The sequence below is a fragment of the Chanos chanos genome, chromosome 4 (assembly GCF_902362185.1).
Source record: "Chanos chanos chromosome 4, fChaCha1.1, whole genome shotgun sequence".
NCBI lineage: Eukaryota > Metazoa > Chordata > Actinopteri > Gonorynchiformes > Chanidae > Chanos > Chanos chanos.
This window is the reverse complement of record NC_044498.1, coordinates 32964944-33095754: the sequence shown is the minus strand read 5'-3', so window position 1 is coordinate 33095754 and position 130811 is coordinate 32964944. Positions and strand designations below refer to the sequence as shown.

General features: G+C 38.3%; 11 protein-coding genes across 15 annotated transcripts; 7 read left to right on the top strand and 4 right to left on the bottom strand.

Moving 5' to 3' along the window:
* Positions 1–24857: 24857 nt before the first annotated feature.
* On the bottom strand, positions 24858–47707 carry lrrc1 (leucine rich repeat containing 1). The gene is made up of 14 exons (XM_030771951.1): positions 47158–47707; positions 41161–41278; positions 40249–40327; positions 39056–39145; positions 35237–35293; positions 34970–35033; positions 34596–34670; positions 33995–34139; positions 33459–33577; positions 32717–32800; positions 27743–27858; positions 27298–27485; positions 25921–26060; positions 24858–25257 (listed from the first exon to the last, which is right to left on the bottom strand). Exons 1-14 carry the CDS (start codon positions 47314–47316, stop codon positions 25099–25101), a joined length of 1593 nt encoding a protein of 530 aa, XP_030627811.1. The 5' UTR covers positions 47317–47707; the 3' UTR covers positions 24858–25098.
* Positions 47708–51843: 4136 nt separating this feature from the next.
* eloal (elongin A, like) lies at positions 51844–58176 on the bottom strand. The gene is made up of 11 exons (XM_030772246.1): positions 58105–58176; positions 57014–57070; positions 56779–56891; positions 55983–56526; positions 55815–55914; positions 55488–55640; positions 55306–55403; positions 54884–55064; positions 54200–54323; positions 52987–53087; positions 51844–51905 (listed from the first exon to the last, which is right to left on the bottom strand). Exons 1-11 carry the CDS (start codon positions 58174–58176, stop codon positions 51844–51846), a joined length of 1605 nt encoding a protein of 534 aa, XP_030628106.1.
* Positions 58177–59901: 1725 nt separating this feature from the next.
* Positions 59902–61919, top strand: klhl31 (kelch-like family member 31). Its single transcript, XM_030772974.1, has 2 exons — positions 59902–61076; positions 61184–61919. The coding sequence occupies exons 1-2, from the start codon at positions 59902–59904 to the stop codon at positions 61917–61919; spliced, it is 1911 nt and encodes a 636-aa protein (XP_030628834.1).
* A 2359-nt stretch (positions 61920–64278) lies between these two features.
* gclc (glutamate-cysteine ligase, catalytic subunit) lies at positions 64279–76216 on the top strand. 2 transcript variants are annotated; one of them, XM_030771851.1, is made up of 16 exons: positions 64279–64873; positions 66109–66221; positions 67043–67225; positions 67794–67907; positions 68326–68384; positions 68905–69041; positions 69202–69276; positions 69457–69573; positions 69872–70010; positions 70693–70805; positions 71981–72073; positions 72419–72523; positions 72626–72707; positions 72996–73105; positions 74662–74782; positions 74927–76216. In XM_030771851.1, the coding sequence occupies exons 1-16, from the start codon at positions 64724–64726 to the stop codon at positions 75106–75108; spliced, it is 1893 nt and encodes a 630-aa protein (XP_030627711.1). In that variant the 5' UTR covers positions 64279–64723; the 3' UTR covers positions 75109–76216. The 2 variants fall into 2 exon arrangements, with proteins under 2 accessions (XP_030627711.1, XP_030627712.1); XM_030771852.1 differs by lacking the exon at positions 67794–67907.
* A 2595-nt stretch (positions 76217–78811) lies between these two features.
* On the top strand, positions 78812–88165 carry elovl5 (ELOVL fatty acid elongase 5). Its single transcript, XM_030771730.1, has 8 exons — positions 78812–78979; positions 80288–80352; positions 81486–81673; positions 83981–84058; positions 86619–86790; positions 87335–87459; positions 87705–87839; positions 87986–88165. The coding sequence occupies exons 2-8, from the start codon at positions 80295–80297 to the stop codon at positions 88112–88114; spliced, it is 885 nt and encodes a 294-aa protein (XP_030627590.1). The 5' UTR covers positions 78812–78979; positions 80288–80294; the 3' UTR covers positions 88115–88165.
* Positions 88166–91718: 3553 nt separating this feature from the next.
* On the bottom strand, positions 91719–98376 carry fbxo9 (F-box protein 9). Of its 2 annotated transcripts, none has more exons than XM_030771486.1 (13): positions 98242–98376; positions 97342–97455; positions 97089–97220; positions 96851–96908; positions 96650–96749; positions 94840–94970; positions 94584–94698; positions 94329–94447; positions 93967–94057; positions 93388–93483; positions 93141–93234; positions 92853–93007; positions 91719–92264 (listed from the first exon to the last, which is right to left on the bottom strand). In XM_030771486.1, exons 1-13 carry the CDS (start codon positions 98242–98244, stop codon positions 92156–92158), a joined length of 1317 nt encoding a protein of 438 aa, XP_030627346.1. In that variant the 5' UTR covers positions 98245–98376; the 3' UTR covers positions 91719–92155. The 2 variants fall into 2 exon arrangements, with proteins under 2 accessions (XP_030627346.1, XP_030627347.1); XM_030771487.1 differs by having other exon boundaries at positions 97381–97455.
* A 948-nt stretch (positions 98377–99324) lies between these two features.
* LOC115809711 (serine/threonine-protein kinase ICK-like) lies at positions 99325–106794 on the top strand. The gene is made up of 14 exons (XM_030771481.1): positions 99325–99390; positions 100129–100399; positions 101757–101811; positions 103015–103136; positions 103422–103501; positions 103589–103721; positions 104045–104216; positions 104359–104526; positions 104730–105047; positions 105244–105398; positions 105489–105631; positions 106060–106176; positions 106302–106403; positions 106570–106794. Exons 2-14 carry the CDS (start codon positions 100299–100301, stop codon positions 106719–106721), a joined length of 1818 nt encoding a protein of 605 aa, XP_030627341.1. The 5' UTR covers positions 99325–99390; positions 100129–100298; the 3' UTR covers positions 106722–106794.
* Positions 106795–109551: 2757 nt separating this feature from the next.
* Positions 109552–112480, top strand: LOC115809030 (glutathione S-transferase 3). Its single transcript, XM_030770482.1, has 6 exons — positions 109552–109775; positions 109926–109977; positions 111117–111249; positions 111463–111604; positions 111756–111881; positions 112146–112480. The coding sequence occupies exons 1-6, from the start codon at positions 109689–109691 to the stop codon at positions 112275–112277; spliced, it is 672 nt and encodes a 223-aa protein (XP_030626342.1). The 5' UTR covers positions 109552–109688; the 3' UTR covers positions 112278–112480.
* Positions 112481–116972: 4492 nt separating this feature from the next.
* LOC115809029 (glutathione S-transferase 3) lies at positions 116973–120321 on the top strand. The gene is made up of 6 exons (XM_030770481.1): positions 116973–117206; positions 117332–117383; positions 117611–117743; positions 117946–118087; positions 118185–118310; positions 119773–120321. Exons 1-6 carry the CDS (start codon positions 117120–117122, stop codon positions 119932–119934), a joined length of 702 nt encoding a protein of 233 aa, XP_030626341.1. The 5' UTR covers positions 116973–117119; the 3' UTR covers positions 119935–120321.
* Positions 120322–121971: 1650 nt separating this feature from the next.
* Positions 121972–124715, top strand: gsta.1 (glutathione S-transferase, alpha tandem duplicate 1). The gene is made up of 7 exons (XM_030771193.1): positions 121972–122002; positions 122101–122207; positions 122332–122383; positions 122611–122743; positions 122947–123088; positions 123186–123311; positions 124169–124715. Exons 2-7 carry the CDS (start codon positions 122121–122123, stop codon positions 124298–124300), a joined length of 672 nt encoding a protein of 223 aa, XP_030627053.1. The 5' UTR covers positions 121972–122002; positions 122101–122120; the 3' UTR covers positions 124301–124715.
* Positions 124716–125433: 718 nt separating this feature from the next.
* tmem14a (transmembrane protein 14A) lies at positions 125434–127427 on the bottom strand. Of its 3 annotated transcripts, none has more exons than XM_030771696.1 (5): positions 127253–127427; positions 126451–126533; positions 126164–126265; positions 125934–126021; positions 125434–125788 (listed from the first exon to the last, which is right to left on the bottom strand). In XM_030771696.1, the coding sequence occupies exons 2-5, from the start codon at positions 126518–126520 to the stop codon at positions 125746–125748; spliced, it is 303 nt and encodes a 100-aa protein (XP_030627556.1). In that variant the 5' UTR covers positions 126521–126533; positions 127253–127427; the 3' UTR covers positions 125434–125745. The 3 variants fall into 3 exon arrangements, with proteins under 3 accessions (XP_030627556.1, XP_030627555.1, XP_030627557.1); XM_030771695.1 differs by lacking the exon at positions 127253–127427 and adding an exon at positions 126802–126915; XM_030771697.1 differs by lacking the exon at positions 127253–127427 and adding an exon at positions 126657–126773.
* Positions 127428–130811: the final 3384 nt, after the last annotated feature.

The following is a 130811-nucleotide window of genomic DNA, read 5'->3' as shown; positions in this document are numbered from 1 at the left end:
AGAGCTTAGCAGATGCCTGCCGCTTTTGAACACTGTACTCACTGGCTGCCAGAACATTGAGTAAAACTTTATTCACAGCGACAGCAAGATTATGTTTCTTTTTGAATTTTTTTTTTCTGCTGAACCTGGAACTGCCATAGCCACAGAATTAACCAGCAAACAGAGAAACATATCCTCTCCTCTAGGGTGGTGTTCAAAGTTGAAAACATTAGTTGGTTGAAAACATTAATATTAAAGTTTATAGTCTAAAGATAGATTTAATGTCATTTAACACATTTCTTAATTAAGAAATTGATGACTAAACAAATGAAGGACCACAGAGTCATAGAGACTACCTTTTTTTGGGGGGGGTCAGAGCTATGGGAATCACAATATAACTGTATGCATGAGGAATAAAGACAGCTTTTGAAATTGTCAATCTTGCACAAGCAACTGAAAATGAAAATGTCCCTGAGGCCCTCAGAAAATAATTACATTGTAGGTATTCAAAGTGAAAACTGGTGTGAAGTCTACTTTTTATTATACACACATGATTATATAAACTTATGCACATAACCTCTACCTTATTTGGTCCTCTTGTTAGTTGTGATTTTTCCCACACTTTGCCAACTCTGCTTGAACTGGGCAGTCTCCGCACCACAGGCACAAAGGTAAAGGGTTTGAGCTTGGTTGAGAATACACTGGACACCTGCATGAAAGAATATTCTTTACTTACAATGAGAGTATATTCTTTACTTGTATTTTCATCTTCACACTTGAGTTTTAAAAAAACTGTAGCAAGAGTGCAAAAACACTCGAGGACTCACAATGGAGAGGCATTAGATACCATATGTATGAAAAGTCTTTCAAAGAGACAAGACTCATTTACTTTGCTTTCAGTCTGCTGTGCCATTAGTGTTTTGTGCACTGCTAATCAAAGGCTCCATTTCTAAGGTTATGCAGCAGCTTATGCGTTTGAGTATACTGATTACAATATTCCAATCTGGTTTTGCTTCCATTGTGTAAACATTTTTGTACATGATATTAAGTCAGCAAAGTAGTGGGGTTGGACATATTTGCCATGTCCTCATACAAACACCTTAATGCATTTCATTTTTTTTTTATCCTCCAAATATTTTTATTTCAAATGCAGCAGGGAGCAAATACATAAAAATAATGAGATATCGTATTCTGTAGCTATATACACAAATTAAACTGTGACAGAGACTGTCGGTCAGATCTCACAGCTATAATGATTTCATTAAGATTAATAATGCTAATTGCTGAAAGCTTTTAGAAACACAGTGGCATTCCCCTTACCAGAGACATCCAAGGTGTATGACATGCAAGACAATCTAAAGCTAAAGGACAACGCAATAAGATTTCTTAGAGAATATTTTACCTTGTGCTGACTTCAGTTTCTCCACAACACCACAAAATGACCCCATGAGAATAATGCAGCGTGGTTTTCCAAATTACTTTTAGGCTGTATATTAAGTGGAATGTGCTAGAACAGAGGCTCTATTCAATGAGTATAAATATGTAGGAGGGAGAAAAGTGTCCCTCCCTGTTCCCAGCTCAGGGGCTGACCATCAACAATAGCGGAGCTGCTGGCTAGGCAAAGAACAGCCGTCTTTCTTCAGAGTTAAGCAAAATCTCTGTTCTCGAGCTTCATGTTAAAAACATCACATTCCATTTAACGAAGGCACGGTGTTCCACATATGATGCAAATAATAAGGATTCAGAATATGTCAAACTTTTTTATGGAGAATTTCACTGTATATATGCCACAAACACTGCAATAGCCATATACATGTGAAAAATACTAATTAGCTGTAAGCTGTTTGCACTCCTTTGCTTATAACCATCTACTTTATTCAGCATTGAATGGAAAATCTCATTTCTGGTCATACTACTTGTTTTCCTGCACTTAATTGAAATATCTGCCAAAGGTCTTGAAACGCAAGTATTGCTAGGGAAACAGTATTATAAAAATATAATCAAATAAGCGTAAATTGCACAAAAAATGATCAAACTAAGTTGATCATGTGTATGTACAAGACCATAACAGCACCTGATGAGAAGCAGTAATAACAGTGTATACCCATAGTGTTCCTGAGGCTGCATTGTATAGGTTCACATGTGCAACGTCATGCCAGGCTTTGGAGGGAGGTGTATGATCCATAAAAACATGTGCGGCAGATTACACCTTCAGAAAATATAATCATATACTTTAAATATTGAGCTTTTTCAAAACTTCTACACTTCTACGCGTTGATAAGAGCATAGGTATAATTGAAATTGAACATCAGGTCTTATTTTCATTAATTGCACAGTGTTCAAACTGTGCTTACATAACACAGTTGTTGATGAGTACAGCAACCTGATTACTGGAAGATTTTCTGGTTGTTTCACTATAACAGCACATTTGTGTTTTACACATTAATAGAATGTAAAACTTCTCCCCCAAAACAGCAAAGAGTGTAGGGTAAAACAACAACAACTATCTGTGCATATCTAATATACAATAAATTAACTCAAACACAATGTAAGGCATTGCTGCATGTACCTGAAGATCTTTCACATGATGTAAATAAGCTGTTCCTTTACAGAGAATATTTCTTAATTAGACCTAGGACAGGAGTATCTTCTCTTCACTTCTGAGATAAATCGGATGCCAGTGTGCTAGCTCACAGAGAAGGACAGAATATTTGGGTGGGTAAAACTGCGACTGCGATTTTTTTGCTGAACTTAATTAAACTCAGTTGCAATTCTAGCATAATTCAGTTTCACTTGAATCCATTCATTTCACCTTCCAATTATTTTAGCTTGCCAATCTGGTGTCACTGTAAAGTTCTCTGATCTGAGAATTTTCTCCATCCTACACGAAATATGTTGAGTGTCCAGATGTGAAACAATTCCTTTCACTCCTACATTGTCTGGCTGAATCTCGGCCTACCCTCACAGCATTTGACTACATTTAGGTTGCGTGAATTTCTAAGTGATGAACATGATTAATATTACAAGATTTAATGTTTTCTGCAATGCTTTTGAATGCATCTGGTGTGATCTGTGGCCTGATCTGTAATCCATACATGGTTTCGTCTTTCTCGTTTCATTTGGCATCTTTCACCACGACACTCAGCCTTCTTGCATTCAGTGTCTGAGTGATGTGCAGACAAATGAATCCACTTATGTGGAATCTGCTTCAGTCATTCCTTTTCTGACCACTTTAGCTTTAACAAGAAGCAACACTAAACCAATCTCAGGCATGTTAGCTGAAGTCAGAGTTGACCTCACACAAGTGGAAACAGTCAGAACCAGAGAACAGCTTTAAACTATGTTTTAGAGGAACACCAAGTTCAATAAAGCTGACAGACGCAGAGACTCAAGACCCTTCTTGTTTCCTCAGTGTAGACTTCAGTATAGAATGTGTATACACCATTTAATGGCAGCTTTCATTCTAAGGTTTTAATCTGCTATAATGGCACTGAAAAGTTCTATTGTGGTAACCCTTAAGAGAAAGAAGCAAAATAATAGTCAAACTTGGATCCACAGTTTGTCCTTGACTTTATGTAGCACCTTTCCATTTGATAACAGGCTTGGAAGCTACTGAAATTGCTCTTATACTTAAACAAAGTGAAGTCACAAAAAACATTTTGTTGTCACTCAGATTGGCCCATTATTTGTGGCTTGACATTTGCAATACTCTGCCGCACAATCATCGGATAAAAATAGACTTTAAAGATCCTCTGGAAGCATTATGTCAGAAAGCCTTGGGGCAAAATCAAGGTGTCAAATTATTACTTAGAGCCACTAAGAGCATTAGCACATGAAACTAAGATGGGATCAAATGTATTTTGCCTGGCAAAAAAAAAATGTTTTTGTAAGTTTAAGCAGGAGAGTTAGTCTCAAATGATAGTCTAAAAAACATCTTTGCAAAGCAGAGATTAAAATATTGCCCCACAGATTAGTGCACAGTGGCTACCACTTCACATAAATAGTTATATAACAATCATGATGTTTATTTAAATCTTACTATTACTTTAAATGCTTTAGTCATGCATCACTTGGATTATATCTGCAACTGATATTATTGCTATAAAATAAACTGCACGGTCACACAAAATACAGCATGGAAATTTGTTTTGTTTTGTTTTAGTTTAGCTGACTCACAGCCTTGAAGCCCGTTTAAAATTAGTACCTGAGTGCTTAAGTGAGAAACCGCTCATGCTTTCTTTTAACATTTATTTTGTAACTACAGTGACAGGAAAGGCAACAAACAAACATAGGCTTTGAAAGGTTACAGCAAGCATTTCCAACTTGCCAGTAAAAGTTCCCTTGGATATTTAATTACTCTGAGCATAGCATAGGTCATACCGTTCTCCCAGATCACATTTCCACTAGCATTGACTGACCAGGGGCAACTCCCTGGTAGGTCTCTGCTTAGTGTATGATTACGCCATTGCCTTTCACCTACAAGTCAGGACATCCAACAAAATACTTTTTTTTCATATTCTCAGGATTTGCGGACTTTTTTATGTGTTGGTTTGAAGTTCCACCACCTTATGGTTTGACCTAAATCTTTTTACAAGTATGTTAAGGAGAACTCTTTCATTGACCCTGTGATTTCTGACTTTCATTTGTTTTCTGACTGATTATAAGCACACTAGAGACAGCCTTTTATTAAAGGTGCAGAGAAGAGAAAATGCCAGTGCGCTGAGATCATATTTAATGAAGGTATCATCACTGTGTCTTTGATCCCTGGTTAACCCTGAAGCTCAGTGGATCAGTTTTTGTGTGCACTTGAAATGCTGTGAAATCCTAAGGACATTTCCCAGTTGTAGGTCAACTCTGCAGGGTCATTTTCTGGAGTGAGCTTGGCTTCGTTCCTTAATTCACTGCAGGAGTACAAATCTCATCTCCTTTTGTTCTACACTTCTAGCCATGTTCCACCCAGCAGGAAATTATTACAGATGAATAATTCATTTCGTCATTGTCATGGTTTTTTAAAGGAGTGAATACCTGAAAAGGATCACAAACAGTGAAGTAACAACTCTGCTGTTTTTCTAATTACTTCCTTTCCTGCTTAATGTGAAATTATTTGAGGCTTTTCCTGCTCCTTCTATAATAATAATAATAATAATAATAATAATAATAATAATAATAATAATAATAATGTTCTTTTTGACTGTCTGTCTCTCTCTCTCTCTGTCTCTCTCTCTCTGTTTTTCCTTGAATACTACAGCATTATCATATGCTCTGAGGACTTAACTCATTTATCTAAAGACACAAGTTGAATATGACATTTTTATCTAATATCAATTGCCAAAGATACAATTCAAGACTTAAAAATCAAAATGTTACAGCAAACATTGTAGGTAGGGCCCACACACCTGCAATGGTAAAAAAAAAAAAAAACATGTAATTCTATGGCATGAATGTATATTAGAGATGGAAAATACTCATAGTACAACCGTGGATTGACCACTGTAGAATATAGGTATCAGTTTCTCCCACATCTGACACCTATAAAAGCAACCACTAGTCAAGCTAGCGGATAAAAACAGAGGCTGTCATCGGTTTGTGCTTTGTAACAAGAAAGTGATTGTATTTGGGAACACAGTGCCATATATTTATTTATAGTCCTCAGAAAAGTGTACAGTTCTTTTCTCACTTCTGCTCTCCATCTGTGGCCTTAAACGCTCTTTTGGGCTCTTATGGTCCCCATGGGTGGGACTAGTTCTCTTTTGGGCAAACTGATTGCAGTAAAACTGTATTTAAACAATTTGTGTCCTACCAATTTAAATCACATATGCAGTTTTACCACAAAACATTTTTATCTCATAATGTATACCAGAGCACGGACTTGCTCAATTAAAGATTTTTGTGCAGGGGCAAGTGTTTGAAGAAAACAATCCTAAGTCACTCTTGTTTTACTGTGACCACTGATTATGGCTCACACAGGGCATTTAATAAGGTTTAAACAGATGGTATTCAGAAAGTACTCACTGTGGGCTATGGGACTCACTTAAAACCAAACAAACAGATTGTGCTGTTTGTTATGAGACCAGCTGATAATATTTATTAACTAGATTGTGGGTCGGTTACATCCCTAAAGTATCATGGAAAACTAGCAAACCAACAGCAAATAAAGCCAGCATGTACTAGATCTAAACCAGATAACAGTTAACCCTTTAGATAATTTTGTTCACACTGATTACAATGGTTACAGCTCACACATCCACAATTTTCAATGCTGTGACTTTTGAAATTTTAACATTAAGTCTTTTTATCACTAAGTCTAGCATGCGCATTACTTGTAAAACTGTCACACAGAAATAAATTGATGACTTGGTGACCAGGGTAAACCACAGCCTCTCACTGTACTTTATATAGTCACTTCAAAGCACACTGTGAAAACATTTTATACATTCTATCTCTAAGGAACAATGGAAAATCAAATAAAGATATTCTGACTTGGTGACCAGTGCAAATCAAAGCCTCTGCAGTATATTTTATATACTCACTTCAAAGCATATTTTTTTTAAATATTTTGTATATTATATAACTCTCAAGAGAACCAAACTATCAGCCACTTAAAAATCCCTCTCTTAACTGGACAAAGCTTTCATCTTTAGGGTCGTCTGTAAACCAAAATCAACCTCTACTTCCATATTGTCTCCATCCTCTCAGTTTCCTGACAGAGATGTTCCTGGGCAATAATTGAGTATCATATTTAGTCATCTTCAGTGCTCACCTACCTTTTCAAAGGCTCCATTTGAGTGTTCCATGTTCATGTCTTCGTTGTCGTGGGAGACTGTTTGGACAGGGGCTCTTGTGCCTGCATGGAATTCACAGCACTTTCAGCTTCTTCAAACTGAGTTTGACTGCGTGTGTCTACGCTGATAACTGCACAGTGCTGTCGGCTTCCATTTATAGACTTTGAAAAGCCACAAATAGCTTGCAGAGGGCAGCTCACAGAGTCCTGATGACAACAACATTGACAGAAACACATATGACCAGGCGTCCTGCCACCAGCGGAATTCAAAACCATTTCCATCATCATGCTGTCAAACTATTTCCTTTAAATTACTCAACGTTTAAATGACTAAGAAACAAACAAAAACAGATCCCCACCTGTATTGTGTCAAAGAGTAAAAAGCTAAGGATCTCACAGTTGCATATTAAATTGCCACGAACCATAAACTTGATTTCAGAAACCCACACTTTTTAACAATATCACAGGAAAGTATGAGAAACAACCAAAATTTGACTATTAGATTTTCTTTCTTTCTTTCTTTCTTTCCCTCTCTCTCTCTCTCTCTCTCTCTCTCTCTCTCTCTCTCTCTCTGTGTCTGTGTTTGTGTGTGTGTGTGTGTGTGTGTGTGTGTGTGTGTGTGTGTGTGTGAAAGAGAGAGAGACAGAGAGAGAGTGAGAGCGAGACAGAGAGAGAGTGAGAACGTGTCAGAGTCTAGACACACATTCTTCATAGAGTCGGGAATGAGGGCAGAAACTCCTATTCAGTGTGCTGACAACTCACTTTTCATGACACACATGACAACAGCATTAAAGCAGGCATTACTGCCTCTGGGAAGGTGTTAGAGGGTGAGGTGTTCCAAAGAAGTGCATAGATTAAAAAAAAAAAAAACCTGTTGGCTCATTCATGTTGAATACCTTTTGAATGTGGAGATGAAAAAAAGATTCCATGCAGGCACCTATATCATTAATAACACTATACATGATGCCACTCATTCCTCTGCTTCCGTCGGACAACTCAAACTTTAATACACAAACTTTTTTAATATAAACTTAAAAGAAGTGCAACATTTCATACCTGCAGTTCAATTCGGATAAGCAGTTCAGAAAATCATTGAATGAATGAAGCTAGCATGTAAACATGTCACAGATACAACATCTTTCTTAGAATGCCTTGTTTGGTTCATTGTGTTCTTTCCAGTCATGACTCAGTCCTGTTCTGTGTGATTTGTTTTCCTTGTTGTTGTTGTTGTTTTTTTTTTTTGCTTGGTTTTTTTTTCTTTTCTTTTCTTTTTTTTTTTGCAGTGCTAGTCTTCTGCTCCGTTTTCACTGACTGCGCTCTCAACCCAGAGTGCCATGCCCCAATCAATGAAATCTCACAATGCTGCAAAATTGAGCCATTACAGTCTTTCTGCAGACACAGGCTCCAATTCGTTTACACTTCATCAGGCTTTTTCTTGTCTCTAGTGGGGTTTATGCCAAAGTAGTTTACATCATCTTCTGACAGAGACAGAGTTTAGATTGGAAAAAATTGTTGCAAGAGATGAAGGGACACTAAGACTTTCCAGACAAGTAGACGGCCAAGAAATGAATTACCTGTCCCTTATTTTTGTTTGTGACTTTTTTTAAAATAATTGAGAAGAGAAAATGAAAAAATCTTTCCCCCACTCCCCTCCTTTCTAGATTTCATCAGTAAATATTGGTAGCAAGATTTGTGCTCCTAAGAATTCAGAGCACACATACACAGTAATGAGTCATCAACAGTCTCCAAACAAATCTATTTGCCATTCTGAAGTGCTCACGACTGGCTTATTCCCAAACACGAAACAGTGAAAGCAGACCTTTGGAGTGGATGCTAATCTCTTGCATGCTCTGTGTTTTGTATTCAGTTCGCAGCTGCCACTGTCCATCTCTCAGTGTGCAACCATCAAGCATGCCACTGCGGTACAAGCCCTCCTGAAAACAGAAGCTATCTAAAACCTGCAGAGACCTCGCTGACTGGCCAACTCCATGCGACACAAATCAAATCAAACAATTTGATTAAAAGGATGTTTCATTTCAAACTTTATTGTTGCATGGTAAATTGAGATATGTAGCATAACACACTTTGATATGAAGAGAGGTTTGATCACATTTTTCTTTGTCAGAAGAAACAGATAGCGCATTGGCCTTTTAAATGTATACTTGATGTGTTTGACACTGATATGTAACCTAAGATTTCATGCAGCTTCATAGACATATTTGCATTTTTATCTGAATACTTTTGGGCATCTTGTTAAAAGGCAATTCCAATTCAGTGCATGTATAGCACAGTTCTTAGCTTTTCCACAGTTTTCCATTGTAAATTACAAAAATTAGAGTATCCTGAATGTCACCTTGGTATAGTCAAGAGATTGAATTTGTGTAAGTAAGCTCTAGTTTCTAACATAAAGTTATTGGAGTAATAAGAATTATAATTCTCTGCTTCAGTAATGTGTGTCTCAAACTGACCATCAGTAAGAAAACTGTATGATGGAATCCCATAATGCATTCCTTTTGATATATTAAAAGCAATTTAACAAATCTTCAAAGTGTTTTCCATCATCAGTGCACAAATATGAATCAATTTTTAAAGTCATTTTAAGTATTTATTTATCTATGTTGGTTTAATGTGGCTGTTTATATATCCAGCTGAAGAAAGTTCCAGCAGCAACAGTTACTTTGGCTTTCTCTTGCCACTTACGGTAACCCTACAGCTTAAATCTGCGCTCTTGTACGTTTAATGTATATGTGAAGGTTGCATGCATTCACTCAGTCTTGTAAGGCCTGATTAGATGTCTTATTTAAGAGCAAACAAGAGCAGCCCTTGAATTTCAAACTTGCTCCACTCTACGTAACACACATCTGACTTGCTAATGTAGCACATCTTGCTGTAAGCACAAAGAGTCTCCACAGCTGTCATTCAATCCTTAAGGTTTTAGTTAAGAACGTATGACATCCTTAAAGCTATTTTTCTTGCCGGGAGCAGATAGATTTCAAACACTATATTTTACTTGTGAGGTTTAATTAGATTAGGTGGGTTAGATTAATTAGGTAGCTAGGCATTCCAACAAACGGAACATTAATCTAAATGTGCAGTATCTGAATTTAATGCAACATATCAAAATATCAATATACTAAATATCAAAGAGCAACCACACAGGTGCGAATGCACGTATGTGTGTGAATGGGTGTGTTTGATGTATAACACAATATTGCAGTGCCACAACAGAAAGAAATCAAATGGAGAGAGGTTTTGGTAATTAGTAAACAAAGGGTCAAGATAAGAGTCAAGTTAAAAGCTATGTTAAAACATCTTTTTAATTTCCTGGGCTTTTAGGGGTTTGCATGCTATAAGCTAGCAAATGTTTAAGGACAGCGTGAATTGTCCTGTTTAAGCCCCAATATGCTGAGAACATTGATTTATTTTGCTCTATTCTCTACACAGTTTAGAAATAGTAATATGCAACAAAGCAGTGATGCAGGATGGTTGATGAAAATTATTAATTCCAACTGAAGTTGCAAGATGTTAAAAAAATTGTCACCATGCTCTGTATGATGACAAGGGGCATGATAAATTCATAAACAGTCTTTGATCATGCTAAATTGTTTGATGGTTACAATTGTTATACTTCAAACAGCAAGCAAACTTGGAATAAATTAACTTTCACTGTTTGAGCTAAGCTTATCGTTCTTATGGATATGTCAATTAACCTGAGCAACTTGAGTTAACTCGATAATTAGTTTGCAAACTAACGTTCACAGACTCTGGCGCTTTAGGGAAGAGCAGGTCACAACCTAACCTAATTTTCACTTTCTGTTTGATTGTGAAATGATTATTTGAATTAGATGAAATGTAAGTCTAAATACAACACTGTGTGGGAACTGAAAAAAAATAGCAAGCAAAATGAATTATACACAGTCCAGTGTTACACTAGATCAGTATTTGCTCTAAAATAGTGCATGCACAGCTTAGTAAATCCCTACATGCACATCAGATACCTAATAATATGAAGGAGCACTGATGTTACTATTTTGGGAAAGGTCTATTTTAAATCAAGCCTATACTGAATGCTCTAGATTCTTCCCAACATGACATACTGTACACATTGCAGGTAGGAATATATACATGCTAACTTACATAACAGTATAGATTAAGGAGAGTGAGAGGAACGTTAGTCAGCTATGCGACCTATCCGTGAACTGGTTTATCTGAGCACATGTAACACGAGGTTATAAAGTAGAATTCATTATATAACACAAATTATATAGCAATAGTCATTGTCATACCATGCAACTACAAATTAAAAAGTGAAAAGTACAGACATACAGCACACAATACTATCAACATGGTACCTAGCTAGCTACCTCAAATTTAAAATTTTAACCAGCTTGGAAACTGTCCAACGATGAGGCATGAAGAAGTAGGAGACTTTTTAATATAGTGATGGAGTCGTTGTGTAGCACTCATTTGCCCTGAAGTATGCAGGAGGGGAGGAGGGGAGGCATTCTGTGGGCTGACAGAGCAAGAAAATCAGGAGACGGAAGCACACCAAGGTGGTGGAACCGCAGGCTGTTCCCAGAACACACACTGACAGGTGCTGTTGTTTAGGGAGATGCTTTCCAGTGTCAATAGACTCTGAATGTCCGTGCTGTAGTGAGTGTTGTCCAGGACCATTCATTTTGAGGGTGCTATGGGGAGTGAACATTTTTGGCCAAATGAAAAGTCCTAGTATTTTATTAAAAAAAAAAAAAAAACACCTGAGGGCTTGACAAACTCTGAGGTAAGAGTTATAATTAACCCAAACATCAACAGGGCTGAATTTCCCCAGTGAGACAGAATGTAAAGCTATTTACTCAGTTAACATTTTGATATATTTACTGAATAATAAAATGTATACAGAACATGGGTAAATATTGGTTCTCAGTAATAAGACAGCTTGTGTTAATAATTTAATTAGAAGGAAGCAAATGTTAAAACGTTCCGATGTGTCAACATAGATGAACTTCCCTTTATGCAACTTCAGTAAAGTGACAGAAAAATAGTCATAATTATGAGTTCATTTAACTGAATTAAGTGGAACATTTTCACAAGTCATATGGTCTTTTTAATTAACAATTGAAACACTTACCACCTCAGCCACACTGTTGGAAGCTACAGAACAGTAGTCATAACCATAAAAGTACGGCAGCACTCAATCAGCATCTGAACCAAACATTGTCCTTGGCTGTGCTGTAGTTGTAGGTGGAGTAAAGAATGAAATCTGTTCTGTCATTCATCAGCATTTGTCTGTAAAATCTGTAATTTGGAGTGAGAGTGTCCCTTCAATGCCAGTAGCACTGAATCTATCTCTCCCTCTCTTTGTCCACCAATCTCACCAAGTTTGCACTGTTAGTAAGGGTTAGTACAGACCCTCCTCAGTCCTGTACTTGGAAAGGTCGTTGTGACTGTTGTGAGCTTTGTCCAGACAAAGAGTTGATGGATTTGCATCAGGCTGACTGACACACAGCAGTTAGCTTCAGCGGGAGGGATGACATTAGCTGTAGATCAGCCCAGAGGATCCATCAGGGAGACTCAGTCTGCAGGAGCCTGAGACTGACAGGTGGTAGGATAACAGGGCCCTTATTTCCCTAGTGGTGACATGAATCATCGCTCTGTCCATCATGTTGTCAGATTCTCCTGATATCACCTCCCAAAAGAGGCAATAGCTGGACACCTGCCCACGAGGTAACATTTTGTTTTCCTTCCATGAAAACATGTAATTATATACATATATTATCAGTATAAATGTATATTTTTTAAATGTGTAAGATCTGCAGTATATGCGTAATCTCATTTTTTGAACAAGATAACAAGATTAGATTAGGTCCACAGTCCATTACAAGAGCAAGTCAGCTCTTGAGGAGATGCATTTTCTAATCATTAACCTCATACTTTAATCTTACAAACTGACAAAAAGATGAATAACGGTATAACAATATGTTTCTAAACACACATTCATTCCTATCACAAGTCGAACCTCAGACAGTTACAAGAAAAAGACTTAATTTCCTCTTTGAATGTATTTTTCAGACACGCAGGCAAGTGTTCATTATTTCACATTCACATTACTTTCACATAGTGTATTGTCAGGACATTGTCTCCACATTTTGCCTATCGTTTTATTAGCACTGCAAAGCAGTAACTAATCAGCAATGATTGGACAGTCGTCCTTATTCATGTTATTGTGAACAAAAGCGGAAGAGATTGAGATAGGAGTAGGAAATTCACCTCAGAGGAAGGGGGAATTGCTTTGTTGATGAGCATAGTGAGAAAACTGAATGAAAAACAAAGGAATGAAAGAAAATAAATCTTATTATTGGCGGTTTTATTACGAGAGGGAGACCACAGCTGTATTCATGTAGAGAAAAGTTTATTACGATCCGATATTTGGCAACATAAGAAAAATCTAAGTATAAATGAAATATTCAAAGTAAGAAACAAAACACAAGGCAAGCAAGGTTTCTGTCATTACACGTTCTAGTAGCATTAATTTTCACGTGAAAATCACATCTATCAGAACTTCAGCAAGGTTGCAATCCTACATGTCTCAGTTGTTTATTTAGATCTAACCGGGATTCAGATTTCATTACATTTTATTCCTGGCATCTCTGTGCTCAAACTGTAAAAACACAAATCTTATTTTATCGTTATCACAACAGTATTCCACTAGCACTCCCAAAATCCATCACTGTTTCAGTGGCTGAAAAAAAAAACAATAAAACATACCCATGGGACTCATTGTCTATTGCCACCGAGTTTTGACTGCTGTTTCAGACACATTGGATACTTCACAATTTCTCCAAGGATTAAAGTACATGGTTATTCCTGCGTCTGAAGTCTGTGAAGCCTGTGAAGATTCTTCATCATTTTTTGTTGTTTGTTTGATAGGGAGCACTTAGAAAATTCGTCACCCACCAGATATAACAGATCAAAAAAACATAACATGGGTATCAAAAATCAAACATATTACTCTCGAGTGTTTTGTTCCATTTTGCTTCAAAACACCCTTGATAACATTCAAAACTTGGCATGCCAGAGGAATTCAACGTAGCAGCCCATTTTTCATTCTCATTTGTTTTTGTATTGATGTATAGCTGTGTCATTCTTCTGTAGGAACACCTCAGGTGCACAGCTTTTTAACACCGCAGTGTGTCTTAGCAGGCAAGAAATCAGGTGATGTTTATGAGAGAGGCCGCAGGTGCTGAACCAGACAGAGCAGAACTGGGCTCAGCCTTGTTTTTCTGTGGGTCCTAATGGACCACATCATTGGTTTATTGATTTAGAAAGGTTTCAGGTCTAGGTTGGGGTAGTAGATATTTGAACCAACATCTCACGGGATGTAGATTAACTCCACTGTAGGACAACCACAAAGCCTTCCTCCTGTTTGGGTAGACCCTAGTGTATTTTGTTGCATCCTTGCCCACAAAGACAAAATAATCAGTGTGGTTTTCTTTCAGAACTATGAAATATTGAAGTATATTATTGCACAGGAATCTTTTGATCTATTTTAAAAGAAAAGAAAATTCGATTTCAAATTCTTTCCATCTTAGCTCATGCTGTTCTTACTCCTACACAAGACAGACTGTAACTCAGAGGGTGTGTGTGTGTGTGTGTGTGTGTGTGTGTGTGTGTGTGTGTGTCAGAGAGAGCAAGAGAAAGTAAAAGCATATTTTGGACATGCAAATGAGTCTGGGCATGTGGTTAATTGTAAGTTTTAGGCAGAGGGGGGTTGTAGAAGTACAAATAATCTGTCTCTAAACACAGTATATGACAATATAAAATCCATCTTCTCAATAACAATATATATAATTAGCACAAATATCTCAGAATATAGAAGACAGTTTTGGTATCAGTGGGCAGAGTTTGTACATAGCTGAGTCACTCACTGCAGATGTTAAGTTAAAAAACATTCTTTTTGCTCGAAGTCAAGGAGGATAGAAAGCACTGTTTGAGCAATCTGAGTAGATATGACCGTCCAGGTCATCGAAGTCATCAAATTCCTCATTGTCTGGTCCCTGAGTCAAGGGCTCAACGTCTTCGTCTGAGGTAGAAGGATGTGTAAGGATAATCCGAGGTATCTGCCAGGTCAAAAAATTGGAGGAGACAGAGAGAGAAAAGTACTTACAGTTGAATTTGGAAACGCTCTAGCTCCATTATTACTCGTCTGAGCTAACAAAAAATAAATAAACAAAAGTATCCACTTTTTAAAAAGAAGGCTGAGGTCATATTTGGTTGTGATAGTAGGCTTGGGCGGTATCAGTTTTTTCATACTGTCATACCTCCCGGACATTTCACTTAGGTATATGATATATGACGGTATTTGCGTGGGGAAAAAAAAAATATGTAGAGCTGCTGGTGACAGCAGTCAGAGAAGTCAGAGACAGAAGTCGGAGACAACTCCTTGTCAAAGAGTTAAAAAGATCACCCTTTGTTTAGTTCAACAACACCACTCCACTTCTTCGTTGTCACAGAACACACAGCGTAATCACCCAGGGGTCAGAGTGCAAATTATACAATGACAATCAGGGGGGTCAACTTTTTCTCCAAGGCTATATACCATAGGATATATAAATGTTTCGACCCCCCTGAACTGCTGTTTTTACCTCTTTTTGGGGGGTTGAAGTGTTAATTAGGGGGACCAGATCCCCCAATCCCCCCCGTAATTTGGACCCTGCCAGAGGTAGGGTGACCAGATGCAAATAAACCAAATGTGGGACGAGTAGCAAGTTTGTGTGGGACTATGTGGGACATGTTACCAACACTGAGAGGAAACCTAAAACTTTGATATAACTATAACTATCTAACTCAATAAGAAACATTTGTACTCTGCCTTTCAGCTCATAAACACCTACACTTTGTCCTCTAGTCAATTCCAGAGCACGCCAGTTAGGCCATCAACATTCCCTCCCTCGTACACAACTATATAGAATAAAAGAAAACAAAAGTAACCTGTACAATGTGAAAAAATAAATGTGCATATGGAATCGATATTCATCATATAGTCATAAAATTACTAGGGCATTTAGATAACCACTAGCCAATTAACCAACAGCTGATTCTCAAGCTGTCAGTGAACCTAAGTCGTTCACAGTGTTAGAGTAGTCTTATGTGATATCGCTCGGAAGCATAAAATGCCGAGACGAGCAGGCTAATATAACTGAGACATTAATTTAAAGAAAACCCAGGAATATGTCGCAGCCCATTCTTTACTAAAGGAACATTTTAATTTCTTTGTGGCCATGACATCGCCTGGTAGCTTATCATCATGTCTGAAAAGTTTGTTTAAGTTTGTTTCTTGTAACGTAACCATGCAGTTCACCAGCCCCACATCTGCACAGTTTGACTGACGGCCGTCACAGCCTCTTGATGACCGCCTTCACTGCTCTCCTCTCGGCTATTGGATGAAAGCCAGGTTTTAGGAAAAGCTTTGCTAGGTTGCATTTTTATGAGCCAGGTTGGTTTTTTTGACTTAGTGTTGTTAAATAGAGTAGAAACTATGCTGCAGCGTCATAAGTGGCTCATGTGCCTAATATTGACATTTATTTGTATTTTCATACTATATATATATATATATATATATATATATGTGTGTGTGTGTGTGTGTGTGTGTGTGTGTGTGTGTGTGTGTGTGTATGTTAAGCCCAAAATTGTTAATACCCATGCAAAATTTGGATTTATAGTGCATATTTATTTGACCCATAGGTTTCATCTGGCTTGAAATGATATAAACAAGTGACAAAAGATGGTAAGACTATTTCTCTGTTTTTGTTTTCTTTTCTTTTTTTTTTTACATTTTAACTAAAAATGTCACATCCAAAATTACTCATAGCCCTTGGAATTGTCGCAAATTTTTGACAAAATGCAAGCTTCTATACCATTCCAAATGGTCCTGGTAATTTCTGCCGTGTTCTAGAGCATTCTAATCAACCATAAATTGAGAACAGCTCATGCAGCAGCTCTCTAGTCAGTTACTAGTCAATAGCAAATCATGGCTAAAACCAAAGAGCTTAGTGAGGACCTCCAGTTGCACATTGTGGCATTGTGACACCGACCAGGGAGGATTCCACTTCTCCCATACAGAAAAGAAGAAAGCTTTTGGTCATCAATTCTGTAGTTGGATGACCAAAAGCTTTCTTCTTTGTTCAGGTGAGCTTTTGCAAAGGCTGGGTGAGCCTTTGTGTGCCTGTCTTGGAGAAGTGGAGCCCTCCTGGTGTCCATGGAGACCAGCCTCGTGCAGTGTCCGCAGCAGTGTCTGCCCAGAATGTTGGTACCAGAATTGCTCAGATTCATCAGGATGGCCTTGGTGGTGATGCTTTGATTCTACTTGGCCTCTCACACTGCCATTCTTGCCAGCACAGAGGTCACTTTTGGCCTCCTACCCCCACCCCTTGAGATTTTTCACAGTGTGGCACTCCTTGTACTTTTAGAGTATGCTTTTCACTGAGGCCACTGACACTTGAAAACACTTGGATATGGCTTTATTGCCTTTCTCCGTCTTGTGAGCAGCCACAATGTGCAACCGAAGGTCCTCACTAAGCTCTTTGGTTTTAGCCATGACTTGCCATTGACTAGTAACTGACTAGAGAACTACTGCATGAGCTGTTTTCAATTTACAGTTGATTAAAATGCTCTAGAATATGGTAGACATTACCAGGACCATTTGGAATGGTATAGAAGCTTGCATTTTCTCAAAAATCTGCGACAATTCCAAGGGGTATAAATAATTCTGGACGAGACATTTTTAGTTAAAATATAAAAAAAATTGATCATTAGCATCTCTGACACAATGTCTTACCGTCTTTTGTCACTTGTTTATATCATTTCCAGCCAGATGAAACCTATTGGTCAGATAAAAATTCACTATAAATCCAAATTTTCCATGGGTATTAACAATTTTGGGCTTAACTCTATATATATATATATATATATATATATATATATATATATATTCTCCTTCAATCCACATATTGAACAGGAACTTACTAAACAGCAAAGGGGAAAAAAGTGGTCAGGATCATTGTGTGAAAATATTCTTTGAAGAATAAGTAAGTGTAAATTAATTTTATGAAGCTTTAGATGAGAGAATCAATATGTTTGAAAATGACGGATTGAAAAAGGCAGTTAAACCACAGAATATTGACGGATAGAGGCTGCAGCACAGATAAATGGAACAATGGCTGGACCTAGCACGGATTTCATCAGTGTTGTCACAAACTGGCATCAAACAACATAGAAATGCAAATGGCCAGCTCCACTCACCGTCATGGTGTTTTTCACAACCTGGAGGGCAGTATTTTTGAATGAGGCATCAGTGTCTTTCACCGTTCTACCAAGGTCATGCATCTGATCAGTCTAAAAGGACAACACATAAGACTCCAGCTGAACACTATGAGAAATAAATTAACCTACAAGCACTTCACATAACCAAATAAACATGTTTTTATAGCAGCTAATTAAACTGACCCTGCTAAACCCTGATAAATCATGATAGGTTATACAATTTAATGTTTCTAAAAAAAAAAAAAAAACATGAATGAATGGCAAATGGAATAAACGCTGTGAGTGTTTTTTTTTCACAGAGAAAGACTCAGAATGGCACACTCACCAAGCCGTTCCCATTGCAAACCACAGCTTCTATGAGGCTACAGTGAGGCAGGGACTCCAGTCTTGGCTGCTGGATGCCATGCCTACCGTTGTCAGGGTCTCCATGTTGTTGGCTCACCGTCATATCCATTTTTTGGTTGCCGGGATCTTCTGGGGCTCGCAGCTCAAGGGGCAACGATCGCTCTCTCAGCACTTTCAACTTAACACAGCTTCCAGCATTACGCAGGGCAGTGACTGCCTCATGGTGAGTGACCTCCTTCATGTCCAGGCCATTGACCTGGTGGAAGATTCCAAAAATGAGTTTGGGACAGACTGCTGCTTGGCTGACAGCATCTGTTGGTGATAGCTCAAGTGCAATTGCATAATTATTGTTCTCCATTTCTGGAAATAGCAGAGGTCTAACGCTAATGATTAATATACTTCTGAATGTTATCACTTCAAGCCTTTTTTCTTATAATGCTTAACGTATTTTAGAGAAATAAAATAGACCTATTTGAATGCAAATGTTAAAAAAAAAAAAAAGATGGATAACGTACAGGTATATTGAGTCATTTGGCTTTTTTGTGATAATCCGTGAAACTTTAAGAATATGGGGGAAAAATGATGCCTTTATTTAAGTGGTTTGTGTGACAGTGCCCTCCAATGTCTGCAAAAGACACTGCACAGAACCAAAAATAAACCTGCTAGGACTGGCCCTTCAATCAAGACCTCCTGTTGCTTTTCAGTCTTGCCTGCCAGTTAAGAGCTGATTTCTGGTGCAGAAACTCTGTTTGGTCAATAACTGATGTAAACAATGCTTGTCAGAGCAGCACTGCACAGCCCAAATATCAGAAGTTAATAGTCCCTCCTTGTGTAGAAACATGTTTTAATGCATTTAATATATTCTTACATTCTTGCTCTGACTTCATTATTCAGATGAATTAATGGAGATGCACAAGTTATAAGTAAATACCAAAAAAAAAAAAAAAAAAAATGCCAGGCCATGGCAAAACCCCTAGGTCAATGTTCTGATGCTAAGATCAAAACTGCTCTGGTCTATGAAATCTTTGATCTCACCTCCAGCACTCGATCTCCAACGTGAACCCCTGCTTTCTCTGCTGGACCTCCTTTTGACACTCGAGAAATGAAAATACCCTGGAATGTAAAAAAAAAAAAAAAAAAAAAAGAGCAATCAAAGCCTCAGGGTTCTAGAGTGAGGTGGAATGAAGGACTGAGCATCAAACTCAGTGAAGTGTCTGTGAACCCCCTACTGGGCTAGCTGGAGAAGGAACTCATCTGCATGTGGACCCCAATATCTTCCCTCTGTACAATTTTTTTTTTTTTTTTTTTTTTTTTTACAGTCAAGCCTTAGGCAGTCTTATTTTAATGCCATGTAATGAGCTGCTGTCCTGTGGAGCCACCCAGAGAGGAGACCCACCTCTTCGTGGTCCTTATAAGGCAGGGAACCTTTTCCTCCAGCGATACTGATTCCCAGGCTACCTCTTTGTCCACTCACTTTGATCTGTAGCTAAGGGAGAAAAATATCATTACCAAGAGGAAATGAGTTTCCTTACAGCCCAGCTATGCAGGGGGTGTATAGGTGAGAAATGATGTATCTTTTCCCCTCACACTCTTGTAATAAGTACAAGGCATGGCCATATATTCTCAATCTATATTCTCTATCAATACATAATTGCGAATTAGATGATGTATGCACTCTTCAGTACAGAGATGTGTTCTATGAGGGTATGTTATAGCAACGTGGGGTCAGTTGTCCTCGAAATTTGATCCTTACTTTTAATGGCACTTGTGAGGTTAATGATTTGTGTGGGTAGCCCAGCTCTGGTAGGGCAGTTTGTCCAAGCTTCTCCAGAGCTGCGGCACACTCAGGGCCATGCGATGCATCTCTGTGGAGACCATACCCCTCTCGTTGAGGTCGGTATTTTTGGAGCTTCCTGTCCTGACGATTTTCTCCCCAGTGCAGCCTGAGCCTCCTGGCTGCTCCCTCAGTGTCAGAAAAGTGACCAGTGTTGTCCTAACAATAAAGAAGGAGGTCCATATCACCATCACCATATCACTACCAAACTCATTTACAGAGGTCCAGTTACGGGCTCCAATACTGTCTCGTGTCTCTCTGTTTGCCCCGTTTGCTTCTTGAAAGGATTTGAACAGGGAGTCCTGCAAAACTGAGAATAAACACTTAGATCACAAAAATTTCAAATATTTATTCAGATTTTTGTCCACAGAATACAAATAGACATGAAGAAACGTGAGTAAATTGTTTTTGGACATAGTCTTTCAATCAATGACACTATAGTTTTGATCCTGGAGTGCTTTGTACTCAAATTACATTCATTTAGCTTCATTCAGCTTCATTTAGCCTGACAGGATATATTAAAATCACTCAAAAACATCCTTACTTCATCTATTTGCTCTTGGATCTCCTCTGCATCTTTCTCTGGGCTGGAGCGGCGGCCACGCACACTGTCATTAAGGGAGGACAAGTTGATTCTGCCGTGTGGACGCTCTTTCCCTGTCACCCAGTACATGCCAGGGTTGTGCCAACCTTGACTACTGCTATTCAGTGGTGCCTTAGCAGCTCTACAGGCCTGTAGGTGAGAACAGTGGAGCTAGTCAACAGAGGTGATGCATAGCTAGCTCTCCAAAGCTTCTTTCCACTCAATGTCACCATCAGAATAGAGATGTGTGATTTCCTTTGGTTGCTACAGAAAATCTGGCCTTTTTATGCTGCTATGAAGTGAATTTATGGATGTCCTTAAAAAAAGGACGTATAGAGGCGAGGGCAGCTCACAGTTTTCCACTAAGACATCAAGACTACTGGTTATTGGCTATTAGTCAGATATGGATTCAGCTGTGTGATTTAAATATACCCTCACGTGCTTTTACCACTTTAAATGCAATAGGACTCTGTTTCACCATTTTTGTAAAAAAAATTGTCAGAGTCTCTGTGAGGACTGTAAAGAATCTTTTATCGTTTCCACTGCTGCTCTGACCTGCAGTATTTGGGTATGTGTGGGAGACCAGCACCAATGCATGATCTGTTGCCATGACCATCACAGACTAAGTACATGATAAATGCTTCTTCAGAGTAAGTTTAGAATGAATGACTTTTTGCACTTCTGTAAGTGAGAAACTCAGGGGTTATCCCAGGCCCGTCCAACACACTGACATAAAAGGCTGTGGCAGGCACAACAGAGCCTAATGTCCTCCAGTGCAGTGAACAGCTATTCATCTCCAAGTACCACATAGACTGAGACATGTGAAAACGCTGCTAAATTTAAGGAATAAAAGCGCAACATTGACTTATTGTTTTTGCATAATCTGTCTGCAATTTCAATTCAATTTCAAAATTCAAAAATCAAAATTGTCTCAAAGCAGCTTTACAGCAATCAGTGCCTAAACCCCCAGTGAGCAAACCTTTCAGGTTTGATTGATATATCTGCATTTTATCTATACAGCATCTCAAAAAAATAAATAAATGTAAATTATTAACTTTACTATTTATCACTCTACATAAGCTGTTATCACACAGTGGATATACATATTTTTTATCTCTCGGAACAAATATACTTGATAATAAAAGAAGTTGAAAGATAAGAATAACTGTATACCTCTAGAGCAGCTTTTTTTCTCTAGTCTACGTTTACTTTTAATAAAAAGGCTTTTACTAACATGTAATTTAACTGCACATGCACATCTGAAATCTTGCATTAAAAATCAGTAGGAACAGCAATAATCATAATATGTGAGGAACTGGAGTAGCATCCCAATTTGTCAACAGAATAATAAACTGTCAGAGAGATGTATAAGGATTGGGATTAAGGGATAAGCAAAATGTTTATCGGACAGTTTTTCAGTGCTTGCCAGGCCAGGTTCATATCTTCACACAGTCTCTTTATGATGGTACTTAAGAACATCACAAACAACAAAAGGACTATCCTCAGCCCCTCAACATGAATTCTGTATCTTTTAATGACTGCCATAAAGAGGTAGTTTTTCAATAACCTTGCTGTTCAGGGTTTTACCAGGACATATCTGTATGGTTAAGTACAAAGTAGAAGAAGCCAGTGTGTCTCTAAAAATATTCCATCCGCAAGAGCCTTTTTTGGCAGATTTCATCAAATATTGTTTGTCTTCTCTTTTGAATAGCTCATTAAGGCCTTTTAAAGAATATTCTGCTGATCTTACTCTTAAATAAGCAATCAAGTATATCACCCTTCAGAGCATCAAGGAAATGTCAGGAAATCATGATGCTTTATCCAAAACATATTCAGTCAGAAAGACAAGACAAACCAAATGACTGTCGGCCTATCAACTGGATGCACCCGAGGGAGTTTGTTTTGTGAGATGATAAAAATGACTGTAAAGCCATTCATGAGAGTCAATGTGCTGAAAGCTGAACTTCTAATAGTTTTCCAAAAGCCCCATGAAGAAAAGTGGTACACATATGAGAATTATATATTAGGATATATAGTTTAGAATAATTTGCAAAAAAAATGGATTGCCAAAAAAAAAAAAACAGATGCAAAGCCTTTACAAAGTCTGGAATAGAAGATTTAGTGTATGAAGGTATTTCATGCAACTGGTTGCCCTAAAACTGAACTTTTGAAAAATGAATTGGTCCTTAACCATTTAACTGAACTTTTTGGATTTTCGGTCCACTGTACGTCTCAACACTAACAACACATAAAAATCTTTATGTCTTTGTAAGCATGCATGGGTCCTTATTTGCAACTTGCGTGGTTACCAATTGGTTTTTACCTACAAACCTAGTGAAACGCTGTAAAATTAAACCAGGTTGATGTATTAACATGAAGGTAATGGGGAGACCACCGTGCTCATTCCTCCTGATCTTTGCAACCTTAAGCCGGTCTGACAAAGTCTTTTCATGTAAAGGTAAAATTCCTTAATAAAGCACATGACTTTCACACAGACATGCAGCAGAGCTGTGAACACACGGGACGACAATGAGGTAAACCAGACTTTAAGAGGAAAGGACATGCATGGAATTGAGAAAGGAAATGAAAATGAGCCAGTCCCTTAAGCAGATGACTGACACAAGACTGATATGTGTGTTAACTTATTTTGGTTTTCTGCATTCCGACTTTTAGTAAAGAAAGATGTTCAGTATGAAATATAGATGCTGTCTATATTTAAGAGGAAAGTGAAAGGCATGTAAACGAGTTTATGAAAATATTAAGTAGTTATCGTTCCAAATAGATATTAAAATTAAACCTGTGACCCTGAACTTTGGTAATAATAAAAACAGGTAAATGAATAGGAATGACAAATCATAACCTTTTATTTCATGTACTCATTTTATTGTATCAGTGGTTAAGAGTCATCAAATGGCAGGCTGTGCCTGGATGAGATTTTGTGTGTGTGTGTGTGTGTGTGTGTGTGTGTGCAGCTTCATCAACAAATGAAATAATTAAAAGATAAACTGAACATTTAAAAACCCATTTCCATGGTTCTCTTTTGATAATACAACTAGGAAAAATACAATGCAAAATTTATCCTGTACCATATTTAAAAAAAAAAAAAAAAAAAAAAAGATAAAATGTAAAATGTATGAAACTTGTTTTTGACTGATTTTTTTTCAATAACTGCAAACTGAAACCAGTTTTTTTTAACTGAATAAAGTTAACAATAGTGTTATAAAGGTTTTATTGTACCAGCTTTACATAAAAAGGAAGCACATTTAAAATTAAAATTGCAGCTGATGCTAGAAATCATGTGGTGCAACAATAATGAGGAAGTAAAACGCAGTGGACAAGATATGGACAGCCTTGTCACTCAGCCCAGCAGTGGGAGAGTGGTTAAGACCAATGTTTCACACTGAATTAGCCCTTAGCCCTTCATTATTTAATTAAAAGTAAAAAAACATATATACATGAAAAATAAGACTCTGATTTATTTAAGAAGACAAACTGCAAAATGAAGTTTCAAGGCTGCCCTGTCATCCAAAGAGAGATATTTAATCAACAGACATTAAGAAATTTGTGGCTTTGTTCAATTTAAATTTGAGAGTAAATTTAAAAAACGAGTCAGGTTTTTGGAAAAAAAAAAAAAAAAAAAGTTAAAAGATCCTCAATGATTAATAAACTTGCTATACATTTTTTTAAATTTACACTCTCTGAGCTGCCGAAAGTATAAAAGTATTGATATTCACAAATAACTATACAATTCTTAAGATCAGTAGGTCCAAAAATTCCTGGGTTCATTGTATCCCCAATAATTAATAAAAAAGTCACCCAGTGTTTCAAAAAACCAAAACAAAACAAAAACAAATAAAAATAGAACAAATATATATATTTATTATATCTATGAAGATTTTGACAGTCATACTAAGACTCAAAATAGTGCAACTACCTATTCTCTGTCTCTAAAAATTAAAAGCCCTAAATTTAAAAGTACATTTTTTTTTAAAAAAGTGTGCACGACTGTGCAGATTATTGCTCTGGACGTCATTAGAGAAGAAGGCACGTGAGCACGTGTTCTCTGGGGGTCAGGGCCCAGTCCCTGGGTCAGAGAAGGAGATGAAGAGGGGAGGTGCTGGGAGGTGATAAGATGGTCTGGCACTTGCAGGGTTGAGCCACAGGAGAGAGGTTTGGTCCCGCAGGGGAGGGGAGGACAGTTATACAGGGTTACATGACGCGAGACAGAAGGTAGAAGACATTTCTGAGGTAAAAAAGTCACACAGACGTGGTCACTCTGTCGCCAGCATTATTGACCTCATTTTTGTTGGAATCCAGGCCTTTGGCAGCATTCATGTCGTTGCGAAGGTTCTCCGCAGCCTTCTTCATGTTTTTCAATTCGCCAGGGTGTGGCGTGGCCCGCCGCATTAGTGTTCCCTAAAAGAGAAGAAAGAAAGAAACATATATTTATGTGTGTATGTGTATATCTAAAACTATGCAAATAATCTATATATCTATATCTATCTATATCTATATCTATCTATCTATATATTTATATCTATCTATATCTATATATATATATACACATACATACATACATACATACATACATACATATATATACACACACACACACACACACACACACATATAATATGTATATATATATATATATAAATAAATTCTGCAGTATACCACATATTTCTACATATTTCATTTTAACTGGTCATTTGTAGCTCTATTGCAATTAGAAGTTTTTAATTTCATTACTGCATGACTAATAATTGGAGGCACCAATGTAAATATTTGCACTAGAGTGGTAACTGCAACTTCAATGGTCTCGAGATGAGCCAGGTTCTAAGCAGCTGAAAACCTCTATTTATAATATTGTGCAAGATTAGTGAGAGAACGTTGCCCTGATCTGGTGGCTGATCATTGTTGTCTGATTGTTCTGGCCAATCAGACCAGCATTCAAGGTATGATAGGAACTAATACGTTGTTCATTACATAGAGCATTAAAAGTGATTAAAAAAGATAAACATGGAATTTGACAGCATCACCATCAAAAATCACATTTAAGAGGCCCTATTTGTCTCTCACCTTTTCATCATCTTCATCATCATCTTCCTCCAGGAAGCGGATGGCACTTATTCTGTTCATGGCTCGAGAATCCCACGTGTCATCCACCATGTCGTTGACCAGACTCTCCAAAGCTCCACATCGAGCCAGGTTATCTGAGCCTAAAGCCAGCAGACAAAGACAGAAAGCTCAGGCCCAAATCTGTTCCCTTAATCTTGACTGAATGAGGAACGATCATACCATATGGTCTAATATAGGGAAAAAAGGAAAAGCACGTTTAAATGCAGAGGAGCTGCTGAAACTGTTTGGTGAGCCAGAACTGGTAAAGGAAAGCTTCAAGATGCCAGATGACAGTTTCAAATCCCAGCTTAGTCCCAGGCTAATTGCAACACAATCTGCCCCCCCCCCCCATCCTCCAACTAACCCACAGTTGCTTGACCTGCACAAGTATTACACCCACCTCCATTCCACCAATGAGCCAGCATAATAAATGTAAAGATGAAGGAGATATCATTAAATAAAAAAATAAAATAAAAAACAATATGACAGGCAAGATGAAAATCTGCACCCAAAGCAACCTGATCATTCAGATATTAAGCATTGACCATGGTTCAAAGAGAGGTTATAGACAAAGTAAAATAATTACAATAATCTCCAACTGGGAAAGACTTATATTTTTGTGGACACACTGTTGAACGTATCTCTGCTATACTGCATGCTTTTAAAAGGAGGTGGACCAATCGGAGGTAAGCCTCTTTAGCCGTCCAATCCACCGGCTGTATATTAAACACATCAGCTGAGGATTCCACAGAAAGCTCATGGTTGCCAGACGATTTTAACATATCAGCTCACGCTACACCCAATCTATCCTTCCATATGACATCTGATCAAATCAAGGCTGCTTTCCGCACAATTAAACCCTTAAGGTTGAAGCATAGATTAAGCACTGCATAAGTAGGCAGCAGAGCAGGCTGTTAAAGAAATATTACACCTCACGGGATTAGGTCAGTTCGCTGAGGGCCAGGACAACCTTAAAGAGGCTACGGTTTCATTGAACGCACTATGCATTCACTTGAGGTTAAAAACCTAACAGCGAACTGTTTTAGAATGGTGCCCTGCCCGTTACCGCCCAAATCAAAATCACTCTCAATTGTGTGGTATCAGCTGCCATTACATTATTCTCTGTGATATGGAGGAAACAAATACAGACTGAGCAGATAGTCTGAGAACAAACTCCACGCACAAAAGTCAATAAGTAAAGAACACCATTTTTTTAAAGAATTAAAGGCCTGTGGCTGTATCATGTACCATGTACCAGAGCCCGTTCCTCGGACAGCTTTGCTCATCAGTGATGTCAAACAGGCCTGAGCCAGCCCATAATCTGACACTGAACCAAACAGTAACGGTATAGTTTACCTTTGTCTGATTCGCAGGGCTGCTGGGGCAGAAGAACACAGGTCAAGACTTTTTCTCCAGACTCAGGGTCCACGTCCGTCTGGAAGGTAAGCAGAGGCTGGGACTGGTTCTCGGACAACCACAGGGCCTTGAGTCGCAGTGTCGTCAGAGACATAGGCAAATACCCCAACCTGCAGGAAAACACAGAAACATGCCCATTCACCCACCAAATTCACAGTGTCAATCCCAACCAAGGCATTTCCATCTTAATCCCAGTGAAAAGGTGTTTGTGAATGTCTGAAACCAAGCATCTTGCATCTGTCATCTGCTGGTACAGAAAAATTACTCTGACGCTCATCGTGATGACAGTGCTAGTTGCACCACTAGACACAAACACAAGCCTAGTATTAGCAAGGGGATTATTTTTAGAGAATGTCGTCTGTCATACCTGTTTCCAGAAACATCCAAAACATGCAGCTCTGTGGCCTGTGAGAGCTCAGAGGGAATACGAGTGAGTCGATTCTCTCGAACACAGAAGACATTCAGGCCCTTGCATCCTCCTATCTGTGTGTGAAAAGTGAAGACCACACATGTGAGCATGACGGAAACAACCAAAAAATCAAAAAATAGAAATAGTCAGGGAGAATAATTATCTTTGGTTTAAGCCACAAGACAATTCCCCCATGAGCAAAGATTTGACCCTCATGAAAAAATGAATGTGCTAGTCTTCAGCTTTAAGGATTGCCACAGATGGCCACAGAAAGAGATACTGAACAGATGAACGGAGAAAGCAAACATACTGACATTCTAAAACAAAGACAGGCAGAGGAGATGACTGAATACATGTTCTGAATCACTGGTCAGGATAAGCCACCATACTCCTACACACGATAATTGGTTAGCTTAATGCAAGATACATAGATTCCCGATAGGGTTTGACAGTCAGGCTAAAATTAGAAGCAATTAGTGGTGGAAAAGAGTAGAGAGTTAATGGACAGCTTAAGTGCATACGGTAATCTACACATCAGCCGATGGCCAGACCTGACCAGCCAACAAATACAGAAATGGCGTCTCATTAAATTAAAAGGATACGGCTAAGCTAAAGAACTTGCTGTAGTTAAGCTGACAAGTGGGGTGGGGGGCATAGTCCCAGGTGGATTTGATGAGACAGCTAAATGTCATGCAACTCACACAAGTAAAACCACACGTTCAAAAACACAGGTCTGGGAAAAGGGATTGCTATGTCTTTAACGAAAGATTTGATTAATCTCCTTTATAAAATTAATAAATAAAATATAACTACATCTAGCTCAGAAACAGAGACCTGAACTTTTGAATAACGAGCCAGGAACATGCTTCACACACTCTCCCATTAGAAATAAAAGAACAAGTGGTGAATGTGTGTGTGTGTGTCAGTGGACTTGGGTGGTGTGTGTTACGTCAGAAGGATCAGTGAGAGTGAAGCTCCCTCTGCGGGTACCACATTCTCTAGACACTGACCTATTGTGTCGATAGAAAGAGCGTCTTTCACACTAGACTTTGACCAAAGCTTGCCTTCTCCTGAACACTGGACGGTTTTGAGTTAAAGAAAACTTGGAAGGGAGGTGAAAAAAAAGTAAATGGAGAAATAAATGGATAACATAACAAACTGTACCATTGTCTGGGCTATGGAAGATCCAAACCCCCAAGTGCTGATGTCATGCAACAGATACACAAATACCACACAGATTTAAGTGTGTCTCTCACACACACACACACACACACACACACACACACACACAGTAGCTGCTTGTGGTGGAAAGTTGCTCCAGGTCAGTGTGTGTGCTAACAGACCTCTGTGGTCAGAGATGGAATACAGCATCATTGAACAGAATGCAGCTAGAGACTGCAAAGCACAGCTGCTGTTTCGCAGGTGTTTGAGAACTACTGTTAAAGAAGTCATAAGAGAACGAGTGAAAAACACCACATGATCACCTATGGAAACCAAAATGACCAGCAGCTAACTCACAAAAAAAAACAAAAAAAACCCCACTTATTTTATTTAATTAGGGACCATGGACTGTCCCACAATTAAATTAGGGACCATGCACTCTCCCAGAATTTGCTGGAGAGATAATTTCATCTCTTGTCCCTGGACAAGTGAAAGGGACAACAGCTTGCAAGTGTAGAAAAGCACAGCAGAACAAGACAGAACGATAATAAAAACCCAATAAAAATTAGTACAGACACAATTCACACAACCAACAAAAATGACCAAGAAATCAGATAAACACATAAAAAGCTTGACAGAACAGAAGATTGAAATGCGTTTACAAGCAGCTCAGTGACAAATTATTATGTAAAGAGCCGATTCCCTACTTTAAAACACACCAGGTGGATTGTGTAAGGGTCTCACAGACAATTGCTTCACTTGTAGTTGAAGCTCACAGAATGTGAAGGTTTTACCATTAAACCAACCACACAATGTAATATGAACATAGCGCTCCCTCTTTTACTCTGCAATTCATCTACAGGACGTGATCTGTATAGTGCTATATTTAACACTTCTTTATCAGTAACCTACAGTATCTTTACCAAAGTCCAAACAAACAGGCACAAGATAGCCGAGTTGAAAGGGCTATTCAGCATGTGCTCAGATGAATTAGAAGGAGCTCTTAGTGTTGTGAAGCAACCAAACATCAGGGGCTGAAAATCCTCTTAAAATGTGGGCTGTTTTATGCTTTTATTGGTCAGATAATATCCACCAATAAATACACTGACAACGTCTTCAGCACAGCAGCTTGGGCTGCACAAAAAACAATGCTAATGATCAATACTATACAAGCAAATTTACAAGTGAGAAATGGATCCAACATTGGCCCCACAGTAGCCAAGTTAGTGTATGGAAGACAGAACGATGCTCTTTGGCAACAAAAAAAATTCCTCTCTGTCAATTAAATACTGACCATTTAAATACTAATATCTTGGTCTAACACAAACAACCCGAGTCAGCATGGCCAGTATCCACAGTAGCTATAGTCACTCTGCTCTATTACCATCTATAGCAGCAATAGTCGCTCTGCCCTATTTATATCTACGGATGTTATAGTCAGTCTGTCATATTCATATTGTTCTTCGATTTCAAGTGGTAGGATGAGGTATTGCAGTTTTGGCGCTGTTTCCACTCATTCTTCGTGTTCTCGTATTTCCTAGTATCGAGATGAGGGATTTTTATTATTAGTATTATTATTTTTATTCCAGTCATTTTCTGACCGTATCTACTCCCACAGTTTTCACGATACCTTAAGGGATCCGTCCTAATGCATAGTAGTGCACTTGTATACAGTTAATTGATTGGTCCGCTCGTTTTTTTTTCTAACTGCCATTTTTAATCCCTTATGTTCCCATTGAAAATGAATGGGGAAAATTTTAGGTCTAGAGTGGTACGATGACGGATTGCACACAGCGGCAGTCGATAGTTTGACACAGTTATGAAGTCTCATTTGTCCATCATTGCTGTTTTGGTCTGTAATCGCACACATTCTCAATTTTATCGTACCACATCAAGCAACTAAGAATGAGAGCAAAAACTTAGAATTTGGTGATTTGCACACAGTGGCAGTCGATAGTTGGATTCAAAGGTTTTTTGCTCCTCGAAGCAATTGATCATGTTTAGACTTAGGCCACAGCAAAAGCCAGTTATGAAATGTCATTCAAAAACTGATGCAATCAGCACACTCACATCTGCATTTTCCAGCAGAACTGCATCTCTGGTTACATCTATAGCAGCTATATTCACTGTCACATTTACATCTATAGCAGCTGGAGTCACTCTGCCATATTTACATCTATAGCAGATGGAGTTACTCTGTCACATATATATCTATAGCAACTATATTCACGGTCATATTTACACCTATAGCACTGATAGTCACTATGTCATATTTACATCTATAGCCAGTGTTCGGGAGTGGTGAACTACATGTAATTACACTAGTAGTTTAACTACATTTTGCAGTAGCTTGCTGGTAGTTCAACAACATTCATATTTGCATAGTGATTCAAGTAGATAACTTACCTTTTTTTGTCATTTTTTGTGTAGTTATCTACTGAAACTACAAACATAGACCTTCCCATGAATAGTGGGGTATTTTATTTTTTTGGTTTATGTATGACCTGCGAACAAGTGGGCACTTTTTGCAAAAACATCAGTTGAGTGGCATTTTGGCTGGCATATGATTTTTAGTTATATTTTGTTATAATTTTGTATCACATGTACATTGTCAATTTGATCATTTTGTCATAAAGTAGCTTGAACTACCTTTTCTAAATAGCTTTAGTTAACCAAATTAGATTTCTCCCAAGGGTAGCTTTGCTGTAGTTCAACTTCTTCCACTGTGATGTAACTGGTAGCTTGCAAAGCTATGCTTTCAAAGTAGCTTCCCTAACACTGTCTTTAGCCGTTGTCACTTTGCATGGCACAAAAAAATTCCAAGGGAAAAAAAAGCCTTGGAGACATAAGATACAAACAAAAACCAAAGAATTTGGAATGGGACTATCTATCAAACTGTGGTTCTCTCCTAAACAATAGTTCAGCATTGTGTCTTTCCCACAGTTCATGACCTGATCCAAAACTAGAGGTAAGAATTAAAAAAAAAAAAAAAAAGGCCTTCAACAGCTTTTGCCAATACACAAACCACAGTGGTATTCACTTTCAAAACATCTTTAACACCTTAAACTACTCATTGCCCGCACATAAAAAGGAGTACAGACTACATGTGTCCCTTGTCAAGGATAAAGGTTAAAATTGAAGGAGGAAGTATTTGTATTCAGACTTTCAAAAAGCAAAAAAAAAAACCAAAAAGCCATTTTTAAGAGGATCTGTCAACTATTTAACACAAAGTTACACAAATAACTATTTCTCCTGGCCTGTTTTTTTTCTTTTTCTTTTTTCTGAACAACCAATTCACGTGGTTCAATTTTGTGTTCCGCAAGAAAAACAATGTTACAGGAATTGTCAAATGTCAGGGAAGAGACCACACGCATTTCTTTTCAAAATGAACTGATATCAAAGACACCTTAAAAAGGACTGTGGACATAAATAGAAAAAAAAGCAAACAAATCACACACGTTTCAGTCAGGCAACTGAAATTAAGACAGCTGACTACTTCAAAGGGACTAACGATACACATTTAGGTCCTGTGAATACGCCATGCACAGTCACCTTAGCTGTCACTCAACTGACACAACCATCACTAATGAACTTCACCCTTTTTTCACAAAATAAGTATATGGTTTATAGCCAACAGAGTAAAAGGACTGACTGCAAAAGTCTGGAGAATCTGGGAGGAAAAATAAACTGCTGACAAAGAGAAGGCGGCCGAGGATTTTGCAATGTTTTTTAAACACATTTTATTCACACCAAGTCTTGAATATTACATACCTCTTTAGGTATAGATGTTAAGCGATTTCTATCACAGTTGAAGTTGGACAGTTTCTTAAGGTTTCCAATACTTTTTGGCAGGCTCTAAAGAAGAGAGAGCAATGTATTATTATTACTATACAATTTGACAGATGACAATAAAACGATAGCAGTATCAGAGTACTGCATCAGAACTGCAGGAATAAAACAATAAGTCTCTCCTAAGGTCACTCTTGTGCTAAAAGATTAAATAGTCATACGAACACATGGCATGAAAAACTAATTAGGATGAAAAGGTGCCTTTGGGTCATGATGTGTGGGACTCCCAAACTACTGGATTTCACTCTCTTAAGAGGTGAGAATGGGAAAGGACTCAAGGCTACATAATTCAAAGAGTGTTTGTTTCAAGAGCTCTTTTAATTGTTCAGCAACTGCACTGGGTCTGGCAAAACAATCACATCTTACAAATCAATAAAATGAATGACTGTGTTTAGTTAATAAAATCAACTCGCAAGATTAAAATCAAACTTATTACTAATTATGACACATTATTTACATTGTTACTGAACTATTCTGAGCATGCCACAAGCACCCGAGAACAGCAGCTTGAGATAAGCAGACAATAGAACATTGTCAGGCCTAAGAAAACTGAGATCATTATTTTAATATTTTTTAAACATATGTTACATCTATATCTGAGTGATGTTAAGGTATATGGTTATTAGCAACAGCAGTTCGTTTGAAAACTGGAGAAAGTACTCACTAGCAGCTGGTTCTCTGTCAGCACAAGTTCCGTGAGGTTTTCACAGTGGCCAATGCTGTCTGGCAGCTGGGTGAGTCTGTTTTGATCAGCTTTTAGTATCGAAAGCCGCTTTAATTTTCCTGTTGAAGAACACGCAGTTCTGTAAGATTACGCTGCCCATCACATGTCTGAGGAGCAGCTCCGTTTGAGCTGCGATCTCTCCACCACTGCACACAACGCTTTTATGCACATATTAAAATGTTCAAATGTAGGCCAGTGGGACAGTGGCAAATTCAGCTAACCCTGCTCAGTTCACATAATCTTTCTGAGCTAAATATTAAACACTCCAAATGTAAACCAAAAACAATGCACAAAGTGCATATTCTAAATATTCTTTTTTTTATTCAATTTGTTTAATGAAAACAAAAAGGAAGATTACAGCACAGAAAAGGCATTTAGGTTACGCGGCATCAGGCTCGGCAACTGTTAAAATTATGCAATTGATACTCGCTGACAAAGCACTGCTCAGTAAGAGGGCTGGATGTGTCAATACTGACCTATGCCCTCTGGCAGGGCTTCGATGAGATTCTGGGACACCAGTAGGTCAGTGAGAGAGAGGAGACCTGCCATTTCCTCCGGAAGACGCTCCAGCTTATTCTCCGAAACATCCAGGCACAGCAAGCTTTTCATACTGCCCATCTCCTGAGAACAGAAAGACACACACAGCGTCTGAGTAACAAAATGTAAGATACCAAACCGGCGACATGAAAAACAAGCAATTAAGGAGCACGTAAATGTGATGTGGAATATGGCTATGGAAGTTCTGTACGGCATGTTCTTCATTTTCTATGTGGTTTGGTAATATGAGAACAAAATATGAAGTGATTAAAGGGTTACAACAACATCCTTGATTGCTTTAAACTGTTCAGTCAATGCAAAAATAGCTAATGAGATGTTGTACAATGAGATTAATACATTTCTGTCTCTCAAAAGAAGCACGTACACACCCACACAGACATACAGACACACACACACAACAAATGAGGTGCAATCAAGGGTGAAAAGCATGACTCAGTAATCTCGAGTGAGGACTGGGGAGACAAACCACGACAACTTCTTAAAACATTACGTTATCAAAACATTGCAGAGATGTTTTACCGGTGGTATTTCGGTCAACTGGTTTCCATCCAGCCACAGGTCCTTCAAGCTGACAAGACAACCTATTGTTTCAGGCTTAAAGAGGAACAAGTTTGAGAGAATTATTACACACTGAGTGAGAGGTAACAGTGGGTGTCTGACACCAACGTAAACAGCACTACACAGTTATGTGAAACATTTATGAAGCAGCATTCCACTGTAGTCTGTTTTCACTCCATCACATAGCCATCAGTCCAAAAAAATAACCCAATCCTCATTTTAAACTTGAGAATTGCACTAAGAAAAGTTTCATTTGGCACTGATTTGCAGTCTGTTTGGAAATGTACACGTGTTACTCTGAAAAGTTTATATGCTTTGTTTCAGAAAGGACTTACCAAACTATAAAGTTCATTGTTCCCTAGATCTAGTTCTTCAAGTCTGTGAAGTTGAGATAGAGACCTGAGAAAGCCAAGAGAGAATATGAATACTCATATGTTAATGGTAAGCTAGTGAATGAATCAATAAATAAAAGATTTTCCATCATGTCCAGTGTTATCAGCACCAGGGTTTACATTCTCATGGTGGTCAGAGGAGTAGATAACCACAACCTCTATATGCCCTTGAGTTTGCAGTCAGACAGGAAGATAGATGTCATGACTTACTCTGGTAAATACGTCAACAGATTCTCTCGAAGTTCCAGTGATACCAAATTTGAGAGGCTGCAAAGGAAAGAAAGCAGAAATTTAATCGTGAATTCCTGTCTATCTCACAATCAGTCTCAGAATGCCGCAAAAACAACACAACAAACAAAGTTAGAGGGCTTCATTCATTCTTAATGTAGCTCCTCTGCTGCCGTCAACTGTATGGATCCACCAAAGGTCAAAGATCAAGTAAATGATCGATATTCTCTATAATATAACAACTGACTCGTTGACAAGATACTAATTCAGATCTGACTGCATAGACCAAAGTGGTGCAGAGCCTCTGATAATATCTGGGAGGGGGGAGGGGCAGGTCAGAGGGACACAATTAAAGTAAAGCACAAGTGCTTACCCTAGAACACTAGTACAGTCTTGGGAATTCACTGGATACCAAAATATTTCCTTGTAAAAATACATAAGATTAAACTGATAAACTAGTCCTTGATTTTCTGGATCAGTCTGACAATGTCCAGTGTTGTTACTGAAGAAGTACAAATTTATTCAGTCATTCACAATTCCCAGCACTGACTGACCATTTGACCTGCTGCATGAAGTGAGAATAGAATAGAAAGTTAATCCTAAATAAATAAAATTAAAAACACCCCCATGGTCATCTCATTTGCATTCTGCTGTGTAATCTAGGTATATCCTGATCCCTGTGAAAATCACACAGAAAGTAATCAAGTTTGTCTGTTTAAAAAAAAAGGGGGGGGGGGGGGGTGGAAAGAGGATTACTAGTTCAGGCTATATAGAACGAAGCCATAGAAATCTAAGCTCCAGGGCCTTGAAAAACAAGCATAATAACTTTCTGTCGTCCTGTCAAGCTCTAAGCTGTGACGGGGGAGGGGGAATGTTTTAGAAATAGATCTATTTTGATTCAATGTAACATTCAATGAAAAATCTCTGGGATCCTGCCATTGTAAACAGGAGAGCACAAATGAAATACAAATGACTTTTTGTGTTATGTTGCCATATAAAAAGTGACAGATTTTTCCAGATGTGTGAAAAGTGAACGACTGACTGAAATAAAATAAAATTAAATAAACAGGTTACAACAACAGGTCATGTATAACCGCTTTCTTCTATTTAGGCCACGGGTGTCAGAACTCTGTTCTGAATGACCAAGGTCCTTCTTCTTTTAGTTTTCACTTCTTAATTACATGCTGTTTTTTTTTTTTACCTGGAAAACAGGTGTGTGTGTGTGTGTGTGTGTGTGTATTTCTCAGCCAATGAGAGACCACAAGAAAAATAGCACAACCTTGGCCTTTCAGGACACCCCTGACACCTCCGAGTTAGGCCTATTCATTCCACCCCTATGCAGTGTAGTGAGCATCTGCAAGTACAGGTATGCAGTTTCTCAGCTGAGTCTTTACACATGATCCATATCATTTATCAGCACACACATGTACACCCTAGCCACAGTAACTGTTATCTACAGAATCCATAGTCAAATTAGGTTCCAGAACACAAAACAAATCTGAGTGGGCTAAGAAGTCGCGAACACCCACTAAACACAATTACCAAATATCGCTTTACAAAAGAAAATAAAAGAAAAGAAATGAAACAAAGAAAAAAGAAAAGAAATGATAAGTAATTCAAGCTTTGTGGCATCAAAGCTAAATCGCTGGAAGGTCTTCCATCACAAATCTACTATGACCCTCTCATCCCCGCATAATGAGAAAAGAAATAAATAAATATATAAATAAAAATAAATGAAGGTTGAAGGATTGTGTGGTGATGGGATTTATATCTATAAATACTATGTCCTCAGACACAGGGCAAGCTGGTGCCGTGTCATTGTGACGGCAGACCAACCTTTCTCACTGACTCACAACAGGCTGTCAGCTCTCTCTGTGACAGATTAAAAAGACAAGAGAAAAAAATGTTTCTGTAATCACGTCAGCTGATGTAATAATTCACACACAGCAACGCTAGACTTGTGCGGCTAATACAATGCGTTCACCATTTTAAAAAGCGCAAACTGACTGCATGGACATTTAAAATAAACATGAAAATAGTTATCGGATTGTCATAATGGATAGTGTTTCTACAAAGGCTCTCTCTAATTTTATATGTTAGTCTTCCTCTCTCCAACACTCATATCCACTGCAGTAGAAAACTACAAAACAGGAGACAACAGAGAACACTGCACACCTCTTGTCAACCACTATCATCAAGACAAATCACAAAAAGGAAAAGAAATGGCATGAAAGACAGAGCAACATCATTACTTTCTGATCACAGCACATCCTTCCTGAGTGATACAGATAAGAGTCTGGTACAAGACTTGAAACCAATTTCACACTAAGTTTTTATTCTACACTTTACTTTGTAGACGTGGAATTTGCCTAATTTAGTCCTAATCATGCATGTACCTAGAAATTTGTATCAGAAATTGAACGGATATACACATCACAACATTTAAATAAAGCTACAACATACTCATCTAAGAAACTCCCTCTAGCAATTGTCTACAGGTACACCAGACTGTACACAGACAAAAAAACAAAACAAAAACAAAGAAAAGCTGGCCACTCTAATCCTAAAACTCCAGTTTGTTCAATACAAGCAGTTGGGTCAAACTGTACAAGCACTAGAGTTCAACTCCACTTCAGAACTGTCTGGAACATAGCAGACAAGCAAGAGGAAATTACACAGGAAATTAGCAGGGTCATGGAATCACAAAGTGAGGATAAAGGAGAAAAACAAACTCCTCCATAAAAATACCAAACTTCTATCTGGAAAAAAAGTACAACTGAGTCATCAGTTCAAAAAAAGAGGCTCAAAGGACAACCACGCAGTTTGCATAAAGATTACGGCTGTATTGTGTCATATTTTCAGACAATTGTCACCGTGCCGTTTATTCAAAGGTGGAAAAAAACAAGACATTCATCACTATGTCTACGCACATAATGAAACTTGGAGAACAGAGCAGAGCAGAGCACACTGGGCAAACAGAAGACATTACGTACACTGGCAACAATGCTGTGACAATGAACTAAACGATGCCAACCACTGTCTTCTTCTGCATCTACAGATAGGCCACAGTATGTAAACATGCTGACAATTTTCAAAAAAGTCATAAATCAACATGTTTGGCAACACTTTGTTTTTGTCTGGCTGATTTTGCAACACAACAAGCAAGGAAGCTTTTTCCCTGAAACATCAGCAGCTGATTGATTCTACACTTAGCAGACAAGAAAAACAATGGAATCCAATAAAGATGAGGGTTTTGCAAAACCCTTACCCACAGTGACCATCAAAGTCAAAGGATAACCATACGAGGGAATTTCAGCTCTGTTTATGGAAAGACACACATTGGAAATCATCAAAGAGACAACGTACAACTCAAAGTGAGCTCTGCGCTGACAATACACATCCATTTAAAGACTTGGTAATAATAAAGATATAAACGATAGTTCTTGATGAGTGAATGTCATTAACAACAAATTTCATATCTAACCTCGAATCTAATATGCACAATGAAACAGTTTGGTGATAAAACTCAATACGAAATATAAAATCAAAATATTTTGAAGAATTTGGCATATGGATGCTTGAGTCCAACAGTTTAAGCCTGTAATGATGTCAAATGGTTGTATTCTCTGTGTCTAACTCAGCAGAACACAGTACAGCTATCAAAGTCATGTCCCTAACCCTGCTTCTCAGCTGATTCCAGCGTAACGACAGAGGCATCCTGCTAACGTCACATACGAAAAGTTAAATGTGGCTTGACGTAACAGTATTTTGCAACAGTGATTAAAAACAGAGGACACTTACTTTCCAATGTTATCTGGAAGCACTTGCAATGAAATATCGTTGATGGAAAGGCATGTTAAATTCCGTAACTCTGGGAAACTTTCTGGCAATCTGAAAATATAAACAGATTTCAAATTAAACACATTATAAGTATGGCATATGACTGAAGCCTCTCAAGCATTTGACCAACAAACACACAAAGAGAAACTAAACACAACCAGTTTGTAGGTGTTCTGTGGAAGCATTTACAAGTGCGTGCACCTTGGCATAAACATTTACGTGTGTATGCATCAACAGATTATTGTCTGTGCAAAAGAGCAGATCATTAACTGTCACAGCACCATGAAGTAAAGGAAATGTAGGACAACATGTCACATCTATCTAGAACAATGTCCTGAAGTCTGAAAACATGCTCTAAAACTCCCACTCCATTGCAAAATGGTGACTTCAAAAAAGTAGCATGGTTTTGTAGTGATAAAACAGCTCTATCTAGACAAATTAACTCTCTAGCAGTAAAGCGATAGCTGACAGTCAAACTGGGGCAAAAGATACCCAAAGTAAATTCATTACGGCTGGCCTGTCAAACACGTCTATTAAAATATCGTGTATACGTATCCAAGGAGATGTTTTGGACTCATTACGTTTCCATTTACGTCTCATTAAAAGGAAAATCACAAGAGTGCTGCAAAGAATTAAGTCAACACTCAGAGGAAAGTGCTCTTTTCCAATCAAGTGGTTGCTTTTTTATATGACAAAATTACAGCCCCTCATTTTTCACTCTGAAAACAATGGGTGAGGTTAATGAAAACAACAAAATAAAGTTCTTGGGAGTTAAATTTCAGTAAATTTCAAATGAATAATAACAGTCAAATAAGACATTGACAAACCACTGAAGTCAAACATGACTGCTAAAAAAATCTTATAAATATCTATGCCAAACATATGTACGACAAAGCTGGACTTCATTAATTTCAATGAAATGTGCCCTGACTGAGTAGTGATTATTAACAATGACTGTTCGATAAATATGAGGTCATGGTGGAGTTCAAGAACAGGTCACAGGAACACGCAGGTTGAACATGCTAAATGTTTAAAGGACGAATCACTCTCACAAGCTAGGAAGATTTGGACATCGAATGCTCATTTCGGCAAATCAGCAATTTCATTTTCAGAAATAAGCTGTGCTTTAAAAAACACATTGTCATGGTTATTACCTGGTCAGTGGGTTCCCACTAAAATCTGCTACTTGGAGAGCTTTACAGTATGAGATGCTTTCAGGGATTTCCATAATGTCTGTATGAAAGGAGAAACAAGACATGTTACATTCAGATCGTAAGAGACATAACAACTATGCAACTGCAGGAGGTAAAAGAACACAGAGAGGAAGAGTATTATTACTCAAAGAGGGGCAAAAGTTTATTTAAGCCAACATCGGGTCTTCCCTAAGAAGCTTGTAAGTCAGACAAAGTGTAAACAGAGAGAATACATAAATTCTCAAGAGACAGACAACTATTTAGGATCATCTGAGCTGCCACAAATTATTATGGGCCCTGCCAAACATAGAGAGCTGGTTGTAAAATTGCCATTTGAACTTCTAAAATAGCTGATATAATCAAGATAATTACGACTCTGAAAGTGTTTCTTTTTGGATGCTCTGTGATCAAGCCAGGAATTAAAGTTAACCCATTTTTTTTCAGATGTTGTACTTAACTGTGGAGTGTCTGAAACCACTGTGAAACCTCAAAAATATGTAGGGCGTGTCATGCCAATTGTATGGGAAGCGCAAAGAATTTTAGACCAAACCTATTTCACAGACATTTTACTGAGGGCTGAGCAATTAGTCTAATCCATATCAACTTTTGGGAGTAGATCTACATGTTTAATGTCAGTGACTAAACTTTGGAAAGCAATGTCCAAAACAGAGAATCAGTGCTTTGAGTCTAAATATAATCCAGAGATTTTGTCTTAAACTCTTATGACACACTACATTGTTGCTAAAAAAGAAAAAGGCTTCAGAGAAAATAGGATGGTTTTGTAATTCCGCGCATCATGACCCTTCCAAACTGCTAACAGTTCCAAAGCACTGACGACCCTTCAAGTTTAGCTTGTAAACGGCATTCTCTTACCATTCCGTGACACATCAAGTTCTACTAGTTGCATGAAGTTGGCTATATCCGGGGGGAGTCTCTGGATCTCATTGTCACTCAATCCAAGTTTTCTTAGCTTAACTAGCTGGAAAAATGGCTGAAAAACAAAACAAAACAAAAAAAGCTTTGGATTAGCTGATACACAAAAGGGTTAGAGAAATGTAGAATGCTGGCTTTATTTGTGGCCTGACCACTTTAAAACAAAACACTGGTAATTAGAAACGTAACCATGAAAAAACTCTTCTTTTGCTCTTCAAAATGTGTTTACCTCCTTCCTCCCAGTCCATCCCTATCCCGCTGGGTATTTTTTGACAGCTGATTACTTTTTGTGAAAAAAAAAAAAGACTATCTTAAGAATGACTAGATGTGCACATGCCATTAATCTCGTAAAACTATTTATTTTTGCAATTTATTAAGTGAAAAGAATGTAATTACAATCCTCTTTCCAAGTTTGAAGACAAATTGGTGGTTACATTAACCGACTGGTTGCCTAAATAACCTCGGGCTATTGGAACAGTATATGTAAGATGCTCTGTCACACTGTTGGTGCCCGACATTGAGTCATAGTATTTCATTTGTCCCATTCATAAACAACCATCGACATCCCTGTCATAAATGACAACAGGGTCTCATATGTTCAACATTATAGTAGTACTGTAAACAAAACGGAAACATTTTCTTCTGACAGAAATTTCTAAATGCGTAAAAGATCCTTATACTACATCAAAGCACAATCTGTAAGACCAAAGTCCTTAGTATCAATGCCTCTGCCCTGACCTCTGTCCTCTAACACTTCACTTCCAAATTCCTTAAACAATTATGACGTCACCTTCTGAAGAGAACAATGACGTTATGTTGCACATGGAAAATCTTGGATATCATTGAACAACTGATGTCACCATGAGCTAGCCAGCATTTATGCACTGCCAATGAGGTGAATCAAAACAATGCTAGCTAATCTTTACTGGTCAAATTTGTTGCTAGTTTATATTTCTTGTTCAAAATAATTAAACACCAGTACCAGGTTTTTTGATTAAACATCTCTTTTGGTGTTAACTATTTACTGCAAATAAGACAGAAAGCAAGTAAACACTTGTATACAGACCAATCTATTCCTTTAACCTCTAACTGACAAAGAAGTTGGGTAATTAAGAATGTTCAGTGGCCTGGCAAAAAAAGCCAGCGTTTATACCCACAGTGATGTAATCAACTATTCATCTCAATCATTCTGAATGACCTACTTGTCTACTCCCTCCCACCACTCACTCATAGCCTCTGAGTTCACAATCTGAACAACAGTGTTCAACCAATGCATGACATGACACAGCAGTGACAGGGAAATAAGAATAATGCCTGCTGTTGCGTTAGCCTTAAAAGTCAATGGTCAAATATGGTAAGTGGTCAAAGACAAAATAGTTCAGTAATAAAATACATAATGGCATGTAGAAGAGCATAAACTACAGTCCATGAACCATATAAATGACTGAGAATGCTTGGTTTAGTGTTTATAAAGTTGAATAAAATAAACAAAGCTTACTCACAACTTCCTCCTATGGAGACAGTTTCAACAATGCTGAAGCATTTCTCAAAACAGTGTTTAAATTGTTTAAAACAGCTCAAAACAAACAACCAAAAAGAAAGGCAAAATTAATTTTTGCCCTCATATTTTGGACTATATTATTACTCAAAATAAACGCTGTTTGTATGACATGAAAGCTGAGCAAATTACTGTGTGCCCTATTGTTTTCACAGAACTCACGGGTATTCTAATCAATCAATGAATGCAACCGCAGTTTAACAGTTTGGCCATCCAGTTGTCAGGAGAAAAACCCTATCATCTCTGCTACCAAAACAATGGCTCAAGCCCTTCCCCCAAAAAAACTACCCCTAAAGTCTTAAAATCAATTTCATATGCCTAATGTGAAATAGCAGTGTAAAAATATGACTAGAGAAATGATAAACAGAAATGTATTTAGGCAAACTGAATGAAACTGTGAAATTCGAAACCAACTTGAATATTTCTCTTTTTTTCCTCTCGATGCTTTCAATTTCATGTACTGAATGATGCATTTCAATCGACCCCTGTAAATCATTTACTGTGGCGCTAATATTATATATCTGAATCATGGTCAAATACTTTGTAAACAGCGTCAACACCATAAAAAAGTCTGATAAATGCAGACATACAGAAACTGACAATTAAAATATCAATATTATAAAGGATGCTAACACCATACAACTACCCTGCTCCTTTATAATTAGCATGGCACTGCATTTGCTTATCAGAAAAAAAAAAAAAACATACATTACAATGAACTGTGTTCCCATGTAGGCCTATTTGTTCAACCAACATGGCAGCTGCTTCACACCAGGTCCTATTAGTTTTGTTTTCCAGGTAATAGAGTTTGCAGGCCTGTCATGGGAAAATATAGATACTTGGTTGCCACCCTATAAAATTCTGCCTTTATTTATACAAGCCTATTGTTTAAATATTTTTAGGAGAATGTCCGTACTAACTCTCTGAGAAATCTGATTGAACACCACCTCTAAAATCAAAAAGAGAAGTCACTCTTCCTGTTCTGACCTTTACATTGTTTTTACCTGTAGACATGGTAAGAGAGTAATTATGGCCATTCAGTGGGTGTTGACTGTAGAAAGCCAGCACTAACCAAGAAGCAACAGGTCTACCTCAGAATCAACATTGTAACATTATACATTTAGTCTAAATGGTTTAGGCTGACAAAAGAACGTCCCCCAAATCTTTATCGAATCATCGAGGTCAGAATCGCCAAGCAGTATCTGTGGGTAATCAAAAGGTAGTTTTAGAAGACTCGATTCTCCAGCACTGAACTTGTTGTTCCTGTTAATGTAGTTCCCCGTCCCGCCGCCAGCCCCTCCTCCACCTGACAGATTCCAATGACAAGTATACATTAGCCTTTTAACTACTCTGTCAATATTTGAAACCTGACTTGAAGCAAGTCTGAGATAACAAAAACCGTATTTCCATGAGCCTCCCAGCTTATGAACACTGGTAGTTAATTAGTTTAGAACAAACAATACATGAATTTTAAAAAACTGATGATAAAATGATAAAAACACATTTATCGTGGGACCAAAAAAGCTTGTAGATTTAATGAACCAAAAAATATGTCCTGTCTCAGTTTATAGAGAGAGATTGTCACAGATTGTCACTACAACCATTCTTACTTAAATCACCAGCACAAAGTCAATGCAGATCTCTGATTACAATCTGACTAACGTCTATGGGCATCAGCTTTAACGAAATTAACAGCACTTCCCATTTTTCGAAGCCTCACTTTAAATTCAACTTGGGAGGCGTGTCTGGTCTGTCTTAACAGAGATATCCCTGACTCCTCTTCAAACAGCTGCCCAACTTCATTAACTTAACAAAACAAACTACAAGAGCCCTGGTGCCAGCACATCTGAGTGGGCGGAGCTTCGACACCATGGCAGGGTGTAAGGGAATGACAAACATTCCAAGCCAAATGACACTGTCAAGCAAGCAAGGCCCTATCTTTTCAAATTTGAGCACTTTTTATCTTAAAATCATATGACAACAGCGCCTAAAAAGAAATTCAAAAGGCTGTTATAGAACATGCCATGACAACGCTGTGGTTCATCTTCAACGTTCAATTACACAATTCACAAGTATCAGCATGAGTGGAATGGTCACAAACTTGCCTCTCCTGACAGTCCTTTCAATACAGGCCATGTGTGAGGAGCCTGGCTAAATGTCACTTTCCTCCCACAATCAACCCACAGCCTCCTAACAATTGAACACCTGCACAATTACAGTGAATTATAAGTACACCCATAATTGTTCAATATCATAAAGAAAAGCTATCCTTGATTATGAAGGTGACAGTCATGCCTCAGACAGCCCCGACTGTTTTTTTTTTTTTTATTAGTTTTCGGTTCGTCCCTGAGTTTTTTAAAAGCCTATAAAACTACAATAAGTAAAATAGATACAGCTCGGGGGTAAAACAATCAGTGTTCCACCAGTCTTAAGGAAGGTTTCAAACATGAAACAGCTTAAAAAAAGAAAAAAAACAAACTGGAATTTTCTCTCCACAGCCACGGTGCTCTTAAAGGGAAAGTATGATACGTGGCTGGTTGACAAGAGTTTCGTGTTTCCACATGTTAGTAATAAAATCCAGTAGGCACATTTTATCTAGGCTATGATACATCGCCGTAGTACTGGCTCCTGATGGCCCTTGAAAACTTATTTTAAGTCGTCATGACTCAAAAGAAAGAGTCACCACACGCTACATACCCACGCAAAAGGTACCGTTCGGTGATTCAGCTTCTAAAGAAAGGAAACGGCTACTCTACTCAATTAAGCCCTTACTTGAAAACAACAAACACAGAGGATACAGCTAAACTCTCAATGAAACACATCCCTAGATCCTGAAATGCACTGAAATGAATATTCTGGACCCGACACAAGAAAGCAAGTCTAAATTAACTGATGGAAAACTATAGTCGAAAAAAAAAATCAAAACCTCATTTGTCTGACAAAATGTTCATTTGCAACAGCAGAAACATTCTGGGAAAACAGAAAGACTGTCATGCTGTATGAAATGGTTGGTTGTTTCATTAACAGAAAAAAAAGAAACCAAAATGCTTTTGTATAAGTCAATGTTGAAATCTCTCATAGTGATTTTCACTCTATTCAATCAAACTGAAAGAAAACAGTCCCACAGATTGAGTTTACAAACTTAACTAAAGGATTAATGTGATCACGTGAGTAAAATATCCAGTTTATTAATACAAATGGATAATGGCTATATATATATATATATATATATATATATATATATATATATATATATATATATACATATATACACACACACACACACACAGACATACATATATATATATATATATATATATATATATATATATATATATATGTGTGTGTGTGTATATGAAAGTCCAGGAGAAGGGATAAGTGCTCCATGAACCCTAGAGTGATGGGATGTAGTCACACAACAATCACAGCAGCCTATAGCCTAGCACTGCAAATCCATTCATCCATCCAGAATAAGATTATTTACATGCCAAGGAACACCATAAGCAATTCTTGTGGTACATTTATCAGCAAGGCAAGCAAGAAACATCTACACTGACACCTTCATAATACTCACAAGTTAAAGCCAAAAGGAGAGATTGAAAATGATTTCACTAAAACTGTTCGGCTTTAACCTACAGCAAAAAACATATTTGCTGAAGTTGCCAGAAAGTCTGATTGACGCATATTTAAGCTTTAATGTGAAAACAGAATTTGAATAGCAACAAATAAACTGAAACTTGTGAGAGACCCAATGACCCAGAGTTGAGTGAAGTGGCACAGGTGGAACTGAATGTAAATGTAACTACTTTTATATCATGTAGGCCTAGTTGATTTTTCTAAACTAATGACTTCATTTACGTTTGATAGAGGCTACTGATAAATTGCAATGAATCAAAATTACAGATTCTGATTAGAAATCCAAAAAAACTATTTTAAAGAAGTTCATTCAAGTATTTTTGAATTTTCATCTTGTATTTGTTTCACTGGAAAACACTGATTTGAAGAGTTACAATAATCAGCTTAAAGTGGTTGTGGAAGTGGTAGGTAAAACTGCCAAGATTAAGCTTTCTTCGGAAAATTCCTATGATATCCACGGCCTATCTGACATTGCGTAACGTGTGGAATACAGCTCATTGTAATGTAACCCGCCGTACCTGCCACCATCAGTTTAGGCCAGCCACAGGTTTGTGAAAACTGAGGAGAGTTTTTCACATTTGCTCGAGATATACAGTCAAACGAAAACATACACACAGTTACACTATGAATGAACATCTTCGGTCCTTAATTAAGCAGACAGTTGCTATGGACAATAAGTTCTTAGCAAGCTAAATATCAACAGGCGCCTTTTCAGGTTCAGGCTACTCTAAGCTTTATCTTACCTTGGGCAAGTCACGGAGTTGGTTTGCGTCCAGTAAAAGCTCCTCCAAACTCCGACTATAGCGATAAATCTCATCTGGAACGTACAACAGGGAGCAGTGGCGTTTGTCGATCGATTCAATGTGACGGTTGCACCGCCACAGGGGTATACAGTGAAACATCACGGGGGTGATGATCCACAAGCTATCTCCGTAGTGTGAAGTAGCCGGAGTCTCTTAACTATAACTATGCGAAATTAAAACTAAATGAAAACAAGCGTGGAAAGAACGCAACAACTACAAACTATCAAGGTGTGAAAATTCGCATACGTTGCAGTTGTTCATGCAAAACTCAAATTCACGCAAACAACTACACCACCTCCCCGGGCTCAAATATACTGCACAGTGTAACATGGAATAAAACGTCGTAGTGCTCCTCCTCACTGTAAAAGACTTTGGTTTTCCTGATTTATCCCTCTTGCCACATCTCTCCTGTAATGGTGAAAAACGTTCCGAAGCTTCTTTCGCGAACGATTACATGTCTGTTTGGTTTTATTTAATTCGTCTTTTTCCTTCTCCTAGAGTTTATTTCCTCTTAGTCCAGTTTCTGACCCGGAACATTCACTCCCTCATTCCTAGCTGACGTCACGATTCCAATCTGCTCCTCCCTTTGTATCATTCCCTCCCTCCATAGAAAAAGTAGGAGCAAGAGAACAATTTCCGCCAACTGTTGAAGTCATGTGTGTTTCAGAATGTAGAACTGGTTGTCCAGGTCTGTTGTTCAACTGGCCGAAACTTTGTAATGTGTCCTGTCTACTCTAAAAGAACACATATACCTGTAGGTTCGATAACCTGCAATTTTATTTTAATGTAGCTGAGAGAATAATTGGTTGTCCTCTGCCCATTGCTTACAGAGCCTTAAGAATTTGATTAACAAATTTAGTTTGAATGAATATTCAGAATTTACAGACCGTTTTAGGAAAATAAGGATACCCAGTTAAATGATACCCTTTATGTGTCTGGGTTTACTCCTCAACTTGTTCAGAACTGTATTATAACGTTGAGAAATTGCACAGGTAATGTATGTCTGTGGTGTTTTATTTTGCTTTGTTTGGTTTGTTTTGTCTTTAGGTGCTCGTGGTTTCTGCGGGGGGGGGGGGGGGGGGGGGGGGGGGTTATTCCAGAAAGCAGGTTTAGTGAAAACTCGGAGTTAGTTAACTCAGAGCAAGTAGTAAACCTCCTAATAAAAGAGCCTTATGTCTTTGTTTTGCTAGGAGAATGAAGCCATAGGGCTCTTCTATTAGGAGGTTTACTGCTTACTCTGATTTAATTTACTCTGAGTTTTCACTAAACCCGCTTTCTGGAATAACCCCCTGTACTTTGAACAGAGGCATCCTACACCCACTTTTTACACACACACACACACACACACACACAAAGAATGACCTAGCATAGACAAAGGAAGGGGGTGTTTTGCATTGGTTCTGCTGCTGTTTAGAGAAAGTGGAGACCATTTGGGACCAGTTCAACCAATACATACCATTTGAGACCAGTTCAACCAATACAGACCAATTTGAGACCAGCAGTTTCTATCAGTGGGGCGGCACGGTGGCGCAGTGGGTAGCGCTGTCGCCTTACAGCAAGAAGGTCTTGGGCGGCCAGGGTCCTTTCTGTGTGGAGTTTGCATGTTCTCCCCGTGTCTGCGTGAATTTCCTCCGGGAGCTCCAGTTTCCTCCCACAGTCCAAAGACATGCAGGTTAGGTGAATTGAAATCCAGACACTAAAATTGCCCCTAGGTATGATTGTGTGTGAGTGTGTTTGTCTGTGTGTCTGCCCTGCGATGGACTGGCGACCTGTCCAGGGTGTTTCCCAGCCTTTCGCCCTATGACCGCTGGGATAGGCTCCAGCACCCCCCCGCGACCCTAATCAGGAGAAGCGGCTTAGATAGTGAGTGAGTGAGTTTCTATCAGTTGTTTTTCAACTGGAACCAGACCAATACATTCCAGTAGAAATTTCTGTTGGTTTTTCTGCTGGGCATTCCAGTAGAAACCAGTTATGAAACCAGTTGAATGTGTTTCAATTTCCCTATAAACTGCACTCCACTGGCTTCCGGTAGCAGCCCGCATCCAGTTCAAGACACTGGTGCTGGCCTACCAGGCCACAAGAGGCTCTGCCCCATCATACCTTCAGTCTCTTATAACACCTTACACCCCAACTAGGACCCTCCGCTCCACGTCCTCCGGACAACTGACGATCCCCTCACTCCGGGAACCCGGCAGCCGCTCCTCCCGACCACGCCTCTTCTCCGCCATTGCCCCGAGGTGGTGGAACGACCTCCCCCATGCAGTCAAGACTTCTGAGTCTCTTTCCATCTTCCGCAGGAAACTGAAAACCCACCTCTTTAGAACACACCTGTCCCCCAATGCCTAACCTCCCTTCCCTAGAAAAAAAAAAAAAAAAAAAAAAAAACCTTTGTCTTGTATTTCTGTTTGTAAAGTATTCCAGGGGCGCAATGCGAAAGGGCAATTTGACGCTCAGTCTTATTATGATCTCTGTTGAAGGTATTAGAAATCCGACTGATGCACCAATTGTAAGTCGCTTTGGAAAAAAGGCGTCTGCCAAATAACTAAATTGTAAATTGTAAATTGTATAAAAACCAATAGAAACCACTTAAAATTGCTATTGGTTTTTAAATGGTTTTCTACTGGTGTTCTACTGGATATATACTGGATTTCAACTGGGATTTTCTACTGGATTTCAACTGGAATTTCCACTAGGGTTGTCTGTTATGCTATTGCAACTGAATTATCAGATACAAATTGTTTACAAAATGCAATAACAAGGTGTTTAACTGATGACAATAAGCTCAGGCAAATTGTGCATTGTTTCGACAAAACTGCACACAAAATATATCTCCAAATTGCAATAAAACTACAGTAGGCTATCCATTCATCTCCGTTCATCACTGATTTTTCTAAGTAGACATTTGCTTGCACTTATACACGAACAGAACAGAAGCTCTCGTTATTCACAATAGTAAACCTGTTTGTTTTGATTCTCATCTTTGTAAGATTCGGTAACAAGATTTTGAAACAGGCAAAAGGTCTGAACAACAATTTGTAAACCTAATTATAACCCAATGTTTCAATAATTTTTTCAATCTAGTATTGTAATGTAATTCACTTGATATGATTACTAGTTATCACACGAACAAGAATTAGCAATAAGCAGTAGGCAATTTGTAGGGGGATGAGGGGGGGTGCCATCCCCCTTGTTAACCTGCCACTCCCCATATACTGGATATATTTAACAGTCCTGTAATGAATGCAGTAGATGAAGTTTACTAATGCACTCATTCTTAGGTGGTTAAGAATATATGAAATATGTGGATGGGATGTTGAAAAAAGGTTTCAGAACAGTACAGTTACTGTCATGTATTAATCGTCAGTTCATTTAAAATCATGCAAATCCGTCTTGTCTTCATTTAATTTGGATTACTTTTGAAATCCGTGAATTGTGCATTATCTTAAATGATTCCCCTGGAGTGAAGATAAATTGTTCAATCCCCATTTTCACTCACAAAAATAAATACAATGAAGACCATCTTAACTAAACATAGTTTCGGCTGTGTAAGGAGCATGTCTTAAATTTGAATGGTGGTTATTGAGAGATAACAAAACTAAGAGTCAGTTTGCAGGGCTTTCTGGAAGATCACACTAACAAAATATATGCAGTTCAAGTTAGATGGAAAAGAAATAGTCAGTGGTTTGACTTTATTTTAAAAGCGTTTTAAGTATACTCCTACTTTCTCCATTGAGCTAAGTTTAGCTCAAATCACGTAACATAATTTGAGCCTGAGGAAGTTTAGTTTTCCTTTATGTATCTCCCTGTGAATTCAGTCATTTGGATCCAGGCATAACTCATTATTGGTGAAAAATGGATTGTTTTGAATGACTTGGAAGCTGCACCAGACTAAACAATGCAAGTTGAGCAATGTTGCAGATTATGACAAGAAACCATCAGGTTTCATTTGGCTTTGTAATAAGTTAGTCATATTGAACAGATATCTTTGAATACTAATAACTAAATAACCTAACCATGTGGCACATGACACTGTTATGAATATGCACAGATATATTTGCATAATCAGTGATGGCAAATTTTTAAAAAGCATTTCTTTTGATGTCCACTAGATGGGGCCAAAACCTCTTAAATGACTTCACAGGTTCAGCAGTTATAGTTCATGTGCACACCACAAATATGTCCACATTTGGAATTGATTCCAACCTGGCATCTGACAATATGGCCATGAGTAAGTTATCAAATTAATGAGAGAATGTGCATGAACTGATTTGCAAAGAATTACATTTATCACTCAAGTTCTACACGTTGCAATTTGAGGCCAATCCAACTCAATTCATGATCATGAATGGAGTGAAAATCAGATTGAAAATTTGGATTTACCCATGACTGACTTGCACACGAGCATACAAAAACAGACAAATAATATGTAGTCACCACTCAATTTAATGTCAGCATTCACTTGGTTCATTACATAATGGTTCAACCAATATAGTTCACTATTTGTTCTGAATAATTACATTATGTGTTCAGATATATAGATTAATGTACAAAAATCTTGTGTTAACGTCTCATATCGAAGATGCCTTTTCAACTAAATACATTCTCCACCTCAAATCACTGGCCATTTCATCGCCGTCCCAGTTGCTTTTTAAAGGCCTTCAGGGATTTTGCCATCATGGGCGCCACCCCTACAGTGACAACACAAAACATAGAAACAAAAATTATTTCAAAGGACTTTAAATTTTTTATCTTACAAGAGCTTGCAATCACAGTCCCTCAGATATAAAGACTAAACATTTACTTATAGATTTGATTCAGACAGGGGTGCTGGTTTCACAATGCTGGTTTCCATGTCTCTTAGTAAGGAAAATGCATCATGAAACCAGCATCTGTATCAGAGTCACATGTTTGGTAAATTTTACTCTTGTTTAAAGCATTCCATTTCTGTATCTGAATCTTCCTCAGAAAAAAAGTATCGAACAAATAAATAAACACCACAACAACAGAAATTTCTCATTTCTGTGAGTAAAACTTCGCCCATGTTTCACCCGTTATGTCATTACTTCTCAAGCTGGAAAGAGTGACATCATGACTGGGAAAAAAAATCAAAACATACGGGACTATGGCACTGATTTCAAACTATGCAAACCAGATTAACAAATGACTCAAATGGATTGTGAGAATTTTCTCACCAAACCCACAAATAACACAAAGAACCTCTTGCTCTTAAGGGGTGATCGTCTTGAAGACGTGTTTTAGCACCTGCTTAAGGTAATTTAAGCTTGCAGTATGTCAAGCCACACACACCCCCTCTAGCAAGAAGGTACTGGAGCGTGACAGCTGCAGAATCAAAATGGCAGCAGTGCAATTCCATCAACCATATGTCAATATCTTTGTAAAATAAACAATTACCACAAGAGCACAGAAGTACTAACAGTTAAAACTGCAGAAATTCACAGTTACTGGACTTTCTGTGTAAGAGTCACATGTCAGTGAGCATTCAGATAACCCAAGTCAGGCTGCAGGCAATGTGTGAGGAGCCACTCCTTCTCCTCAGTAAACATGGCTGTTTATGAAAGTGATGCGAATCTTTCCCAAAGAGACTTATTGTTTAACAAAGACATGATTAAACATGACTGAAAGCCAGGGACAAACCAATTAAACAAGCAATTAAAACAAATTAGCCGACACTGAAGACAAGCTACCTGTTCTAATGCAATAAAACCACAACAAATGAGAGTGAAAAGTACATACAACAATTCAGCTTACTTTTTATTTTTCGTGGATCTTGGGCTTGGCTAGAGCTGGCACTGGTGACAGTTGACCTTGTGGGCTCACTGAAGCAGGGCCTTCCTCGGTTCTCCTGTCCCCTGAGGAAGAGGAGAGTAAAAAAAAACAAAAAAAAAGAGAAAGAGGAGGGGAAAAAAAAAGGAGGTGTTTCACAGTGAGCAGTTCCAATACAGACCACTGATCAAGCAGATATTTATATATTTATCCTGTTGCATAAGAACTCTTGCATAAAAGGTCCAATGGTATAGACAGATATGGATCTGGATTGGTAGTGCACAAATGTGAACAGTCTGTGTAAATAAGCATTAGCAAGTGGGAAACAGAACCCAAAGCATGTTTAAGGCAACGCCAAGCAACAAGAAAAGAAACACTGGGTCTAGATCAGCGATTCTCAACTCCAGTACTGGGGGCCCACTGTCCTGCACGTCTTTGTTTTAACTCTTCAATATCACAGTTAATTGAGCTAATCAAGGGCTTGATGATTAACTGATCAGTGGAATCAGGCGTGTCAGTCCTGAGTTAAAACAAAGACGTGCAGGACAGTGGGCCCCCAGCATTGGAGTTGAGAATCACTGATCTAGATCATGCTAAGCTAATAAAGAGCTCCATGCATAATAAAAGAGCCCATATGAAGAAATGGTGGGACAGCTGGTCGTACTGGTAAGCAAAGAACACACAGTATCGTGTGTTGAAGACTGAATATACCAACAACAGACTGGGTACACATGCTTTTTCTCCAGCCACTGTGTTACACAGCTCTGTACCTTGTCCCCTAAGCACAACCAGCCTCACACAAAAGGTATTTTATGCAAAGCAATCACATTCGGTGCACACTCACATTTTTGCCCTGCATGGAAACTGTTGCTTTAAAACAAATGCACTCAGGGAAACAACCGAAGGCAATACACCCTAAACCTCATCGAGAATATCTTTGGCAAACACCACTCATACGGTTAAGCAAATGATATTTGCATTGTACTAAGAAGAGTGAATATCAGGTCAAATGGAATATAACAATGCCACTGTAAACAACGGGATTTCTTTTTACCAAGCAACTATAAGGTTTTAAAACTGGATTTTCCAGACACATATTTTAAAGACATCTCTAAGCAACCACATTTTTTATCTGAGAAACAAGTAATTAAAAACATTGTGTACCTTGAAGTACTGATTTTATCCGATGTGAACTGACCTAGCTTTGTCCAGTGGGTGAGGTTGTATTGTCGGACCAGCTGTGCCGTGAATCTCTTGCTGGATCCGTACATTTCTGGGTGGCTTGGCAGCAGAGTGGATGAACGCCAACTTTACCTGTCTCCCTGGGAGGTGGTGAAAAGTGCCACAGTGTACCCCATAACCAAATACCCACATGCTCTAAGACTTGTCTGTGGTGAATGTAATGCACATTTAATCAGTAAAGACACTTAGAAGCAGGAATATTTTAAAACAATATCTACACATACAAGCTGAAAAATCAAAGACATTCTTTCAGTTTGACATGATTTCAATTCATAGTTTATGTATAAATAAATATATTTATAGATTGAGATAGATTGCAAGGCTCCTTTAAAGTATTGTTTGGAACCATTTGAGCTGACCAGCTAATTTCACTGATTAAATTGCTATGGGAAAAAAAGTATTGCTTGGATTTTCTGTTGAGAGACCCAAACATACAGTAAAACTTCACTGTTAAAGGATATTTTCAATTTTTGCATTTCTGGCATCCAGTAATTGGAAAAGCTTTCAAGGATTCAGCTGGTGTAATGCTGGCTAGATCCTCAGAAACGTTAAGCCTCTTTTTGTAAACATAACTTTTTGTGCAATCAGGCAGTGGAAATTAACTATGCATGAAGCTCCAAGCAAATAAAAAGTGAGACACCTTTGGGTTTCCCAGACTGAGCAGAAACAATGCTTTTTGTGAGTCTTCTGAGTTTCCTTTCTCTCTCCTCAGACAGTCGGACGTGCATCTCTCTCCAGGACTCATATTCCTGCAGCTGACCATTCCTAAAATCCCTCTTACAGTGTTTCTCCCACAGGTGGTCCGTCTCCCCAATGTACACCTGGAATATATTTAGTTACTCTAAGCCCTAATGACTTGACTTACTAATTACTCAAAATATTGGAATGGCAGGGAAACATTTGGCATTACTACACATGAAGATTATGCAAATTAAGCATCAATAGACACTGTCTCAAACAATGCCAATGTTTCAGTCCACACACCATATTTAATGTCACTTTTTAGATCCTGCCATAACACCACATTCATTGCTGTCTTTATTGCAGGAATATAATTCTTACAGGGTTACACTCTTCAATTCGAAGAAGCTGTTCAGGGGTACAGCGTTCCAGGACTGGTTCCACAATTTCAAAAGGCACCCCTCCAATTTCATAGAGCGCTATAAAGAAAGGCAATGGAATCCCTTCAGATTAAACTTAGTGAACAGATGCTTAGTGTGGCTTGTGCTAAAGCCTGTACTTACAGTCAATGTTGTTCTGAAGAGCACGAATGCATTGCTGGTACAAGGTCAACATCTTTGGCAGGTAGCTGATCTTAGTACCCGAGTATACCTGCATCTTCCTATTTAACCTCTGACCTGTGAACACTGGGGGTTCCTCAAAGACCTTTTCCTCAGCTGTAGGAAAAATATATGATCATAAAATTGGGCTATAGAGTACCAGATTGACCAACTGCTTTAAATAGCTATGTGAAACTATCCTTATATTGTTTAATTAAAGAAGCACAAGTATGTGAATGTAGTTGCTCATTGAATTCTTCTTTTGATTTGAATATTGTTTGGATAACTTACTCTTCCTCTCAAAATAGCTGAACTGAGCGAGGTCATCACACTCTGGAAGAGTTGCAGGCAATGGAATACTTAGCAACTCCATGAAAGAACTCTGCACAACCTGTAGATTGTACAATAGTGATTAAACAGATCGTAAACCCCAATATTAATCATACAGAAAAATATTACCATGTTATTAGGAGGGTCTTGTATTAACCGAGTGTTTGATTTTACACCTGGCGCCTGAACTTGTGCATCCGCCTTTCTGTCCATTTTAAATCTCTTGGCCTTTTTACCATCACATGATTGTTTTTTCCTCTTGGGTGCCTCCAGGTCATAACTCAAGTAGGCCTCAAATGACATTGATGGTTTTTCAGGGCCTTCGGACTTCTTGTGCTCATCAATCTCTGCCAGTTTCTCTTTGGTTTTCTTTGATTCTTTATCTTTACTGAGGCAGGGGACTGGATCAGCTTCAGATGGCTTTTCAATTGTTTCTTTACCTTGCATGGACAGTCTCTGAACTTTTTCCTGGGTAACTTGGCTATTTGCAGTGTCTTGAACGGTCTTTTTAAAGTCACTGCTATGGCTAAACTTTGAGGGCTCCTGTAGCTTTCCCAATGATTGGCATGATTTTGACTGGGATTTCCTGTAGATCTCCACAGGTTCTTTTGATTTGCCCTTTGAGTCATCCCTGCTTTCACTGCAAGTAAGCTTTGAGGGTTTGCATCCTGAGCTTTGGCCATTATATTCAGAATCCTTTTGAAAATTGATTTTTGTCTCTGAGGCATGACTGTTTTGTTTTCTGCTTCCAAAATGCTCAGCTTCATGCTCTGACTGTTTCTTTAAAGAGACATGTTGATGCTGAACACTTAATGAAGTAAAAAAAAAAAAAAAACACAACTCATTGTTAGTTTAAACAGTGGACAATTTACGTATTAGCAGCTTAATAGTGAAATTCGTAAATCAAATGGATGATAAAGTGTACCTGGTATTATCTTTTGGGACCAGTTTTTTCCATTGACTGACTAATGTTTTGGCCAATTCCCCAGCATCAGCATGCTTACGAAAGGAATTCACGACTTTCCCAATTCCTGTTTCCTATACAGAATCAAGTTAAACCGACATCACGTTTGCTTACAAAACAGTGCATATCGCAAAAACTATGCTGCTCAATGTTTTTTTTTTTTTCTTACAGTAAGTTATAAATACTTTTATCTTACTGCAAGAATATCTAACGTTATGTCCAATTCCTTGAGTTTCTTCAGAGTTTTCAAGACCTAAAGGGAAAACAAAAATCTGTTAGGGATTATATTGAATCGGTCAGCCAGATATGCTATCAGCAAAGGCAAATAACATGATTTGCCTGACATGGTCAGTATTCAAATACTGTCACTAGTTATGAGTCTGATTTTCAACATATATACAGGAGGAAAAAAAAGTCTCTATATGCCATGCTGAGTAACACCCATCCTTGACTCCACATAAGTCAGAACTGCTGAGCGAGCCAGAACGACAGCAGCTATGTATGGGGAAACTTCACAGGCTGCCATTCCATTTGCCATGTGCTATAAATGGATAAGGGTAATATAAGCACCCACCCCAGAGGCAAGTGCACATGTGCAGAGGAAGGCAAGTTAGCAAGCTACGGTAACTGTGTAATCCACCAGTAAAGTTATCCGTTTTTAAATTAGTCAAAGTTATACTTCCCTTTCATAGTGAGATCTCTTTGAAAAAGGAACAGAAGTTACCCCATGCTGCACTCAATCGACGCCCTGTTGACTGACAGGCAACTAGGGTGAGACAACTGGGGAATTATTTTTAGCAGAGCACCACTCCAATCCCTGCCCCCCTTACCTACAGACTCAGCAGAGGCAAACAGGCCACCACCAATAAAACTCAGACTCTCAAAAGCACAGGAGAGAAAATATAGTATACAGTCTACACACCCTGAATTGGATGTGATGGCCACGTGTTACTGACTAATGGCATGACAGTAATAAAAAAAAATCTCGCTAAACATCAAATTACACCTAGCAGACCAGATACTCAGCATGTAAATGATGTGATAAACAAAACTTAAAAAAAAAAAAAAAAAGCCTACTCAGAAGGGTCAGCCGCAGATTCTTCAAAAAAAAAGAGGGAAAAAAGTTCTCAGTCAGTTTTGTCTGATGTCGATCCGGGTAGAGGCCAACTGATCCCCCCTCTCATTCTGAGACTACACGTGCAGTGTCATAATATCTGATCACAATTACCAAACGTAACCGAACGTATCGGCCCATTAAACAGGAGAATACACCAAAATAAAATATACCGCTTCGGCTTCTGATGATGCTTCAAGCTGATGTTTTAAACGCAACACTTTCTTAACATCTGCAGCAGCCATCGTAGTCACTCACGTGACTTCACCACCTGCACAATTAGAAATTTGTCAGTTTATGTGTTCACCTTTATATGGGCGGAGCCAGAAGCAAATCAGTAAATTGAGGATGCCAAACTTGAATACAAAAAAAAATAATCTTTCGTGTCTTCACTAACGATGAGGGTTAAAACGCCCCTTGAATCTAACAGATCATCTGTCATTTAATGTTAAATCTTTATGTGCTGTAAATGCATACATTTTAAACGTAAATTATCATGAGTTTAATACGAGTATGAGCTGCTTTGTCTTAAGCAGATACAACTGTGTAATGGCTTGTGAGTCTGTCAAGATGCGCATGAATATGCTCTTGTTGGGATAACGGATAATGTCCCAACTGCGCCCGTTCGAATTGCGCAATTTCTTGCTTAGGCCTCAAAGGGACAGAGGAGGGGTTATCAACAATCTCTTTGGACTGTTGGGCACAGCGACTCTCTCTCTCTCTCTCTCTCTCTCTTGCACACCAGCGTGGAGGTGCAAGTCATTTCCTCTCCAGCACCCACTTTATCTTGTTAGAGGTAAGTTAGATGAGTTGGTTCTGCTCTTTAACGCTACATTCCAATTACATTACAATATTGTGTTGTTTTGTCAACGTTAGCATAGAAAAATCAGACACAGGATTGTATTTATTATTAATTTAATTTAACTTTTGGGCAGCTTAAGTAATTAAGACAAATGTTTAGTAGAATTTAGTGAATACAGTTTTGTGTTTCACTGGTGACAGAAGTTTTTTTTCTAGCGTGTTTGTTGAAACGGAGAGAGACTGTAACCTCTATACCATTCTAATAGGCTACGCTCAAACCTTGACTGTATTTTGCGTCTTTTGCATAAGTCCCAAAAACATCTTTCGATTATTTTGAAAGACAATAGATGTTTTGAATTATAAGAGATTTTGAAAGGACAACGGGTCTCTATGACCCAACGTCTATAAAAGGAACTTAAGGATAGAGCTATCGAACGTTTCTATTCCTGGACTTGCTTGTGATAAATTGTGACAGATGCAGAGACAGGAATGTTGACACGGTAACACGCGATAACAACTTTTAAACATTATTTCTGTTTTTCTGTAAATCTCGACAAATCACTTCATCTATGTTTGCTTTCATTCTGATGTTTGTTTGTTTTTTACCTGCTCAGTGGTAATTGGACAATTTGAGAAGTTGTAGTCAGAGACTTAGTAGTGCCTGCACGTGGTATTGAAATTTGATCCAAACTCTGCGAGTAACTACATTGCATGTGTGGGTCCGTGACTTACTTTCATATATTTTTTCACATAATAGCTACGTAACTAAAACGTGTGTGGGAGATACTTTTCTGTTGAATGTACACCAATAGAACCAGTGATCACCAGAAAATAAATGGATTAAACAATAGGTCTACTCTGTTGCTTCTCCCCAAAGATCTTTGCATTGCATGTTAGTCGACCATGTAATATATTAGTAAATATATCATTTAAAATGTAATTTAAACTGTTCATCTAACTTACGAATTTATGTATGAGATAAGAAGCTGTAAAAATATGTAGGGAAGATTCCAATTTATATTACGACTTCTTGATCTTTTACCTGCGAAATGGGTAGGACGCATGCATCAGTTCTGAATATTAATGTGCTATTGGCCCCTCATGATGGGTGTTCTGTATTGCTCTTTATCAATTATTTTAGGTCTTGGCTGTGAGGCTTAGCTACAGTCATGGCACCCAAAAAGAACAAGGCCGCAAAAAAGAACAAAGCAGATATAAATGAAGTGGCAATTATGGTTGAGGACAGTCCCGTCAACAAAATCAATGGACTGAACACGTTACTGGAAGGTGGAAATGGCTTCAGCTGCATCTCAACAGAGGTCACTGACCCGGTCTATGCTCCTAACCTCCTGAACGGCCTGAGCAACATGAGACAAGACAGCTTCCTGTGTGACCTAACTGTTGCAACCAAGTCCAAGTCCTTTGATGTCCACAAAGTTGTGATGGCCTCCTGTAGTGAATACATTCAGAATGTCCTGAAGAAGGATCCATCCCTTCAGAAGATTGAACTTAATGACCTGTCCCCAGTTGGCCTTGCCACAGCCATCTCTTATGCATACTCTGGAAAACTGACCTTGTCATTGTACACCATTGGCAGCACAATTTCTGCAGCTATTTTCCTGCAGATCCATACCCTGGTGAAGATGTGTAGTGACTTCTTGATGCAGGAGATCAGTGTGGAAAACTGTATGTATGTGGTCAACATTGCTGACACATACAATCTCAAAGAAACCAAAGAGGCTGCACAGAAATTCATGCGGGAGAACTTCATCGAGTTCTCTGAGATGGAGCAGTTCCTGAAGCTCACCTATGAACAGATCAGTGAGTTCCTCAGTGATGACTCCCTCCAGCTGCCCTCTGAAATCACTGCTTTCCAGATCGCCACAAAATGGCTGGACTTTGATGAGAAGAGGTTGAAGTATGCTTCAGATCTACTAACAAACATCCGCTTTGGCACCATCTCTGCCCAGGATCTGGTTAACCACGTGCAGAACGTTCCAAGGATGATGCAGGACCCTGAGTGCCATCGTTTGCTGGTTGATGCCATGAATTACCACCTCTTGCCCTTCCAACAGAACATCCTTCAGTCTCGAAGAACGAAGGTTCGTGGAGGCCTCAGAGTGTTGCTCACTGTAGGTGGACGACCTGCCTTGACTGAAAAGTCTCTTAGCAAGGAGATTCTTTACAGAGATGCTGACAATGTATGGAACAAACTTACCGAAATGCCGGCAAAGAGCTTCAACCAATGTGTGGCAGTCCTGGATGGCTTCCTTTATGTTGCTGGTGGTGAAGACCAGAATGATGCCAGGAACCAAGCTAAACATGCTGTCAGCAATTTCTGCAGGTATGTATTTTATATTTATGACTACTCCAAAAAGATCAGTTACTTATCTAGTTATCTGATTCTTTTCTCTTTGAAGTGTATGAAATTTCCTTTTTCTTTTTGATTAGATACGATCCCCGTTTCAACGCTTGGATACATTTGGCCAGTATGATTCAGAGGCGCACCCATTTCAGCCTTAACACTTTCAATGGCCTCCTGTTTGCTGTGGGCGGGCGCAACTCTGATGGCTGCCAGGCATCTATTGAATGTTATGTTCCTTCCTCCAATCAATGGCAAATGAAGGCTCCCATGGAAGTGCCACGGTGCTGCCATGCCAGCACAGTCATTGATGGAAAGATCTTGGTAACCGGTGGTTACATCAACAATGCCTACTCTCGAGCTGTGTGTTCTTATGACCCATCCACTGATAGCTGGCAGGATAAAAACAGCCTGAGCACCCCAAGAGGCTGGCATTGTGCTGTTTCTGTTGGCGATCGTGCCTACGTAATTGGTGGTAGCCAGCTTGGTGGTCGGGGGGAGAGGGTGGATGTGTTGCCAGTTGAATGTTACAATCCTCACTCAGGTCAATGGAGCTACGTTGCACCCTTGCACACGGGTGTGAGCACAGCTGGTGCTGCCACTTTGAATAACAAGATCTATGTCCTTGGTGGGTGGAATGAGATTGAGAAGAAGTACAAGAAGTGTATTCAAGTGTTCAACCCTGATCTTAATGAATGGACTGATGATGACGAATTGCCGGAGGCAACAGTAGGAATCTCCTGCTGCGTTGTCACCATCCCCACACGTAAAACAACACGAGAGTCAAGAGCCAGCTCAGTATCATCTGCACCAGTCAGTATATAAAGGTACATAGAAGACTTAGTATATCTGCTTATACAGTAAAACTTTGAATGTCAGATCCTCATGTTTATCTGTTTATTTCTCAACATTGATTGGCTGCAATACTTTTAGACTCAGATTGAGAGTTGTTTATATTTAACTTAAAATATCCAAATGTCTGTTCTCTTCAACAGTTATATATGCTGATGGATAAAGTCGACATAGCAAGTAACAATCATGTCTTTTATTTTATGATAAATGATACCACATTGCGATGGTACTCTACAGCCTACCAGGACAAATGAGCAAAAAACATAAAGAATTAATTTGTAATTTGTTTGAGAAGCATTGTAAAGCTCAGAGTATGGGTTTAAAGCTTGGGTTAAAGGAACAATGGGGAGGTGGATATGTTTTAATAACAAATATGAGAAATACAATAGAATAATTCTGCGAAGGATTGGCGACCTATCGAGGATATTTCCCTGCCTTTTGCCCAGTGAGCGCTGGGATAGGCTCCAGGACCCCCAATGACCCTAAATTAGGATATACGGCTTAGAAAACGAATGAATGAACAGAATAATGAATAATGAGACTGGCTTATATGTCAGAAGAAAATAGAAATACCTCAATTAAATGTTGATTTTTCCAAGTGGGGCCAATGCTTCTATACTCATGTCCTATGCCCTTACATGACTCAACATTCTAAAGCTATCTTATCAGCAGAGATTACTACCAGGATGTAAACTATCTCAAATCATTTGAATCTGATCTTTCAAAATAAAAGTCAAACATCATCATGTTTTTGTTTATCAGTTTCTCTGTCATTACTTAAAGGATCCTAAGAGTTGAAGAGCCTATTAATTAATGATCAAATTGAATACAGAAATTATCAAACAAAGATTTAGGTGACTATGACTGTCTACAAATATACTCTACCATGTTATTTACACTGTTCCGTAGTCAAGATACAGCAAATTCATTAGACTTAGTGTTGATTTAATGCTGGCAAATTTACTGTTAAAAGTGAGTGTGTGATGTATGGGGTTGTTACAGTTCTGAAATGTAAAATGGATAAATAGTGTAAAGAGAACAATTGAAGCAGACCAGCCTACCAGGTGTAGGTGTGGTTAACCCATTGTCACTCTTCAGTCTTCAATACTGTCCTGGCTCCTACAGATGTTAAAACAAACAATTTCATTCTCAGAATAGAGGAAAAGGCAAAGTCACGATGAACATCACAGGGACACAATAAAGGGTGTACAGTAATGGATTATTTTAACCTTTGAGATAGGTGGGGGCAGAGAAAGAGAGAATGAGTAGTGAAAGTCAAGTAATGAGCCTGAACTGACTTTGGGATTTATAAGGCATATGCTTTTCTAATGCCTAAGAAATCTCTATACACAGTTCATGTTTTTTAAGAATTCTTACTCTGATGTGTGGTATGTAACTTATTTAAGAGAGAAATGGTTTCCAATCACACTGGTCATTGACACGAAAACAAAAGCAAGGCTGTAGCAAAAGTGTTTTCATCCTGTTATAATTTAATTTCCTGAAAGTTCTTTATTAAAAGTTCATATTAAAAATGATCCCTGGTGGTTTTTGTATGATTCCAATTTCAATGCTTTAGTTTTTCAAAGTTTTACTCCATCATTGGCTCTTCGACCTCTTATTTGGTCTAATTACTCATTTATTTATTTAGGTACCTTACCGTGCGTAATGACTTGAGAATTAACTCGGAAGTATTTAGTAATTCAATCATTTTTCGTTTCAAAAAGTCATATGCAAATAAAAGTTTTCATGTTTTAATTCAGTTTGTTTTTTCATACGCTGTATGGCCTACGCACGAACACATGTAATCACAATCAAACAACGATGCTTCATCCACAATGAGCAACTCAGCAACTCAGGATGCTTTCTAGAAATGCGTGTCCTAAGGTAACATCCTAACAGAGGAAAAAAACGTCTGTAGTAGGGTTAGTTATAGTTCAAATATAGTAGTTTACTAAACAATGTCACGGCGTAGTATAGGACTGATCTTGTTCATTGCATGTGAAACACTGAGACCTAATGCCCCTCTCTTTCATTGTATGTATTGCTTCCTGTCTTAAACCACATCCAAACTTGTGATTATCTGAAACTTGCTGAGAATTTCATTCATCTCCGGTTCCTTACGATGTTTTTTGCAACGTCATGATTACGGCGGCTTGTCTTGAGCACCGTTGTTATGGCTAAACACAGTTTGTTCAACAACCTATCGTTTCCCTGATCGTGGTTGGGAAAGGGTGAGATTGATTGCTGAGTCATAATGTGACGCGCCTCCACCTGACCAGTCACGTGTGCTCGGTAATAGCACAGTGTCTGTAAGGAAAAGGAAAGGCTTGTAGTTGCGCACGGTCACACAGACTATTTAGGACGTGCTCCGCGATATCTATCCGTATTTGCTTTTGCCTACATGCCCACTGTCAGACTTGCTTCAAAATATCGCTGATACAACTTTTATGCGACAACTCTTTGGAGCGAATTTACATAGTATTTAGTTCCGTTTGACAGCGGTGTATGTGGCTGGAAAGCAAGCTTGTGTTTCTAGCTGGAGCGTGGACCATCAGTCGTAACACAACGGGTTTTGAAACAGAAACTGTGTTAAGGCCTTGCTAGTAGCCAGCTAACCGTCTTGCAAGTATAAATTGCATATACTGCTGTATCGTTAGGTCAACGTCTTTTTCAACAATCAGACTTATTCCTTGTCTAGACCGTTACGGAAGTTAGCGAGTAATAAATAAATAAGGTAGCACGCGCCGGTCCTGTGTCAGTGTTTGTAGGTTTGTGCTATGGGCTTACTGTCACAAGGGTCACCGCTGAACTGGGAAGAGACTAGGAAATATGCTGACCATGTTAGGAAACATGGTATCATTCAGTTTCTCAACATTTACAACAAGGTGAAAGATCGACAGAAGGATGTGTTAAAATGGGGCGATGAGGTAAGCAATCACAGACAACCTGATGAATCAACGTTTCATAATAGTTTTGCAGATATGTGCTTGAATAAGCTTTCTGTGCCATTTATCTGTTCGAGGTACTAGCGTAGTGTTATGTAGTGATCTTTGGTTAGAGACCCTTTAAAGTTTTGATTGTCTTTAAACTAGTCTCTCTGCAGGTGCTTTTAGAATGCAGGCTTTTGCTCGACATGTAATGGATGCAGTCTTTCATGGCTAGAATACGAATTCTGTGTACCTAACGTCTGTGAAGACCTCTCACATAGCCTATATACCGGCTTAGTCTTAATTCCATTTCTTTGTATGAAGAGCGGTTATTTTACATTTCGAACGCACCATCATGTTAGAAGGTAAATGCTCACCAAGCGTGCATGCTAATTTTCATGGTCACTGAGTAAAGTATTTAGTAAACTTATCAACTAATCTTATGACTGATTTATTAGTGTGTGAGTTAATGCACATATATCTTTTTTCAGGCGATTGGACTTGTTGATTAATGATTTATCACAGCTTAGCTTTATAACTTATCTTTCCCTCCATATGTAAGTGGGACTTTCAATGTGATGCAATAGACCCCTAATGGTGGCATCATTAAGTGCTATCTGCAGTATTGTAAATGTCGATAGTTAACCTCCAGGGAAAGAAAGAAAAAAACTCGTTACTGCTTATATTCCAAAGTAGGATAAATGAAATATTTTTTCTCATTCTTGCCATATATCTCCTTAACTAACTAGGAGCCATATAACTTGTTAAGTAACTTTGTTGTGAAAATATAATATTAATCATCTACATCAACAGTTCATTTTGGGAAAATTCTCCTTCCAGTTCCAAAAAGTTAAGCTTAAATGTGCTTTTAGCTTGATCATAAGGCCTTCATTTCAAACGTTCAGGAATGTTGTTGTTTTAGCCTAATCCCTTGTACAGACAGTGGATTATATGTTAGTATAATCAAAGTCAAGGAAACACGATTGATGAATTGAAATGGATGTAATGTTGTCACACTGAAGGCAAGAACTGTAAGTTGAACAATGCAGGTATTTTAATAAATACTGCCTCTTATAATTTTTGAAAGATGTGGTACACCTCAGAATTTTTTGATGTTTAAATAAACACCCATTCAAACTACAGAAAGTAGAGTCTGTTCCCACCCAGTATAACCCAGCTGTGTGCTCTTAACCTGTACTGTCATAAATTACAGATGTTGTCTGTGTTTGTTCCAGGTGGAGTACATGTTGGTTGAACTGGACCATAAAAATGAAAAAGCCCGCCTTGCCCTGAATGGAGGAGACGTTTTGGACACTCTTCAAGACAAGGGTGAAAAGATCAACCCAAAGTAAATGATGCCCCATTGTTTTCCTTCCTTTGACAGAGTATTCTAATCATATTTGGCCTAATACGAAAGCCACCCATATTGCTAAAATAAGTGATGTGTTAATTCAAAACAACCATTGTTTTTGTCACAGACACAAATTCAAGAGTCCAGTGTCCAATGCAGACAGCCCAGAAAATTAGTAAAATTTTTGAATACTGAGTTCTCTGAGAATTTTGTCTGAGAATTTCTCTGAGAATATATATATTTATATATATATATATATATACACATACATACATACATGCATCATTATATCATCATTATTTTGCAATGTATACCTCTTCTGTAACCAGTATCTATCTGGCCAAGTGTAACTGTCTTCAATTTTCAGCTTAGTTCAGAATTATGATTAGGTGTTAAAAAAACAATGAACACGAGGAATGTGGCCTTTTTTTGCATGAACGTGTTTTTACAAGCCCCTCCGAGTCGCTGACTGCCCATGACGTTTGAGAGCTGCGCTGCCGACATACCGGTGGCGGTTGAGAATAGGAAAGCTTTGGCATTCCTCATTACTGCCTCTCTGCTGCACATTCTGAAGAGCACCCCTCAAAACACAAACGCACTACCCACAGCATTTTTTCCCCCTGTTGAGATAGTGCCTCGCATCAGATTGGTTGACCGTCACACAAAACACACACTTGAAAGTTTCAAATCACCCAGCGTGAATGCATACTGTTATCTGCCTATGCAAAATGTTTTCCATTTTTCCCAGCATAGGTTATTTATTGTAAAAAGGTTCATGCAAATATTGTAAATATGTGTAAATTTTTATTTTTCTGTAGTCACCCCACCCTGTGGAGACCAGAGTATGGCAGCTACATGATTGAAGGAACTCCAGGTCAACCCTATGGGGGTACCATGTCTGAATTTAACACAGTGGAGAACAACATGGGGAAGAGAAGGAGAGAGGCGTCATCTGTTCTCAAGGAGAATGAGACTCTGTGCTCCATAACAGCATTTCCTAGGTAACTGTAATCAGGAAGGCAATTAAGTCACACCCTACTCAGTCCACCACTAGTTTTGTTGACATTCTCTGTGTGTTTGTGTGTCTGTGTTTTTGCCTTTTTTTTCTTTTAAGTTTGATTTAATGCCACGGCCTGACATCAAATGCAAAGTTTTGCTTTCAGGCATGATTTGTTAAAAATAAATGAACATGATCATCTCAGAATGAAGGCTTAAAATAGCATAGCATTTGAATAGCATGATAAGACACCAGTATATGATTGGTTCAGCTTATCAAAAAAGAAAAGAATGCCGTAAGACAAGACTAGAAACATTGTTTGATCGGGAGTCCAGGACTAAAGTCCTCAGAGCATGTGTGCTGCAGTGGCCAGTCTAGCTAGTCCAACGGCCGTCCCTTGTGGTTGGCAAATATTTTGTTTCACAAAAGGAGTTTTATTGTCTTCACTCCCCATGAATAGAAATCAAAACAAGAAATTGAAACAGCCACACATATTATCTGTAACAATGTGTGTGACTGCGACTGATTAATATAACAATCTCTGTCTAATGTGCATTACAATGTTGTTTCAGGTTAGGCTGTAAAGGTTTTACACAGCCTGAGTATAAACCAACGCCAGTGGAAAAAGGAGTGTCCAAGTCACTCTTTTTCCCTGATGAAGCCATCAACAGGCACCCTAGATTCAGGTGATTAATGTTTGTGGTTGTTCTGCTACATGAAATGCAAATGAAAGAAAACTCACGTTATTGGTTCCCACGTGACTCTTTTCTAAACTGGCCTGGCAACTGAAGTGGATTTTTTTTTAAAGAAGGAATTTGTGATGTGGTTTGCATTAATGCAAATTTAGCTGACATTGCTCTGTTGTGTCCTTTTTTTTTATCTTAATGTCTTTGATGATATTGTGATGTGCTTAAACAAGAGGACCACTGATATTTATCAATAACGTCTTTCCCGATTTAACAAAAAAACCCCAACTAGTAAAGATCTAACTAGTATTATTCAGACAAGGAAATTAGACAGCGCAGATTTGATAGTTCTGTGCACAGCTGTGTTTCAGTATTTGCATTGTACACTTAAAACAGCATGCATGTTACTGTGTTGTAGTACCCTTACCCGGAACATTCGTCACAGAAGAGGAGAGAAGGTTGTCATCAATGTTCCAAGTAAGTGCACTCTACACAGCCTGCTTAATCTACATGTTTTTGTTATGGGATGTGAATATGATGTAAAAACAGAAAGCAATATATGCAAGCTGTAGGAGAATGTTAAGTCTTGGCCTAGGGTTCAGTTTGACCTTGAAACCTGATGCATATGTTGCGGCTGCGTACAATGAGGATCAAATGGTGCTCGCAGTAGCTCAGGTTTCCCCCAGAGGCTGGCATGTTGTGTATGTGAAATGGTGCTTGTCTGGACATATAATAAAGGAGCTTTTTTTCTTCACAATCATGCGTAACTCGGAGGTTAGTCTTCAATGAGCAGATTCTAAAATGAATTACGTTTTTTCAGTTTCTACATAATAAGGAAAGAGTGGCAAATGCTGTTCCTTTCTATACCAACCCACATTCGTGTTTCAGACTGATCTAGGTAATAGGCCTCAGCATACAGAGTTTGTGTTTTTGTAGGTTTTTGTTCATGTGGCTCATGCCTCCAGCATCATCTCATCCAGCGTGTGGCTCTTGTCAGTTTTTAAAGACAGGAACACGCCCTCTCCGTTCGTGGAGACGTTTCCAGAGGACGATGGCGAGGCAGCCAGAGCTGCTCTGCCTGATCACATCTATATGGATGCCATGGGCTTTGGAATGGGAAACTGCTGTCTTCAGGTGACTACTTCTCCCTCAGTGATGGCAGATGCTTCACAGTCGTTTTATTACCAACTCTTTTAAAATGAATATGCAACCACAGGTATTTTACATTAAGGCACTTGCAGGTTTGTAGATTAAAGAGTAACAGTTACTCTCTCCGGTTTCTGTGCGCTTGCAGGTCACGTTTCAAGCTTGCAGCATTAGCGAGGCGAGGTACCTCTATGATCAGCTGGCCACTTTCTGCCCCATTTTGGTAAGATTTTATTAATAAGACCATATGTGTAAAATCTCCTCACAATTTTCACTATATAATTTTGGTAAACGTAGAAAGAGAAGAGCAGTCCAGCTAGACGTTCGGTTAAATTCTTGGCAGTTTTTTGTTGAGTTTGTGTTGGAGGTTTGTTTAAGCGTCAGTTGGTTGTCATGTCCTCAGATGGCCCTGAGTGCTGCCTCACCCTTTTATCGTGGCTATGTGTCAGACATTGATTGTCGCTGGGGAGTTATTTCTGCCTCGGTGGATGACAGAACACGAGAGGAAAGGGGGCTGGAGGTGGGTGCAAGATTTTTAGAAAAACCTGGCTTGTGATAACAGGATGTTTGGCCGGCATTGTTTGCTAGAGTATGGATTTTCTGAAACAAAAGGCTTTTTGTGTTGTCCTGACCCAGCAGGTGGTACAGTCAAGCTCAAATTTCTTTCTCTTATTTTCAGTTCTTTTTTTTTTTGTTGTCGTTGTTGCTGTCGTATTAACAATATTGTCTCAGGATGCATTTCCATATTCGTAAATTTATTAAATTATATGTGAACTGTTTTTGACATCTTGAACATTTTACTTTTTTACTTTTTCCAGCCTCTTAAAAACAACAAATTCCAGATCAACAAGTCCAGATACGATTCCATTGACAGCTATCTCTCCAGCTGCGGAGAAAAGTACAATGACATTGAACTGACAAAAGATGATGAGATCTACAAACAGCTCCTAGATGCAGGTAGGAGAGCTCAGTTCACTATCTGCTGCACAGAAGTCTTTTATTCTAACCTGGAGAATGAACAGGAATAACTGGCAAAGTAGTATACCTAACAGGGCTGATAGAAATAATTAATTTATAGGCCTGCCCTCTCTTTTGTCTGTGATAAACTTGTGAATGACCTGTAAATGGTGTCAGGTAACAGCAGCCAAAGCCTAGATACAACGATTTGCTTGTAACCAAATCAAAGGTGGGTTCTTTTAAGACTGTGAATGTTTTGTGCTTTCTTAGTCTTTTTACTACTTGTTTCTTTTCAGCACAAGTAGCTAAAAAGAAAAGAAGTTGCTTATTGCACAATGCATGAACACACAAAGTCAATTGTTGTAAAAATTTTAATTTGTTTTTTAAAATGGTGACACAACCAAACCTAAATATTTAAGGAAATAACAGTGTTTATGGAGGGAGCATAGAACATCTTCCTTACTGTGTAACTGTGAAGACTTTTGGCTCTACGCACTTACAGCAAGTTAAATGACTGAACCTTCCCATCCCCTGCTTAGCACTGAGAAGAATAATTTAACAAAAAATCAATATCTGGTTCAGTTTAGGCATTCTATTAATATTTCTACAAAGTCTTACAACAGACTTGTTGTTATATCAAAGCCCTGATTTTTGGTTTTTTGGGTTTTTTTTGTTTTTTCAGGTATCGACCATTTGCTTGCCCAGCACATCGCACATCTCTTTATTAGGGATCCGTTATCGCTTTTCGAGGAGAAAATTAACCTGGATGATGAGAATGAATCAGATCACTTTGAGGTACAGAAAGTTTTGCACTTCCACAGCAGACACTTCCCAAATGTTTGGCCCATCTGGCACAGATGAGACCGATGTATAAAATAAACATCCCAAGAAAAGAGCTATATAGTATGCTAAAGAAAATATTGGTACACTGTTACATTTTTTCATTATTGGCACTGTTTTAATTTTCTTCCTTCAGTTCATACATTGTGGCTTTTTGTAAAAAGCCATAACCTCTGAGGAAAAAGACAAAGACCTCCCAAATGAAATGAAAAGAGACAGTACACTTGACCGTTTTAAATTAACCAATAGATAGGAAAATGGAGCTAAAGTCATAAATAAGTCTTCTTTCTGCTGGGGCACTAACTAAATAGTTTTTGAATCATTGAGGTATTGGTTAACCTGCTTGGTATAGGTCACAAATATATCTTTACACCTCCATACACAGTGAGAAAGGAAAATCAAAGGATCAGAGTTTAAAAATTACAGAATGTATTTGATTTGCCAAGTCTCCAAATCTGCAATTAGGCACTGCTTCTCTAGCTAGCGGGCATTCTGAAGGGTTCTGTTGTCCTTTTCAAAGGTAGGATTTGTTGAGCACAATCCTTAAACTACAGGCCTGAGGTTTGCTAAATGACATTCACACTTGGATAGGAACCTGGTGCTATCATTAGAGTAGAATACATAGCACACATGGCAGTTTGTGCAACAGTAATAGCAGTAACAGTAGTAACAGCTCAATTTCTCAACTTTGATCTCACTGATAGGAATGCAGTTCATAAAAGCAGACCAAAGAACATTAAAGATTTGAAAACCTTTGGGGGAGTGATTTAAGATCCTTTCTACTGTAATCTCTGGTCTTGTAAAACATCACAGAAAATGCTTTCATTGTCCTGGCCAGCAGAGGGAGCTCAAGTTATGAAAATGGGAATGCTAATAACTCTGAAACTTTTTTTTAAATTATACATTTAAATTATACATTTATACATGACTGCACTGTAATTTTGTTTCTGTTGAACAACTGTTAAAGTATTCTCTCAGATGTGACAGAATTAAAAAATTGCTCTGGCAGTATTTATCTGTACAGTCTTTCCTCATTCAAATATGGTAATCAGTTTGAATCATCTTTTTAGAAGATTGTAGCTGAGAATGTCCGACATACAAATGAGAACTGTGCCATTGATATGTTTCAGAATCTTCAGTCAACTAACTGGCAGACGATGAGGTTCAAACCTCCCCCGCCGAACTCTGACATAGGATGGAGAGTTGAATTCCGTCCTATGGAGGTACATATCCAGCATATTGAAGAAGCATTAAAGTTTTTTGAAAGAACTATATTGAAACTTTTGCTGCCCCCTGCTGGATGCCAAAATAAAGGAGTGTGTGTTAAGTTAAATGACGTGGTATTGCAGCAGTCTTGCAGGGAGTAGCTCCGGTTGGCATCCATTCATTTTCACAAAACCAGAATTCTGTAAGGTGCAAGTGGATTTACTATAAAGAAGTTATCCGACTAATACTTCCTTTAGAGGGTGTGTTGACATTTTGCCACGTTGTAAGCTTTTGCTTGTTATTGCTTAATTAATCAGTGTATCATTGTGAGTGACAGTGCATGTCTTTGATGTTTTTCCCAGGTCCAGTTGACAGACTTTGAGAATTCTGCATATGTTGTTTTCATCGTTCTGCTCACCCGTGTGATCCTGTCCTACAAGTTAGACTTCCTCATCCCTTTGTCAAAGGTTTGTGTTCGATGTTCAGTTCGGTTTGGTTTGGAGGGTTTTTTGTTTAAGTAATCAAGACTGGAATAATGATCTTTCTTTTCTTTATCAACCATCTCTTAGGTTGATGAAAACATGAAAGTTGCCCAAAAGAGAAACGCTGTTCAAGATGGTATGTTTTACTTCAGGAAGGATATCTTCAAAGGTAAGTCGTCTATAAAATGTTCCATAAAATATTTCATAACAACCAAAGGTGAGTTGTCTGTCAGTGTCCTATAAAATATTTTATAAATCTGAGGGTGGCAGTGAAATATCTGCCCCTGCATGTTGTGTTATCTCAGAGCTTAGAAAAAACAAGATTAGAAAATTTAGAAGCAAGATTGCATCTCTTTATTACAGAGCAGAATTTTGGTGAGAATATTTTTTGGGGAAAATATTTTTACATGGTTTTTACATTCTCTAAATTTCTCTGCCCATGTACATTTTTCCAAAGGTTGTAACCCTGTCTTGGACACCAGCTCAGCGGCTCAGAATGGTGTTGAGAATGACAGTGACCATGAGGAGTACACTCTGATGAGTATTGACACCATTATCAATGGCAAGGTAATTTTCTCTCTCAATGTGTACATCTCAGAAACTAACACAGGTAAGTGTCAAACTAACTCGCCGTGTTTGACGTTAGAACCACTGGAGCCCTTGAACAACTGCATCCACCATTGTAGTCTTACAGATTGCCGATATCGAAAATGGGTAAAATATTCTTCAGTATGCATATGAAAATTGATGCAGTTGATAATAAGTGACATAATGACATTATGCTTATATGAGTTTGATAACATATGTTCTCCGGGACAGCTTACTAATGCTAATCCTTGCATCCTTGTGAGGTCTGTCTTTTGCTACCAGTCATGTAGGACTTTACATCTCAATCAGCAGCAACTTAATCATAACTTTATACTTCTAAAATAAGATGTGCAGCAATTATTTGACAAGTTATATCAAAATTAATCTTGGGCAACAAATGAAAAAAAAAACGTGAAATGATGTAGCTCCCAGGGTCAGATAAACTTGCCCATACCCAGTTTAGATTGGTTGTGTTGTTTAGCTTTCAGACTAGGGCTAGAAGCTTGCAAATTTGAATAAAAGCTAATGAAGTTTAAAGGAGAGAATCCCAATACAGTGTTGTGCTGCATGATGGAACTGTATTCTGTCATCATCGTGATATGAATTTCCACAGGTAGAACGTTGTGAAGTGGTGCAATATCAGACCGCCCAAGCTTAAGCACAGAAGATAAAGCAGGAAAGCTGAGGGAGTGGCACAGAGCAGAGGAATAGGCCTGCTCTGATATTACCCTCACACAAGTGTAATTAGATGAGATGAGCAGAGAACTGCACACAAGCCATGTAAATCAGTCAAGTAACAAACCACTAAAACGTATAGTTCTGGGGGAAAAAAAAATTGGTACCAAAGAGGGAAAGTACATCCATCTCATCTCATATCACCATCACAATATCCAGCAAGAATATCTCACACATTGCACATTTTGTCCATACTGTGCAGCCCTAATAGAGTACCTATGTACAGAATAATCAAACTGGTACTTCCAGATAGATTGACCTCTACAATCATGTTCACGCATAGGAACATTCTAACAAAGTTAAACCTGAACATACACAGATTTCAAAAATATTACAGAAGCAGAGCCATGTGGATTTTATTTCAGTAGTCTGGAAATTAGAGAATTAAAGGGTCAGAGTGACCACCTTGGCACTTCTGTTGTCAGGCCCTGCTTAAGTTAATCAAATTTGCTTGACATGTATAGCTACCATTGGCATTTTAATATGTAATTTTGAATCATATTTCACTTTCTTGCTTTTTTTTTTTTTTGCTAGTTGTGTTTAGTAATAGTTCTGCTGCAAATGTTAAGTCTGTATAGAGAAAATAATTTGGGTCTCACTGCAAGGGCTGTTCACCCCTAAAACAAGTCAGGATCACCTGTGTTCTAATGAGCTTTCTCCAAAATACTTTAGCTCCACAGTATTCAGAGTGTGACTGAGATTTCTAACCCATCTGACTCATTAGATATTACAAGTTGGCTGCTCACAGCTCTTCTAGCCCATAATGTATACATAGTAATAGAGTAATTTACTGTCTCCAGGAGGGAGTGTTCCAAGGGCTCATACCTATTCTGAACTGCTACCTGGAAAACATGGAAGTGGATGTTGATACAAGATGCACCATCCTTAATTACCTGAAACTCATTAAGAAACGAGCCTCAGGTATGTAAAACAAGCATTTAACAGCTTCATTCCTAACAATTTAATACTTCTCTAAGAGGTGAGTTTGAATTGAAGTTTCAGTTAATATTCATAGTTGAATAATTTATGCATGTCTGTTTGTGTTTCATTTGTTTGTGGACACAGGAGAACTGATGACCATGGCAAAGTGGATGAGGGAGTTTGTTTCAAAGCACCCTCAATATAAGCAAGACAGTGTGATCACAGACAAAATTAACTATGACCTCATACAGAAGTGTGACCACATTGCAAAGGGGGAAGAACGTTGTCCCGAGCTCTTCGGAGACCCCGTCAGCAGGGGTAAATAAGAACCTCATAACCACTTAGAATAAAGAGATGAATGTCTGTCTTTACCAAGGGCCTTTTGCATGAAAACAAAAAAAAAAAACCATGACCAAATACATGGATAGACAAATAAACAGTGGTCCAAACAATTTGAGTTTTTAGAAAGCAAATTGCATGTGTGGATTGCAGTGGTCAGCCAGACATGCATTGTGTATATAAATAAAAGAGATTTTTATTATTCAAATTATTTTAATAAATTTAAAGAACAATAATGTAATTGCAATCAGATGTGTACATATTTTTTTTCCTCTGTTCATGGCAAACAAATATAGCTTTTGGTTTGTGAAATTATGTAAATGTAGCAAACACTCAATTGTACATTAGAAGTATTTTCACCGTTAAAATGTAATGTAAATACTGTACTTCTATTAGACAGACTAACAAGTGTACTTTCATCACTGAATGGCTTTTGTCAGGTTTTCTTGTTCTTTTTTTTCTAAATGGCTAAATTTGCTAACAATCTGCATTGTACTGAGACTGAATCTTCTACAGACTACTCTCTGTTCTCATAGTTAGTTGACTAAGTAGTAGCATGGTTTAACTAGTTTGGGTGGAGGTGAATACTTGGAACAGAGCACAGAATTCCACTTTGAACCAATCTGTGTATAGCACCGACCTAATCATGTTTGGAAATGTAAGGTGTGTTGTATGGTTCATTAATACGTGTACTGACATAGACTGTAACCTTGTCTGCTTCCATTTTCTGCCTTTGTCCTATGTATCTTGAACTGAAGAGGAGACCCTTAGTTATCAGAAAGTTTAAAAGGAAATTGCTCATATTTAAGTTTTTTTTTTGTTGTTGTTGTTTTTTTTTTAACTTAATTTGTGATCAGTTGGCTTTGTTATACTCATTTAATTTAGTCAAGTTCATTGAAATGTGGGTAACTATATTCTGACTAACGATATTCAGCTTTTCCTAAACATAACCAAACTGACTGCAAGATTAAAAAACAAACAAACAAACAAAAAAAAACACTCTAGTGTTTTACAGATTCCATGTTTGATTCATTTGCCACACTGGTGTTACGCTAATGTATTTCAAACATCTGCATTATGGTTTCTAATAAAGATAAGTGGTTACTGTATAAACCACATATTGGATCCTTGTTTGTCTAAATCGTGGCGGAAATTTGAATGGTTGCGCGCGCCTATAGGCCTTGTGTATATCCAACGATTTGCACGTTTCCTATTAAATCGCCATACTGATTGTGCACTCTGTAACGAGATTCATGTCCCATCACGTTAAGTCTCTGAATCTTTTGCACATAAAAATGGGCGTGGCAGTCCACAGTAACCCCCTGGGTGTCGTTCGTGTTCTTTCCAGCCAAAAGGATCGAAAATGCAGCTGGAAGTTTGGGACTGAACCAAAATAGCTCAGACAGAATCTTCAGAAGCCTTTTTCTATCAGCTATATATCAGTGTACCCCACAGTAACGACCTGGGCTCCGTTTTGGTTTTTAAAAGTTTCAAGGACATTGTTTGGGACAGCCCGTTGCCCAAGGGTTACAGAAGCGGGCTTGTGACCGAAAGGTCGCCGGTTCAATTCACAGGAAAGCATCCACAGCTTAAGTGCCCTTGGGCAAGGCACTTAACCCCCAACTGTGTGCTCACTACTGGTGTGTAAGAATGGGTTAAATGCAGAGGTCAAATTCACTGCTCACAGTGTGTGAGATAACGGCCATCTAAAATTAATTTAAAATAAAAGCACTATGTGGAACATTTCAACCGACTCTCGAGCAAAGGCGGCAAAATCAGAGATCAAAGAAGCACAATTTAGGTGATTGTGAAACTGATAAACCTGTGGATGAAGTTCAAGCCAGAAAAAAAGTTAATCTTATGTGGCCTCGGCCATGCCACTTCCAACAAAAGAAAATATGTTGAGTTGCAAAACGCAAATGTCACGGTATAAAGGTCGGTGCCAAAAAGTTCATTGCTACGCCGCACATCCTCATTATTCAGTTTCAAGCTCTGATCACAAAGCCCACCCGTGGATTTTTAGGTTTAAACAATAATGAATACCTAAGATGTATTTTCTTGATTATTCATCAGACATAACAATATGCTTTGTAATTTGATAGGAAGTAGGCCTCCATTGAAGGGAACATAGTGAAATATTAATTTCATCAGTTTAAACTTTCTCCAACTGTCTCCATATCACCGACCTGTAAAAGTTTGCGTAGATGTGCAATGAAGTGAGCACGGAGGTGTTTACATTCTGACGTCACATTTGTTCGTTTATTTTATACATCCTAAAATCTGCGTGGGAAGTGGCGTACCTTACATATCGTTGGAGAGAAAGTTGTGCAAATGTCACCTTCCCATATGAGGCCTTTCGTCTCATTGTGGATAGAGTCTGCGGTGGAAGAGCAAAACCATTTTTCTTTACAAAACAAACAAAACAAACAAATTTTTCTTTACAAAACACCCCATACTCAATCTTTTGTTCAAGTAAGGCCACTTTTCTTTGTAAACGGTTAAGGCGTATGCCTTTGTTCCACATTAACATTTACTACCAGCAATAAAGTCATCAGCAAAAGGCACATTTATACCTCGTTGTAGAGTAGGGATTGTTTGAGCTAAAATAAAATTGCAAACAGCGAGCCCTTGATGGAATGATAGCTTTCCTAAGGGCAAATGCATTTTGTCTGAAGACGGGGAGAGAAAAGCATTTTAGGACTGAGTGTGGGTTTCGGCCAGTTTTCTTTCAGTAAGAAAGAAGCAGTAGTATGTGAAGAAAATGGCTGGTCACAGTAAAAAGCAGTTTCACTTTCCCTGTTGCTTCTGTCATGCCTCTTCTCATTTTTTGACCAGTGTGATGCAGGTGTAATATGCTACATCATCACTTGTTCGTCCGTAAAACATTATCAAAGGTTACGCAACAGGTAGCTTGTGCTTTGCATATGTTCTCACTGCAAGACATGTCATAGTTCACAGATCTGAGTATGGTCTTCTCACACAATTCACAGATGTGCTAGAATCTAATATTTCTCTCCTTAATAGCGTTCCCGTGAGTTTCATCAGGCCCAAAAGAGGGATAAATAATACCGTACAAGGAAGTGGATTATAACTTCTGGTCTACTGGCACGTCACGCGTGGTCCATCCCTCTCGCAGCTACATGTGAGCGATGTTGTGATTGGCTCACTGTAACTCCAGATGAATCGGGTGACTATGCCCAAGGGAGTGTGAACGCCTGGTGAACATGACGTTTTTGCATGAGCTCTAACGTTACCGTTACACTGCTTGTTCAAGCTAAAAGAACTCAAAATAATAGCAAGATAAGAAAGTAAATTAGTTTCACTACATAGTTTTTGCCATAGTCGGTCTGCAGATAAAGTTGCAATTAAGCGTAAAAAGCAGACTCAAAGACTTACATGTATTACTGGACAAACTGCAATGCTAATGATAAATACAGAAAAAATCCTATTGTAAAGGCTTTTAAAAAATTCGCGAAAAAGGTAGTGAACTGTAGTCAGTTTCTGGCTGTAATGCGAGATAAAGTTGTGTCTGGAATCCTACGATTTCTTGTAACGTCACAGAAACCGTCAAGGACGGTGAAAACTGTTTATTGCTAAGCAAGGTACGATTAGGATGCGATCATATAAAACAAACTTTACTGCGGTCTCATAGACTTTAGACTATCGCATTATACTGGCAGAAGGTTGCGATCAGTGCGATGATGCGAGGTCTCCCCACCAGTTATAGGTACCGTCACTTGTGACGTTGAGAATACGGGGACACTCAGTTCATATAGTTATCCTGTTTCCACTGACCCAGCAGGAGTCGAGTCGACAGTGCTGCTCTCGGATTCAGCAGTCAAGGACACGTCTAAAGAGGTGAGACGAAATCCTTGATGCATAACATACCACTTATTTAGAAGTGACTGAATTAGCCAAAATTATTTTGCATTTGTTGGTCTCCCGATATTTCTTTACGACCGAATAGCTGATCTTAGATTTGCTTTCTCTGTCATCACCAATGCTGAAACCTCAAGCCTTACGGTTGGGATAGAAGAGTCGCGTCATGCTGGAACAGTGAATGCGAATGATGTTAGCGTTCTGGTGCTTACGATTTCATTTGATAAAGATCATGTTCTGCGTATCTAAAACTAAAAAGTAAACGAAATATATTTTCCTTTTCCACAAAGAATATTCGACTAAGTTTGCCGACAGCGGTTTTAAACCGAGAAAAAGCTCTTATTAAACTGCGAAACGAGTAACGGTGACTGAGTAGCGAGTCAATCTAAGTCAAACTTGTCCTACAATATCATTATGGCCATATATTACTCAAATAATGATTCTCATCGACACACTTGATAGAGTCCTGCTAGCAGCATAACATTTTAGAAATTTAAGCAATTTGGATATCTGCAACTTCAATCAATTGACATTAAGTAAACCAACTTGCTTACTTTTTGGGGGACAAGTCAGATCATTAGCCGTGATGGTGGAATATTGCATAATTTGACAGATGATGATGTCGTCTTTATAATCATGGTTTTGAATAAACGATTTTATTGGTGAATGGGAAACGGTTAAGTTTATCTTTTTAAGGCCATTTCTTAATTTATCTCTAGTAATCACATTGTTTACAATGATGGAATCAGAGTTGCTAGAAATGAGAAATCTCCATGCGTTTATGTGCAGTCTACTGTGATGATATAAAGAACCTTATTATAGGTTTGTTTTCATTGCTCAGAGAGTGGACACCCTTTTGGAGTGACTTTCATCAATATTTTTAAGTCTGCATACGTCAATAAGGCGATGTCGGGCGATCCTTATTAAAGTCACTGTTTTGATGGGTGCTCTCAAACGTGTTGGAAATTCATGGATTGGAAAGTCATGAGTAGAATTCTGAGCTAGTAGATAATGACTGAGAAACTGTCTTTGTCATAGGTACTCTTGCTCAGTCATATGGGGTAAGACACCGCAATGATATGAGGTCCATTGCAAGGTCTGGTTGAATGACTTTCAGCTGTCTGTGAACTTAGACCTGTAGTCTCAGTGCAGAGCCAGACTGTGTCCCCAGTGTTTTATAATGTATTTTGATGATCATTAAGGATATTTTATAGCTTCTTATCTCAAAATTAATAGGCAATTAAAGTAATTGGATATGATAAACTTTAAAAATTTTTGTATTCACAGGCTTGAAATGGAGACCTTTAATCAACACCTTAACGCATATATCGACTCATGGATGGGCCCTCGTGGTAAGAACATGATGAATTCATGAGTTCATAGAGTGAACCTTTTATGTTAGTATTAAGGGAACTGAGAAAAGATACCACTCTGAGATTTCATGTCAGTACATTGGGATTGCAAATTAGGTACTTTTAATTGCATAGTCTAGTTGTTCAGTATTTAGGGGCCAGATATCCTTGTTAATCAAGCATCTCTAATGGTAAACGGATTTAATGAGAATTATTTCACAGTTAAGCTTCTTAAAATGCTGGTCAAGAAATGACCAAGTAGCTTTCTTTGCTCAAGTTCATTAGAGTAATACTGAACAAAGTATTTGTAATTGAAATGATTTCACATGTCAGATCATCAGAATTCTCCTTTTGACTTCCCTGTAACATGCACGTGGTAATTGTGCTGTTTCATAATCAATTCACTCTCAGATTTGTAGTAATTGGTACTAGGTTAGATACAGTTTATTACTAGATTTGGATACTTCTAGCAGGCATTGTAGGATGCCATTGTTAATCATTTTTAGATATGTTTTTGTTCTTTGGCTGAGTTACAGAATATCAAGGCATTGATTACCAATATGGTTTATTTTAAAAGAAAAGAATAGGACACTATCAAATCAGAGAAACTAACCAAAAGCAACCCCCCACCCAAAAAAAAAAAATTGTGGAAAGGAGAAAAGCAGATGCACCACTGCATTCTCAAAGGAGTGCCTAACTGTGTTGTGGATTTCAGTGTTAGAGGCTGTGATGTAATGTGTGGTGATATAATACCATGAAGGGTTTAAATCATCATTTTTCAAATTGTACTTCCTGTTCTTTTGGCTTAGAGCAAATGTTGAGTGAAAAGTGATGGGTTATGCTTTTCACCATATTGTCACATCTCATTACATCACATAAGGTTGGAACCCGCAGTTGTTGCTTCACCGCTTTATAATATTGTGTTTATCTGTTGTTTGCCTATGTCCATTCTTCTACTAGATTGCCTTGTATTTTGTTGTGTATAATCTCTTTTACTGCGGTGTGGTTTCTAGAACCGTCTTCAGTGGCTGACTTGCTGCAGCAGTCAGGACAGAACAGGCAGTTGGAATTACACTGCTCGTCAAGAAGACACAATGAAGATGTTTATCTGTTTCCTTATTTTCACATTTCAGATCCTCGAGTTCGTGGATGGCTAATGTTGGACAATTATCCCCCAACGTTTCTGTTTACGGTTTTATATCTCCTGATTGTTTGGAAGGGTCCAAAGTATATGAAGGACAGACAGCCATTCTCCCTCAGAGGTGTCTTGGTGGTGTACAATCTGGGCCTCACTCTCCTGTCCCTCTATATGTTCTGTGAGGTAGGCCAATAGCTCCACACTTACTTTGGACAGAGGTCCTCACATAGAAAGTCATGTGTGCACGTTGATTGGAAGCTAGAGGCATGTGTGGAATTGCAGTATATTTTTTTAAAGGAATCAAAATATTTAATTTATTAATATGAATATGGTTGGCACATTACAAGTTAAAGTGTTGGTCATGACAGGGCTTGTCTTTAGGCACAAAACAAAAAAAAAAAAGCTTTTCTTTCTCATTCAGTTTAACTTCAGCTCACCCGCAAGGAAGTCACACTGGTCTGGTCTTTTTAATCTTTAAATCTTTTTTTACCTATTATCTTAATTTTTTTGTTGTTGAAATTTTAACATTTCACGGTGAAACCTGACACAGCTTAGTCCAAAACAGAGCTGATGTGTGGACAGCTGGATTCTGACAAGCTCATTGTTTCAGAAAACACATCATGGTTTTTACTCAACTAGCACAACCCAGTATTGTTATCTGGGGTCATCGAGGGGCTGTTTCAATGTCCTAGTTTTCCAAAAAGCCTGATTGTTGCATTGGTTGGTGTGGTGTTATAAGTTTTCCAAAAAGCCTGATTGTTGCATTGGTTGGTGTAGTGTTATAAGTTTTTGTCAAATAAGAACAATACAATACATCATTTGTCTAAGGAATCTGAGTTAAATTTTGATTCAAATCTTCAGTCTCACTATAAGTTACATCCACTGGCAAAGATTATAGCATTCATATTGTTTTTGAATATACATGTGCATATTGAAACTTAAAAGCCCTCTTTGGCCTCTTAACTTTTTCACGTCAAATTCACTCCACTGTTGCACACAACGCAAAACTAACGAAGAAGCCCGATGTCTGAATGATCAGCAACAAGAGAGTTATTTCCCAGTCATTTTATGATCAATATCTCTCTAAACTGTTTCCTGGTATGCAAATATTATAAAATATACTCCTGTTATATTTGTCTTACTGTTGGGTGAGTTAAAAACTGAAAGCTAGAATAAGAGAGGAGGTTTCAGTTAGAACTGTTTTCTCCTCTTCCTCTGAGTTGAAGGTTGTCAAGGCTTATGAGCTGTCATTGCTCTTCAGTTGATTAGATCAGCTTCTTTCCCCAACTGTTTTCTGAGTCAGCTCTATGCCTGCTATGTGGTGTTTTATTCTTTTATTAGCATGCTGTCATGCTAACAGAGGAGCAACAACTCATGCACTGTTGGAATATTTCCTCCCTTTGTCTATTACATATTCTACAAACAATATTCTCTCTATCTTTCTCTCTCTCTCTCTCTCTCTTTTGTTTTTTGTTGTTGTTGTCAATGAAGACTGTAGCTGTAACATTTACCCTCCACATTAGAAAAATAAACAGCACATTTATAAGATTCTATCACTTAACTCCAGAACGTTCTTTTGAAATCCAGAGATATGAAATCAGAGTGAGGAAACTAAAAAGCTGCATTTTAGGATTACACAGTTGAGCAATAGTGCATGTCTGGCCAGGCTGCAGCCATGCTAATGTTAAGCCAGCTCTCCACAGCTGTAAGGGGAACGGTGCCAGATTTCTGTTAGGACACACCATGGTAGTCTGTCTGATAAACCCAGAAAGAGGGTAAGCGAGGTTGTACTTAAACTGTTTTATTTCCCAACAGTGAAGAGATAATTGTAAAAAGATGTGAGACAGATCTTGCCATGTGGATTCCTTGTAAAGCAACCACTTTTACTATAGTTAACATACATATTCTTATCATATTTTTGGGATTGTTCAAATTATTGTAGGAAGACCTTTTTATTTGGGGCCCAAATCCTTCTGACATTTTTTGTACTGTTCTTGCTGAAAAGGGCTCTGTAATTTAATTTAAGCCAGAGGCCAATCAAAGCATAGTCTTTTTCTTCTTTCCTTATTTGGTTTGAACAGGCCCTCATTCAGCAGAGCTATTTTGGAGTATTTTGAGGGTCAAAGAATGCAGCTATAACACAATAGACAGTGAAGAAGAACAAATTCACAAGAGGATTCAGCACAGATAGTGTGTGAAACACCAATTGATCATGGGATAAAATAGGAGTGTGCTGCTGTTTTTAGCGGTCAGCGTGTCTTTACTTGTTCAAACTGTTACTCAGTTCAGAGCTTTTCCAAGATTGTGTGAGTGGTGGTGACTGATACTGTGCAGATGCAAACGTGGATGTGAGGAAATTATATACAGGAAAAGGATGATAACAAAAACAACTCAGTTATGAATGTGAGGCATGGGAGGTCACAGCACAATACTCAAACTAAGTGTAATGACATTATAAGCATTGTAAATGCACTGTTCTTCTTTTTGCAGTTAGTCAGTTCTGTGTGGTATGGTGGATACAACTTCTTCTGCCAGGATACGCGCAGTGCTGGAGAGTATGACAATAAGGTAAATCTGCAAGAAAATCATTTTTAAACTAGCGGAGCTGAAATGTGATTTGTCATTTGTCACAGCTCAGTGTTTGCACAAGTTTGTGATGCGACTGGGTTGTTTATTGACATATTAAAAAAATTTATTAGCTTTAGCGTAAGCTAACCTTGTTTTCCAGGCCTTAATTAGTAGCTTTTGAAAGATTAATGTAAATACTTGGATATACACTTGCCTTCCAGCAGTGACTCTGGGCAGTCCAGATGTTGCTGTTTTGGAGTGACTAGATCAGATGGCCTCAAGATTTCATTTACAATCACTCATTTTGTCTCAAGCTGAGGTTGTGGCATGGTGTAACCTGCATGCATTTCATCTAAATAGCTTTTTTTCCATGTTTAATTTAATTGCTCTGGAAGTAGTAATGAGCCTTTATCGCAGTTTGTTCGATCTATTCCTAGCAAAGTCTTATTAAGACAACAGTACAGTAATTAAACTTGATACAGTGACTGTACTGTTGATCTGATCTCAAACCTCTGAATTCATTAAGTTGACTGATCCCACGTCTTTCTATTTTATTTGGTCCATTTATTTTATTAGATAAACTGGATCCACAAAGCATAAAATGCATGTATGTTACACAAATCTCGCCTTAAGACAGTCATTCTATGACATACACTACACTGTAATCTCGATTTGAGCTCATGTTTTTGGGCTCAATCCTGATCCAGCCAGCTTCATTGTGTCACCGGTCTTGACAGGAAGCTGACTCATTCACTAACAGTCAAGATCACAGGAAATTCATGTAACACCTAGGACTGTCCTGGTGAAGGAATTTCCCCTTTGGTGATTTAGGGTGGCTCAACGGTGCGATATGCAGTATTAACGCCATTTTTTCCTTCTTTTTTTTTTCTTCTCTTTCTCTTTCTTTTTTTTTTTTTTTTGAAAAGTACTGCATTTATCCTGATTTTAGTGCTATATAAATAAGCTTTATTGTTAGGCTATTATTAGGTATACTGTTGCTTTTTAAATGATCAAGGTGACTCAGTTTTAAAATGAATTAACAAAAACAACAAACAAAATACTTCGTTATTGTATTAGGGGTGGGCAATCTGGCCAAAAGATTATCTCGATCTTTCAGGGTAGAATCACGATCCACAATCTGAATCACAATTTTTCTCACCTCTTTTAAAACGTAGACTAGTTACAACCAAACTATAAATAGTTTTGATGTTTTTTATTTGCATCTGATTAAAGATTAAAAATTCTCCTAGCAAAACAAAAAGCCATAGGGCCCTTCTATTAGGAGGTTTACTACTTGTTCAGAGTTAACTAACTCAGAGGGCTTTTCACACTGCACAGTTGACCCAGGGGTAACTTAGCCCCTTTTCACACACACATTGTGAACCCAGGGTTAAGATGGTTCTAAGAATGATTTTAGCCCTGGGCTAAGTGCAGTGTGAAAAGCCCTTCAGGGGATAACCCTGCTCCGGAGCAGGGCCTGCAAGCCCTAGGCTAAAGTCAGGGTTAACCCACTTTGGAATGTGCCATGCGAAAGCTTTCTTAGCCTGGGGCTAAGAAGGTTCTAAGAATGCTTTTAGCCCTGGGCTAAATGCAGTGTGAAAAGCCCTTCAGAGTTTTCACTGAACCCGTATTCTGGAATACCCCCAAGTAGTGCATTCAATGAGCATTGTCCTAATTGTGTCACATCCAATCAGACTTTTGCTTAGTTCAGGAAGAGAAGGAAAGTTTGGACAGCACTGTTATTTATTTATTTAATGATGCTATCTGTACAATTCCTCTGAAAAGTAGATTATATGTCAAATTAGGATCGCCCACCCCTATTTTTAATGCAGAACACAGAAGGGATATGTCAAATTAGGATCGCCCACCCCTATGTTTAATGCAGAACATAGAAGGGATACGAGGCAATAAGAATACAAAGTAAGCTGTACGCAAATGATTTATGCTAAATGTTTTAAGTGCAAATCTACGCAACCCCTGGGCCATTAGCAAAAAATATTAGGGGACATGAGGAAAAAAAAAATTATCGAAGGGTCTCCTGCACACAAGAAACTATTTAAATTTTAATTTCTCAACCGAAATAGTTTCTTGTGCGCACACATCAAAGTATTAAACAAGAAGGGCCTAGCCTCATGAAAAAAAGAGAAACGTGAACACAGCGGTTGTGGCAGTTACTTGCCATCCCCTGCAGTTGGCTTGTCAATAGCGCGGTATTGCGATATTGCGGTTATCGCAACAACCCTACCACTGCCCCCCCCCCCCCCCCCCATCCCCCAGAAAATTTCATAATTTAAGCCGCAGTAGTAGTACTTTTGCTAGGTTGGCACATCTGACTGACTTACAAAAAAGAACATAAAGACCTGCTCAATTAATGTTGCAATAAATGTAATAAATTCACACATAGAATGCCGTAAGTGTGCTCAGAAAAAGCTGAGGGTACAGGTGACCGGAGCTTTATTCATCTCACCACACCATGTCAAACACCACGTACTGCGTTGTGACGCATTTTGGATAATCTTGATTTGTTCTTGACCTTGCTCCATGTCTCCTTTGTTCCCAGATCATGAATGTGCTGTGGTGGTATTACTTTTCCAAACTCATTGAGTTTTTGGACACCTTCTTTTTCATCCTACGGAAGAACAACCACCAGATTACTTTCTTGCATGTCTATCACCACGCCAGTATGCTCAATATATGGTGGTTTGTGATGAACTGGGTACCATGCGGTCACTGTAAGTGTTTTTAAAAATAACTTGCCGTCTCATCCACTATGCACTCTGAGTAATTCAGACACACAAAAAACAAACCCAAATATGCCACAAATGGTAGAGTTACTTGACCACGCACCAAGAACGATGCATAATTCTTTACTGTGGCTTGTTCTGCTGCAGACAGCAATGTTTATATTTCATAGATCCGGGTCATTATTCAGAGGGGCTGCTGATACCTAACTCCTATGACAAACATCAGTCAGTGGCTGAATGATTTGGACATGCTTGGCTTGTACACGTTTCAAGGATAAAGATGCTTGCTTATTTACTTCCATAATCATTGACCTTCTAGGTTGCAATATTTGTTTAACTGAGGACATAATGTTCTAGAATGGAATGCATTGACTTTGTGCTTTCGAACACTGGTATTGCTAGACCGCTCAGAAGGAGGGGTGGAGGAGAAGAATAAAACACTGTCTTTGAGCTGCCTGAGTATCACTTCTTGTACTGAAATTGAGTCTGTGCCAGATGAATCCCTCATGTCCTCTTTCTGCTGTTTCTTCAGCATATTTTGGAGCCACCCTCAATAGCTTCATCCACGTGCTGATGTACTCCTATTATGGCCTTTCGTCTATCCCGGCCCTGCGCCCATACCTCTGGTGGAAGAGATACATCACGCAGGGCCAACTGGTGAGACACTTGACACTGGAAAATCTCTTCTTAATGTGCTTTGTTATGTTGCAAAACAAGTCAGAGACAAGTTTACCACAAATTGTTTTTGTGTATAGTCCATTAGAAATATATTATGACTGTTATTTTCTCTCTTTTTCATAACATCCCATATTTGTTCATGGTAAAGCAACGCAGTGTAGAAACTTATGGAAGATTCAAAATGATGCTTATGTATATATATTTTTTCCTCTGTTCTCTTACAGACCCAGTTTGTTTTAACTATGTCTCAGACAACATGTGCTGTGATCTGGCCATGTGGTTTCCCAATGGGCTGGCTATATTTCCAGATATCCTACATGGTTTCTCTTATTGTCCTTTTCACAAACTTCTACATTCAGGTGAGCCAATGTGTTGTTTTAATTATGCTACCATACTCTAAGATGTAATCTGTTGAATCTGTCCTTCATGTTATATTATGATATGAGTTAATGATGTTTACAGTTTGAATAATAACAAACAATGTATTTCTCACCATTATTTTTAGACCTACATGAAACAAGGAGCTTCACAGAAAATTGGTTATCAGAATGGATCTCTAGCTTCTGCAAATGGCTATTCCAATGGGGTGACACCCACAGAGAATGTTAAGCACAGGAAACCCAGGGCGGATTAACATATTGCAAGAATTCTGACACAATCTCCAACGGTAGTGTGTATATATATATATATATATATATATATCTATATATATATATATATACACACACACATACATATATGTGTGTGTGTGTAACATTTCCCTGAAAGTAAAGTAGGATTTCATATCAGTGAAATGCAATAGAACAACCTAGTTTAGCCTCTGTAGACAAAAAAACAAAAACAGAACAAAACAAAAAAAATGCCAAAGCCATCTGAATCTTCATGAGATTCCTAACATTTTGCACACCACAACCTATTATTCATATTGAATTAAAATTCATAGAATTAAGGGAAGGGAAAAAAGGGCTACAGTCGAAACAAGAAATGAAGGCCTTAGTGGTCAATGTCGTTCAGGACATCTGTGCTGAAAATCGTTAGGAGAATATTTTTATGAAGTAACCTTTAGGTTTCAACTGTTTGTTTAAAACATGGCTGATAACACTCAAGGTCTTAATCTGGCTTGTCTTATATGGGTGTACCTGAACAAGTGTAAACAGTCTTCCTTTCATCAATAAAGTACAACAAACATACTCTGATGCTGGCATAAATCGTAGGACAGAACTTAAAGCATTAAAGCATAAAATGAAAATGAACTGTCCGGCAAAGTGTGGAATGGCTATTTGAATTCCGAGCTTTATTTGTATTCCACACTTTTGCTACAACCTACGCTTTAGCTAATGTACATCCACAACAGCTGGAGGGTTATATAACTATGCATACTTTATTTTGGAATCATGCACTTTTTAATTCTCAAAGTCTTATTTTAAAACTGAATTTGAAAACTAATTTTTTGTCAAGAAATACTGAACCAATCGCAGACATCAATTGAGATACCGGAGTAGCGTTCCCGCACTTTGAACTGAAGGAGTATTCCACACAACTTCATCAAAACATACACAGTTTATTTGATGAGAGAATGGTTCAGCAAATGTAAATGAATGTACACATTTTAAATGCCTGGCTTTGGAAGACTGCTGTTCAAAACTCGTCTCATTGCTACTGAAACAGTACTGGTCATGTTTTCATGGCTGTGGTCATTGTGATTAATTTTCTGGATCAGTCGTAAATGCTTGAAAGTCATTTATGTTAAGATTGCCATGCCATGCTTCACATCTCTTCAGATGTCTTAGACCTCCAGCAGTGCTGAATGTAGCATGCTGTTAAACCCACAAAACTGCATGAGAAGTGAGATCTGGCAATATTACCAATCTGTCCGCAGAATGCACTAATACAAGCTATTTCAAGCTTTTCATTCTGTCATTCAGACCACGAGCCCCAGTACTAAAATATACTAAATTTATAAAGAGTCCTAGTTTTTCAAAAGCCTTTTCAAGAGATATGAAAATACTTATTACCATGGTACGGGTTTGGGTAGCCATGCCCTATTGTGAAGAGAAAGTGGTCCCCTTGTGTCTATGGCGGTACTGAAAGTGACGTGAGTGAGATTGAGTTGGTTGATTAAAGACTGTACTTATGGCTGTATAGGCTTGAGATTTTCATTTCATATGTGTTGCTCTCCCTGTCACACTTGCTTGAGCAACAAAAATGTGTGATTGTCCAGTTAATAAATAAATTTGAAACAAAACTTAAAGTATTTATTCAAAATAATTCATATAATTTCAAGCTATCAGTTCAAAGTTTAGAATGTACTATTAGACACTCTGTCATAAAGAAAAATTAATTAACGATAACTAACACAGCATTTTTATCAAAAACAAACAAACAAACAAAAAACTTTTCCACCAATCTAGATATACTACCAGATAGCACTATATTTACCCCTCTGTCATGTACATCCCATATGTTTTTCACCTAATGTACATTTCAGTTTTCATCAGTACTTCATCACTTTGGAAGAATGAAGAGCTCATCTAGTTTATGTCGTGTCACAGATAGAGCTAGACCACTACTCTTTTGTCTAAATGTTATGCTCTAATTTTTCTAACTGCCTTAATAACTGTTATTAGTCTCTGTGTAAATGTATTTTGGTTGTTGTGGATAACACCAGGTAATCTAACTGATAATGTAACAGTATGGTACGACCATGATAAGTAGTCTTCACATGCCTTAAAATGCTTTCGTCTGAGCCAATGCTTATTTAGCTGATATTCAGATTCTTAGTCATAGAGATTTTTCAGCTGGCTTATAGCAAAGTGGAGATGCCTCTATTCATGACAGCAGATACTGCCCAAATAACACATTGACCATTAGTTAGTACTGAAACTCATTAACAATGCTATTTAAGCCATAACCACTGTTATGTAAATTGTCACTGGAAATTTGAACAAATAAAGATTTTAATGTCTATCCTTTCTAATCGAGTGGACTGTAACATTATCTTGTGATTCTGCCTGTCTTAATGCTTGTCGCAGCAGTAGACAGTGCTCCTAATATCCAGTTCAGTGAGAGAAAATCAACAATCATTGCATTCATTATCAGTTACAGTGTGAAGATTAAAACATTGATATATCTTCATTTATAAAGCAAAGACTGGCAGACTCACTACTTCTCAGTTCTAAACCCAGTTAATCAATTCTCTTCGCTCACAATCCATACCCCTATCCTTGAGGAAAATTTTACCTTTTTTTATATGATGTATGTTTGTTGTGTGTGTCAGACCTGCCTCTTAGGCAGCTTTTTTGTCTTGTGGACTTAACATCCTAATGAAATGAACTTTGTTTTGATCATTTTTACTATAGAAATTAGACACGGGAATGACAAGTCGCTTCTTATGTGTTTAGTGGGTTAGTGGTCAGTAGACAGATTTCACAAGCTGCACTTGTGCATGAATTTATTGTGAGGAATGGTTATAATGACTCAGCAGAAGAATATCTCTCACCAGCTTGTTTCCACATCATGATCAGAGAGTACATGACTCTTGCTTACTGTTGCAAAAGCATTGTGCAATTGACAGAGCAGAGTGCACTATGTTGTAAAGCAATAGGTTACTGATGGCAGCTTGCAATAATTTTTGGGACAGAGAACTGCCCCCCCCCCTTTCTCTCCCCTCTCCTCCCTCTGAGGATATGAAATGAGGTTTTGCATGCCAGTAGGATTTTAATGAACATGAAAATTGTGGCGAGGATAACTGAGTTGAAAGCACAGGGCAATGGAATTCCTCAGACGTGTGACAGAGAACGCTATGTAAACACGGCAGCGCCAGCCAGAAAAGAGTCCTCTCATGTTATGTAAAGCCCAACCGTTTCCATGAGGTAGGTCAAATCCTCCCTTCATCTCAATCCTCTCAAGCCCTGCATTTACAAATAAGGTATTGTCTGGATTATATTTGTCCTGAAAACATGAAACTGACTCAACACCAGAAAGCACATAAGCTAGGGACAATAATATTCAAAACGTTCACAGATGTTGGAGATGTTGAAATATTAAGTGTAACATACATCTGAATCTGCTCCCTTTGCAAAATTATTTTTTGGTTAAGCGGAAGAAGAAGAAGAAGCTACTGATATACTGATAGTGAATTTAGTAACATCTTAAATTATGTGATTATTGCATAGACTATTTCTTGACAGTGTGATATTATGTAATGAACCTCTTATACTAATAAACACACAAGGGAACACAATGTAAATTTTGTTTAATTATGTATTCCAGTAAGCAAACTTGCTCATTCTGAAATTCACAAAAACAACGTGGAAACATTCATTATCAAATGAGTGTTTAAAATGACTAAAACACACACGCTGTTGCTTTGCCTTTCTTACTGGATCAAATTTAACTGTAGATAGACTTCACATCATATTTTTCTCTCTAGTATTTATGATGGTGTGTACCAGTGACAGGATCTTCTCTCAGCAAAATAAAAATAAACTTCTTACATATCATATTCCTCTACCAGTGAGAGTGCGGAAAGCTGAAAATGTCACATACACGTTCATATACATTCACAGAAGTATGATCAAGCTCAAAGCCGGGGTCAGACGGGTATGTTTTCAGGAGATGGTGGTGTGTAAACTTTAGGGTGTTCTGAAGTTAAACATGCATCTCTCAGACACGCCTACAGGGGGCGCTCTGAGAAGGCGGTGTAGCTCTTTACTCGTGCAAAATACAGAGGGGTGTACATTTTGTCCATGTCAAATGTGGTGACGACTGTCTCTCCGGTTGACCTGATCAAGAAAAAAATAAAATAAACAGATGTGTCTGGATATAATATCAACAGCACTAACCTACAATGACTGGATAGTAAAAGTCTGTGCTGTTAGTTTGAGTCTTGGACAGTTCAGAGATTAGAGTGTCTCATTGCCCTATAATGATGCTGCAATGGCAATAAAACCTATTTTAGGTTGTGCTCATAGCACGAAACATTTTCTGGAAGAACATTAGACACTACGTAGTCTAAGACTTTAGATACAACAAATTGTACATTGAAAAACTAGACCCTGTGCAACTTCATGTGATCAAGATAAGATAAGATAAAGCTTTATTTGTCCTAGACAAAACAGCTGTGCTCAGGTAATACACATAACAAAGCGCTTAGGAAAAAGTACAAGAACAAAGTGCTTTTGATTCTGACATGAGTTATTAACTTATGAACTTAAATTTTTCCAACCTAAGACGTGAGTAAGGAAAACCAGGTCTCAGGACCTCACTGTGTCTGTGTGACCTCTACACACGTTCTTAGTCAGTGAAAGGAGTAAGCTGTCAAAGAACATTTGGTTCAAGCATTACTGTACCAGTTTAAGTAGGAGACTTACCTGTAGGTGATGTGGCAGGAGTGGTGGATCCAGACCAGTTTGTTGAAGCGTTGTCGCCCTCCGGAGGATAACTGCAGTCCTACATGGAAGCTGCGGTCAGCCTCGGGTGCTGGGTTCCGCCTGCAGAACCGGTTCTTCTGAAACTCTCCCCCTTTCTACGAAAGTGTAAACGGAGCAGGCAAAGGATGTAGGTACATGGATATCGTGTTAACTGACAGAATTGGATCTGTAAGACTGAGTAATGCCTTTATTTGTGAGGAGTGTCTCATTTTTAACCAGGCTGCTTACCTCCTCTTTTCTCTTGGATACAACAACATAAACTTTGGTTTGATTGTCTGTGTCCTGTGACAGGCGGTAATGTCCGAACAGAATCGCCTCAACCCTGTGCAAAGCATCCCATCAGCTTCAACTCAGTCAAATATTAACTCCTTTCCCAAAAAGTGATATAGTTTTATTTTTGAAAAATAGGACAAGAACACTGAACTAAACCTGTTAAGCTCAACAACAACAACAAAAAAAGTCTAAAACGACAAACCTTGAGTTTCTGCTTCTCAGACGGGGAACAGTAATAAGGGGGTCCTCAGGGGTGGTTAGCATCATGACCTGCCCGTCGGGGAAGAAACGCAGGTACCTACATGACACACAAAGGTTCACCCTCAGAAAAAGAGTCCAACTGGAGGATATTTAAATCAGAGGTCCCGTTTTCAGTGTAAAAGCCCCACAAAGTGCCGCTGGCTTAGCCAAGCAGTATGTTCACTGAATTTCAAATTTTTAATTAGAGTTATAGACAGAGGCTACTGTCTCTTGGTACTCACAGAAATTCTGAATACGACACATGAAATAAAATTCTATGTAATATTTGCAATTCTGATCTAAACTGCTCAATCATTTTTGAGTTTTATTGAAACAGGTACATTTTTACATTACTTTAAAATGTATTCATTTATTCCAAGTCTAGTCTTAAATCTTTTCCATGTGGTGAGGCTAAGTTGTATTTTTCAATACTCAGTGAAGCAAACTGAAGGTCACTGATCTCTGAAAAGCCTGTGGACTAAATGTTTCAACCCTAGAGAAAAGCAAATAAAAATTAAAAAAAAACCCAAAACAAAAATACCTGTAGTATTCCACCTGATGCCACGCCCTGTAGAAGCCATCCAGAGACTCCTCTCCCTGACGGATGTACGATGTTTTGCTGATGTAAACACCTGGACAGTTAATCAAAGAAACACACTAACTGTTCTGAGCTCGACAAACATACTGGTTCTCCACGCGAGTGAGCACATTAATGACTGTTTAGTTGGGTTTTTATTTGATTAATCTCTACGAACCTACCATCTGTGGACAGCACGTATTTCGGTCAGTTAGAGGGCAAATCATATATCACTGTCAATGTCTGTCAATTACATTTTTCATGCAGATGAACTGACATCTGCAAATACATTTCTGCACCTGCCAGTTCATTTCAGTCTCACTTACCATCATATCGCACTCGTGGCCTCTCTAAGAACATCTCTCTCCACGAAGTGAAGGGCAGCACTTTGGTACAGCTGCGTCCCCACACCCTCAGGCAGGCAGATCGCCAAATCTCTGGGTCTCTGGATGAAGAGAACGGGGGGGGGGGGGAAACATTTCCAGGCTACTCAAGTATTCCACACATCTATTCAAGCCGGATCTCAGTTTTCAAACTGCACAGTGTGATATCCACATGTGATACCCTGAGTTTGGACCAACCTTGCACAAATGTAAAAACCTCTGCACACCAGCGACAGCTGCTCTAGAGCACGGAGATCCAAATCACAGGACACCACCCAACGGAAGATATACATTAGCACCTCCAGGGGCAAGGCTGTGAACACATGGTCGCAAAACTGACGGTAAATCACAGCTGCAGGTTGATAATTCAATCATTTGACTTTGGGTAGAGTTCTTTGTACACTTTTCTGCCTCTGGCTTACAGTTCCTAACTGTGACAAAATCAATTTTTTACCTGAAATATGCACCTGAGTAGTCTCCACTTCAGGCTGGCATATCCTCAGAGAGGAGTCCTGCATAGTCAGTTGCTGCTGAAAGTAGGCAAGGAGATCATCGATTTCAGAATCCCTCTCGTTTTCCACCAGGCTGTGAAGAATAAAACCCCATAACGCTTTAAAAAAAAAACAAAGGCTTTAATGCATGGTCCTACCGTTAAGTGAACAGAGTTTCTCCCTCTAATGTAGACCAAAGTAACCATCCCTCTTAAAACCAGAGAGGTGCTGAGTGCGTTTCTACAGTATAGCAACATCCGAATGTTTGAGAAGGACTGTACCACAAAAAAAATGACCTACTATGTACAGCAGCAAACAGCAAAATGCACTCAGAGAAGGAATACTAATAATTGTTCACATTTCTAATAATAGTGAATACTAATAATATTGATCATTCCTGAGTCAGAACACATGATTGGCCCGTGTTTAGAGGTTTGAGCTATTTTCACATAACATTTAACACACAGTACAGCACTGTGTTTGGACTCCTACACATTCACCGTGAGACATGAATCATTGTGTTCTCTCACTCAGCCACAGGGACAGTCAGAAGCTCACGACTGGGTCCCGTCCTGTTACACTACACAGCAAATGTGCTAATAACATACACCACTGATGAAGACAAGAGTGTAGTTTCCTCCATGGGAGAGGATGTTTTTCTACAAGTACAGAAATGATATGCTCCTTACTGTTACTCAGACAAAACTGCACATAATTACTATCAATATGAGGAAGGAAGAGGTTATTTGTAGAGTTATGTACAGTCAGAGTCTGTCCTCTTTCAGTTTCTGTGAAAAAGTATTTAATCTCTATGTATTTGGGCACTTTCTTCAATACATAAAACCTGTAGCCCAAGGCTTTTAAAGCAGAGCTGGACAACAAGGTATGGAATGGGTGCCCAATTCAAATTTAATAGAATTAAGAGTTACCCAATATGTATCTAAAATAGAGAGTCACCATCTTGTCATATTCTTATGCAACATCATATTTCACATAATTACCTCAGTGACTATCTATCTTTGTCCTTTAACTTAAGTCAGAACAGACTCATTTTGGCAGGTCTCACCATCACACAAAAAAGTTATATTGAAACTTTGGTTCCATCCTATTCTTTCTTTAAATCAACAATGGATAACATGTTTCCAATATCCTGTTTCCCTTGAATGTACTTCTGCTTGACTTCATAAGGTTAAAGCAGCAACTGCTCAGGCATGAGTGCAGGCCACAGTAAGAAACAGACCCTTCCTCCATGTAGGCTTCTAATTTAGATGAATCCTTTGGCTGAACTTGTTTAATTTCTTTCTTATCTTCCTCATATTTTGTTTTGTTTGCTTTCCTTTCTTCTTTGACGTTCATCTTGAGTAAGGTGAGTGAAGTGAAGAGTAAAGCGACAGATCTGGATCAGGCCTGCCAACAAAACCAGTACTACTGGTGTTTTTTTTTTTGTTTTGGTTTTTTTGTTTGTTTTTTTTTAAATTTTGGTTGCATGTATGTCTACACGGGAAAGTAAGCACATCTGTCACTTGATTTTGTTGTTATTATTATTATCATCATTATTATGCTGCACAGTAGTACTCTTTGCAATGAACATCTGTTTGCTTATTGTCTTTTAATATTAAAAAACAACAATCACAAAAAAAACTGACATACATACTCCACTGACTAGTTTGATTACAAATGTGAAACTGGAAATGTTGTCTTCCAGCAGTTATGTACCTCACTGCACTAAAGGAGAAGGGTGAGCTCTGTAAAGCATGAGGGGAGGAGACTCACTAGCTGCCACCGACTCTGTCTGGATCAGGAGATCGGCTGTAGTTGATTCTGAACTCAATATCAGGCACCAGCTGCATTGCCATTTTGTAGTACTTGATGGCTGCCACATCAAAATGGATAAACATGAGTAAATTCGAACACTTAACCGTAAGTCTCGATACTGAGCTGCAATTCAAAAATGGAAGAACACAAGCACAATACCTTCATAAACAGCTCCATTGTTTTCTTCTTCAACAGCTCTCAAATACAACTCTCTGGCCTTCAGTAGAGCATAGTTAAAATCAAAACAGATATTAAAAATTCATTTCACTGGAATTCTGAGCAGCAAATCTTTCTTTACCTACATTGCTGGACAATTTACTCAGGCTTTTCCTAAATTACATTGCGAGACTAGTAAACATCAAACACTGGTGTTGCAGAAAGGAATACAAGAGCTTACTTTTTCCTCCCGTGCCAATTCTTGCTCCCTTTTGAGGCTGGCCATCTTTGAGAGGCCCTGCTGGGCAGAACTATACCCAGAGCCTGGTTGCAGTTCTGACATCCATTGAGCTCTAAATGCACTGAGCTCCAACTGGGAAGTATAAAAAACAAAAACAAAACACAACAATACAAAAAAACGTCAAAATCGATTATTTGAAAATGCCCTGTCTGGTTTAGCAAGCACATAATGAAACGTAAGTCCTCACCCTTACCTTAAGAGGTAAAGGTGAGGACTGGGAATGTCCACCAACCTGAAGATTGGAATCGTCGGTATTTTCATCTTCTCCCTCTTCAGCACTGCCACCATTATTAGTATTACCTTCAGCCTGATCAAGATACCACAAACACTGGTGAAAATAGTAGCCTTTCTGACTGAATAAGATGAGTAAATGTTTATAAAATCATTAACAGCTTTGAAAATCGTGCTTTTGAGATGGTGTACACACTGCACTATGTTCGTAAAAAAAAATCTGAAAATATATAAAAAAATATGTAAAGCAAAATAACACGCTGGCTAACCTAACATTTAAGTTGAGATAAAGTTGAACTAATGAACCATGTAAGCACTTCAAAGCCAAAACTGAAAAGACCAGTTTCAAAAGCTGCCTTCGGGGTTGTTTTAGGTCGTTTCGCCATTGTAAATGACTATAGCAAACATGACCATTAGCTTATTAGCAAGGAAAACGCGGAAAATCTGATCAATTTAAGGTTATTTCTTGCACAGGTAAAGCTGCCGCTTTCCTGTCGTCATGCTATTCAATATAACAAATCAAGGTAAACGAAGTAAATCAACACTGTAAACAAGGGAAGTAACGTCAGCTGCATAACTTCAACATGTTAATCGCCACCATGAAAATGGATTAGGCAATAGGCTAGCCATGTGTAGCTTTGCGTTGTGTCAACATCCGTGTTTGCAAATGTAGATTAATGACAGCGCGAAAGTTATACCATATCTACAAATATTAAAACTTGCTGTCTAATGATCAAGGCTAATACACGTCACACGAACCAGCAACAAACGTGAACATACATGTCACCAGCATGCTATGCTAAATAAAGTTAGCTATCTAGCTAATTTGTGACAGATTAAGTGGTTAAATATGATTAACAACCATAATATATTATCTGCGAGTTCTTGCTTTAGGGTGCCAAAAGTATGTCTTCAGTTAAATCTCTACAGATCACGGTCGGAGAAACGGACGACACAGCGGGCAAATTTACGAGATCGCCACACGGCTGCCATTTCTGTGGGTGAACTCTGAGCATGTCAACACGGACGTGTACGTCCGTATAGAGTATCCGTGGCTGTGTTCAGAGGTGTCACGGTCTGCGCAGATTTGCTCAGATTACTGGATCTTTTATCTAAAGCAACAGTTTCTTTGTTGGAATGAAACGCATTCATATTTTGCCGATCAACACGTATCTTTCATAGCGCAGCTTCTCATACAAATTAGATTACTTAAAACATCAAAGAAGGGGATACAACTTTCCTGCATTTTCCTACAGTTACTTCTACTTAGTGGAATATGCCCTGGTGGGATCGTTGTCATCAGCTCACATATAAACCAGTTTCCGAGAATCAAGACAGATCTTGTGGAAATATGGAATATCAAAGCGGTAGGTATCTCACTTTGTTTGGGCCATTTGATTAATATAACAGAATTCAGTGGTTTCTGTACAGTTATACTACGATACTTTAACGTCAGCTCTTAAACGAACACTTCACACTCCAGCACAGTAGGTGGTGACACACATGTGGACATTCGACGTTCGCATACCAAATCACAGTAAACACGGGAAAAGGAAAACGATTACAACAAAGATTGTCCAGTGACTAGATGGGCAACCTTATTATTTTTTTTGAAGACCAAGACAGCACTGAGTATTTCCTGAATGTCTTTCTTGTTTCTTTATAGAACAGTGGAGATGACGAATGATTAACATCCAATGAAAACAATCCCAAACACTGCAGTCAGGCAATTCCAAGTCTCCTTTGCCTTCGTTTGTTTTATCAAGAAGATGGTAAGAGAGTGAATACTCTGTTTGCCCTATTCATCTTCTTTGTCAACGCCATGTTGAGCGCCATCCTCCCTGTTCAAGCCAGATGTTGAGTGTGTGTTGTTATGATTTACTATGAGTTTGACATTTGCGGTGTTGCGGAGCTAAACGTTGCAAAGACCTGTGTGCTATAAATTAAAATACCTTATAGGAAATACGTAAAACTTTAACTCATTGGAATGCAGTGGACTCAGACACAACAGGTAGGTTAAGTTTTATTACGAAAATCACAGCCTAGCTATTGTTAGCCCTAGTGGTAAAACTCGGGAATCCTAAAGATCCAGTGTTAAGACCCAGAGGTACCAACTGAGCGTACCTTCACTCAAAAAGAAGAAAAAGGTTTTAGCATCTTCACTGAAAAATCGCACTGTCAGCAGACTTTCTGTCCCGTGTTAGAGTGTATTATCTGATTGCTACTGGGATAGAGTACGCGTCAAACATGAATTTAGCACGGTAGCTAACGATAACGGTTAAAACACGACCGCAATGCGTGATGTTACAATCATTTAGTAAATCATACAGAATTTTTCAGCTGAAATTTCGGTTTTATCACTTTGCTTACGAGTGTTAATAATTAAAGGCTATCGCACGACGTGTTGTGTAAACATAGTCTATTACTCTGACAAGTCTTCCATAGATGCCCTCCAACATCTTTACCTCCTGACTCTCGGAATATTCCTATCAAAATTTGCTGCCTTGTCCGCTTCTTGCAGTCTCTCCGTATTTTCTTGCTTTGATGACTCTGATAACCGTGTTTTTACACCTGCCTGAAACGCTAGTGCGTTAACGTAACATTTTCTCTCATATTTCAGTGTTTTCAGTAATTTGTTGCACGTCCGTAACAAATCCTTTACAAACCCAGATTGCTGTAATCATAGAAATATAAGCTAAAGTCATCCTGTTACTTGAAGTCTTGCAGTGACTTCACGTCCTTGTTTCAGGTGAGGGGAAGCCTTTGACAACATGGGTCCTTCAGTTGTGCCTGTTATCCACTGTTGTTGTCATCGCAAAATCTGGTTGCACTCAACTCGACTGCGAACGGCCGTTATACTAACCCCATGCCCAAGACCGCTGTGTTTTGCCTTCAGACAATGGTGAGGGGGAAAGAACCATGAATAGGTACTCCACACTCAGACAGCTGGGTGATGGCACCTACGGCTCAGTCATCCTCAGCCGCTGCCTGGAGTCTGGGGAGCTGGTCGCCATCAAGAAGTGAGTAGAGCGCTTTAGGCGCATGTCATGTCTTTTTATTTACACATTTTATGGTCACATTGAACCTTGTGAAGTTCAGTTGAACCTTTTCCGCTTCTAATTCATGATATGTGATGCAGAATTTACTGGTAATGTTTTTTGTTCTGCATCCCAAACAGTAATGGATTTTGTGGATATAGGTACACATATATATGAAAGCAAAAGTTTAGAGCAAAATACTTAATTAGACAAACAATTTAATCTCTGTAGAAAATGTAATTGCGAAGAAACAGGTATTACAACAGATTGCACAAATTATGTTCATTTTAAAATTAGGTTCAGTGTCCATAGTTGGTTGTATACATCCTAAAATAAAATGGAATATTTCAGCTTGACTTGAGATTAAAGTGTAATACTGACAGATAACTGGCACAGTCACAGTTGCTCAAAACACACACCAGTGTTTGCACCTAACTGTAAACCACATATGAATATGTACTTGTTTCTCTCTGCAGCATTAACAATTTCTACTCGTCACTATGACAACCTTCATATTTAATCTGACAGCTGAAGGCTACAGGTTATACATCCATGTCAAGCCCACCCATTTCACAGATTAAACAGACATCTGTTAGATTCCTGAGGGCCGTATTACCCATGCCTGAAACAGGGAAATCTATTTTTAGCATGTACAGGAAGTATCGGTGGGGTTGTGCTGATGCTAAAGTCATAGATTAAAAAGGCCCATCTAGGGAGTCGTATTGATTCCAGGCGGCTGATGAAAGCTTACAAGGGAGAGTCCATTAAGGAGAACAATAAAAGGGACGCATAGACCCATACGGTGAATGAGGATATTGAACACACAGTCCCGCCCTTTTTCATTACAGAACCTCCACTCATATGAATTGTTCAGGAGCACTTGTGTAAGAGAAGTAAAATTGTAGAGGATCTTCATATTAGTTTTATAGTTTACATCTGTAGCCTTTCAGCTAGATAGACTAAAAAAGGTTGTAAGACATATGATTTCCTCTCTGCAAAAGTTGTTTGAAAACTATGTTTCTGTGGTGATGCCTTCATGAGTAGCCAGTGTAATTAAAATTCCCTGGTAGCCTTAAAACACTTTAGGAAGAAGAGGTCTCTGAACAAACCCTTTTATGAGTATCAGCCCACAACACTTCTAGAACCTGACATACTTTTGGTATTCAGCGTATTTAAGTTTGTGTTAGAGACAAATTACTAACATAATTTTAAATAGTGTTTTGGAGCATATGGAGCATTGTTCATGCTATTAACCAAGAGCATTTCCAATGAAGCACGTGTCTGATCTGGTTCATTCTTTCATTGAATTTAGTACTAATGATTAGCTTATGTTTTGCAGAATGAAAAAGAAGTTTTATTCCTGGGAAGAATGCATGAATTTGCGGGAGGTCAAGGTAAGGGCACTTACTTTGATGAATGTTTTTCTTTTGGCTCACTTGGCCCTGTTTGGCCTCATGGCAGGGAGGACACTTTGTCTATGTAACTGTGTTATTACTTGTAAAAAACAAAACAAGTACTTTGTCATTACTACAACAAAATAGTTCAAATTAATAATCCTCTGAGATGCTTCAGCCAAGATCTTGTATTTAAAAACTCAATGGATATTATCTCTCATACGTATTTTCTAATTTTTATCTTTTTCATTTTTTTTTTATCCATAATTGGTCAGAATGCCACAATTTAAATCCCATCACAGCTCATACTCACAGGTTCCAGCACTGTGAAGGTAGCAGGTGACTCTTGCGTGCGTTCTACGTTTGGAGTGTCTTTAGTTCCTCTCCTTTACCCTGAAAAATCCCAGCTCTGAACTAAAATCCACAGGAAGAGACAATCCTAGATACTCTGCATTCAGTAGAGCTGCTTTATTGAAATTTCCACTGCTCAGTATCGAGTGGCCTTCTGTGGACAGGCACTGAATTCTTACATAGCTCCTTTCAATGTCTTTTCATTTTTGGGATTTGGGAAGTCATAACATAATTGACAGGACAAGACATAATCTGCATGTTTTCATGGTTGCTCCCAAACATTGCCAATTACACAAGTTTGGCAACTCAGAGCAAGTCCTAACCTGCTTTGCACTTAGAATTATTCTTTACATTCTTCTCTGCTCTGTCTCCTCTGCTTATGCGCCTCTATGCAATAAAATTTGCCCTCATTAAAAATGTGTGAAATCTACAAGGGGGTGAGGATTCAGTGACTGGCTACTTGCTACACCGATTTAATCACTGTTTTAAATAGCATGCCCTGCTACAAAACCTGATATACTTCATCCATTTTCCCTTTCTTTTGTCCGGTTTAAAAATGGCATGGTATAATAAGTTCCTGTCTTCCCAATGCATGACATGGTAAAGTTAGTTGTTGAGGCATTTGGATAGACCTTTTGATTATTTTAAACTGTTTACTTTATTGTATCATTTTCTTCTTCCAAATGGGTGCAGTCCTTCGAAGAAATCCTCAACTATGTTCATTCGCTGTATCTTAGCTTTCTAGTCTTGAGTTGTAAAATGTCATCTGTATTAGAACTGTTCTGTGGGCAAATGGCTGAGGGACTTGTTCTCTGTCAGTGATGGTCCTGACAAAATGACCTTTCCTTTCAGTCCCTGAGGAAGCTGAACCATGCCAACGTTGTTAAGCTGAAGGAGGTTATACGGGAAAATGACCAGCTCTATTTTGTGTTTGAGTACATGAAGGAGAATCTCTATCAACTTATGAAAGAAAGGTAATGACTTGTTTATCTTTAGCACGTTCGTGTTTTTGGTGAACGGATGGTGTGTTAGTTCAGAAACTGGGTAGTGTTCTGATTTGAGTTCCACGCAGGAATAAAAGTGCTTTGACGACTGCTTAGAGGAACCCATGAATGTGACTAAGTGAGAATTCCCTCCTGTATGGCTTTTTATAAATCTATAAAGCTCAGCTGTATTTTGACTACCTATTTTGATCCATGCTTTCAAATAAGAGAAACAAAACAGACTGTCTCATGAGCTGAATCGTTCTTATATCATAGAACACGACTATTCCCTGAGTCTGCAGTGCGAAACATCATGTTCCAGATTCTACAAGGGCTGGCCTTCATTCACAAGCATGGTAGGATACAGTTAGAAATAACTGCAACATCTCTCAATAATTATTTGTCATGGGTTTTCAGTAATTAGATTTTTTTTTTTTCTGAAGGATTCTTCCACAGAGATCTTAAACCAGAGAACCTTTTGTGCATGGGACCGGAGCTGGTAAAAATCGCTGACTTTGGTCTAGCTCGGGAGATTCGCTCACGGCCTCCATACACCGACTACGTTTCAACAAGATGGTGAGTTTGGATATCCTCCTCCAGGGGGCTCAGTGTTTGGGCTTTGTTTGAATGACTGGCCACTCTCTATGTAATGTCATGGAATTTATTCATTATAACAATTTCTTAGCTATTACGGCACATTGATCCTCACATTGCAAAACAAAAAAAAAAAAAACCCTGAATTGTATCTTTTTTATGGGATTTCATATGTTAATAATCTTTTCTTGTCGATGTCTTCTCACCATAAATTGAAATGATACACTTTAAAGGGTGAATATTTCAAAATACCTGTTAGAAACCTGGTAATTGTTGTAATTTTTTCCTTCTCTTTGGCCTGACAGGTACAGAGCTCCAGAGGTTCTCCTCAGGTCCACCACCTACAGCTCTCCCATAGACCAGTGGGCAGTGGGCTGTATCATGGCCGAACTCTACACCCTCAGACCTCTCTTCCCAGGCTCCAGCGAGGTGGATACTATCTTTAAAATTTGTCAAGTCCTGGGAACGCCAAAAAAGGTTCAGTTCTCTCTCCTTATTCTCCTCCCATGCTGATTAAAAGTATAATTTAAAGGTTTGAGTATTTCACACATGTAGAATAACAGTAAAGATAACAGTGTTGTTTTCGTTGACCAGTGCTGATAGGTAATTGTACTTTCAGAATGATTGGCCTGAGGGTTACCAGCTGGCATCGGCCATGAGCTTCCGCTGGCCACAGTGTGTGCCTACCAACCTGAGGAGTCTGATCCCTAACGCCAGTACTGAGGCTATTCACCTCATGAGGGACCTGCTTCAGTGGGATCCTAAGAAGAGACCAGCAGCCAGCCAAGTACATTTTAGACTTGTTGTAACTCACACACATTCCAACTGAATGAGTGGTGCTATTTAAAAGAAATAACTGAAAAGCATCTTTCTTTTGTATCTAAAAATAGATGTTCCTTTGTGCAGGCTTGTTTCGTGTTCTTGTGAAGAGCTTTTAGATCCACTGTTGATGTGTGTGTTTGTGTTTTTTTTTCTCCCCTCTGTGAACAGGCACTGCGGTACTCCTACTTCTTTGTGGGCCAAGCTTTGGGTACCCCACAGCAGGTCCTTGATCAGGGTCGACAGCCCCATCCGCACCCTCCACAGCCCCCGGAGTTCAGGCCAGCACCTCCTCCGCAACCCCCACCTCAGCATCTCTCACCCTCGCGGCCACTCCAGCAGATACAGCCACCCCCTCTCCCCCTGTATCAGCAGCGTGCCGACCCAGGGCCAGATCCAGCCCTCAGGCCTGTGAAGCAACAGGAAGAGGCCGACAGAGCCCCACAGACCCGCTTCCCTTTTATTCACAATAAGGGCATACAGGGCCAGGTGAGTAAGGCATGTGTGTCAGCTCAACCACGTGGTTCAGTCTGAAGTGGGTGGCACTATTTATGAAAGTAGAGAAACTTTTCGATAATCGTGTGGAAGAGAATTTTATTTGAATGCCATCTGTCTCTCTCTCCATTTAACACAGCAGTTAACGCAGGAACCTGAGAACTCAAATTTCTCCACCTTTCCTTTGCAGCCGAAGGGGAGTCGCAGAAGGTGGGGCCACGTATCAGGGGTTTTGAAAGGGGATGACTGGGAGGATCTCGATGATTCTGAGACCACAGTCAGCGTTCTTAGCAAGACCAATTATCCCAGTGAAAAACGAAGACAAGGAGATGACCGACTGGGCAGGTAAGTGTCACTTTTTCAACCGCAGCATAAAATATAGGAGGTTCTTTCTAGAACTGTGAAAGAATTTTTCTTATCTGCTTTTTTTCCTAGACGTGGAAATGTTTTGGATTTCAGCCCTTCTAATGGCAGAAATGATAGCTTGACAAATTCGAACACCATGCTGCCCTTTCAAGAACCTTCAAGGACTGCTTCAGCTAAGCAGCACTACCTGAAACAATCAAGATATTTACCTGGTAACAAATCTAATATTTGGAAACTAAAAAAGGTCTTTTAGGTCATATCCTACAGACTTATCATAATGTTTACACTATCACTGTTGACAGGACAGGGTACGTTACAAATGAACATTTTATACCATAATTAAATTGGTATTTGTTGATTCTTAACAGATGTGACTAAAATAGGATTTGACCCACCCATTTCGCCTACTTTTCTAAAGTCCACTAAATCTGCCAAAACATATGAGTATTCAAGGGATTTTAGCTGTAATACTTATCAGCAGTTAAAAAGAGCTTTTTAAGTTTTGTTATACCTTTACTTATTTTACTGGATAGTTTCTTGTACGCATTTCCACAGTCTCCAGACATGTTAGTTACATTATTTTGATGTTATGTTTTTGTTTTAATGAGACACCCCCCCCCTCTTTTGTAATCTATTGTAGGGGTAAGTACAAAGAAGAATGTAGCAATAAGTTCTACTAAAGAGTTCAGTGGGAACAGCCTGTGGGAAAGCAGCAGTATCCCAGTTGGAGGAACACTTCCCACCAGAGGCCACCACGGTAAGAAAAGCAACAGTTGAATTTGTCAAGTCTCAACACCTTACAGCTGTACAGTTCTCCCACATTTTAAAAAATGACCTTAAGGAAAGAATAGTAAACTTAAATACCATTGTTTATTTCATCAGGTACACTTCCTGGTGGGTACGTCCCTTCATTTTATAAGAAAGAAGTTGGTTCTTCTGGCCAAAGAGTGCAGCTAGCACCAATTGTGGGTTCAACAGTGTCAAGTAAGTACAGCTGTTGTTTTGTCCAGTGTGCCTGTGGGAGAGGCCCTTTAAGCCAAGGTTGTTGTTGTTGTTATTGTTGTTTTTTTTTCCCCCCCTTACATAACAGAGTGGTTCTTATATCATCATTTCATGTGAAACATGAAGGTTGTTTTGTTTTCCTTGATAGATTATGCAACGTGGAAGAGCAGTAGAAGTCAACTGGGTTCCTCATCCTATGTGTCCTCACCGACGAAGAGTAGCCCAGGACAACGGCCTCGCCCTCCGATGCAGCCCATCCACGGCCGCACTGACTGGTCGGCAAAATATGGTCACCGTTAACAACATCCTAAAGGGATGTGCAAAAGATCCTTGAGAACACTGTGCTTTTCAATCTCATTTTGTCCTATAACCATTCTTTTTTTAAAAAAAACCCAATAATCTCAAGTTGTACATATATATTATATGGCAATAATATTTGTTTTGTATTAACTGTGTTAATTTTTCTTGTAAAGTCTTTCGTATCTGTGGACCTGATATGCACAAACCTGTCTGAAGTCGGCATGAGTGTGTTGGGTTAATTTTCTGTCCCCTCAGATGGCCCTCCTCAATCACTAATAGTATGCATAATACAATATTGCATGTATATAAATATTTAAGGACAAGATTTTTTGCATGAGTCTGTTGATATTTTTTTCAGCTGAGTTGAAACCTAAAAAAAAATAATTTATTTACATCCGGCATTTACATTTCATCATTTTTTTGATGCAGTTTTTTATAGTTTGTGTTTTAATATGTATATATCTCGTGTTTTGCCTTATGCATTTCAGTGTTACACTTTTTTTTGTCATTTTTCTGTCTTGTTAAAAAATATATTTCTCAGTATACCATACTTCCTTAACATTGTCATACTCTCATATCAATCCCAGTTTCAATAAAGAATTTGTTGAATAAGAAAGTTGTTTACTTTTGCACTTGGACAAAGAATGTATAAGGAGTCTCTTTAATAACCTGCGTATGTCTGTGGAGTGGTGAGGTAGGCACACCAATTATGTTACATTTTTAAGATTGTAGTAACATCTGAACAAACATGGTTCAGCATAAGAGAACTGTTTAACCTGATAGTCTTATTACCATAGATACAAGGAAAGCTTCACACCTTTGGCGCCACGTTACAGTTGGAGCCAAGAGCAATTGATTAAGGCAAAATACAACCGGTAATGGGCAAATGGCAGCCATCATAGACGAAAGGGGACTTAAGCATTAACACGTAGATTCTAAATTGCATCAAACAACGTTGTACACCTATTGTCTGTTTGCTTCATGGTATAAAAGGCCGATCACGGTAACAGTTCTCTAAGTTAAGCTTCGGCGCAAGCAGACGTACTGCCGGACTCAACCACCACCAAATAAAGCTCTTCTCCAAGCGCGCTTTTGGTCCGGTTCATTTACTTGTAAAATCACAAGAAAATCCAACAATTATTAATTTGGGTTGGGCATGAAGCTCTAGATGGCAAAATATAATGAAATCTTAAATGCATAAGCCTGAATGATGTGTTGGGATCATGGGAAACACTGACATGGAAAACGTAGAATGCATCCAAAGAGCTTATTCAGCAGGCGAATAACCTAGAAACTGTGTGTTCTGCACATGTCGTCAAACTCTATGTTAACGTAAGCTGAAGGTATTAAAGAATACGTATGTGTATTTTGGGGTAGTTGTACTGATGATACTTTGTTTTAATACAGCCGTCAGTTGTTTGTGCATAGTTGTTTGTGTATGAGGAGAGAGGTTTGCTTGAAGACAATAAATAGACAGAGTTTTAATTTATTTTATAGCTTTCCCTATTCAGATGTAGTTTGTTTTTGTCATTTAAGATGTTGCAAAAAGGAAGGCAGACTGCCACGTGCAGCGCCTCATTTGGATGTGTTTGAAGTCTTGGAGCTTGACTTCCCTACGTTTCTCCTACAAATGGGCCTTGAGCTTGTTTGGAGGTTCTAGCAGGGGAGTGCAGCTACTTCTATACCAACGATGCTCGTCCGCCGGGGGAACACGTCCTCTTCCACCGAGCGCGGAGCTTCGGGAGGGACACACATGGAGCGGTGAGGGAGGAAGGGGACACCCGCCTAGCCAGCCAGATCAGCCGAATCAACCCTAGCGATCAATGGGGTGACAGATGTCGCAGCCAGATCGCCCTCACATCCAAGTCTTAGCAAACGTAAACAGGCTTTATATAGGATCACTATCGCAATAGCTTCTCTATGCTGGTAACACATGTCAAATATCGCTTGTATTCACTCCCTAATGTTATCTCATTTAATGTTTAAGTGATGTTATCTTGAGTGATAAGTGTACAAAAATATTTATAGAGTAGGCAAAAACTAATCTTAATAAAAAAGTTACCTGAAAATAAAACACAAATTGTACGGTTTACCCATGAAGCTTTTCAGTTATGCAAATAAACATGCTGCTATTGGCTAACTATTATGGGTCTACATGCCGCCCTCTGTGGCAGCAAATGAATATTGCACGCTAAAATGACCTTTTCAAAGGGGTTACTGTGTTGCTTGTAACGCTGCGACGCAACTGACAAAGCGCAGTTGCGAGACTGACTTCAAGTCGACTGAAAATTCCAAGGCAGAAAAGTGAAGCATTCCTCATTATAAAGATCATATTTACCATGTAATGCAACATGGTAACGAATGTAACAATCATATGTAAACGATCTCGCAGAGAAAATGTACATATGTCAGTCGAACAAACAAAATAAAGAATGTGTATGTGAAGGATGAAGATGTGTGCTGTAAACCTGTAATGATCAAAATTAAGCGATTAAAGAGTTCGATGTGTGTTTTCTAAGGAATTCAAAGAAAGGGAATGAATGAACTATCGTCTGACATCAAGCCTGGGCTCCGTATGTATGGACTGATGCATGCTCAGCATACCTCGGAAGTACCTCTGACTATTTGTCAGAGAGTATTTGTTTCCAAGAAGCACTTTTCTCAGATTCATTCTTAGAGTACTTATCTCTGCTCTGAATAAATAAAATTTCGGTATGACACTGTGAAATAGGTAGGGTTCCCTGTCTAACGTTTAACCAGGTGGTTTGCACACGCCTTCATCTGTCAGAAGTCAGTCCCAAGAGCATATAAAAAAGCAGTTACACAGGTTTTTAGGATAACCCGCTCCAGAGCTCCTCGTGTTCTGTCGGTCAAGCGTGGACATAGCCTACTCTATAAATAAAGATTTTCATTCATTCTGCTTTAAATTTTAATTCGTTTTCAAAGCATAGTTCTAAATCCGTCAACATGTCAGGAAAGCCCGTGCTATATTACTTCTATGGGAGAGGGAAAATGGAGTCCATAAGATGGCTTTTAGCTGCGGCCGGAGTTGAGGTTTGTAATTAGGCTCAGGACTTCGCCATTATAGCCTAATTAATTACGACGATGATTGTATTTGGATTTTAGTGTTACACATAGACACAGCCCGAATATGAATTGCAGATGTTGTTTCACTGGAATAAAATCTGGACTTTGTTTTCACAGTTTGATGAAGTTTATGTGTCAACCCGAGAACAGTACGAAAAAATGATAAAGGGTAAGACGCAACACTTATTGCTATAGAACAGTCTTTAAACTGTTTGACATGTTATTAAAGATAGCCAACAGTCAGCAAAATACTGGATAATATAATTCTGTTGTAAGCATTCTGATAAACTGCAACAAGACTGCATCGGTGGAGATAGGAACTACATCGCTACTTTGCAGAACGTTCTGTGCAGCAATGTTTTTGAAGCTTGGCCGCATCGGAAAAAAAACAGTCATGACAATCGAGCGAACCAGAATTTTTTTTCTTAGACTAACTCCAATTAGGAATTCCAGTAGGCTATGTAAAATCTGGACCACATTATCTTCCTACCGCAGGGAGACACACAACATGACTAACATGACATGGTATGACTAATGCTTGTCGAGAGTCTGGGGTTGTTTGTCTCAAATTATCGAATTTGTTGTAATTTATGTCAAATGAATGACCTCTTGTTTTGAGCATGTTTATGGCAGGTTAAAGAAAGCCTTTATATGTGTGAATTCATTCATTTATTATTTTAATAGAACAAAGTCATTTTTATGTGCTTTCTGTAATGAATGTTTGCGTGTTGGGCGTATCCATAATCATACACATTAACTGAGAAGAGGAAAGGAATTGCTCTGATTTAAGCCTATTTTGAGTCACTCAATAAAGCGGTTGGCAGCTCGTTTGAGTACCCTAGCGAATGGTTGTCGCATACGATTATTTATTTTTCGGACCCATTTTTACCTGATATCAGTGACACAGTTTCATGGTGTCCAGCAGAGTGCCTTAAAAGAAATCTGATGTTTTGCAAGTTTCTTCAGCTTACTTTTTCACAAGCCAATGGTCTTAATTTGCAAATTGACATAAACAATGTTTTTCTTTTATATCGGCATCAAAAACACACAGTATGGCTTGGTCTACATCCCATATAAAGGCAAACTTATCAGGATATCACAACACTACTTTTTTGAAAATGTATTATTAAACATGATTTAAAAAAAACTGACGTGCAATAAAAAGGAACACTTAAGAGATTCAGAGCAAAGCTGCCTTGGCTGTCACGTTTAATCGTCTGAACTAAGTGCTGTCTGTCATTGTAGAATTACAAGATATTGCGTTATAATTTCAATTTAATCACTTCTTTTTCTTATTATATACTCCAGATGGAGACCTCATGTTTCACCAGCTTCCCTTAGTGGAGATGGATGGCATGAAGCTTGTTCAGACAAAGGCAATCTTGACTTACATAGCAGAAAAACACAACCTGCTTGGGAAGGATCTGAAGGAACGGGTTATGTAAATGCCTTTTTTGACATTTGACGTGAATATGTTGCAATTGCTAAAACAAATTGAGCAGAGAGAAGTGGAGGAATAGGAGGTGTAGGATGTAGGAGACATGGTCCTAGGATTGAAATATATCCAAATACATAAAAAGACAAAAATCCCTCAGAAAAAAAAATGTAGACCTTGCATTGTTATGTTGTAACTATGTTTTATTTTCCTACACAGAATTGAAATGTATACTGAGGGAATAAGAGATCTGATGACCATGATAATGTCCATGCCTTTCTTACCACAAGAGCAACAGGAAAAGCATCTGAATAACATACAAAACAAATCCACTGGTTGCTATCTTCCAGTGTATGAAAAGGTATGAATTCTAATGGTTACAGGAAGTTTCCCTGAGAGACCTTTGGTTTTAGGCTGAAAAGCATGCGTTTTATCAGCAAATCTCAGAGTTACAGTCACAGACAGTGAACATTCCACTTCAGTGTTACAGCTTTGTGGATTTCTCCTTCCAGGCTCTTGCTAATGGTCAGTTCCTTGTGGGGAACCAGATGAGCTGTGCAGATGTTCTGCTTCTTGAAGGCCTTCTGATGTTGGAGGAGAGATTACCCTCAATTCTTCGCAACTTTCCTAAACTTCAGGTGACTTTCACTTGCCCTGTCCTTGTTGACAGCTACATACCCATATAAAAGCATGCAAGTCACGCAGATCAGTTCATAAATGCATAATCATCCTGGCTTAATGATCCATCACATGATCTGATACTACAACTGGGTTTTTGCACAGTCATTTAACATTTTGGCTCTAAGATAAATTATACTACACAGCAATGCATGCGTGACATGTGTGTTATACATGTTTACTATGTACAGTTGTTAACATTAAATGACAAATGCTGGTTCCAGGCATTTCAGGGGAGGATGAAAGCCATACCCAACATCAGCAAATTTCTCCAGCCTGGCAGTCAGAGGAAGTCCCCACCTGATGAGAAATATGTGAAAACTGTGAAGGAGGTGCTGAGTCACATTTTCTCTTAAAGATTTGTGAGATTGGCACAAAAACAATCTGATTATCTACAAGAGGATATTCTTTTCCAAAAAAAATCATTTTTACCCAGTTTAGGAATTGTCTTCGGATTTTACTTCATAGAATTTGCTGCATACAATTTATGCTGGAAGTTGTTGTTTAAAAGTCTGAGAAATATTTGGAAATCAGCTAATAAATGCATACATCATAATGATTACTGTGGTGTTATTCTTCCTGCATATGTATTGGATTTTTTTTTTTACATTGATATGATATAGTGTAATGGCTGTGAACCTCACTTGCTCAGAAAGGTTCAATAAATGACTTAATAACTTTCATTTGCATCCAACCTCAGTAGTTTGTGGCACTCTATTAAGTATACAGTTATAATTTACCTGTGCTAATAGTTTAATACTGGTGCTCTCAGCTCTTTTTTAGCCAGGAAACATTTGCATAGACATCTCAAGTCAATGGCACTTTGTCTGTTGAAAGACACATTACACAAATGACACTTGGCACACCTTATCACAGAATAATTTTGGTGTGATATACTCATGCTTTCATTAACATATAATGTTATCCTGCATGGTATGACTTTTCATAAATGATATGTCATGCAGATAAGTGAAAATTTAAGTGTACATAGCTTAAGATTTCATGATGACACTGCAGTTTTATGAAGTTCTGGCAGTGTGGTGAATGACTGAAATTGCGCCATGAACTCAGATTTATCTGAGTTCATCAGATAGACACCTAAACTTTTGTCTGATAACGTCATTTTTTAACCATTATTAGGTATTTGCAGAACATATTGATATTGGTTTAACAAAATAACTTAAGTATCTTTTTGTGAGTGTAACCGGGGTGTTCCTCTATCTGCACCTCCGTTAATTTAACCTCTGTAATCTGCGTTGTGTTCGATGGTCTGCTTAACTTGATAGTGTAATGATCACACCGATGATTCCAGTTGTTGGGTTTTATTAAAGGAGAAATACCATCTGCACAAATTAACACAGAACGAAAAGAAATGTTCAACATGCAGCCCTCACACGTACACACAGAACATCAGCAACCTGTTAGCAAAAGAAAGCATACAGGAAACCTCCTAGCACCGTATGGTACACGTGTCTTACATAAATTGTGTAAAATATGAAACTACAGTATTTGGATCTGAGTAATAAAATGTTTGCATGTTCACTAACTTTAAATACACAAATATGGCTGCATTGTGTAACATTTGTCTCGTTTTTTTTGTTATCACCAAAAATACACTTTTATAATCTAACGGGTATAACTTGCGTACCTCTCCTCAGTTCAACAACCGCAAACTGAGAGCGACGCAATAATGACGACAACGATCTGCAGTCTCTAAAAGTGCTGCAGAACCATAATGATCCTGAAATTAAACAACAATCACAAACTGCCCTTTGAGATCTGGAAATTCATGTTGAAAGTCAAGGTCAGACTCTAAAACAGTGCAGCCTGTGTTGTGTTACATGATATCACGCTTCCTAAGTCAGTGGACAGTGTATTGTAAAAGAAAATGGACATTCCTGTAAAAGATGGTTTAGTGATCTTAGCCAATTGCTAAACCAAGAAGCTTAGTCAAAATAGGTCAATTTAGGTGTCATAGGACAGATGAAATCCTTGGAGAATTTTTTTTTGTGAAACTTGTAGAGCAATGGCTGCGGTATAAGCACACTACAACCAGTCCCTGGTCATTGTTGTGACAAAGCAGAAAATATGTAAATTCAGTAGGACTGTATATGGCAAGATTAAAACATTAATCTGTGTTTACTAACATACTAATAAAGGCAGTTGTGTTATTTTGTTAAGATAAGCATATGGCTGTACTGAGGTTCCTTTTTTCCCCAAATGGGACACAAATCAAATCAAAGCCAACCTAGATAAGTTAAAGTGCTCAGATCCTCAGTGTTGTCCCAGTATGATTTATGTCTGTGTCCTGTATGCTCTGAAGTGGACCTCATTTTTTTTTACCACTTGTGGATTTAACTTATGTAGTGAAAAGCAACATTGCTGACTCATTGTGATAAGTCATTTGCTGCTTATTTAGGTACATGCTTATACTTGCAAACAAACAATTTTCACAAGAACCTCTGTGCTTTCCAGGCTCACCATAGTCACATACACTAAATGGCCAGTTTGATTTCATTTATGAAAATGAACAGGATGTTTGGAGTTTAGAGATCCAAAACATTAAATGCACCCTCAGGAAGAAGTTTTAAAACTTTTTTGTTGTAATGACGTTCAGTTTTATTCTCCAAATCACACTTAAAACGAGATAGATAAGGCCACTATATGGTTTCCTGTCAAAATAGTGAAACAGCAGAGTCGACTAAACTCAGAATACCTTTTGCCTGTGAAAACAGAGAAAGGGCCTGAAAGGTAAACTCTCTGAATAACTAGCAGCTTAAATACATCTGGTATTTTGTACATATAAAGTTTTTCATTACACCAATAGTAGCAGATTTGCATATTGCTTTAATAAGCTCTTTACTGGATTTTAGTTTAGGCACAATAATAGAGTAGCGAACAGATGGAGTGGTGACATTAGATTGTACCATTACTTCCCAATCACCAACCCCAGACAAGACGCCATCCTCACCCCCCACATTACCTCCTACCTGTATCCCCCATGGAAAAAATCCTATTATCACCATAAGGGGGAGGAAGAAAAAAAAGAAAGTAAATACATAAACTCAAACAATTAAATAGAACAAAATAAAATAAGATAAAGTAAAATAAAATAAATTAATTTAAATCAGAATAGGGCAGAGAAATTTAAAATAGACAAGTTTTTTTTATACATATGCCTAGTAATTTTATATCTAGGACTTGGATGATAATATGAATAGAAGCAGTTTAACCAGTTCAGATTGATTGGTTTGATTGTTTTCAAGCAGTAGGGCAAGGGTGTTAATATAATCTAAGATGGGTTTCAAGGCTTTGTGGGAGGCAATCCTTTTGGAGAGAATCTAATCTTTTAAAGTTTTATGTGGTGTAATATCTTTTAGATCCACATGTCACGTGTGGGCAGAGAGATATTTTTCCATTCAAAGAGAATGAGCTGTCAGGCTTGGAAAATGGTGAAGGCAACAGCATGCTGTACCGCTAGGGCCAAACTGAACTCAAAAGTGAAAATGAATATAGGCAGTAGGTTTGAGCAAGACAGGGGAGATAACTGGTTGTTCAGACTTATGGCTAAAGTCGAGGATCTGTGCATATCCAAAATGCTTCCTAAACTGGTTCCTGTCAGTATTAAACCAGCCACATGACTGTAGGATTGGAATTACATAAACACAAGCATCTAATACTTAAAGATGTCTCCAAATGTTTGAAAGGCAGAGGTAGCTGTTTTATACCATTACCCCCCCCCCAGCCAGAAACTGATTTAAAAAAAGATACGGAGGTACATTTAAATGACCGTAGTCTATGATAAAGGAAACTTTAGGGTGTTCTAGTCAAATTCCGTAAATGGGTATCAGGCATATTCAAGGTTCATGTGTCTAAAGTTTCCATTGATGGCGCCAAAGTTGTGTCACATATTTGACATCAGTGAGTTTCTGACAGGGAAAACCTATAAGTCTATTAAAGTTGTATTATGAGATCACAATTAATTTAAACATCAGTGAACAATTAAGAACTAGGTAGTAGTCCTCGGTAAGAGCTGAGTGATTTACAGAGAAGTGCAAAACAGGAGTTTCTGTTGAAAGTGCAAGATCATCATTCTGAGACCCACTCTCAATTTCTGAGAAGCTTCCCAAAAAATGGGGTGCTCTTTAAACTCTTTGATCAGCAAAAAATTATTCTGCATCTACTGACTCTTTCGCTCTTTGGATGCTTTTTATTTGTCAGTTTTGCATTCTAGTAGAGGAAAGGGTGATTTCCTACAAGCCAATGTTTGCCATACAGTTCTTTGCAAGTTAATAGCCTGTAAGGTAGCAAGTTAAAGCACATGGCTAGTTCAACAACAGGCCCTATAAGATCAGCAAAGGACATGTTCAAGTGAGTTATACAACTTATTCACACATTAAAGTTCTTTACTTTGAACTGACCACTACACAAGCAAAAATAAAACCATGTTTTGCCTGTAGAGTGTTTTAGACTTGGCAAAAGAGAGAAGGGTACTTCAGTGGCATTACAATCAGAGAGAAAAGTGGCCTAGCCCTATACTAGAGAGGTAATAAACAGGCCATTGAGTGTTGATAGAGTGTTGAAGTGAATAAATACAACCTTATGCAAAATGACAACCTGTGTTCATAATCGAAGTACTTTTAAATGTTCTAAACAGTAAAATAGTCTGATTGCTTCTTCTTCTTCTTCCTAAAGAATCATTCGCGCTTTTTAAACCGTACACGAAAATTGCATGGTGGAATTACTGACTGTGACCCTTGCTGAGGTCAACTAAATATACAGAAGTACTATTGACATGTTGTAGCAGCGTTGCATGAGTCTGTCTTAGAGAATATTTCTGTCTGGGATGTGGACTAATATAATTTCTTCAAGTTCATTCTTCTCAATTTGCTCTCAAGAATTTGCTGCTCTATATAGATTTAAAAACATGCCGATATACAGTAACACTGCTCTTTCTATTTAAATCCAGGATGCTTTGCGCACAACTGTGCTTCAAAGTTCTAGTGGAGAACCCCACGCGTATACTCAGGGGCAAAGTTTTTGGGAGGAGCTACTCTTGCACTACAGGCGTCTTTTCGGTGCAAAAAATCAGAATATAAGCGAAACACTAATTTTAAATATACACAGAAAGTATCTAAACTTCCAGAGACTGATAATCTGCTTTATTCATTTCCAAAGGAAGTCCTAGTCGGACGATCATGTCTGGAAAACCTGTGTTATATTACTTCGACGGGAGGGGTAAAATGGAGTCCATAAGATGGCTATTAGCTGCAGCAGGCGTTGAGGTCCGTAGAAAACGATATCAAATGCTACGACGGAAATCGCACCTTAATTCTGTCGTGGTTCATGGGCACATTTTGAGTTCAGGATGTTTAAACGTTAGAATTAAACCATAATTGTGTTTTTACAGTTTGACGAAGTATATTTGACAACCAGAGAACAGTACGAAAAACTGCTGAAAGGTATGACACCATGCCAATTCTCATAAAGCCATTCCCTAACCTTTTTTTTTTTTAAATTCTTTACGTAATGGAATAAAAGCACACGAACTATCGGATACCTATAACATATTTAGAAGAAAGCAAATTTTACTGTCCTTGGCAACAATCTTCAAAGCTTAGAATCATTTATTACAATTATGGACATACAGTAAGTTTTATATAGTAACAGAGTGTTTTGTTAATTCCAGATGGAGACCTCTTGTTTCAGCAGGTTCCCATGGTTGAGATGGATGGAATGAAGCTTGTTCAGAGTAACGCTATCTTTACATACATAGCTGACAAATACAACCTGCATGGGAAAGATCTGAAGGAACGAGTCATGTAAATGTCATATGTTTATGTATTATCATTTGTAGTTGCTTAAACAAATTAACCAGGGGAAGATTCAAGAGGACATGTGATCCCTGAATATGTGAAATATATCCTAATATACAAAAATGGAGTCATCCATTAGAAAAAAAAAAAAGGATTATTTAGACCTTTTGTCATGATAATATGGCTTGGCTTGTTTTCTCACCTCAAGGATTGAAACGTATAATGATGGACTCAGGGATCTGATGACTATGATCATGTTTCTGCCTTTCTTATCACAAGAGGAAAAGCAAAAGCAATTGGATGCCATACAACACAAATCTATTGATCGCTATCTTCCAGTGTATGAAAAGGTATGAATGCGGATGGACACCATGTGACCTTTGTTGAAATTCTACAAACCACAGGGAGAATGTGTTTTTGTCACAATGTCGTATTTGGTCTGTTTAGGCTCTTGCTAATGTTGAGTTCCTTGTGGGAAACAAGTTGAGCTGTGCAGATGTTTTGCTTCTTGAAGCCACTCTGATGCTGGAAGAGAAGTGGCCAACAATACTCACCAACTTCCCTAAACTTCAGGTGACTTTCCATGTGACATTTCCTTTTTAAATGTATAATCTGTGATAGAGGGAGAGACTTTTGTCAAATAATTTAGAGACAGAGAAAGAGCCACTCAGACCAGTGGCTGTTAGGGTTTAATACAAAGACATGAAGAGTGAAAGACTTTGCAAACGGAGCTTGCACAAAAGGAATATGTCTTTGTAGTTCTTACATACGGGATATCTTTTACCAAGTCATACTTTCCTGCCATAGCCCTGCAGATGGTACTCTCCCTGTCTTGATCTATTGCCTTACGTTCTCTTGCTCTGTCAGGAGCAGGTCAATTCCCATAGACATGAATGCACACACGCACCTTTCACTTCGACCCCTGAACCTCCTTCCTATCATTCAGGACACAGATAATTAGTCTACTAGCTCAACTATCTACACTCTTAGCAGTACAGAGCCCTTGCGAGTTCCATTCAAAGAGGCCTCTATTTAGGGTAGGGTATATTTTCACCGCATTGATATGGTTTTTGCCCTGCGATGGACTGGCGACCTGTCCAGGGTGTTTGTGGGATGGCAAAAGTAAAAGTAGAAGTACTCTTGCTAAAAAAAAGTACTCTAAGTAGAGTTAAACTTTCAGATTTCTCAAGGATGGCTCTAACATCAAGTCGGTCATATAATTGACTAGGCTACTAACGCGGCTAAACAAATTAATGTTGTTAAAAGGTAGATGCGCGCAAATATGATTAATTCATTTTGAAAGTTGGTTAGACTTACCCATGATGACCAGGCAAAAAAACAGCTGCTATATCTAAGCTCAATAAGAACATTTAATGGAAAAATAAGTATGCGTTTTCAAATTTACCCGGGTTTAACCCACTACAGAGTGCACAACACGCTTTGTTGACTGAGCTTTCTGTCTTGGGCTAGAATGTTGGTAACAATAATGTTAAAATATTGTCGGTATCATCCATACTTCACCATTGTGTAAGGTAAGACCAAGCGTTATCTTCACATCATATCGTTAATTTTATGCTTCGCCCTATGCGCTGTGACCAACCGCATCATAGTTGCATAGTCTTTTAATTGATGCAGCATGCAGCAGCACCCCCCCCATACACATACACACACACACAAACACACACCGAGTACTCAAGTTTTTCGGGAAACGAATACTTCAGTTGTAAAATTATACTCTTGTGCAACCCCTAAGATAAGGGGCTTAGATAATAAGTGAGGGAGAGTGAGAGTAATGTGGTTATACAAAGCCATACAAGTATACAAGTCAAGCAGATTAGTCCATTAATGGGACATCATTAGGGGTAAATTCATATCACATGATGTGATTTAAGACTATAGTGAGACCAAAACAAATCACTACAGATGCTATTCACACAATCATGTAATTGTGTCTCTAAGATTTGTAGCACAATGTACAGTTCTGCATGTTTACTATGTACAGTTGTTAACATTAAATGACAAATGCTGGTTCCAGGCATTTCAGGGGAGGATGAAAGCCATACCCAACATCAGCAAATTTCTCCAGCCTGGCAGTCAGAGGAAGCCCCCACCTGATGAGAAATATGTGAACACTGTGAAGGAGGTGCTGAGTCACGTTTCTTTTGAAATGATTGGTCAGATGCTTTCACGCAGATAATGTTTCAGAAATGATGAAATTATTGTCCCTCAAAACTAATGTTATAACCCCCCCGCCCCCCCCCCAATTACACCACTGTGTATCCAGGTCATTGGATGATACTTCAGATAGTGTATCGTATTACATAGCATTACTTTTAATCTGTGCAGGAAATACTTCAGTAAATAGAACGTTAGCCAATACATGACCAAATCAGTTATTATTGAGATGGTAGTCTTTCTTCTGTGTTGGACTTTGCACTTTTAATACATATATTCCATATGATTTAATGTCATGGCTACATTATAAATTCATATGAGTTATTGGTCTTGTCAAAATTAGTTAAGCTAGTCACTTGTTGCTGCTCCTGTACATCCAGTGTCTGTGATTAAAATCTATGTGATGATATTTTCCATGTATTGACAATTCATTACTTGTGCATTCAGTTCATTTTTAAATAGGAATGATTGACATAGACAAGGGGAAGGAAAGAATAGTGGGTAGCGCTGTCGCTGCACAGCGACAAGGTCCCGGGTTCTGTTCCCGGCTGGGCGGCCAGGGTCCTTTCTGTATGGAGTTTGCATGTTCTACCAGTGTCTGCACAAGTTTCCTCTAGGAGCTCCGGTTTCCTCCCACAGTCCAAAGACATGCAGGTCAGGCAAATTGGAGATACTAAATTGCGTGTGTGAATGTATTTGTGATGTGATGGACCTATCCAGGGTGTTTCCCCGCCTTTTGCCCAATAAATGCTGGGATAGGCTCCAGCACCCCCATGACCCTAATTAGGATAAGTGGCTTAGATAATGACTGAGAGAGAGAGAATGACATAGACATCTGAGATCCACTGAGCTTGGCCTATCAAAAGGTGTAGTAACTGCATGTCACATGTCTTATCTAAACATGGAACTTCATTGTTGTGTAACACTTACACTTACACTTTACAACTGTCAAAGGATCTTGAAAAAAGCAATCTAGGATGTGTATAACAACCTTGAGGAAGGTTATTTATGATAAGATTTGATTAGTCATTGTTTACAATGTAGGATTTCACAGTGACTTTGGAAAGGTCCATAGTTCATAGGATATTACTAAAGCTGCTATGTGTGTCCCGATTTAGTTTAAAGGCCTATATACTTAATCTCTTTGAAATGAACATTTATATTCACATTGCATATCCATTTAGATCAATATAGACATTTTCAAAATGTACACATATTGGTTTAAAATAATATGTTTGACTGTAATACAAAACAACAAATCCAAAACACTAAAAGTGTTCACACTTTTATTTGGAATGTTGAAGGACATTCCCATACAGGACACTGTGATGTAAGCACATAGTCAATTCAACATCAAGCCCTATAAGATCGGCAAAGGACACGTTTAAGTAGTTTTTACAACTTATTCATACATTAGAACACTTTACTTTGAATCTCCCACCACACAAGCAAAAATATAATCATGTTTTGCCTGGGGAGTATTTTGGACTTGGCAAGAGGATCCACACCTCAAAGAATTTAGGCTGCTCTGAAAACAAAAGGGGCCCTAGCCCTATACTAAATGAGAGTATGTAATAAACTGGCCATTGAGTGTTGATAGCTAAGTAAATTAATTAAACCATGTGCAAAATGACCAGTTGTTTTCATAATGTACATACTTCTAATGGTCTAAGTGGTAAAACAGTCTGATTGCTTCTTCTTTCTTTCTTTCAAAGATGCGCTCTCTAAACCGTACACTAAAACCGCATAAAGGAAATACTGACTGTGACCCTTGCTGAGGTCAACTAAATATACAGAAGTACTATTGACATGTTGTAGCAGCGTTGCGTGAGTCTGTCTTAGAGAATATTTCTGTCTGGGATGTGGACTAATATAATTTCTTCAAGTTCATTCTTCTCAGTTTGCTGTGAAGAACTTTCTGCTCTATATAGATTTAAAAACATGCCGATATACAGTAACACTGCTCTTTCTATTTAAATCCAGGATGCTTTGCGCACAACTGTGCTTCAAAGTACTAGCGGACGACCCCAAGCATACTCAGGGGCAAAGTTTTTGGGAGGAGCTACTCTTGCACTACAGGCGTCTTTTCGGTGCAAAAAATCAGAATATAAGCGAAACACTAATTTTAAATATACACAAAGTATCTAAACTTCCAGAGACTGATAATCTGCTTTATTCATTTCCAAAGGAAGTCCTAGTCGGACGATCATGTCTGGAAAACCCCTGTTATATTACTTCGACGGGAGGGGTAAAATGGAGTCCATAAGATGGCTATTAGCTGCAGCAGGCGTTGAGGTCTGTAGAAAACGATATCAAATGCTACGACGGAAATCGCACCTTAATTCTGTCGTGGTTCGGGGCATATTCTGAGCTCAGGATGTTTAAACGTTAGAATTAAACCATAATTGTGTTTTTACAGTTTGACGAAGTATATTTGACAACCAGAGAACAGTACGAAAAACTGCTGAGAGGTATGACGCCATGCCAATTCTCATAAAGCCATTCCCGAACCTTTTTTTTTTTTTAATTCTTTACGTAATGGAATAAAAGCACACGAACTATCGGATACCTATAACATATTTAGAAGAAAGCAAATTTTACTGTCCTTGGCAACAATCTTCAAAGCTTAGAATCATTTATTACAATTATGGACATACAGTAAGTTTTATATAGTAACAGAGTGTTTTGTTAATTCCAGATGGAGACCTCTTGTTTCAGCAGGTTCCCATGGTTGAGATGGATGGAATGAAGCTTGTTCAGAGTAACGCTATCTTTACATACATAGCTGACAAATACAACCTGCATGGGAAAGATCTGAAGGAACGAGTCATGTAAATGTCATATGTTTATGTATTATCATTTGTAGTTGCTTAAACAAATTAACCAGGGGGAGATTCAAGAGGACATGTGATCCCTGAATATGTGAAATATATCCTAATATACAAAAATGGAGTCATCCATTAGAAAAAAAAAAAAAGGATTATTTAGACCTTTTGTCATGATAATATGGCTTGGCTTGTTTTCTCACCTCAAGGATTGAAACGTATAATGATGGACTTAGGGATCTGATGACTATGATCATGATCCTGCCTTTCTTATCACAAGAGGAAAAGCAAAAGCAATTGGATGCCATACAACGCAAATCTATTGATCGCTATCTTCCAGTGTATGAAAAGGTATGAATGCGGATGGACACCATGTGACCTTTGTTGAAATTCTACAAACCACAGGGAGAATGTGTTTTTGTCACAATGTCGTATTTGGTCTGTTTAGGCTCTTGCTAATGTTGAGTTCCTTGTGGGAAACAAGTTGAGCTGTGCAGATGTTTTGCTTCTTGAAGCCACTCTGATGCTGGAAGAGAAGTGGCCAACAATACTCACCAACTTCCCTAAACTTCAGGTGACTTTCCATGTGACATTTCCTTTTTAAATGTATAATCTGTGATAGAGGGAGAGACTTTTGTCAAATAATTTAGAGACAGAGAAAGAGCCACTCAGACCAGTGGCTGTTAGGGTTTAATACAAAGACATGAAGAGTGAAAGACTTTGCAAACGGAGCTTGCACAAAAGGAATATGTCTTTGTAGTTCTTACATACGGGATATCTTTTACCAAGTCATACTTTCCTGCCATAGCCCTGCAGATGGTACTCTCCCTGTCTTGATCTATTGCCTTACGTTCTCTTGCTCTGTCAGGAGCAGGTCAATTCCCATAGACATGAATGCACACACGCACCTTTCACTTCGACCCCTGAACCTCCTTCCTATCATTCAGGACACAGATAATTAGTCTACTAGCTCTTAGCAGTACAGAGCCCTTGCGAGTTCCATTCAAAGAGGCCTCTATTTAGGGTAGGGTATATTTTCACCGCATTGATATGGTTCTTGCCCCGCGATGGACTGGCGACCTGTCTAGGGTGTTTCCCTGTCTTTTGCCCAGTGACTTCCCGGATAGGCTCAAGCGCCCCTTGCGACCTTAATAAGGATAAGCGGCTTAGATAATAAGTGAGAGAGAGTGAAAGTAATGTGGTTATACAAAGATATACAAGTCAAGCAGATCAGTCTATTAATGGGACATCATTAGGGGTAAATTCATATCACATGATGTGATTTAAGACTACAGTGAGACTAAAACAAATCACTACAGATGCTATTCACACAATCATGTAATTGTGTCTCTAAGATTTGTAGCACAATGTACAGTTCTGCATGTTTACTATGTACAGTTGTTAACATTAAATGAAAAATGTTGGTTTCAGGCATTTCAGGGGAGGATGAAAGCCATACCCAACATCAGCAAATTTCTCCAGCCTGGCAGTCAGAGGAAGCCCCCACCTGATGAGAAATATGTGAACACTGTGAAGGAGGTGCTGAGTCACCTTTTCTCTTAAAGATTAGTGAGATGCTTTCACACAGATGTTTCAGAAATGATGAAGTTTTTGTCCCTCAAAACTAATCTTATACCTCCCCTCCCCATCTCCCCAAATTACACCACTGTGTATCCATGACATTGGATGATACTTCAGATAGTGTATCGTATTACATAGCATTACATTTAGTCTGTGGAGGAAATACTTCAGTAAATAGAACGTTAGCCAATACATGACCAAATCAGTTATTATTGAGATGGTAGTCTTTCTTCTGTGTTGGACTTTGCACTTTTAATACATATATTCCACATGATTTAATGTCATGGCTACATTATAAATTCATATGAGTTATTGGTCTTGTCAAAATTAGTTAAGCTAGTCACTTGTTGCTGCTCCTGTACATCCAGTGTCTGTGATTAAAATCTGTGTGATGATATTTTCCATGTATTGACAATTCATTACTTGTGCATTCAGTTCATTTTTAAATAGGTATGATTGACATAGACATCTGAATTCCACAGAGCATGGCCTATTGAAAGGTGCAGTTACTGAATGTCTCATGTCTTATCTTGACATAAAACTTCTTTGTTATGTAATGCTTAAACGTACACTTTACAACTGTAAGAGGATCTTGAAATAAGATATCTAGCATATGTAGTGCAACCTTGAGGAAATGTGACATGTGATAAGATCTGATTAGTCATTGTATACAATATTTTAGTCATCGAGTGCGACGTGAACACAAGCTTTGGCCTGATCAACCGCGGCTGGGTCACCTGGGCGAGGGCGTATGATGTTGAAAGACCTGAAACGCCCACTGACCCCAGGATACATGACTGACGATGTGTTCAGGTGCATCAGATGTATTTGAAGAACCATTGTATACAATGTAGAATTTCACAGTGACCTTGTCCCACAGTGAATATCCTAATATCATAGGATATTACTAAAACGGCTATGTGTGCAAAGATTTAGCCAAATTAATGACCTATACACTTAATCGTTTTAAAATGAACATTTATATTCACATTGCATGTGCTTATACATTTTAATCAATATAGGCATTTTTAAAACATACAGATACTGGTTTAAAAATAATAATGCAATCTTTGACTGTAGTTCAGAATATCAACAACAAAAAAAATCCAAAACACTGAAAGTGATCTCACTTTTATTTGGGATGTTAAAAGATATTCAAATACAGAACACTTTGATGATGGAAACACCCATCACTCCACAGAAAACCTGTCATACTGCACAAAGCTCTCTAACATGGTGTTGAAATAGTGTTAATATTTCACTGAATCAGCCTAAAGCTGCTAAATGTCAACAACTGAATGTATAAAAAAAAGTCAAAGGCAATGTTAGATCAGCTCTCCTTGTGGTCTCTGACCACACTACAGTCAGAAAGATCCTGTAGTCAATGAAGATCAGGATGCCTCTGTCCACAGCACCAAATGCTGGGTTCACGCAGCAACCAGGATAAGAAGCCGCAGAACCATCAAGAGACTGGAAATCAGAGAAAAGTCACATGCTGCCTTTTGAGAAGCTGAGGCAAAACTTTGAAACACAGGGTCTCGGAGTAGAACTGTCCTAGCTCATGTTAGAAGACAGACTTCTTTAATTTCAAACATACGAATGTGCCATGGCTCACCTTAATCCTGCCATAATCCCTGCAGGCATTAATTTCCCAGATTTCTTGAATCTTATTCCCATCACAACTGTCAGTGCTCCTGAAGAAACTTGATTTAAAAAAAAAAAAAGAGAAAATGAGACATGCCTCAAAGAGCCATATGAATTTAAATCCAACAGTGAATATTTTTCTCCCTTATATTTAATTTTCGTGAAGAAAACTAAACGTGTGTGACAGATTATACCACTTACTTAACGACGTCCAAATATCACGTGGGTCGTTTGTTACCCTGTAGGCCCCATATGCAGATATGCTACCGAAGAAAAGTCCAGCAACCAGTGACATCACACTTCCTAATACAATAAACAATGCAGTTACTTTATCACTTGCTAAACAGAAGAGCTAAGACAAAACGTTAGATAGTTACAGATGCTAACTGAGGGCTAAATCATGTAGCATTGTGGCAGTTGTCCATTTCAGATCAGTCTGCCATAGGCTAATATACATGTCAGTGGACTTTTGGAGAATGTTTTTGTACCTTTTCTCCTGTAGCCCATGAAGCCTCCAAAAGCAAGAGCTGCAGCATAGCCGAACCCCAGCCAGTCCATGGTAAATATGGTGCTTTAAGAGAAAATACATAGAACGTCACCGGCAGTGGATCAAGCAGTGAGATCAATAATTTAGTGTGAACAAATGTTGTTTACTGCATAAATATACAAATAAAGAAGTATTCTGCATGCATACACTGGCTGCTATCAGTTAATTCAAATGTAACTGTTGTGTTATCTTAGGACAAACACTGGGGTAATCTGAACCGCCTCGTGTCCAAAGCGAAGCTAGCGAAAAGTGTCGGTCCAAGGTGTTGTGTTATCAGAGATATAACACATACCGTATCTTGCCCCCTTTACTTTCGGGGGCAGAGGGGTGGCCGTAAAAATGTCCAACTTTGGCCGAGCAACGTTGACGCTTATAGCTATATCACTGAGTCATGGTAATAAGGGAGTTGCTTGCATACGTGCTATTGGTCACACATTCAAAAGGCAAACGCTGTTCTTCACTACGGTAAGCTATCCAAGTAGGTCAGTGAATGGTCAAACTGGCCTATGTAAACAGACATGGAAAGATTTGAAATCTGCAGCCCCAGAACTTCACACTCACATTGTGAAGTTAATGACCCCTAATCAAGTGCCTACACTCACTCCAGTCACTTAATAAACGTCTCTACGAGATGCGGCTGGTGAAATTATATCGCCACAAAACTCTTTCCCAGAGTCTTTCGATTAATGTGAATGAAAATATCAGTAGTGTAAATGGACTCATTCGTTGACCTGTGAACTTACCGTCGCGCTGCTTATCTTACGGCACACTTTAAAATTACACACCTAAATCCTCCCGCAAGCAAACGGTGTGTTTTTCTTAATAAACCGAAATAAATGATCACATCGACACCCAGATGTACGTGATTTGAACAACAGTAACTAAATTAATAGTAAGAGTTCAACTGGGAACTCACAAACCGCGTCACGTTCAAAACCAGGAAGTAAATAAGCATTTTTTCAGAGCAGTCCCGTTCTAAAACATTACACAGGTCTTCTTACCTTACCTTTGCCCTCGTGAGCGCTAGGTCTACCCAATGTGTATATCATATTGGTTGGAGTAAAGCAAAGTGATGTTGCATATACTCAACCCGAGCCCGTCTGTTTAGACATCAGCGCATGTTCAGTAAAGGAAACTAGCAGAGGATACTTCATGAGAATTAGAACTGAGCCAAGGAAGTGAGCGAAAGCCGTCACTCCGGCTACCTCTTGTGGACAAAGATGAATGACTTTCTGAATATTTCGGCAGTGTTCAGTGCATGACGTTTGGTAATTAGAAAATGTTGAAGGCTGGGAACATTAGTAACTTGTCTATGGACATTTTTCCCTTGAGAGATCAAGTTTATGCCCACTGTGTTTTTTTTTTAGTTAAAACCGTCACATACACCTTGGAAGAGTAAATTAGTTCTTATCACATGAAAGGGATTTAAGTCATACATAACGGTTGATTAAAAAAAAAAAAAGCTCGCTTTCTGTTTGTGTATTATTTACAAGGGTTACATAAGTCCAACGATAGTGCTGTGTGCATCTCATACATATTTTAAAATAATCAAAAGCAAATTATGTCTTGGTCACCTTAAACAAGCTCTTTAATTCCATTAATTCATTACAAAACAGTGAGGTGGTGATTTGAAAAAGCCAGAACAGTAGGTTGTAATGGCGTTTAAAATGAGAAGTTTATTGCATTGTTCTTAAAAGGAAACAAAAAAAAGTCACACACATTCATGATATTAACCACAATGTAATGTCTTCTGCTGATACTTGGTTTTATGTAAAGGTAAAAGTCTTTACATAATTATGGCTCTTTTACATTACTGCATTAACAAGTATTCAGAGGATAGGCATAAATGCAGCACCAGTTTCAGAATCATTTCTGCAGTACACTGCTGGGTAAACATTTTAAAAGAAAAAAAAAAGTCAGGAAGCATGATAAGCAAGTTTAGAGAACCTTATAAAGATATTTATCTGTTGATTTTCTTTTTTTAAGTACAAATGAGATAATATCTGCTTGCCACACGATGAGTTACACGTAAAGTAACATTTGATTTATCTGAGAGACTTTCTAGACTTTTCTGTATTGAATTACACATATACTCTTGGCTACTCTGCTTATAACACTTACTGAAAGCTCAGATGAGAATGAAATGCTTTTTTCCTTCATTAAATGTTAAAGCCAAACACATAAAGATGACACTTTAAAAAAAGGAAAGAAAAAACAAAACTCTGGACAAAGCATGGGCATTGTTTTTCTTTTTATAAGTACTAAAGTTGAAACAGTGAAACGGTCCTGTCACACTTATGCATCTCAGGTACCAATTAATCACATGTCATTTTGTGCATAGTCTCGGAGTCAGTGTGGATCAGCACTTCTCTCTAATGTCAAAATGCAGCCTGCTAGAAAGAAATGTACCTCCAGTAAAACAACACAACACAAACACTTGGCACCAAAAACATAAATGTTTTAATCATGTGATGCAGAATGAAAACTTATTTGTTTGCAGACAGTTAAACGACAAATGAATTACACTCGGTAAAACAAAAGAATGGAAACAAAAATGAAACATGAGGAGATGTAAAGTGACATTTATCATCAAATTAATTCCAGTGTCCAAACCTTTCACAAGACCACCGTCCCTCATATCTATCAGTTACATTCTGATGACGTCGGAAAAAAAAGAGGAACTCAAGATTGGTGAAATTAATGACTGTGTGTGGATAACCATCCATGAATCCACATAAGTTACGAAATGTGACCTTTTCAAAGATAATGACATCTGACAACCACTAGAGTAAGAAGCAAATAGAGTGGAGACTAACAGAGTACATATAATAATGAAATCTCTCATAACATGCACCAATATGAAAAAAACATGTCAATTCCATCTTGCAAACACTTACCAACCAGACTTGCATACTGATCCCATGATCTGTTAGTAAAAAATAAATGGAGTGAAATATATGCAGAGGTAGAATTCTCTTCTTTTTTTTCTCTTTACAAGAGTTATGGTCACATTTAGATGAGATGGTGTAAGTTCACGAAAGTAAACGAACAGTAAACAAATGCTGGATTTTTAGGGCAATAACAATTTGAAACATATATTCCATATGAAATCTGATAAGGAAAAACTCGTATGAACAATAGTTATAAAATGCTTAACAGGAACAATAATTTCAAATGACTCTATAATCAAATTTTGATGTAAAACATAAAAGGCCAAAATTAAACCAGTAGTATAACAGGGCATCAAAGTGCTTCTGTGGAGATAAGGAATAAATTACTTATTAGTAAAACTTTAGCTTTAGTCATTGATGCTCATTATAATTCTGCCAGATGGCGATCATATTAGTAAAACTCTTTTTCTACCGCTCAATTTCTCCCTCATTCATTTTATTTCTCTATAAGTGAACTCCTTAGCTTTCAAAAAAAAAAAAAAAAAAAAAAAAAGTAATTTCCTTAGGGAGTGACTAAAGACTCTGAATTCTGTTCTTAAGAGATATATTTATTTTTTTAATATGACTTACATCAGGTGTCTGTTATCTAGAAAGTTAAAAGTTAAAAACATATTTGTGGGGTGTAATGCTTTGCCCCTACCCTTTCACAATTTAAGTCCACATAAACTAAACTTATCTGGGGTGTGGGTATCAAAACTGCATTTTAACCCTTCTGCTGTGCTCTGATAAACTATTCCAGAAAAGTCCAATAGAGGGAGACTCAGGTGCAGGTCTTAGTCCTGATGTGTTCACACCTCGGTGTGGAATAAGATATTACATATGGAAAGAACTCTCTCCACAGATCAAATGGCACTTACCACAACCTTTGAATACACATTCAGTTTTTTTTGTCAGAAAACCATTACTGGTGTAACACCAGCTTTGTTGCATGTTTGTTTCATGATTCACCAGGAAAGTGAAAAATGACAGCACTTGCCAGTTTTTAGTTTAAACAGTAAAGGAAAACAAACTGTGTATTGTAACTGAAAAAGCGATGATCTGACAGAATATGAAATGTGACTAAACTAAGTCACAGGCAAAGTCCTGGGAATATGCTGCATATTCTTAAACTGGCTTTGTATTCAAACAGCCAAGCTGGTTTGCCTCAAGGTTTATGATAACAATTAATATTAACATTGAGTAATAAAGGCATCTAACATGAAAATGTTTCAGCTTTAGACATCTAACTAATTAATATGAACATTACAGATAATTTCTTCAGACAATATACTGTTTTGTTTTGTTTTTTAAATAATATTTGATTAAATACCCCTGCATCCTGCATGTTTGGCAATATGCTTGCATTTTGCAA

Coding starts and splice junctions, on each gene's coding strand:
- elovl5 (XM_030771730.1), top strand. CDS start 80,295: ATGGAGACCTTTAATCAACACCTTAACGCATATATCGACTCATGGATG. Junction 80,353..81,485: donor CTCATGGATGGGCCCTCGTG/GTAAGAACATGA, acceptor TTCACATTTCAG/ATCCTCGAGTTCGTGGATGG. Junction 86,791..87,334: donor CTGGGTACCATGCGGTCACT/GTAAGTGTTTTT, acceptor CTGTTTCTTCAG/CATATTTTGGAGCCACCCTC.
- eloal (XM_030772246.1), bottom strand. CDS start 58,176: ATGGCTGCTGCAGATGTTAAGAAAGTGTTGCGTTTAAAACATCAGCTT. Junction 55,915..55,982: donor AAGACCCTCCTAATAACATG/GTAATATTTTTC, acceptor TACAATCTACAG/GTTGTGCAGAGTTCTTTCAT. Junction 54,324..54,883: donor TCAGTCTGGGAAACCCAAAG/GTGTCTCACTTT, acceptor ACCACCTCCCAG/GGAGACAGGTAAAGTTGGCG.
- lrrc1 (XM_030771951.1), bottom strand. CDS start 47,316: ATGTTTCACTGTATACCCCTGTGGCGGTGCAACCGTCACATTGAATCG. Junction 40,328..41,160: donor ACTTGATGTGTCACGGAATG/GTAAGAGAATGC, acceptor CCTTTCATACAG/ACATTATGGAAATCCCTGAA. Junction 27,859..32,716: donor TAACATCTATACCTAAAGAG/GTATGTAATATT, acceptor TTTCACACACAG/ATAGGAGGATGCAAGGGCCT.
- tmem14a (XM_030771696.1), bottom strand. CDS start 126,520: ATGGACTGGCTGGGGTTCGGCTATGCTGCAGCTCTTGCTTTTGGAGGC. Junction 126,022..126,163: donor TGATATTTGGACGTCGTTAA/GTAAGTGGTATA, acceptor TTTTAAATCAAG/TTTCTTCAGGAGCACTGACA. Junction 125,789..125,933: donor GGGATTATGGCAGGATTAAG/GTGAGCCATGGC, acceptor TCTGATTTCCAG/TCTCTTGATGGTTCTGCGGC.
- fbxo9 (XM_030771486.1), bottom strand. Junction 94,971..96,649: donor GACAGAGTCGGTGGCAGCTA/GTGAGTCTCCTC, acceptor TATTCTTCACAG/CCTGGTGGAAAACGAGAGGG. Junction 94,448..94,583: donor GGTTTTTACATTTGTGCAAG/GTTGGTCCAAAC, acceptor CTCTTCATCCAG/AGACCCAGAGATTTGGCGAT.
- gsta.1 (XM_030771193.1), top strand. CDS start 122,121: ATGTCTGGAAAACCCCTGTTATATTACTTCGACGGGAGGGGTAAAATG. Junction 123,089..123,185: donor ATCTTCCAGTGTATGAAAAG/GTATGAATGCGG, acceptor TGGTCTGTTTAG/GCTCTTGCTAATGTTGAGTT. Junction 123,312..124,168: donor CCAACTTCCCTAAACTTCAG/GTGACTTTCCAT, acceptor TGTTGGTTTCAG/GCATTTCAGGGGAGGATGAA.
- gclc (XM_030771851.1), top strand. CDS start 64,724: ATGGGCTTACTGTCACAAGGGTCACCGCTGAACTGGGAAGAGACTAGG. Junction 67,908..68,325: donor AACAGGCACCCTAGATTCAG/GTGATTAATGTT, acceptor ACTGTGTTGTAG/TACCCTTACCCGGAACATTC. Junction 68,385..68,904: donor GGTTGTCATCAATGTTCCAA/GTAAGTGCACTC, acceptor GGCTCTTGTCAG/TTTTTAAAGACAGGAACACG.
- LOC115809029 (XM_030770481.1), top strand. CDS start 117,120: ATGTCTGGAAAACCTGTGTTATATTACTTCGACGGGAGGGGTAAAATG. Junction 117,384..117,610: donor GTACGAAAAACTGCTGAAAG/GTATGACACCAT, acceptor TGTTAATTCCAG/ATGGAGACCTCTTGTTTCAG. Junction 118,311..119,772: donor CCAACTTCCCTAAACTTCAG/GTGACTTTCCAT, acceptor TGCTGGTTCCAG/GCATTTCAGGGGAGGATGAA.
- klhl31 (XM_030772974.1), top strand. CDS start 59,902: ATGGCACCCAAAAAGAACAAGGCCGCAAAAAAGAACAAAGCAGATATA. Junction 61,077..61,183: donor GCTGTCAGCAATTTCTGCAG/GTATGTATTTTA, acceptor CTTTTTGATTAG/ATACGATCCCCGTTTCAACG.
- LOC115809711 (XM_030771481.1), top strand. CDS start 100,299: ATGAATAGGTACTCCACACTCAGACAGCTGGGTGATGGCACCTACGGC. Junction 103,722..104,044: donor GACTACGTTTCAACAAGATG/GTGAGTTTGGAT, acceptor TTGGCCTGACAG/GTACAGAGCTCCAGAGGTTC. Junction 104,217..104,358: donor TCCTGGGAACGCCAAAAAAG/GTTCAGTTCTCT, acceptor TTGTACTTTCAG/AATGATTGGCCTGAGGGTTA.
- LOC115809030 (XM_030770482.1), top strand. CDS start 109,689: ATGTCAGGAAAGCCCGTGCTATATTACTTCTATGGGAGAGGGAAAATG. Junction 109,978..111,116: donor GTACGAAAAAATGATAAAGG/GTAAGACGCAAC, acceptor TATATACTCCAG/ATGGAGACCTCATGTTTCAC. Junction 111,250..111,462: donor GATCTGAAGGAACGGGTTAT/GTAAATGCCTTT, acceptor TTTCCTACACAG/AATTGAAATGTATACTGAGG.